The sequence below is a fragment of the Papilio machaon genome, chromosome 11 (genome assembly GCF_912999745.1).
Source record: "Papilio machaon chromosome 11, ilPapMach1.1, whole genome shotgun sequence".
Lineage (NCBI taxonomy): Eukaryota > Metazoa > Arthropoda > Insecta > Lepidoptera > Papilionidae > Papilio > Papilio machaon.
This window is the reverse complement of record NC_059996.1, coordinates 68,220-208,404: the sequence shown is the minus strand read 5'-3', so window position 1 is coordinate 208,404 and position 140,185 is coordinate 68,220. Positions and strand designations below refer to the sequence as shown.

General features: G+C 41.1%; 18 protein-coding genes across 19 annotated transcripts; 12 read left to right on the top strand and 6 right to left on the bottom strand.

Annotated features, from left to right (window-relative positions):
• Positions 1-14,645: 14,645 nt before the first annotated feature.
• LOC106709539 (homeobox protein SIX6) lies at positions 14,646-15,695 on the bottom strand. Its single transcript, XM_014501359.2, has one exon. The coding sequence runs from the start codon at positions 15,687-15,689 to the stop codon at positions 14,904-14,906; it is 786 nt and encodes a 261-aa protein (XP_014356845.2). The 5' UTR covers positions 15,690-15,695; the 3' UTR covers positions 14,646-14,903.
• A 16,296-nt stretch (positions 15,696-31,991) lies between these two features.
• On the top strand, positions 31,992-37,765 carry LOC106709540 (integrator complex subunit 7). Its single transcript, XM_045680071.1, has 16 exons — positions 31,992-32,148; positions 32,232-32,646; positions 32,759-32,871; positions 32,954-33,087; positions 33,179-33,367; positions 33,444-33,607; positions 33,675-33,795; positions 33,901-34,155; positions 34,222-34,385; positions 35,723-35,853; positions 35,918-36,296; positions 36,429-36,660; positions 36,734-36,945; positions 37,018-37,114; positions 37,300-37,497; positions 37,653-37,765. The coding sequence occupies exons 1-16, from the start codon at positions 32,061-32,063 to the stop codon at positions 37,707-37,709; spliced, it is 2,949 nt and encodes a 982-aa protein (XP_045536027.1). The 5' UTR covers positions 31,992-32,060; the 3' UTR covers positions 37,710-37,765.
• Positions 37,766-38,632: 867 nt separating this feature from the next.
• LOC106709563 (slit homolog 2 protein) lies at positions 38,633-41,182 on the top strand. Of its 2 annotated transcripts, none has more exons than XM_014501384.2 (2): positions 38,633-39,905; positions 40,336-40,997. In XM_014501384.2, the coding sequence occupies exons 1-2, from the start codon at positions 38,791-38,793 to the stop codon at positions 40,604-40,606; spliced, it is 1,386 nt and encodes a 461-aa protein (XP_014356870.1). In that variant the 5' UTR covers positions 38,633-38,790; the 3' UTR covers positions 40,607-40,997. The 2 variants fall into 2 exon arrangements, with proteins under 2 accessions (XP_014356870.1, XP_014356871.1); XM_014501385.2 differs by lacking the exon at positions 40,336-40,997 and adding an exon at positions 41,138-41,182 and having other exon boundaries at positions 38,643-39,905.
• A 2,871-nt stretch (positions 41,183-44,053) lies between these two features.
• Positions 44,054-46,947, bottom strand: LOC106709541 (vang-like protein 1). Its single transcript, XM_014501361.2, has 6 exons — positions 46,869-46,947; positions 46,540-46,691; positions 45,350-46,324; positions 45,084-45,268; positions 44,873-44,985; positions 44,054-44,793 (listed from the first exon to the last, which is right to left on the bottom strand). Exons 2-6 carry the CDS (start codon positions 46,623-46,625, stop codon positions 44,485-44,487), a joined length of 1,668 nt encoding a protein of 555 aa, XP_014356847.2. The 5' UTR covers positions 46,626-46,691; positions 46,869-46,947; the 3' UTR covers positions 44,054-44,484.
• Positions 46,948-49,642: 2,695 nt separating this feature from the next.
• LOC106709543 lies at positions 49,643-52,565 on the top strand. Its single transcript, XM_014501362.2, has 4 exons — positions 49,643-50,200; positions 50,575-51,485; positions 51,751-51,886; positions 52,015-52,565. The coding sequence occupies exons 1-4, from the start codon at positions 49,729-49,731 to the stop codon at positions 52,332-52,334; spliced, it is 1,839 nt and encodes a 612-aa protein (XP_014356848.2). The 5' UTR covers positions 49,643-49,728; the 3' UTR covers positions 52,335-52,565.
• A 1,191-nt stretch (positions 52,566-53,756) lies between these two features.
• On the bottom strand, positions 53,757-57,024 carry LOC106709562 (SCY1-like protein 2). The gene is made up of 6 exons (XM_014501383.2): positions 56,810-57,024; positions 55,887-56,722; positions 55,100-55,772; positions 54,804-55,023; positions 54,510-54,716; positions 53,757-54,405 (listed from the first exon to the last, which is right to left on the bottom strand). Exons 1-6 carry the CDS (start codon positions 56,934-56,936, stop codon positions 53,910-53,912), a joined length of 2,559 nt encoding a protein of 852 aa, XP_014356869.2. The 5' UTR covers positions 56,937-57,024; the 3' UTR covers positions 53,757-53,909.
• A 535-nt stretch (positions 57,025-57,559) lies between these two features.
• LOC106709592 (TM2 domain-containing protein CG11103) lies at positions 57,560-58,316 on the top strand. Its single transcript, XM_014501418.2, has one exon. It carries the CDS (start codon positions 57,671-57,673, stop codon positions 58,214-58,216), a length of 546 nt encoding a protein of 181 aa, XP_014356904.2. The 5' UTR covers positions 57,560-57,670; the 3' UTR covers positions 58,217-58,316.
• A 1,435-nt stretch (positions 58,317-59,751) lies between these two features.
• Positions 59,752-65,734, top strand: LOC106709567 (pre-mRNA-splicing factor Slu7). The gene is made up of 12 exons (XM_014501388.2): positions 59,752-60,034; positions 61,303-61,457; positions 61,560-61,652; positions 61,754-61,943; positions 62,056-62,138; positions 62,247-62,392; positions 62,479-62,662; positions 62,737-62,882; positions 63,099-63,204; positions 63,335-63,422; positions 63,508-63,689; positions 65,538-65,734. The coding sequence occupies exons 1-12, from the start codon at positions 59,866-59,868 to the stop codon at positions 65,709-65,711; spliced, it is 1,716 nt and encodes a 571-aa protein (XP_014356874.2). The 5' UTR covers positions 59,752-59,865; the 3' UTR covers positions 65,712-65,734.
• A 195-nt stretch (positions 65,735-65,929) lies between these two features.
• On the top strand, positions 65,930-72,797 carry LOC106709544 (sorting nexin-12). Its single transcript, XM_045679899.1, has 4 exons — positions 65,930-66,227; positions 66,398-66,493; positions 70,913-71,015; positions 71,768-72,797. Exons 1-4 carry the CDS (start codon positions 66,054-66,056, stop codon positions 71,893-71,895), a joined length of 501 nt encoding a protein of 166 aa, XP_045535855.1. The 5' UTR covers positions 65,930-66,053; the 3' UTR covers positions 71,896-72,797.
• A 778-nt stretch (positions 72,798-73,575) lies between these two features.
• On the top strand, positions 73,576-78,133 carry LOC106709619 (cAMP and cAMP-inhibited cGMP 3',5'-cyclic phosphodiesterase 10A). The gene is made up of 14 exons (XM_014501469.2): positions 73,576-74,069; positions 74,167-74,265; positions 74,445-74,647; positions 74,839-75,012; positions 75,159-75,307; positions 75,521-75,690; positions 75,799-75,932; positions 76,089-76,204; positions 76,372-76,609; positions 76,688-76,843; positions 77,108-77,287; positions 77,394-77,492; positions 77,595-77,764; positions 77,939-78,133. Exons 1-14 carry the CDS (start codon positions 73,742-73,744, stop codon positions 78,054-78,056), a joined length of 2,334 nt encoding a protein of 777 aa, XP_014356955.2. The 5' UTR covers positions 73,576-73,741; the 3' UTR covers positions 78,057-78,133.
• An 829-nt stretch (positions 78,134-78,962) lies between these two features.
• Positions 78,963-80,652, bottom strand: LOC106709588 (ashwin). Its single transcript, XM_014501413.2, has 3 exons — positions 80,440-80,652; positions 80,030-80,359; positions 78,963-79,781 (listed from the first exon to the last, which is right to left on the bottom strand). Exons 1-3 carry the CDS (start codon positions 80,515-80,517, stop codon positions 79,722-79,724), a joined length of 468 nt encoding a protein of 155 aa, XP_014356899.2. The 5' UTR covers positions 80,518-80,652; the 3' UTR covers positions 78,963-79,721.
• An 838-nt stretch (positions 80,653-81,490) lies between these two features.
• On the top strand, positions 81,491-100,716 carry LOC106709602 (blood vessel epicardial substance). Its single transcript, XM_014501445.2, has 6 exons — positions 81,491-82,351; positions 88,384-88,541; positions 97,103-97,205; positions 97,377-97,517; positions 97,836-97,971; positions 100,598-100,716. Exons 1-6 carry the CDS (start codon positions 81,869-81,871, stop codon positions 100,660-100,662), a joined length of 1,086 nt encoding a protein of 361 aa, XP_014356931.1. The 5' UTR covers positions 81,491-81,868; the 3' UTR covers positions 100,663-100,716.
• Positions 93,333-95,749, top strand: LOC106710483. Its single transcript, XM_045679893.1, has one exon. It carries the CDS (start codon positions 93,380-93,382, stop codon positions 95,600-95,602), a length of 2,223 nt encoding a protein of 740 aa, XP_045535849.1. The 5' UTR covers positions 93,333-93,379; the 3' UTR covers positions 95,603-95,749.
• A 1,675-nt stretch (positions 100,717-102,391) lies between the features above and the next one.
• LOC106709603 (dnaJ homolog subfamily C member 25 homolog) lies at positions 102,392-104,092 on the bottom strand. The gene has a single exon (XM_014501446.2). The coding sequence runs from the start codon at positions 103,923-103,925 to the stop codon at positions 102,906-102,908; it is 1,020 nt and encodes a 339-aa protein (XP_014356932.2). The 5' UTR covers positions 103,926-104,092; the 3' UTR covers positions 102,392-102,905.
• A 639-nt stretch (positions 104,093-104,731) lies between these two features.
• On the top strand, positions 104,732-108,004 carry LOC106709601 (DALR anticodon-binding domain-containing protein 3). Its single transcript, XM_014501444.2, has 5 exons — positions 104,732-105,438; positions 105,737-105,921; positions 106,160-106,293; positions 106,698-106,844; positions 107,515-108,004. Exons 1-5 carry the CDS (start codon positions 104,804-104,806, stop codon positions 107,686-107,688), a joined length of 1,275 nt encoding a protein of 424 aa, XP_014356930.2. The 5' UTR covers positions 104,732-104,803; the 3' UTR covers positions 107,689-108,004.
• An 87-nt stretch (positions 108,005-108,091) lies between these two features.
• LOC106709545 (max dimerization protein 1-like) lies at positions 108,092-120,846 on the top strand. The gene is made up of 8 exons (XM_045679987.1): positions 108,092-108,284; positions 108,389-108,491; positions 108,658-108,687; positions 118,166-118,280; positions 118,565-118,699; positions 118,766-118,871; positions 119,091-119,217; positions 119,559-120,846. Exons 1-8 carry the CDS (start codon positions 108,230-108,232, stop codon positions 119,602-119,604), a joined length of 717 nt encoding a protein of 238 aa, XP_045535943.1. The 5' UTR covers positions 108,092-108,229; the 3' UTR covers positions 119,605-120,846.
• A 4,358-nt stretch (positions 120,847-125,204) lies between these two features.
• Positions 125,205-128,024, bottom strand: LOC106709546. The gene is made up of 7 exons (XM_045680070.1): positions 127,862-128,024; positions 127,666-127,784; positions 127,491-127,571; positions 127,246-127,354; positions 126,589-126,659; positions 125,710-125,902; positions 125,205-125,635 (listed from the first exon to the last, which is right to left on the bottom strand). Exons 1-7 carry the CDS (start codon positions 127,887-127,889, stop codon positions 125,481-125,483), a joined length of 756 nt encoding a protein of 251 aa, XP_045536026.1. The 5' UTR covers positions 127,890-128,024; the 3' UTR covers positions 125,205-125,480.
• A 1,193-nt stretch (positions 128,025-129,217) lies between these two features.
• Positions 129,218-139,235, top strand: LOC106709610 (putative uncharacterized protein DDB_G0282133). The gene is made up of 12 exons (XM_014501458.2): positions 129,218-129,715; positions 129,836-129,897; positions 129,992-132,556; positions 134,766-134,848; positions 134,951-135,008; positions 135,619-135,808; positions 136,260-136,436; positions 136,896-137,013; positions 137,298-137,510; positions 138,303-138,398; positions 138,482-138,681; positions 138,806-139,235. The coding sequence occupies exons 1-12, from the start codon at positions 129,345-129,347 to the stop codon at positions 139,014-139,016; spliced, it is 4,344 nt and encodes a 1,447-aa protein (XP_014356944.2). The 5' UTR covers positions 129,218-129,344; the 3' UTR covers positions 139,017-139,235.
• Positions 139,236-140,185: the final 950 nt, after the last annotated feature.

Here is a 140,185-nt window from a genome sequence, read left to right as displayed (position 1 = left end):
GCTCTCTCTATTTGCCCTATAGAAAGACTACTCTAAAAAACAATTATAGTGTTAGTTGGGAATGTGCAAATCCTTTATTAAAAAACCTCATTGTTATAACAAACAATAAAAGTTTATATTTAAGTCACATGAGGACGTGTTAGTGCAGAATTATGCGCGAAAAGGTCGCGCGTGGTTGCCGGAGCAAGGCCGGAACTAAACGAAGGCAGTGTGCGAGGGGGCAGGAGGCGCATGGTTTCTCTTGTGCATTACAATTATGACTTAATAAGTCTGCGACAGCTAATTTTTTTCATCCCCTATATGTCAAATGTTGATAAACAACAATTCAGTTGCCTTAAAAGTTTAATTTATTGATTGAAAAAACATCATGGACTCGTTTGTGACAATTGTAATTGAGTGCATGTGGCTGGCCACAATATTAATTGAAACGTCGCTGTTGGTGTTGAAAACAAACTTAAATAGAAAACATATGATCATAAAAGGAAGTTTTGCTGAAGATAATCTTAATAACATTATATTAATATTATAAATGGTCGCATTTATAATCCATCTATTCAAACACGAATGTTTGGATGGATGGATGTTTGTTAGAAGGTATTTTCAGAATGGCGGGAATGTATCTCGATCAAATTTAGTACGGATGTATGTATGTATGTGTATGTATGTGTTGTACCATAGGCTACCTATGAAACCGGTAACGTAGTTCCCGTAAAATACAATTCACCTTTTTTTGTAAATCTACGCGGAAGAAATCGTGAATAAATACTTGTTACTTTATAAAAATTAAATCATCAACACATCAAATTTTATAACGCATAATAAGTAAAAATACACCTTTTCAAAAATTGTACAAATAGAAAAGTTTATCAAGAGAATTTACCACATGCCAGAATAAAACATCCAATATTGTTTTTACTTATCATATTAAAAGGAAAGCTGTTTGTACAATATACTCGTAGTATGTCAGTCGCTGTGTGTCTCATTACTTGTCACAAGAGATCCACTTGACGTGTGACAATTGACAAAATATTAACATCAACAATAAATATAGCAGGCAACCGACTTCGCTTCTATTTCGTCCATAAATCGCCCCAACGTATTCGAATCTCCATAACTTAACATAATAATACATTTTCAGAACATCTCTCACACGTTTTAACATCAAATATGGAATTATTGCGCCATTAACACCACTTTTAGTCATTTCAGTCGAGAAAATAGTTTATTATGTCGATAAATTAAACAAATAACTATTTTATACCGCGAATGATGAAGCATAGCTTCTTAATGCGCCTATTTAGAGATACGCTGCGGTGGAAAATGTTTTTGTCTTAGATCATTGATAGAGGTTTAATTTGTCCGCACATCGCAGTTCGCACCTTGTCTGTTTGTTCGTTAGCTTGTTGTTTACGTAATTAATAATGAATTACTCGTACAATTGGCGGTGGCAATGCTCCAGTGGTTGCAGTAATTGTTCCCGTTCCCGGTATCGAAGCTTGCGGGTTATTCGCAAATACTTATCATCTTCTGCTTAGTCGCCTTCCTCTTTTATTAATTGACTGAGAGCAGAATGTCAGACAACAGTTGGTGCGATAAATTCAATGTGAAAGTATTGATAGGTTTGCTGCTGCACTGTGTGTCGTATAACTGACAGTCTTCATCATCGTTTAAATTTAAAAACGTTAGCAGTAATAAAATTGTAAGGAGTATGTGCCGCTAAAGTATCTTAACTATATTGAATATGCTTAGTAAGACAGTCTAAATGAACTAGACCCGAATGTTTTCAGGGATGTATGGAATCGTAGTTTTATTTCAGCTTTGCGTTGACAGAATTAAGTTCATAAAGATAAGTGTATGGGACATGGGATATGCGATGAAATCATTTCGCGGCAAATAAAACAGCAATGAAAAAATGTACACCTACTGGGCCTAAGCGAAACACATTGGAAAGGTCAGGGTCACCTTACATCTGATCTCGGTAATACAGTGTATTTCTCGGGCCCCGATGACGAGAGCAGCAGAGGAGTGGCCTTCATTGTGCCGCGATCGCTGAAGAAATTCGTTGTCGGATATAACTCAGTTAGCGATCGTATAATAACACTTAAGATTAACACCATACCGTGCAAACTTAACATCGTGCAAGTATATGCCCCCACAGCACAGGCAACTGAAGAAGAAGTGGAGGCATTTTACGGTACGCTGACTGCGACACTCAAAAGCATCTCTAAACGGGAAGTTACCATTATCTTAGGGGACTTTAATGCCAAAGTCGGATATACCAAACACGATGACCACCATCGGCGTGCTGTAGGAAGACACGGAATTGGAGAGCGTAATGACAGGGGCGAACGCCTGATACAGTTCTGTTGTGAAGAAAACTTTACTATCACCAACACCTGTTTCAAACATCATATCCGTAGATTATATACTTGGATATCCCCTGGTGACAGATATAGAAATCAAATCGACTACATTCTAGTAGGGACGAGATGGAGAAGTTCAGTGACGAACGCTACAACTTTTCCGGGTGCTGACTGCGGTTCCGATCACCAACTTCTTGTGGCAACAATTAAACTGCGGCTGAAGAATATTAAGAGACCAAAAACAGTTCAGAATATGCAAAGCATAAATATCGACGGGTTCAAAGAAGGTTTTGTAAAGAGGATGGGAGACTTTCCAAATGACGTGACAGATAGCGACACTAAATGGGAATACGTCAAAAGGATGATAGAGGAAACAGCCAAAGATAATCAGCAAGTTAAACCCGCTATGAAAGATTTCATAACAAAAGAGACGGCACAAATCATCTTAATGAGGCGTAAACTTAAAGAGTCCGGTATACGTACGAATGAGGATCAACAACGGTACCGAGAACTAAGCCGCCAAGTCCAGCTATGCTGTCGAAAAGACTATGACGACCACATCAACAAAATCTGTCTCGAACTCGAACACCACTCTCTGAAAAACGAATGTAGGCATCTTTTTCAAAAAGTAAAAGAATTGTCAGGCACTCGCAAGCCAAAAACCTGTGTCATCAACGATAAAGACGGGCGTTTGCTCACGAATGTGAAGGAAGTGCTAGAGCGCTGGAAAAAGTACTGCTCGGAGTTATATGACACAGAAGACTCCATTAACGAAAAGATTACATGGACGAAAGAAGAACCTGACATTCTTACATCAGAAATTGAGCACGCCATCAAAGCTCTTAGGTGCATGAAATCACCAGGAAAGGATTCTGTAACCGCAGAAATCCTCAAAAACCTAGGTCAGCAAGGCACAAAAGCTATTACCGAAATTTGTAATACAATTTGGAGTACTGGTAAATGGCCTAAAGATTGGACAGAATCGATATTTATACCTCTTCACAAGAAAGGCTCTGCAAAAGAATGCGGAAATTACCGAACTATAGCATTAATATCACATGCGAGTAAAATCCTCCTTCATGTAATTAATAAACGTCTTAACTACTTCTTAATGCGACAAATACCCCAAGAGCAGGCAGGTTTCGTAAAGGGCAGAGGAACGCGGGAACAAATACTGAACGTCCGTCAAATTATTGAAAAGAGCAGAGAATTCAACTGCCCTGTAGTCCTATGCTTTGTTGACTACGCAAAGGCTTTTGACTGCGTACAATGGAACAAATTGTGGAATGTGCTAATAGAAATGGGAGTTCCGAAGCACCTCGTCGCTCTTATACAGAATTTGTATAATGAAAACCGTTCCTTCGTCAAGATAGGGTCTGAATTTTCCAATATGTTTCAAACCAAAAGAGGAGTAAGACAGGGTTGCATCTTATCGCCTGCACTCTTTAACTTATATGGAGAATATATCATGAGGAGGACAATCGATAACTGGGAAAAAGGATTCCCCATAGGCGGAAAAAGATTATCGAACCTCAGATATGCCGATGACACCATTCTCCTGGCAACATCAATGGAAGAAATGACGGAATTGTTTCAAAGACTTGAGTCAGAAAGCGGCAACGTCGGCCTCGTCGTAAACAGAGCAAAGACAAAGGTTATGATAGTGGATCGAGCCGGAAACTTAACAAATTTAACCTGCAACATTCCTGGCATAAATGTCGTTGATCGCTACATATACCTAGGATCCCAAATTGACAATGAAGGCAAGTGTGCTCCCGAGATAAAAAGGAGGATAGGTATGGCTAAAGATGCGATGACCCGGTTAACCAACATATGGAAGAAAAGAGGAATCGGCATAAAAACCAAAATCAGACTGATACGAGCTCTGGTATTCCCTATCTTTCTGTATGGAGTGGAGACGTGGACAATCCCAGCCCGTGAGAGACAAAGGATTGATGCATTTGAGATGTGGTGCTGGAGACGCCTGTTAAGGGTACCGTGGACTGCGAAACGCACCAATGCATCAATCCTGACCAAGCTCCGTATAAAAACACGCCTCTCCACTATATGCCAACAACGAATTCTATCATACTTCGGCCACACAATACGCAGAGGAGACGAAAGTCTAGAAAAACTTATTGTCGTTGGCAACACTCAAGGAAAAAGACCACGCGGCCGCTCACCAACAAGATGGACTGACCAAATGAAGGAGTTGTCGTCCACAAAATTTTATACCGTCGTGAGAGACGCGCTGGACAGGAGCCGGTGGAGGCATATCATCCGCTCCAGATGCGACCCTGCACATGCTGACCACGATCCTCAGAAATGAGGGACCGACACAGAGAGAGAGAGAGAGAGAGAAAACAGCAATCGGTTGCAGCAGGGCCCTCCCTCTCCTCCCCCGTGCAGACCCGCGCCGGGGGCTGTGTGCCACTGGGACAGATCTCTGCCCCCGCCCCAAGCTGTCTCTGCGATCCCCCTCACTGTCATTTTCAAAATACTGTTTGAATCAAATGGATTATTGTTTCACATTAATTTCAGTAGAAAAAAATTATATCAATAATCTCTTTACAAAACTAAAAATACTTTTTACCGATTTATTGAAACACTTTTAAAAGTTATGAGATTATGTTAGTAACTATAATAATACAGAATGTTTTAAAAAATGTCTATGGTATGTTTTGTAATTGTTTGATTCAACTTCAATGTGACTTTATTTCACACAATTTTGTGAAACAAAATGTAGTAGAAAAAAGGTAATAATTCTCCACCCAAATCCCTATGAATGAAATGTGATTCAGTGCAATACTGGCGAGTAAATACTCTCCTTCATTCGACATCGAGTTCGATAAGCGACAAGTAATTAGTACAAAGCCGATGTCCAAACAGGAAGAGGAAGCGAGGGCTCCCGCGTGATCGGCCGCCTCGGGGCGCGCGGCGGAGGCGGGAGTGATGTCTCACCCGGCAACCCGGCAACCCGCCAGCCCTGCGGCCTGGCAGCCCGGCAGCCCTTCAGTCCGGCAGCACGGCGGCCCGGCGACCCTGCAGCCCTCAGCCCCGCACTCGACGACCACTTTCACACAAATATCGCTTAATTGATGGCGGCTTTTTTGTGTGCCACAAGTTATAAATATCAGATGTTTCTCTGTAAATTAAATTTTTAAAAAAAAATCATTGAGTCGTGGTTATGTTCGATGACCACAAACAAAGCTGAACTTTATTACATTGATAAATTCCTTAGTGACATGAACATCTTTTATTTGTCCTGATTTAATCTTCTTTATAAAGGAATATTATAGGAAATTTGGAAAGTATAAAATTTATTCGTGGAAAGAACTCTTTACCCTTCACTCACCGTTGGAACAGATCTCTCTCTACTTAAGTATTAATACTTCATACCAAAATGTGTAGATATATTACTTATCAAGGCGGTTCTATGCTAGATAAATTGATCGCAAACACATCCTCAGTCCGGCCGTAACTTGCACCAGGCGGCAAAGGACAGGGGTGCACAACCCGAGGTGGCGAGTGTTGGTTCTGAAAACAACTTAGCGATACTCCCCCTCCCTCGACCCCCGTCCGGATTGTAGGCTACAGGGTAATATCAAGTCGCGCTGAAACACGCCGCGCCGCGCTGAGTTAGCCTGAGTAGGCCTCTTAACCCTACAAATGTTATCGCACCGAACAAAGTGAGGTTGAACTGTAAACAAGGGCGCTCCATTCCTATTTGACAAATAACTAAATATTACAATATTTCCTTTGACAAAATACATTTTAAAATGACGGGCTAAATATTGAATTGGCGGCACAACTTTGGATATGGAAAATATTGCTATTTTTGATTTCATCATAAACATTAGTGATGAGTGACTGACTCGTAGTCAGGCTGTGTATTTGTTGGAGACAGACTTAACGTTACGTATTAAAATTAATTTATTTTATTTAGTCTATTTATTTTTACTTAAAAGCATTTTTACGCAATCCAAGGACGAAAATAATTACAAATTTCTAAGAAACCTTTTTGTTGATAGCAATAAAAAAGCGTTGGTAAATACTTCCGTACTTTTTAACTCACTAAGTTATAATTAGGTGTGAACGTTATAAGGCTCAAATTTATTAAACTCATTAGGTACGTATTTCATAAAATCAACATGAGGAACAATCACATCGAGGCAAAGATCTTATATTTAGCATGTCCGATGAATAAGTACGAGTAAATTACTATTTTTTCATTTTAAAAGGTATGGGGTGTATTAGGTATATTATCATTTTTATTATTAATATTTCCGTGTGTCGGTGGCAGTTTGCAGGTCGCAGGTCGCAGGCCGCGGGGCGAGGTGCGTGCGCGTCGTCGTAGTGATGGATGGCTCGGCGCCGATTAATCAACTCTGTTGTGCAACACCAAAATAATTATATTAACCATGTCTCGTTTAAGGGCGAAGTTTTGCACATTATTATTTGTATTTTTACTTAACAGCAATTAAAATCAAAGGGTCGATAGTAATGAATATATAATGATAATTTGAAACTGTTACTAATTGTTTTTTAGTTTCATATATATTTTTTTCTTAGGAGATACTTAACAACTATTGAATGGTAGAGCAGTAATATGTTTGATGGAAGTTATCGGACGTTCTTGTCGCCCTTCGAGATCTCCGACACAGTATAAAGCTCATAGTAAATTTTTACTATTTTATTTATACATACGTCAGAAATTTGCATTAATTAATAATAATGATGAAGACATTGAGTGGCTACTTCTGCAGCAGTGCCCCTAGCACAATATATTTGTGACAGTCGTCTTCGCATCGTCCTTGTTAATTACATCAAAATTTCACACAAATTTACAAATTTTAATACAAAGACGATACGATAACGATTGTCACAAATTTCGTGCTAGGCCTACTATTTCTTGAATTTTATATAAAGTTATTATCAACTAAAAGCGTAAAAAATCGGCTGAGCAGAGTAAATTAGGCAACAAAACATAACAATGGAATGGATTAAAGACAAACTCACATACGTGCAAACTTACTAACGAATACCTACCTACCTGAAACACTATCTCCTATCAGACAGGCAACAAATAAGTAAATGTACAACATAATATTATTTACGGCTATTTCATATACAAAAGTACAACTCTATGGTAACCAATCATGCCTACTTGTCAATACAGACAATAACATCGTCATCTTCTCTCTGTAATAATATTATAAACAAATAAAAAAAACCGTTGCTACAGAAACAAGGCAGAGTGACAGGTCGGGCGGCGCGGCGCGGCGCGGCGCGGCGCGGCGCAGGGCGTAGGGAATAGGCCTACAAAAAATATATATATATCTTTTTGAGTAAAATGTTTATCCCATTCAATGTACTACAATTTTAATATCCGCCAAAAAGCTTATTGAAATACTGTCGTTAGTGATAAATTAAAAATAATATTTCTATCTTTTAAAGCAATTTCAATATTTTTATGTTTTTTTTACTAAAGAAGTATGAGTATATATTCTCTAAAGTATTGTAAAATATTGTTAATTTCCATGGAGTTTTTTCATGTTTGTTACTTACTTTGACTCATACTTAATTTTTTAAATATGTGTACAATTGAACAATAGCAGCTGCCAACACATTTTCAGCAACAAGACAAAGTAAAAAGGTTTCTCGTGTATTATATTTATCACACGACTCATCTACACTTGATACACACAAACTGAACTACACATGTCTGTCTGTCCGTTAGAGGCTCATTAGCTAACGATACACGCGTTAATTTATTTGACTTGCAATTAACATGTCGATCCACGGCTTTACTTTTTTGTTACCTTTGCCCACGTTATTAAAAAAAAAAAACTGAATCGATTGCGTTCGATTTTGACAGCTCGGCTCGCCGTTGACGTCTCCGATATTTTTATCTATTAAAAAAGCTTATAACGCTTAAAGCGATGAAAATAAAGTTTGTAATTGTTTGTTTTTATAGTTGTAAAGTTACAAATCATGATTCGATATTACGATATTCAATGTGTAATAAGTTGAAGAAGAATATACAAACAATTTATACGAGCAACGATTAATTAGGCATTAACGTATGTAAACAGAAACATTGCTTGCTTTTGTCAAAATCATTAAGCAAAGGATTTTAAATTTAGTGATTGGATAGGTGGGACTCACTGATGCGAGCTTGCTTGATGCATTTAACCATAGACTAGCTTATTCTGAAATCAGAGATGCTCTGCGTCACGAATTAATTGTTTTTTAAATTGTGGTTACTAACAATAGGTATTAAGTTTATACTAACACTAGAAATAAAAAGAATTTTGTGCTCTGAATCAAATAAAAACAATTTTTTTTTATTTAACTTTGAACTTCCATTTCTATAAATGTGACGTACGCGGCTGAGGGCACACGGTGTTGCCAACAACAGAAATTAAGTAATTATCGAAATTTTCCAGCGGCCGCTATAATTATAATAATCTTGTGCATGTGTCTTTACACGACACTAATTGGCCGGCGGTATGTTCTGTGGAAACAATACTTACTTTTGTACTTTGGTTCATTTAATTTATTTAAACATGGCGACCTTCAAAACGTTTTAATATTAGTAAATTGCTGAGTTTTTGAATTGCTGACGATATTTCATTCCTGTAGCTCCAAACACTATTAGATGCATTTATGTAATGGGTTGTATATAATTGTTTAAATGGCTTTATTATGCATCTTAAACTTCTCAAAACCTCTAATTCGCGTCATTAAATAAGTAACTTAATATTTGTAACGTTATTTCTGTGCGTAGTCGAGTAGTGTTGCTAGCTCGCTACATAATTAATTTAACTGTTTATCATAATTAAAAGTTACTTAATTCCAGTACACGAGGTCTAACTGGAGATGTACAAATTAATATAATTACCAGCCTGTTACAACTGGACACAACTATACTTTCACATTAATTCCCTCAGTTCTTCAACATAAGTGTATACTTATCAATGTTATGTTTACAGACTTACTTACTAATTACCATCTTATAAATATATCCATACAAATTTTTTTCCATTTACATTTGTTTTAACAACTACCATTTTCTGATACATTCTGAACATTATGAAGTAGATGATGTGATGCGCGTTCTTTTGCAGTGAAATTAATTTAGGTATCAGATGTTGTGAATCTTGCTAATAATATTTAACAAACCTCAAAAAAAAAAACTAATAATAATGACTATCTATGTAGTTAGTGTCGCGACGTGAAACTCATAGCAACAGTTTTTCTTCATAGTTTTAAACAGTGCCGTGGTCAATACATATCGGAATGTCTTAATTTCTAAAATAATTTGCAATGATAGGTATTACTTATGTACTTTATATTAAATGACTTGTATTATAGTCGATGTTGAAAACCTATCAACAAGCAGTAGTGACCGCTGACCGAGAGGACAACAGGAGTACAAGTCAATTGGTACAAAGAGCCGCTCCGCCGCACGCAGCGCTGTATACAATTACATTCAAATCAACGATCGGACATGTTAATTAATCTAATACCCTCCGCCCCTCACCCCCGCCCCCGCTCCAGATACATTGATTAAGCAGTAAAAACAATGACCCACTTGCACGAACTCTGTACTCAGCCATTTGCGTACAAACATACGTAGATACCTAAGCCGCGCCGCGCGGACTTCGCAAGCAAAAAACCGTAGCAAAAAATATGCTAAATCACAAATTAGACTAAATTATACCTTATACAAAAACTGCTACAAAACAAGACGTTTCGATGTCGCAATCAGCTTTGCAAATGTTCTTTTTGAAAGGTTTCTACTTGTATTGAATGTTAACTTACAACGCAAAATTGTTTTTCAATATGAAGTTTTATATTTGTAATGTTTGCTGGGAAAGCTTTACTCGACATGAAAACTGTTGATGTGACATTAACAAAAATGACTAGTAAATCAATAAATATGTTAGTAAAAAGTATTTTGTCTAATTAAAAAGTCTTTTGAATAATGAGACATGACAGCGAACTGACGTCAATTCAAAGTATTGGAGAAGTTACTCTCCTAATCTAGGTTTTCTTCTAATTCTAGTTATTATAGAACTTAGGACAATACGTACTATAACATGAATTTGTAAGCTTTTGTTAGAAAATATATTTATTTTCGTCAAATTTTGTAAACTCTTGTTCGGTCTTATTCCAATGAAAGCAACTAATTCAAAATACAAGGTCATAATAATCAATCTAGTAAGCAAACAAAAAAGTATACAATAATCCATCATTTGACATCTATGTTCTACTTTCTTCAGGGACCCGAACAGTCTAAGGATGAGGATATATCCTCTTTCAGTGCGTCCCCTCCTCTGTCAAAGGCAAAGCAACTGCAATTGCCTATGGGCAATGGTTACTATTTCGGCGAATTCAGGTGACCGTTTGCCACTTTTTAATATAAAACAATATAGCATTATACTCATAATGTTGTTAAAGCTCCTTAATCTATATATATAAAAAAGAAAGTCGTGTTAGTTACACTATTTATAACTCAAGAACGGCTGAATCGATTTGACTGAAAATTGGTGAGCAGGTAGCTTAGAACCAGGAAACGGACATAGGATAATTTCTACCCCGTTTTGTATTTTTTTATTCCGCGCGGACAGAGTCGCGGGTAAAAGCTAGAGTTATATAAAACTATAAGTACATCATCTAAGTAATTGTTTTAAATGTCAAAGTTTGCACTAACTAATGGCTCGCTGTGAGTTGCTCGTGTCTTGTGTGTGATGAGCACATACTTGTGTAAAAACTCTATTCAGTGGAGTTGGGAATTACCTAAACATAATTCATGGGTTACTTGAAGATACGACGCGAACAAATTAGCGCCACAAATTATGTATGAAACACCTTTATAGCAAAAAGATGGAGTTACTTCGTGTGACGTATTTTGATGATGAATCATTGAAATTTAATAATTATGTTTTTTGGAAATGGATGGATGGATGAATTTTATTAATACATTCTATAGTTTATTACGTTTATAAACAACTTTGAATTCAACCTTAGTAAACCTTTTTTATCTGTTAATCTTACTAATATGATACATGCCAATGTTAACATTTAGATGGATGGATATTTGTTAGGCGGTAACTTTAGAACGGCTCAACTTATCTCGATGAAATAGCATAGATATAGAATATAATTTAGTAGAAAACATAGGCTACTTATTAAGTTTTTTTTAATTTAAAACAATAGATTATAGACAACATTAACTCCCATCAAATAACATAGGTACTCACTGCGGTGAAGATTTTCAAAGTAATTCGAAAAAAACCTTGCGCGATAGAACTTGCATATTATGATTGATTTGATAACTCGATATAAAATGTTCTATAATGAAGAAAATGAGCTATAAATTCTCAATTTGTCTTCAAATTGCAAAAACAAAATGTCCGTGTCAGAGTGGGACGAGTGAGTGCCACTCATTACCTTAAGTGTATAATTATAAGGGAATCACTATGAAATCTCTGGCGAAATTGAGTTCCTTAGAGCGGAAGCCTAATAAGTCCGTGCACCCCTCACCTCACACTTCATACCCCGCATCCCTGAGTTACCATGGCAATCTAATGGACACACGCAAATACTTACTACGCTTTAATAATTAACACTCATAGATCACTTAACAAATGTAATTTAAATAAATTGAATATTTTTAAATGCTGTTAATTGCTAAAATAAAATTCACAAGGATAATAAGTTACTAAAGAAATCGTTTTTTATTGAAAACGTCGTACGTTAATGTGAAAATTAATTTATCTAATGGAAAAAATTATTAGTGAAGCTTGATTTATGCTGGAAAATAACTGTCAGTAAGATTATTTAGGTACACTTTAAAATACTAATCTAATGTTATTGTAAATGATTTCGAAGCTTCTTTTACTCTTTACTTTTCTTTCACCCTTTTTAAGTTTATTAATCAGTTGAACTCATTGAAAAAATGTCATTTGCCTTTAATTTTACGTTAACTTTTATTGTATTTTGCAATGCCAAACTAATTTTAGATTTCCTAACTTACAGCTCTTTATATATACCACACTATTAATTTTCATTTCTTTATTGCGATCAGGAATTCTTTTACATTTTTATGAAGATTTTTATATAAGATAAGGGAGCAAACAAGCAGTCAGAACAAAGAGGTGTTCATCGACAACCATAGACATTTGCAATACCAGAGGAACCGCAGATACATTGCCGGGGCCTTACTGACATTTTTGTGAGCAAAATACGTTACTTTTGCCACGTTATTAGATGGATAATTTTTCAAGAGTAGTAAAATTAATCTTAGAGATTTAGATTCTAAGAATGTTTTGTGCTGTATCTAGTTATCATAATTTAAATAAATAAGATGATATAGTTCAGGAATTAACTGTAAAGTTGAATAATACAAGCGACTTGTTTACGAATATAGTTTTATTAACAATTTCACTTTGACGAGTGTAAGTCGATATTATAAATATTTACAATTTGCTTTAATTTATACATTTTTACAATTCTCTTGCGAGTACTAGGTAGGTAAGTCTAGCTGCTAAATCTAAACCATTTCTACTTTATTTTCATTGTTTCAAAATACAGAACAAACTTTGAAATGGATGAAATCACTGCGCAATGTTTGCGGCCATGACCAAATGTGGCCACATACGGCTAAGTGTGGCCAGGTGCGGCCAGGTGCGGCATACTATATAGAAACATCGCCGGTACCACAATCACATCTCACATAAACATATTACTTTAAAAAACTGTCTTATATATTATACCAAGTCTAAGATGACAATATATAATGAACGCTGCAATATGATTAGTTAATTTTTTTATATAATTTCCTACTAAAAAAATATTTATTGACATAGGAATGATTTTAATCTAATTTGAAAATGTTGATATTATGTTTTCTCTCGTTTGTTATGACAATAATGTTTGACTTTAGTATTTATTACCTTTAATTTACACTGGTGAAATAGTCATACAAACGTAACATACAGAAGATATTAATATGTATTTGTATGTACTAGTACTGTGGCAGTGAAAGCGTGAGCCAGTCTAAAATAGGTATAGCTGTCAGTCAGACGGACCGACTGCTGACAATTTTTAATATGTACTTCTTATCAAATGAAAATTAAACTGTCTGAATGTTTTTGATACTTGTGTCATTTTTAATTTTAATTTAATTTAAGATATCCTTAAGTTGTGGTCGTTTTAAATAAAATTATAAAACGCTAAAACTGAGAGATGTTTCAATTGAATAAAATTACATTTGCTTTACCTAAAGTTATTGTTTTTATTCTATGCATATTTAAAATTAAATTTAAATATATATTTTAGATCACTAATACTGCCTTTTTACAGCAAATTTATGCAATTTATCTACAATTATTATTTCTACTTATTATATAGGTATTACTGCAATATAGATAAAGCTAGAAATTGTGCTTTTTTAATTGTAAATGAGAACACAATTTTTTTTTATATATTGCAAACAGATAATATTAATGCATAAATAAGCTTTGTTTAATTTATTAACACCATATGAAACCCTGTTTTTTAAAATAAAAATTATTTCCTTCCAAAATATTATATTTACTGCTACTTCTTGCAACTTCGTGCAACATTGTTACCATTGTTATTATTATTGCTTAAAAAATGTCATTTCAATTATTTGTTCTTAAAAAATTATTATGTAAAACTTGTTTTTAATAACTCACCATAATTTTTAAATAATTAATTTCTATAAAACTTTTAAGAAATAAATTTTTCAAACAAGAAAGTCTTAGTAAAGATCCAACAGTTCAAAAGTCTGATTTGATTTGTTTTGTTATTGTTTTAAATAGGCCTACAAATATACGGCAAGTTGTAAATTGTGGAACTAACTGACCACATTGCAGCGCGATGAAGCGTCGATAAAGTTATATAATATGTATTATTGTAATAAATAACTTAGAGAACAGTCAGCATCGCCCGTAACAAATAACTTAGGACAAGCGGCCGTCATGCTCTGCTCTGATCTGCTCAGGTACGCGCCGCCGCCGTACACTTTCCTATCTACACGGAACATACTTCCTACACAATTTACACAACTGAACGCTGATATGATAAATAAATTCTTCATTTACTGCTAAAATAGGATATATAGAGCGTTTCTCGACCACACGCAAAGTATTCTTAATCCTAAGTAGGCGTATTTAAATAGGTAGACAAATAAAAATTATACAGAAGGAAATAATCTAGCCTAGCCTAGCCTAGCCTAGCCTAGCCTAGCGTCGGCCATAACCGCCGCGGTCGCTTGCTTGTGCGAAGGGATGTTTGCCTAGCCGGCACTCGACAGCGGCGAGCGTCGTCGGTCACTACTTAGTGCACAGTACATACCTGATGCGGAGATACGGCGATATCAACTTCACTAGCACTCAAAAGATACCCTAATGCGAACTGATTCACCACGTCCGTCCGCACATCACTCGCGCCGCGACGGGCTCGTCCGTATTGCAACGTAACCACTTTGTCCCGCGCCACGCGCCGCTACTCCTCGTCCACATTGATTTCGGAGTCGGCCGAATCCTCGTCGTAGGTGGAAGAGGAGGCGAAGCCGCGGCCGAGCAGCGCGGAGCGGTTCTTGGCGGCGGCGGCGCGGTCCCGCTGCCGTCGGTTCTTGAACCAGTTGCCGACCTGCGTGGGCGTTAGGCCCGTCGCAGCCGCCAGCTCACGCTTCTTGGTGGGGTTCGGGTAGGGATCCTGCAGGTACCACTCGCGTAGCAGCGAGCGTGTGCGCTCCTTGAAGCAGTGCGTCTTTTGCTCGCCATCCCAAATGGTGCGCGGCAGCGGGAACTTCTTGCGCACGCGATACTTATCGACGGGCCCCAGCGGCCGACCGCGCAGCCGCTCCGCCTCCTGATAGTGCGCCTCCAGCCAGAGCGCCTGCAGCTTGGCGTGGCTCGACCGCTGGAACCGGTGCCTCTCCAGGATCGAATACAGCTCGCGGTGCCGACCCGCATGAAATGCTACCACGGCGCGCGCACGCAGCACCGCCTCACACCTCTCCAGCTCGGCCACGTTGGGGTGCGCCACCGGCAGCGACCACAGGAATCGCGCCAGCCGTTCGACGTCGCCGCTCTCCTCAAGAGTTTCGCACACGGTGGCCACCTGCGCCGCGCTGAACGACAGAGTAGGCAGCGGCAGCAGCGGCGTCGGCGCCGCCAGGTCCAGCGCGGGCTCGCAGGCGGGCGCCTCGGCCGCGCCGGGCCCGCGCTGCGCCTCCAGGATGCGCGCGTGCAGCGCCGCCGTCGTGCACTCGTCCCAGCCGCGCATCGGAGCGAGTGTGCCGGCGCGCCGCGCTCGCCGCCCGCGCCATTGGCCCGCGCGCTCCCCGCCAATCGCCGCGCGCGCCCCGCCCGCCGCCCCGCCCCTCGCCGCTCGCTCCGCCCTGCGCCGCCCCGCGCCCCGCCGCGGCCGCGTTTAACGCGCGGCGCCCCGCTCCGCCATGATCCGTCACGCACACCCAGCCTCGCCTCGCCTCGCCTCGCCTGCAAACCTGCAATTAATAGCCGCCATATATTCATCCGGGTGGATTACATGCTTTCATTTGCGCGTGTGCAACCCGGCACGCCTAATTAGCGCAGCACAGCGCGCCGCCCGCTGGCTCGCGCTCAACATTGCTCGCCTCCGCTTGCCGGCGGCTTCCTCAGCTGGCTGCTGAAACTGCGACAAACGAAGCTCTATCGACTATCATACAGCTACTGATCTGAGATACGAGCTGCTCTAAGCGACGTTTAGATAAAAAAATCTATGCAACGAATACTTTCAGCTCTCTCAGAAAATATTAATCGATTGAGGCTTTGATACTATAACGCATTTAACTAAACGTATTACTAAAGTTAACATTGTTCTATGTTACTTCGAAGTATTAGTAATGACTTCATCACAATAATTTAGAAAACATATTAAAAATTATAAATGAAAAAAAAAATGCCAAAGAAAAGTCTAGGATCAGAATCGTTCGGTCGCGCTACACCGGGGCGAGATTTCAGCATGAAAGCCTTTCCAGAGTATTAAGTTATTGAACGGCAAACCACACCCAGGCGGCTGTAATGCTAGCCGGCCCCCCCACACCCCCGCGCCCACCCCCGTATCCGCTCCCACCCCGCCGCCTTGTGGAGGCAGATTACGTGTATTCATAGTAATATTCTGCTGTCACACAAAACGGCCATTTTCGTGACGTGTCATTAACGCCGCGGACGTGCTGCACAGCGGCGGCGGCGGCGCAGCGGCACCCACAGCATACAGCCCACAGCCCACCGTCACACCGTCTGTCTGTCTGTCCCTCAATGACATTACATGACATGCACACAAATTATATTTGTATAGATATATTTTATAAATACCTATTATGTGGAACATTTCAATCTTGCTATTAAACATTTTAATAATTTTTATAAATGTTTTTGCGCTATTCTTTCTTTTTATAAATAGTCGAAAGTAGTTTAGAGCACACAATAGTTTTGTTACTCCTGCCTATTCTCAAAGCTTAACTTTACTTTAACAGTGCTTAACAGTTATTAAGAGTAGTTTAATAAGTACATAATTCAATTAGAGACAAACGTCAAATCTGTTTTATTAAAAAGAATAAATTACAAGTTTTTGTTGTGATATTAAAGTTTGTATATTTTAAAAGAAATTTCTTCTAAGATATAAGTTATTGATTCACAAGATTTCAGAGATTTCACATTATATAAAATCATATAGGTACTAACTATAACACGATTTATTTATGAAAACGTGTATGCGCAAGCGCCGGGCAGCGGCCGACATGACGGCGCGCCGCCGGCGGTCATCTCGCACATTAGTTTCTGTGTCCTGCTTTGATTGTATTCACAAATATTAGATACATACAAGTGACTTAATCTATTTGTATTTAAATTTTACTTGTAGACAAATTAATAGGTAAATATCTGCCACTAGCTATTTATAACGTTATCTGTAAAATTAACATCTGAGACAACTTTTGTCCAGTTTGTCGAACACTGATAACACACGGATTTTTTATAACACCTTCATTCGTAAAAGGTTTATAACTGATTTTTTTATAAATATGCATATTTTAATATGCATTTTTTATTTTAATAATAAAAATAGACATATTTTTCTATTAGAAAGTCAATTTCTTCAGTTCTAATTTCTGTCTGAAAAGATATTTAATTCAATAGTTTAATGTTTTTCGTAATTTAGTTTCTAACAACAACAATACTGATTTGGTTAATTAAAACAATGCGGATTGGTGTTTAAGTAATTCAAAGGTCATTTGCATGTTTTGTGCAACGAAAACATTTTGCTGCTAATTATTTCCTATTTGTACAAATTTAACTAATTACTAATTAGAAACTAACTACTGAATAACTAAAGTTCAGCTCCTGGTTACTCAATAATGGATTAGAAATATAATATTATAACCGAAATAGACGATGACCACAATTATCATCACTACAAAATCTTCATCGTCTCTTCACGTGTAATATTTTTTTTTCATTCGATCTAAAATCGTGTTAGTTATATTCGTAAACATTAATCTAAAAGATGTTTAATTAGACAAAGTATTTAATATGTATGTCCAGCATAAGAATAAAAAAAAAACATACAAAAAAAAAATAGCTTGGGTTACTGTTTTCTTTTTCAGTATTGAAGAGCGCTGGATGTATCTAAATACGTTGTTATTAATTTTTACCAAATATACATTGCATGCATTGAAATAGAACTAGGTAGAATTATTATAACTGATAGTTATCAGTTAAAAAATTCTTGTATCGTAATAAATAGCATTATCTTAATAAAGATAACAACATCGCAATAGAGAGTGTTAAGCTATACGTAATAGGTATGGGAAGCATTGTCGCTGCCGCCTTGTTTCCCGGCCGTGCTCTATTTGCATTTTTCCCGGGCGGAGGCTCCGCGGGGCGAAGGCTGCGCGGGTTGCGGGGTGCTGCGGGCGTCGCGTCATCCGGCTTTCGACTTGATTACTCCATCTGCGAGCTAAATCTACTTACGGACTTTCGCCGAATTAATTCCCGCTTTGTTTCCCTGTTTTAAAACAACTTCATTCCAGATTATTAATATTAAGATTTTGCTTTTAATTCTTTTGAAGAATATTCAAATTAAATAGTAAATTATTTTCACAATAGGCATTTAACGTTAATGCAGTCAGGCTGCAAAATTTCTTCTTATCGGCAAACTATATCGACACATTTGTTTGATATTTTTTTTAATGTCAACAATTGACAGCAATACAATCTAGAAAAAATGGCTTTGCTATTTAACTGTAGGTACCCACTTAACAATTATTAATGAATTAATATTTCTATATTAATGAAATATCAAGTATCTACAATATCTTTAAACAGATAATCTTTATTGCAAAGTTAGTTCCTCCCGCCGCCGCCGCCGCCGCCGCCGCCGCCGCCGCCGCCGCCGTCGCCGCCGCAGCCGCCGCCGGAGCGCCGAGGGTCCCAAGTCAGCGGAGAACCGCTCGCTGCCATGCCGGTGGAATCTTCCCGCGACCCGCGACTGTACTCACAAGTTCCTGCCATACAATAAACAGTCAACAATCGCTGGGGCACGATAATCTATTTTTAATGACGCCACACACGTGAAAAAATACAATTATGAAGTGGAAGATTATGTGAGACCATTTGTAAATTGTCGCCGTTTGGAAATTGAAAAAAACGGTTTAAAAAGTAATTGTTATTATACATATTCCTAATTCAAATATCGTCCTAATACTCGTATAAGTATCGTCTTGTGCTTGATGCAATGTCGTAGAAATAACTGAAGCATTCGATGTGAGGTGCATATGATATCAATGTAGGTTGAACTTTTATTTTACAGGTTTTATGTTAAGAAGATTTTTGAATATTTATAGTAACTGTATCCTGTATTTGTAGTTTTTTATACTTTACAAAATGAGTGCACAAAATCATTCAGTGTAGTTTGAAATGCTTTGAATATTGCTAAGTCCAAATGAAAGGCGATGTGTAGCTCGCGCAGGTAGTGGGGTTGTTGACGGCAGCCGTGCACCCACCCCGGGCATCCACCCGCTAAGTGGCCCACGTGGGTCGGCTCTGCTGCGGGTGTCATGCTCCTATCGCGCGATCACCCGCGAAGCCTTCTGTTCTCTATACCTCCCCGGGGGCGGGGGCGGGTGCGGGGGAGGCTGCCCCCGATCGATAGGGGGGCCGACGCGGGGAGGCAGTTCTATCTTTGTTTGGATCATATAAAATCTTCGGAGGGTGTGGTTACAGGTGGGGGCAGGCTGCGTGTTACACTAACTTATGTTTCGGTAAAAAGTTTTCGAGATTGTTATAGAGAGTATTGTTCTGGGGAAAATAGAGATTTAATCGGATGTTTGTTTGGCGACAGCGCCGCACAAATCTTATGTCATCTGTTTATGTGACCACCTCTCTCTCTAGACACACAATAGACACCTTTATTTGTTACCTTCCTCTGTGACTTGGAACTCCAAGTTCTCTTTAATAACAACTAAGAAAAATCTCAAAAATTTGAATTTCATAGGTGAGGTAATATAAAATACCTACCTCTGTGCCTAAGAAGCGTACGATTCCAACGTGTTTTAGTAACCGTTCGTACTCGTAAAACAGACCTCTTAAGTCCAAAGTATTCATTTGAAATAAATACATAGTTGTAAAGTTGCAATATTTAATAAAGTGGTACAATGATCCCTGGGAGCGGTTATGAGCTCGTGTCTCGACAATGGCCAGGAGATGACGTCGCCGTGCCTGCCGGAGGTCGTGCTAACGGCCCGCCTTATAGCCGCCACAAATCACGCGCGCTAAGCGATGTGTCCCGCCGCCGAGTGACGTATGGCGCATTGTGCTCCTCTCCGCTACGACACTTACTATGTTGCCTTGCGACTTGCGACACGGTAGCATCGAAAATTTTACTTTCAAATTCACAAACGCTAAACGGCACATTGTATTCGCCGCGGTCGGCGGTCGCTTTCGCGGATTTTATTATTTCGCTCTTCGAGTTAGGGACGATTGAACTGTTCATTCTTTGCGCGCGTTGCGAGACTTTACGACGCAATAGGCCTTTGTTTGGATTGTCTATGGCGCGATGCGACTGCAGGATAATTCGGTGCTCGACCTCTATGACGGATTGTTGTGAAACATTCGCGTTGTCTATGGATCGTAGTCGGCGATTGCTGCCACCTCTGAGAGCTCGGGCAGATTTACGATCTGATGAATTGATAGTAATATTTTTAACCTAAATGCTTTTAGCTTCAAGCTATCTCATCATCTGCATGTCCTACTGTATCGGACCTATTCTACGTGGGGTTTGAACAAATTTACATCTTTCAGATGGTTCCTCTCATTTGTTAATTCTTTCTTCGTTTCGCCTACCCCTGTCCATGTCCACACACATCCATATACATTTTTAAAATTCTTATTTTACACCTCAAAGCTTACTTCACAATGTTCCATTTCAGTTCAGCATTATATGAGTGTAAGATGTGATCACTTTCATTTGCTTAATATAAATCCCGTGTCTAGGAAATGACTTGTTACGAGTGTGTTATACAAGGCGGCCAGAATGCGACTACGGCGCGGACACACCGCCGCGTTATTATGTATCCATCAACAAAACAATGGTTGAAATTATAAAGGACTCATTAACATAACCCGCAATCATAGCGACGCTCGGACGGAGACGAATGCCAGCAATGAAAGCGTCCCGAATTCTCCCCGATGATGACAGACTCCTGTAACCCTTGCACCACGGTTAGTTACCCGCGACTAGCGACCCGCGCACTCGCCCCTCGCCCTTCGCCCCCGCCAATGGAGGTTAATCGCACATGAAATTACCCGGCATGCACTAAAATACATTACAAAGGGACATTATCGACATCAAAGATGCGCGCAGTTACGTGTACCTACCTACCTACCGGCCGGACTCGACTACATTAGTCATTTGTGTTTCCAGTTGCGAATCAAATCTATCGAATCTTACAGAGAACTCGAAACTTAAGTACGTGAGCTGTAACATCGTGCCACACACGTGATACAAAAGGAATAACTTGATAGATTGTGAGGCACTTGCCTGTGGCGCTGTTAGAGGCGGCAGGTCTGATTGTCCGCCAGTCCCTGAACGTCGACCAATAGAAGTTCATAAATATATTGATATTCAGATCAGGCGGCTGTCGTCTGCGACCCCCCACCGCCCCCTGCGCTCTGTACCGGAGTGCGGGTCTCCGCAGCAGAGGACCGCTCCTGCGACGGTCACCAACCCGCCGCAGTTACACGCTGTGCTCTCACCATTTTGTGGTACAAGGTAAAGAAAACTGCGACCAAAGTCAAAACTAATATAGCACTAATAAGCCATTTAAATATTTTTGTTACTTGACAGCTATAGAAAGATTTGAGTGCTTTTTTAATTTTATGACCCAACAGGTGTCAAGGCGCGGTTCGCCGCTACCGCCGGTTCCTTACCTCTCAACTCTTGCATTCGCATCACTAAATCTTATGAATACTTATTTTTGGCAAGTTAAAATTCAAAATTCATTTATTTGCCATTAAATAGGGTACAGTTATTAAGATGTTACAGAATCTTTGAGTGCGGCCTATTTGTTAATATAATATTAACATGCAAAAATTTATTACAATATTAGGTACAGAAAAAATAGTGAATACATAATTATAGGATTTGATAATCATTTAAATTAACCAATGTCACTTAATTTATTATTAGTAAAGGTCAATATTTATGTCAATGTTTACTAGTCAAATATATAAAAAACAAAAAAAGAAAACATTGATAGATATAAATTCCATTTGAAAATAACTACCTTTATCTACTGTTACTTAGTTGCATTATAGTTTTACAGTGGGTGAAGATAAGCGCTTATAAAACCCGTTTTTTATATTTACCCTGTTCCATTGCACTGAATTTACCTGTACTTAGGTACACATTTTATTTAATTTATAATGCTTTTGAAATTATTAACACATTCGTATCAGATGATCCTTGTCATGTAGTCGTCTCAGATGGGTCGATTTGTTAAAGTTATCTTGCATTGTTTGTTGTTTGCTTTTGCTATTGTATGTGTTTCTATACTATTGTGTAAAGGATATGTTCCTTGTCAATATAGGTCAATATAATCCAATAATACTGCACAAATACTTGGCTTCATCATTTTGAATGAGAAACATATAATATATTTAACATATGTATTTTAAATATATAAATATACAAGAAGCATAGTACAGGTATTCATTAAATGTAGGAATATTATCTGGTGTGAGAAGAGTTACGAGTGTCCGCTCGCTTGTCGCACAAAGGGCCATCTGGGGCTGCGGTCTCCCCCGCCTGTGCCCCCTGTCTCATACGTCACGACCTCATCACCGCACTGAAGGCTTTACTGCCGTCAGCCAGGCCGCTGACACCGGACACACTGCATACTGCACGGACTGGATTACGTGTTGCAATCGACACTCATATCATACCTCGATACTTTCTATTGCTATAAATATAGTAATTATTAAATACAGCTCAGATACCTTTAAAATTAGTGATCGTGAATACTACTAAAGGCCACTTAATTAAATACAAGACATGTTATTAACACCACAAGATTTCCATTAAATTATTTAGATAAATATAATATGAATATTAGAGGCACCGAAGCAAAGTATGCGTAATATGAGCCAGTTTCTATTGTAACTCAAACACGTAATAGTGCCGCTATTGTAGGCGTGCGCTCAGGACCAAGGTAGTCGCGGGCTCGCATGAATCAAGTCTAACTGTGCGGTGAGCCTTACGTGGAGCTCCGCGCAGCCCCTCGCGCGACCGCCGCTGTCAGCTTTACGACCTGCCCTCATCAATATATCATAAAATATGACAAACATAATTAAACGTGTCTGTTATATACCAATCTATACATTCTTATGCATATTGGATGTCAATCGAAATTATTACCATTTCAAAATGAAATCACACTACGGCTACTAAATGTAGTAAACAGTTTAAAAAGAAAGTAAAAGTAAGCCTGAATCTAGAAGCTTATTTTCTATTAGAGTTTATATACATTTGTTAAGAATTTTGGTGATTATTTACCATGTAGCTATACTTTAAGGAGTTCCCACTCAGTTTCGAGGTAACAATGTTTGTTATCGTCTGTTTTATCCACGTAAGGTATCGCAACTTGTGAGTTATGCTTTACATACAGCAGCCGCAAGCTATAGTGCGAAACATTCACCATGTGCAAGTGCATTGTAAAGCTTGGTGTGGTCGGGGTGCGGTGCGGGATGCGGCGGCTGCGGGGGAATATTATAGTGTTAATGTAGAGCTAAGCCGTGGCCGAGGCTGCAGTAGAGGGGTGTCGCTATCCCGAATCACTGACGCCGAGCCTGATTGACGTGTGACAGCCGCGCCTATGACGTGGGACTACGCAGGCACCGGGGCTCGGGGATTGACGATTACTTGTTAATTGAAAACATTAAATTCCCATGTCTTGTAAAAGATCTTTGGTGGTAAAGGTAAAGAATACGTAAGAAAACATTTATTTTGAAACAAATAAGTGATCATCGATTTTCATTTCTACACCTTATTAGTGCCAAGTAGGAGATTTGTGTGAATCCTTTGTCATTTACTCGTCGTAACTACGCAAAGACCAAGAGCAGCAAGCTTGTTAAACACACGTAATAATCTCGTATGTAAGCATCCGCGTTATTTGCAAATCATATTTATCTTTCACTCGGCAGAGAGAGGGCAGGTTTTTACAAATTAATCAAGGAACAATGAATGGGGTTCGTGTAAGCTAATGCATTACTAGCAGTTAGCTGTAGCGCTTTTACACTTAGCGTAAACACTTTGCATGCCAACTTGAACTTTATGTCCCAAGCACTTGAAGCTAAAGTTTTAACTTCGAATTGCAACAATAACATGCACCATAGTGTAATTGAAAGACAACCTTATAGCAATGTAATACGAGTTTTATTACAATACATTAAAATTGTTTAACAATAACATTACAAAGTTGCATATTGCCTTAAATACGGTACAGTAAACTCTTGTTGCCAAGTCATAGAGTCTGTTTCATCAAGAATATCGATATGAACATGGCCGAGCGTATGGTATCGTTTGAAATAGGGTAGACATAATCGGTTGTGGGAGCTTTCGCGCTAAGCTCATCGGTTTACTAAAATAATGTTTATATTTACTTAAAGCTTATATTCGGCATAGGGCAGACATTAAAACCATAAACCTCTGGGGACGTGTGGCGGACCCCGCGCGCGTTGCTCTCCCCGCTAATCGGAATTAATACATCACTGTTAGTTAGACAAGCAAACCAAAGATATTTTTTTATACAGCTTAAGGGAACACTGAGACATTGTGACATTATCTAGGTGTCTTCTAAATTAGCACTCGTCTCGTCTTATGTCTAAAGACCCGGCTGTTCCGGCTGTTTTGTTTTAACATTTTTCTTATGAATACACGACTTAATAAATATTTATCTGTGATTAGAACCCGCGAGCGCCGATGGAGTGTATCGACCACGAAGCCATGGGCGGCTCACAAACCGATCCTATTATGTTCAGGTACTCATATCAAAAACAAATCGAGACATGACAAGATTATAACGCGTTACCGAGAAAACTTTCAAAATAATCCGGGTATAGATGTCGCGGCGGGCGTCGACGCGGATGACGCCCGTTGCCCGGCAATGGACTCGTCCGGCCGGGCATAATGAGCCTGTCACTTGTCATTGTGAGACTGGCGGTAAGCCTCGCGAGCTATCACATGGCGCAGATCAGACAGTGGATTACCGCGAAGGCCCATTGACATACGGCTCTGTCGCGACCACTGGGTTTTACCTGGCACTGGCGCTGGCACGGCCACAAGCTACAGGAATAACTTTATATATAGTAAATGCAACGTAGTACATATTTGTAATGAATAGAATTTCTCTGATACACCACAATAAAATTTCACTTAAATTAAATTTATCGATTTAATCGAATTACATTTAATGAATTAATTAATTGAATAAAGGCAGTGAACACGGAGCGGCGGCGGCGCGGGCAGAGCGGCGGCCGGTGGGCTCGGGTTACCATGTGGGCGCGCGGGCGCGGTTATTCCGGACAATTAGCCGCCGCTGCCGCCGACATTACAAACGTAATTCCGGACGCGGCCGCACTAATCCGGATCCGGTTACCGGACGCCTTATCGAAACATCACATTTATAAATAATTTGAATAATACGAATTAAAAATTAATAAAAACCATTTTAATGAAAACAGCGGAGTAAATAGTTTACGCGATGAAATATACAGCTAGACAATATTTATCTATATATGAGATATATATATATATATATAAAAGAAAGTCGTGTTAGTTACACTATTTATAACTCAAGAACGGCTGAATCGATTTGACTGAAAATTGGTGGGCAGTTAGCTTAGAACCAGGAAAAGGACATAGGATAATTTTTACCCCGTTTTCTATTTTTTATTCCGCGCGGACGGAGTCGCGGGTAAAAGCTAGTTTAATAATAATTTTTACGATTCGATTTGGAATTTCCACAATTCAAATTTAATAAAAACAAATAAAAATAAAAATTATTTTATAGATTTCCGTTCCTCTCGTCTTCTCTTTTGAATTACTTCAGTCGTGTAAAATAATTTCATAAACTATTATAAATAGCATACTTCTAACAAACATCAACTCACACCAAATAAATTCAACTTTCAACATAAAATACATATTAATATAAAATCAGCAAATGACATAAGCGACAATCTCAATTACTGTAACGCGCTCAACAATAGCTTCCAAAATATCTTGTCGAATTCACACCCCGGCCATTGTGTCGTCCCCTGCCCCGCCTGCTCCCCGCCTGCTCCCCGCCCTCGCCTTCGCCGTCGACATGAATACATTACATGGCTACATAATTACGACTCGCACAATGGGAGCCGGCACAATGGCCCGCTGTCGCCGTCGTCGCAGAGACGTCGCTGTCACCGCGCCGCGCCGCACCGCGCCGAGCGTGACGTATCATGGGGCGCGTCATTTCCGGTACACCACCAAAATGGACGATTTTTTTTAACAGTGTTATTACATAGAAATTAAATTGAATAAATTATAGACGTAAAAAGGTTTGAACTTGTGGAGTTTTAAAAATGATAAAATTAAAACTAAATAAAACATTGTCATAAATAAACAGTAGCAAAGAGTGTTTTTGGTATACTTTCTTCTAAATTATTTGTTATCATACTCCTTTATTTTGAAAAAAAAAATCATTTTTCTTTGCTACATTTTAGGCTAAGCCCCTTTTAACACGGACACCCGATCCTCTATTGTAGGTAGCTATGGCGCTGGCCGGGGAGAAGTCACGTTACAATAACGACATCACACCGGGCAGCACCGCGGGGCTCTCTTCCCCTGGGGCCACAGGGGACATATGCAACTGCTAATAAATTGAATTATCAAAATGGTTGTTCGCAATCCTTATGTACAATGCACAGGGGCGCGGTAATGTGTTCAGCTTCATTTGTACTCGTGCAATGTTACTGTCGTACTGTGACATCTCGGACAAATTAATTGAGATTGACTTTTATAAAAGTTACACTATGATGACCTCGAGCTTAGCAAGCAGCGTAGTGTAGTAGGGTGTTCATCTCGGTAAATTAGCCTCACCCAGTTCCGTAAGTAACTAAGTAAGAGGCAGACAAAATCAGGTACAGCTAAGATATTTCCTTACTAAGATCACATTCAGGTAAAGAAATATACTGTATTTCTAATAAATATGAGCTGCTTTAAATAACTCACCCATTGTTATAAAATATCGAGAACTTTGACTTAATTAAAAGACTCCAATTGGCGAAAATCCAAAAGCTACCGTGATTATATTTCTGGCATTGATTAAAAGGGCATTGTGTGTTGATCAAGACGAGACCCAGTGTCGGATTTCGCGACCCCCTGCGCCCACTATGCTCTGTGCCCACTGCTCCCTTGCGTCCGACGCTGCAACGTGCCCAACATCAGCCAACAGCATAATGTCGCAAAGATGTGCGAAAGTACCAACATACTCTTAGAGCAAATACCATGTAATAAAAAAGAAGGGATGATAAAAATGAATCATGACGAATTCATTCATATGAATGGCTCCAAGTTTAAACGTAATCATATTTCTATATAGAAAGTATAATTAATTTACATTTTGGTTTCATGTACATACATAATAACAAATTACAAATATACTTCCTAAACTATAACTACGTGTGCTTATCAGAACGTAGTTCACTAATTATTTTTATTGGCAGAAGCTACAGTCTATAGTGATTATTATAGTGCCAGTAAGTAATACAACGAATCCAGTGCAGCGCGGCTAGAGATGGTGCGATAGTGCGTATACAACATCCGTCTGCAGAACACTAAACTAATAACATTTTGAAATCAACTTAACAACTACAAATGTCCATGGATTTAAAAAAATAAATAATAAAAAACGTTTCTCGTAGCAAAGTACCTCTAATATAAATGTTCATATAATGTTAAAATAAAAATGCATTGTAACATTTACTCCACATTTTAAACTGATTCTATCTAAAAGCTTCGAAGGGGTCTCGAGGCATTATTAAAACAATTATTTGAATACACATAAAACATTGTTCCCACATTTTCACCCGGAGCATTATAATGCGCTATCTGCAATCGGCGCGCACTCAACGTGTCCGCGATTACCATCTGTGGTGTCGCAGCAAATCCTCGCGACGCGTTGAGCTGTTAACTCTCGCTCCGACGGCTCCTGCTCTATCGCACTCTGCCAAACGATCATCAAAACCCACTGACGCGAGTGAGCATTCGTACGCCAAAGTGTCCAAAGGACGTTATAAAGCTTTACAGCCGCAGAGGAGCCTTCCTTATCCCAAAACATCACACCTTTAAGTTATTGTTCGCGGCCCACTGGTGCAATCAAAACATCGTGAACTAATCTCCTTTGTGTATTATAGCTGGCGCGGCGGCCTGACAAATGACGTGGCAGCCATTTTGTACTGGGTGCGCGGCGCATTGTTGATCGTCAACAGATCCATATCTCCTACCACCAATCCCTCATTTTACGACACTGTCTCCACTTTAAAAATTAATCTTGGATTATCAATGCAAATTTAATATTTTAATAACAGTATCATCAATAATATAAGTTTTCGTAAAGTTTTTAAAAACAATTTTGACGTTTTTATTCCATAAATTTAAATAGTACTATTTATAAAGAACTTTCCGACGTCAGAGTTAGATTTGTTGAATATATTATCAAGTTTTCAATGCAACAAAGCAACAAATATGAAAAAATGGCCTGGCCAAATAAATCATTCTGGATATCCTAAAAAATATTTGTTCTTGGTGACCCTACGCTAGAGAGATCGGTATTAATTCTGACAACGGTTAAGTTCAAAAAAATATAACATTATTTATTATCTGTGTATTATACATTGTAAATAAATAAAGAGCGGGAAGCTGCGGCCATTGTGTCGGCTTGGTGTCGGCGCATTGTCGTCGTCGAGGCATTACACGCGGCCGCGGCTGCGATAATACACACTCGTAGTGATGCGATCAGACAGATCTGTGACGCTCGAACATCCTATGTCAACCAACCACCAACTGACAGTCAATAATATTATTTATGATCTTCATAACATGCCATCATTTTTTTACTTCTATTTAACAATTTTAATCATCTTGCATGAGATTAGTCAACTTAACGAAATGCTGACCAAGCGCATAGTAAGGCAAAATTAACATTCTAGACTCGCCGTGCCGCCAGCACCGCTCGGCAATCATGATCACACGTTCAGCAATCAAGTCACTTTTTCTGAGAATCAACCGATATGATCGTAATCTAAATGTCAGTAACCAATCGATATCATTATAAGTACGTATAATGAGGCATTCAAGAATATAAAAAAATATACGAAAAAAACAAAGCAACTTATTTCCAATGTTATCTCGCAAAGATAACAATTGACGACAGGAGATAAGAAAGTAAATGTACTTCATGCAACTAAACCGGAGTATCCTAGCCGGTGACAAAGCGGGCGGACTGCTACCGGGCTACCGGGCTACCGGGCTGTCAGGCTACGTGGACTACTAGCTGATTCACAGCGCTCCTCTGCCTGCGTCTTATCCTCATTAGTCCACTAATCCTTTGCCCAAAAAAACCTTGAATACAGATAATAACCTTAAATCCGACCAACGATTCTCTTGTATTCATTGAAAGCGTTCGGGAGCTCGTTCGGTTGCAACAAAACATTTACCAGTTCGGAACGACCTCTTGTTCAAATTTACTCTTTACTGAACTAAAAATAAGGGTTAGTACATTACATTGTAAAAGTAAATATATTAGCGCCAACCAGTAGAACATTTCCACGAAAGGTGTATTGTAAAATATGGCTTAATGGCAGTATAAAATGAGGATTAACACTGGACACGTCCGGTATTGATTACTTGCGTATTTTGTCACGTTATCATCTTTTTGCAAAGTTAACCAAAACAAAGCTTTTGTTGCGATCCGGAAGGAATTACGATTGCACACATTTTTAAAACGTTTCATCGGACAATTCTTTCTAAAGGATTACGTATACTGGCACATATACCTAGTTTATAACAGGTCAGCGAGAAATAAACGATTTAATTTCTGTTTTTATTTTGTATAACATGTGGAATTCGTAAAAAACGTTAAAAACGATCTCTGTAAAGCTGTAAAAATTTACGCTTCTCTACATTTCCAAAGTACTAAGTTTGTGAGATTACTTTATAGTTAGGTGCCTTCAGGTAACTTTAGGCTAGTTTGTGCTCACTTCACAAAACAATCCTACCGGTAAAATCTTAATCAATGTCATCAAAGTGAGCTCGGCTCTATCATTAGTGTAGCGATCTATCAAAATGACAAGGCGCCATTCCGCGGCGACATTGTACACCGTAATGGCGGCATACACGGGTACAGTTTCACAGGTGGGATGAGAGTAATTAGGACGCTTTGAGAGGCGAGCCGGGAGCCGGGAGTCGCGACTAAACACAGCTCTGCTTCGCCGGAGTTTCTGTGTGCTATTAATTTGAGGGCGGCACGACACTACCTTGTTAATGTAATTTGATGATGCTGTCACTCGCATAGCATCGTTTGTTTGTTAGTTGCACTTTCTATTAATTCAAAATTCACTCGCTGTTTCTGCAACCTATTATAAAACCAAAGCCTAAATATAGTGCTTTAATTTGAATTGGATTTAGACAGCAGCCAGATGTGTGTGTATTTTGTTTTAAGAGTATCTGATTTACTCAATGGAAATTTACTTAATGTTGCATAAATTCTCATTTAATTATTTGTAACCTTTAAATCAAGATAGTTAAAATAAATGAAATTTAGTGACAATTACTAGAAACGTTTAATAAATAACTCCGTGAAGAGGATGATGGTATCTGAATCTATACATAGACAACACTTCAGCCATAAAGACTTTCTGCTAAAAAGCATAGATAAATTAGGTAAGTAATAAATATTGAGGTGCCTTTGTTAAATGCAAGATTTAGTCGAATGAAGGTAAAGTTTAGTTTCGAGTTAGTCTTGCATTTTACGTCCGGACTGATAATATTATTTGCCGCTGAAATCTTCACAGGCGCTAACAGTCTTCTATAGATTTTTGTTTTTTACATTTAAGAAGCGATTTCTTTACACCTTAAAAAGCATATTAAGACCTATCTACAATTTTTTTTTCTCTACATTACAATTAATTTGTTTATTAATTTATTATACAATTAAATTCTATTCCTATTGTTTGAGGACCTAGGAGAGTGGACTGTATAAAAGCTGGTTACTGCCGTCTTGATAAACGATCGTTCGCAAAGGTCGTCCGTTGCCGGTGGGGTCCAAGATGGCGAGTGTCGTCGACGTCGACCGCCGTCCGCTCGTACGCGCCGCCGGTCGTGACGTCGGTCGTGACGTCGCAGCACCAGCTTGCCATTTCTCAACACCTATCTTGTATTTTTTTCGTAATTATGAATACTGTCAAATGATTACACCCATCCAAAGAATTCTTGCTCACTTATTACATTCGAAGTCTCTCTGAAGCTGGCATTGTAACACTACTTTTATCTTCAACGGACAAACTTTTACGTTTTGTAGAAGCCATTTTTATACGCGTAATCATTCATTACCCCTATATTACTGTCGTAAACTAAACAGTCTCGTTCAAAGTACCGACATGTAGGATAAGGGTGCTTGATGTGCTCGTGAAATAATTACTTACTTACGACTTATTTGTAAGGAAATACTTATTTATAAACATGTCAACGCTCGTTGTCGCTGTAAGCGGAATCGTAAGAAAAGGTTGGTTATTATCAGTGAAGTATACTAACTAAACAGACTGTACTCTTCATTGATTTATACATATATCACGGTAGTAAAATAATGACTGAATTTTTTTTTCATGATCTAGATTAAACTATGTAAGACCATTTGCGTGGAATGAAATTTTATAAACTGTCACTGTCAGTTGGCAGTTGACAAGTTTGACATTGCCTTTGACAACTGACAATCACCATTGAATGGAAGAATTGATGTTTTCACGGCGTGAATTTATGTTTGTGTTGTGAGTAAATAAGTATATTAATTAAAATATAAATATGATTGGTGTAAGGTCAAACAGTTTCAATGATAATTCTGGAGAACCGGAACAAGATGCTAATTCTGCATTAACGGAATTGGATAAAGGTTTGATTAGTACTTAATAAAACCGTACAGTACACAAACAATATTATGTTGGATATATGCATTAAAATTCAATGATTTTACAGGTCTGAGATCTGGAAAGGTTGGAGAACAATGTGAAGCCATTGTCAGATTTCCCCGTTTATTTGAGAAATACCCATTCCCCATACTGATCAACTCCTCGTTCTTGAAGTTAGCCGATGTGTTTCGTATGGGCAACAATTTCTTAAGGCTATGGGTACTGCGTGTATGTCAACAAAGTGAGAAACATTTAGACAAGATTCTGAATGTAGATGAATTTTTGCGACGGGTGTTCAGTGTACTTCATTCAAATGACCCCGTGGCGCGAGCGTTGGCATTGCGCACGCTGGGCGCAGTGGCGGGCATCATACCGGAGAGACAGAATGTGCACCATGCCATCAGGCGGGGACTCGAGAGTCATGACAATGTGGAGGTTGACGCTGCCATCTATGCAACAACTAGATTTGCTGCACATTCTAAGTAAGTAAAGCTAAACCATTGGTTTCTTTGTAAGAACAACTATTGGTAATATTTAATAAAGCAAAAACTTTCAGATTGATCAAGTATCTGTTTAAAAAAATATTTTCTTTAGTGCATTTGCAGTAGCGATGTGCAACAAGCTATCTGACATGGTGGAGTGTGAGAGCACGGCCGCAGACCGGAGAGCCAAACTGGTTCGCGCCTTAAGGACTGTCCACGGTGGAGGTATAAGAATACTGACATCAATTTATTATGTATTATTACCAGTGGAGCATTTGTGAAAATGTTGTGTGTTAATGCACTGCAGCGGTGCGGGCGCAAGGCGTGCTCAAGCTGCTGCACTCGCTGCTGGAGCGCTTCCCGTCCACGAGCTCGGTGCGCGCCGCCATCTCCGCGCTCACAGCCATCGCCGCCGACACCGTCGTGCACGTGCCCGATCAGGTCACCTCCTGGTCATTTTTATTTATTATAAATTTACAAACAAATTTTTACTGAAATAATTTCCAAGTGTGCAAATTCCAATAAATTCCAGGTTGAACTTCTGCTACGTATAGCTGCGAAGGAGGCGCGCAGTGCGGTGCGGCGCGCGGCGCTGGTGGGGCTGCAGCGGCTGGCGGAGCACGCGGCGCTGTGGCCGGCGCACTGCCTGCAGCGGCTGGCCGGAGCCGCCGCCGACTGCCGCGACCCTCGCGACGCCATGCTCTGCCTCCGGGTCATGCAGGTGCCGCTCTCGCAACAAAACCTGAGGGGAGATGTAGCGGCTGAACATTCGCACATTACATCCCGTACTCGCGCAGACCCTGGTGCGGTGCCCGGCGGTGTGCGCGGCGGCGGGCTGGGGCTGCGGCGCGGGCGCGGGCGGCGGCGCGCTGCGGCACTACTGCTTCGAGGCCACGCTCAGCGCCGACCTGCGCCGCGCCGCCACCGCCGCTGACGTCCTCACGCGCCTCGTCGTGCACTGGTAATGTCGGCGGGACTCCGCCCTCGCCTCACAGGAGGACGGCTCGCCACAACCGTTCGTGTTATAGCTACGAGGAGAGTCTGCCGGTGGAGGGATCGGACCTGATGCTGGCGCTGGAGTCGCTGGTCATCGCCACCGGACAGCGGACCGGTCACATCAAACCCTTGAGGGTCGCCTTGCGTTGCCTTGTAAGTCTTTTTTAGTCGTTTGTACCAGTTCCTAGTTAATAATTTAACTGAGCCATTATTATATTTCCTATCCAAGCTCTTAAATATTGAGAACGCCATGTTCAGGTGCAGCTGAGCATCGCGGAGCCGAGTCTGTACGCGGAGCGCACGGCCGCCACGCTGGCCGGCCAGCTGGACGCGGCGGACGGTGGCGGGGCGGCGGGCGAGGGGCGCGGGCGCGCGCTGGCGCTGGTGGAGGCGCTGGCGGCGCTGGGCGGGGCGGCGCGCTGCACGCAGCACCTGGCGCCCGCGCTGCCCGCACTGCTGCGCGCCTTCAACAGGGAGGGGTACGGACACGTAAACGTCATCTCTAATTACGACGCTACTTTATTTTAAACCGGTATATTTGTTGTCAGGAGTGCGAGCTGCGAGGAGGGCGAGCGCGAGGACGACGGCACGATGCTGGTGCTGGTGTGCACGGTGATGTTCCAGGAGCGCGCCGCCGCCCGACTGCGCGCGCGACTCAGCCGCGGCTGGGAGCAACGTCTGCTGCGAGCCGCCACCGCCCGCGACGGCTGGACGCGCTACCGCCTCGCCCGCGCCGCACTCAGGTCACATGACACTCCGCACCACTCGCCCGCGCCGCACTCAGGTCACATGACACTCCGCACCACTCGCCCGCGCCGCACTCAGGTCACATGACACTCTGCACCACTCGCCCGCGCCGCACTCAGGTCACATGACACTCTGCACTACTCGCCCGCGCCGCACTCAGGTCACATGACACTCTGCACCACTCGCCCGCGCCGCACTCAGGTCACATGACACTCTGCACTACTCGCCCGCGCCGCACTCAGGTCACATGACACTCTGCACCACTCGCCCGCGCCGCACTCAGGTCACATGACACTCCGCACCACTCGCCCGCGCCGCACTCAGGTCACATGACACTCTGCACCACTCGCCCGCGCCGCACTCAGGTCACATGACACTCTGCACCACTCGCCCGCGCCGCACTCAGGTCACATGACACTCCGCACCACTCGCCCGCGCCGCACTCAGGTCACATGACACTCTGCACCACTCGCCCGCGCCGCACTCAGGTCACATGACACTCCGCACCACTCGCCCGCGCCGCACTCAGGTCACATGACACTCCGCACCACTCGCCCGCGCCGCACTCAGGTCACACGACACTCTGCACCACTCGCCCGCGCCGCACTCAGGTCACACGACACTCTGCACCACTCGCCCGCGCCGCACTCAGGTCACATGACACTCCGCACCACTCGCCCGCGCCGCACTCAGGTCACACGACACTCTGCACCACTCGCCCGCGCCGCACTCAGGTCACACGACACTCTGCACCACTCGCCCGCGCCGCACTCAGGTCACACGACACTCTGCACCACTCGCCCGCGCCGCACTCAGGTCACACGACACTCTGCACCACTCGCCCGCGCCGCACTCAGGTCACACGACACTCTGCACCACTCGCCCGCGCCGCACTCAGGTCACATGACACTCCGCACCACTCGCCCGCGCCGCACTCAGGTCACACGACACTCTGCACCACTCGCCCGCGCCGCACTCAGGTCACACGACACACTGCACCACTCGCCCGCGCCGCACTCAGGTCACACGACACTCTGCACCACTCGCCCGCGCCGCACTCAGGTCACACGACACTCTGCACCACTCGCCCGCGCCGCACTCAGGTCACATGACACTCCGCACCACTCGCTCGCGCCGCACTCAGGTGACACGACACTCTGCACCACTCGCCCGCGCCGCACTCAGGTCACACGACACTCTGCACCACTCGCCCGCGCCGCACTCAGGTCACATGACACTCCGCACCACTCGCCCGCGCCGCACTCAGGTCACATGACACTGCACCACACCACCCGACTGCGCGGTGTGTGTGTCAACGTGACCCCTGTCTCAGGTACGGGCACCAGGCGGTGGCCGCCGACCTGCTGCGGCGGCTGAGCGGCGAGGCGGCCAGCGAGGCGGCGCAGCGCTGGCTGAGCGCGCTGCACCGCGCCGCCGACGCCGACGCCCGTCTGCTCAACGAAGGTACGTCCGCAACACTCGCCCGTCGTCGCGCCGCACACACCTCCACTCACCTGCAAGTGTACAGGCATCTCCGGGCTGGAGACGTGCAGCGGGCTGTGGGAGGCGTGCGGGGACGCGGGCGGCGCGGGCGGGGGCGCGGGCGCGGCGTGCGCGGCGGGCTGCGCGGGCTGCAGCGCCTGCACGCCGCTCGCCGCCGCCTGGATGAGCGCGCGCGCCGCCGCCCTCGCCGCGCTGGCCGCCGCCGCCGCCGCCGCGCGCGCTCTCTGCACGCAGCCGCCGCCCGCGGTGGCGCAAGCGGCGCGCGAGGCGAGCGGCCGAGCGGGCGCGGCGGCGGGCGCGTTGCGGCGGGCGGCGCGCCAGGCGGCGGGCGTGGCGCAGCGGTACGCGCACATCGCCCGCACCGCCTTCCACGCAGACGACTCCACGCTCGATCACCTTCATATGTATCCTTTCTGCATATTATATTGTATAGAATCTTCAAACTGCAGTTGTGACTTGTAACTCATCTTAAATCGATTCAACAAATAAAAAATCGAAAAAATTTAATGCTCCTTGACTCCGTGAACCTCGCGCAGCTCGCAGCACACGTTTGCGCAGCTGGCGCAGTTCCTGGACCGCGCGGGGGGTGCGGGAGGCGGCGCGGGGGTGGAGTACGAGACGTGCGCCGCGCCCCCCGCGCCCCGCACGCTGGAGGAGGTGGTGGCGCTGGCGCCGGCCGCGCGCCTGGCCGCCATCAGCGCGGAGCTGTTCGAGGGCCCCGCCGCCGCCGCCGCCGCCGCCGCCGCCCCGGCCGGCATCACGCACAAGGTGACACGTCAGTGGCTAAGGTGCGAGGCAGAGATGTCGCGCGAGAGCTGACACTGAGAGTGCGAGGTTGCAGCACGCGGAGGCGGTGCTGGCGGGGGTGCGGGCGTGCTGCGCGGGCGCGCTGTGGCCGCGCGGGGTGTGCGAGGCGCGGGGCGCGGCCACGCTGTGCCGGCTGTCGCTGGCGCCGGGCTGGCGCGCGCCGCCGCCGGACCACGCGGCCGCGCTGCCGCTGGGACACCGCCTCGCCCTGCGCATGGAGGGCGTCGCGCTGCACCCGCCCGTCAGGTACTCGCATGTTGCCATTTCTTCCGTCACTGAAAGGTATTTGTATCAACGTGTATGTGATGTGTTGTGCAGCAAGCGTCAGGGGCGGCGCGCGGTGCGGGGCGTACAGATCACGGTCACCGCCTCCCCGCACGCCCCGCACACCCCCCACACCCGCAACAACGACAAGGTAACGTCTACATTTCACACACATTCGTAACTAAATCTATCATCTAAAGCTAAAACATGAACCATAAAAATGTGCAGCTCTAACGAGATGGCAAGTTTAGAGGCTTTCTTTATGGCTGCTTTGAGAAAATCTGAATAGCCGTAAAGATGAAGATATTGAGTGAGGAGACTGTTGTGTGGTGTCAGAGCGCGGAGGCGGGCGCAGTGGGCGGGGCGGTGCTGCGCGCGGTGCAGACGGTGACGCCGGTGCGAGATTTCTTCTCGGCGCAGCAGCTGGTGAGCGTGCCCGCCGCCGGACTCTACACTGTGGCGGTCGACGCCGCCTTCGTCGACGACAAGGGCCAGCTCTGGCTCACCGGCCCGCGCACCAGCATCGTCGTCAAGGTAACATCGCCACACCACACACCACACACCACACGACTATCACATTTACCGGTGATTATAAAGTACAACCTTTGATTCCAACACACAGATAAATACAAAACACAGTTTATAGAATATTTACTTGTTGCACTATGTGATGTGCGCGATGTCCGCAGGCGCACGACGACCCCGCCAGCAAGGGCGCGGCGCAACCCCCGCGCACCAGGTTCTAGAGCCGCGCCGCACACCCGCCGCCGCCACTACCATCTAACTTTGTAACAATTGTATCGTGTCCAATAAAATATATTTTATTATACCGCCTTTATTTTCTCACCTTTCCCAATGTTGAATCTTGCTACGCACGAGAAACGTGTGCCACACTCTGCCACACCGCCACACGGCGAGCTACAGCCCGACCTCCAGAGGTCTCCTGCTTTGGGCGAGGAGTTCACAAATTATAGTCAGTGACAGATGTTATGTCGCCGCACGCAGCAGTACCGGCGTGTGATCAAACAAGAGCACAGATGAAGACCCGCGCCGACCGTAGGCCAAATCTGTCTCAATATTCATACATCATATTCATTATCAGGTAAATAATGTCATCAAAAGATCACATTTACATTACTTGAACAAATTAAAAGTTTATTTTTTGCTACTTCACTATTTTGTATAATTTTAAATTTCTCAAATACGCTCGCTACCTACTATATAAATGTAAAACAACAGCACGGCAGACAAAAATGATTTTTTACGTTGTTAATATACTTATACTAAAACTATTTACATTAATTATTTCAATCAAACTTTAATATCTACTAAATCTCGTCGTTAACTTCCCGCGCGATTCTCTTTCTATTTTTCACATATCTTTTTCTAACACAAAAAGTCAAAGGTCTTGGTGGCCAGTATGCCACCTCTTTGACAGAATGTTTAATTCTGCATTCAACAACTACATATTTTACAATGTTTAGTTGTATCTTTAGGTATAACATAATTGTATGTACATACATCATATTAATCTTTGAATGAAATATTTAAACTTTGATCATGTCAACAATTAACGAGCTACCTTCGTTACAAAGTTATTAAATAAAATCGGGTATGAAATAAGTTTAATGTGTGTAGCGACAGCGAAGCCGAGGCGCGCCTCCCCGCACCGCACACTATCTCACCTACTTACGGCCTCGTCTATACGTACGTAAACAAAGAGAAATGACCAACAATCAAATATCTAAGATAACGCCGCCACTGATAACGTCGTAGTTGCGCCGCGAGTCACACTATCAGTTTTGTGCGCGTCTTATTGCGGACAGAATGCGACGCGCGTTCGCCGTCCTTGCGCTGGCGGCCGTCTGCTGCGCGGCGCGCGGCTGGACCTTCTGCGACGCCCCTGACGAGTGTGTATGCAGGTACCACGAGCGAGCCGAGGAGGACCTCATGCGGCAGCACATTGACTGCTCCTACAGGAGGAGCGCCCTCGGCGGTAATCGCACGCTGCCGCCCCGGGCCCACTCTCTCGACCTCTCCTCGAGCGGTTTGAAGATAATACCATCGGGGCCTTTCCTCCGATCCAAATCGTTGCAGGAGTTGGTGCTGAAAAACAACGACATTACAGAGATTGAGCCGGGCGCCCTTGCGCTCCCCGATCTGCGCCGCCTCGACCTCAGTTACAACCGACTGGAGCGACTCGACGGCGCCGTCTTCCGGTCCATTACAAAGCTGGAGTTCTTAAATTTGGCGAATAACAATTTTGTGTCGTTCGCAAAACTCACGTTCCATCCGCTGCGGGAGCTGCACGAGGTCATCCTGAACAACAACAACATCGGGCCCGCCCTCCAGGACACCGACCTGTTCGATAGGGACGGATTTGGCCTAACGAACAAGATCCAAAAGGTGTCCATCAGTGGCATCGGCTTGGGCCGCGTGCACTACAATTTCTTTGTAGACGCCTACGACATACGGGAGCTGGTCATCGCCAACAACGACTTGACCGAGTTGTTCGAGATCCCGTTCACCCTGGAGTACTTGGACGTGTCCGATAACCCGATCCGGGAGATATCAGGCGAGGACTTCTCCGACTTGACGGCACTGAAGGTGCTCAAGATGAACAACCTCAGCATTGGGTCGGTGCCGGCGAACGCGCTGGAGCCGCTCCGGGCGCTCGTGAGGCTGGACCTCGAGAGAAACCTCAACTTGACGGAGTTCAGTGCGCTGGCGTTCGGCCGGGAAGTGCTGGAAGACGCAGACGACTTCGCGCTGGAGGAGTTGTCGCTCAAGTCGTCCAGGTTGCAGACCCTGGACCGGCGGCTGCAGGTGCCCCTGGGGCAACTCTCCCGCCTCGATCTGCAAGGCAACCGCTGGCACTGCGACTGCCGGCTGGCCTGGATCAAGCAGTTTCAAATCAAACCAAACGATTACGAACACTTGAGGTGAGTACACGAAGTCGGTTCTGTTGAGTATCTGTCTGTATGAAAAAGGAATAGACAAATACGAGTATGGAGAAGAGATAAGACCTAATGTATTTAAGGTAATTAATCAGCGATTATCAGTGTCCGCTTTAATCCGCAACAAGTTCTTATCGCGTTCATGTGACGTTCATGTACCTACTCTTTGTTCATCAATGTATTAGTCAGAATACGGCCAGCTCACTGTTCGAACTGAATCTGTTACAAGGTTTTTCAGAATCAACGGAAAATACGTTGAGCATCTAAGTATTTCTCGTATGACTCATACATATGCAAAGTTTTCCTCAAATATAATGTGTCAATGTGTCTTCTCATATCGGACATCAAAGATCCCATTCAATCTATTGCAGAACACCCAACACCATAGTAACGGCCAAGGAATAACCTGTTTCAGATGTTACACCCCGAAGTCGCTGTTCAACAGCAAAATATTCGAGTTGAAGGAGAAGTACTTCCGATGCCCGCGCGAGCGTGGAGGCGGCGGGGGCTCGGGCGCGGTGGTCGGCCTCATCGCGTTCTGCATGTTCTCGTCGGCGGCGGCGCTGTGGCTGTTCTGGTACTTGCCGGGCTGCCCGCCGCGGGGCCGCGCGCTGCCCACATCCGCCTACGCCGCGCTGCCTCTGCACGCGCACGCCGTCGCCCATACAGCACCCACCGCCTTATAGCTGTAGCACACTCCCTTTTAACATATTTTCTGTGATACTAATAATAGTTTTGGCAGTGTCGTTGTAAATAATTCGTTTGTTGTTTAGTTGAATTAAATTCAATTGACTTTTTTTTTCGGGATCGTTCGCATCTTCTGAGCCGATATCTTTCTTCCCTAGCGCCCTCTATCGACCTTACTCTGCTTAATACCTTCTCTTTTCTGTTCCATTCACCTGTCCATGGTCGAAAGAAAACATTTTCGGTTGTATAATGCGTGTTGCTTGAGACCATTATAAACTCATTAAAAATGATGACTTTATTACTTTTAAATTGGAGTAAAAATATTAATACTTGTGTACCTGATTTTAATGTCTTTAGTGTATCAGCGCCGGCGCGATACCACAAGTTATATATAACACACATAAAAAAAAATACAGTCAATTGATAACCTCCTTCTTTTTGAAGTCGGCTAAAAAATAAGTCAAATATGATCATTATTGAATTTTAGGAAATAATGTTTTAATTTGATGAGGTTTTCTTTCATTTCATAGGTTAGACGACAATGTGACTTGAGGATGCCGCGGACAATATGACCGAAATAATAAAATAACATTTCATAACCCATTTGTTGGCTTTTTTGAAAACAAGTTTGTAGTTGTTTATATTTACTAAATAATAAATATAGTAAGATGGGTAAGGTTATGTAAATAATAGATTCAAAGTTCACTTTATATATTTGTAAAATACAAAAGTTATATAAAAATGTGTTCGTATTCGCCTACAAGCGTGCGCGCCGCTCTCCGCTGCTCTCCGCCGCTCGCCGACAAACTTTGTGCGCTTTATTAATTTGAGAAATTGTTTGTAGACAATAAAATAAAACCTCATAAGACGGAAACTAATACAATTTTTAGCTTAAACATGTAAAGATATTAATAAATAAACTTCTATAAATATAATATTGTTTCTTTATTATCTTGTAGAAGTTGTAAATGCTTATCTAAAAGTGTTTAAGATATGATGAACTGGAATCATGGCATGTTCAGACCAAAAAGTGGTTATTGAGAAAGTTGACTCATACCAACTTGTACACTTACATATACTTATTATAATTCCTCAGCAGCCACAAGCGTTGCTAAGCTCCAAACTTTGGATCAATATTTTATTGAATATAAATTTTATATTTACTTAGGACTAGCGAATTTGAAATCTTAAATATGTTTGAAACAGGTACCAACCTAATATAAACTAAAATCTTTCCAAAGACAATATTCAAGTTTACTTTATTAAGAAATAACAATAACATAATCAGTGACGTCAACAATTACAATCACCACATGCTTAGAAAAATTCATCGAGAAATTAAAAACTTTCTTATGAATTGTCTTTTTTTTCAAAACTTTAGAAACCTATCGTTAAATTGCAAACAGTCCCCATATACAAATCGTAACCTTTAAAAACTTGAGATACGTTTTTCGGAAAAAAAATCATAAAAAAAATTCTGTCAGTCTTGAACAATCTCAAACCGGATATGTCACTGTACCTCAGTCTGTGGCCATCACACACGCGGCCAAACACACACACACACACAAGCTTCTGTGACCAATACATACACATATTACATTAAATTTAAACATTGTAATGAGATTCATTCATTAAAGCGTTCACAATTTAAATATTTCTACTACAATATACATATAAGGCAGTATATTAGGTCCTTACATATGAAATTGGCGTTTTTCGTACTGGCCACTTTAATCACGAATTTCTCCTCTTTGGTAAGGAATTCCAAATTCAAATTTGTACAGCTATAGACTCATGTATTTGTGGTTCGATGACCGTCATTCATTTGTTTTTTTTCTTCTGTTTTTTTCTGTTTGCGTCACTCATTTTACAAAATGGAAAACTTAAAATATCGCATTATTTACGAGTACGAGTTCCGCCGTGGCACTAGTGCTGCGGAAACGACTCGAAGGGTGAATGATGTGTATGGCGGTCGTGTTGCAAAAGAAAACACAGTTTGTTTTTGGTTCCAACGTTTTCGTTCTGGAAATTTCGATCTGCAGAACAAGCCCCGTGGACGGCCTGAGACTCAAGTTGATAATGAAGAGTTGAAGGCTATTGTGGAAGCGGATCCATCGCAAACCACGTCCGAGTTAGCTGCAGGCTGCGATGTTAGTGATAAAACTGTTTTAATTCACTTGAAGCAAATTGGGAAGATTAAAAAGCTTGAAAGGTGGGTACCTCACGAATTGACTGAAGCAAACCGGCAAACGCGCGTCGACTGTTGCGTTACATTACTAAACCGGCACAATAATGAAGGTATTTTGAACCGAATCATTACCTGTGATGAAAAATGGGTTCTTTACGATAATCGGAAGCGCTCAGCGCAATGGTTGGATCCTGGCCAGCCAGCCAAATCCTGCCCCAAGCGAAAATTACCCCCAAAAAAGTTACTTGTAAGCGTTTGGTGGACTAGTGCCGGTATTGTTCATTACAGTTTTCTCAAATCTGGCCAGACTATTACGGCTGATGTCTATTGTCAGCAATTGCAAACCATGATGGAAAAGCTAGCGGCTAAACAACCTAGGCTGGTCAATCGCTCCACGCCACTGCTGCTTCACGACAACGCTAGACCACACACTGCGCAACAGACGGCTACTAAATTAGAAGAGCTTCAATTGGAAAGTCTAAGACATCCTCCGTACTCCCCGGACCTTGCTCCAACAGATTACCATTTTTTTCGAAATTTGGAGAACTTCTTGCAAGGGAAAAAATCCAACTCCGATGGGGCAGTCCAAATCGCCTTCAAAGATTTTATTGATTCCCGTCCGACTGGTTTTTTTAGTAAAGGGATCAATGAACTACCTATGAGATGGCAAAAGTGCATAGAAAATAATGGTTCATACTTTGATTAATTAAATATATTATATTAAAAAATATTCGACTTTTTGTTCCTCCCATACAAAACGCCAATTTCATATGTAAGGACCTAATATTTATAAGTTTTACTTTGTATTTAATTATTAAAATGTTGTATATGTTGTTGTAATGGAGACAACGTTGATCAATTTTACAAAATTACTGTATTCTTCCTCATATATAAAGCAAATAGTGACTTATTAACACTGACTACTTTAAGGCCCACGAATTTAGTAATCACTTCATTATTCTATTAATAAATATTTAACCTACGATATGATATGAGTACTGAAATGTGCTTATAATTGTTTAGCTGCACTTTGACGAGACGAGACGCGCCCGCGCTTTACTACAATATACATATGTTGTACGAATTTAACTCAAACAATAATCTATAACATTTGAAGTGATAAAAAACAATATTGGCGTTCCTCCGAAACTATACATATAACTTGTCAAAAATTATATTTTTCTGTTATAAAATATATACCATCAAATCACATCAGTGTTAAGTAAATTTTATATCTTAAAGTAAAATTTGTGCATCATACAAAATTAATGTCACTCTTTACTTACTAACAAACTATGACACATTACTGTTACATATCAAAGTTAAATGCAACAAGTGTTTTCACAATATGTACTGAGATTCACAATATTATTTGATACATGTCACATTTCCTGACAATACATTTTCTTCTTAACCTGATATTCATTTTCATTCTTCTGTAAATTGTTCAAACTGTTCACTATTTGTGGCACATTCCGTTTGTGTCGCAGCTCACTCAATACACTACTCAAAAATGAATATGTTTGCCAACAATCAGTTTAAAATCAATGCAAGTGTTGAGTGAAGTCACAGCACACCAAATGATGTGACGAGGGAGCCCCCGAGCCGGGCCGGGGCCGGAGCCGGGGCCGGGGGGCGAAGGCCGGGTCACACGAGGCGCAGGTCGCTGCGCGCCGAGCACTCCTCCTGTCAGACGGACGTCTCCGAGTTGAGCCGCAGCACGAAGCGGTTGCTCTTGGGGTCGACCACCTCCTCCGTCAGGCTGAACTTGGGCAGGCGCCGCACGCAGCACAGCAGCGACACGTCGCCCTGCCGCAGCTGGAAGTCCACCCCCTCCGCCAGCGGCCGCGCCAGCAGCTCGTCCGACACCAGCGCCCAGCGCTGCAGCGGCCGCGCCTCCTGCTCCGCCGACAGCACCGGCCCCTCCACCAGGAACGGCTCCAGGAAGGCGTGCGGCGACGCGTCCTGCGACAAGCAGCGCGCGAGGTGCGCCAGTACCTGCAACACACCACGACACACCCGATCATTGAAGAAGCTCTGCCAGCGTGTGCCGTAGGGGACAGAGGAGCCAACTTACAGAGTCCGCCGAGTGTCGCGGCTGTTGGCGCGTGGCGCGCAGGTACTTCTGCAGTGCGCGCGCCAGCGACGGGAACACCGCCTGCGCCGCCTCTCGCGGTCCCAGCGAGCCCCCTGCGCACACACACACACACACACACACACACATCATAATATGTCACAGCCAAAAATCTAAGATGTGATAAAAGTAAATTTAGAGAAGTGGCACTGACCAAGCCCGGCGGAGACGCGCACGCGGCGCACGTGTGCGAAGGCGTCCTCGGCGGCGGTGAGGAGGCGAGCCCGGCGCTTGCGCACGCGCCGCGCGCGCTCCGCCTCCTCGTAGTAGCGTTCGTTGTGTGCTGAGGACGAGTCGCGGCGCCGCCCGCCGCTGCCAGTGCACGAACCGGTCGTAGATCTGCAGTGTTAACAACAATGTTATATCCAATAATAAATTGATACATTGTGATAAATGAACACTTAAATGTATAATGCTCACCGCGCCTGCCCCGATGGAGTGTTTGCAGTGGAGCCGTCAACTTCATAGAACTTGATACTGGACTGGGCTTTTCTTTGGGACTTTGATATTGGAATCTTCTCCAAGTATGGATTATATATTGGGAACTCGGTATAATACTTTTGCAGAACCCACACTGCGGCTCTCTGAATGCTCAGCTGTCCTATTGAATACGACCGGCTCTCCCCGTCGGGGCTGCGAACGATCTTAATATAATAGACGGGCTCCAGATGCCGTATCTCTATTAAAATTACTGCTATGTAATGTATGAATAGCAATGTATCGGCAAAACTTGATACATAAGAAACTAATGCATTGTAATCTACGGCTTCCTCCCCGAGGGCTAACGCCTTTGTGGCTTCAGTGATCTGCACAATGTAGAACAGCCAGTAGGAGAATGTGCAAACGGCCAGGATGACGAGAGTCATGGCTCTGAACACAAATATCCTCGGTAAGACGGCATTGCGTGGCCTGAGAAACACGGCCCACACTCCTATTGCTAATAAAACTAATTTAAATGCTAATGAAAGCAGAATTCCTTTACATTCAGCTGTACAAGATAACAATTGTATCCTTTGGCTAGGTTGGATGGCTATGTTGTCAGTCAATCCCGGGAAAAACCCAATTTTTGGAAGAACAACCATCGCCAAAGGACTAACAAATGATACAAAAGATAATCCTAAAGCTATTGTTGTCCCAAAATATCTAGAACAAACAAATCCTATCCCACTGTCAGACTCCATGGGCCAGTTGCTCACATCCTCCATGGACTGTGACCCTTCTGATGTGTTCCCAGTGACTGCTGTGGTGTTCTCTCCCCAGTTCTCATCCTGAGGCAAGATTTGAACTTCAATAACTTCTTGTCCCTCTCGGCATATTTCTGGGTTAATGTTGACACTAGTTTGAAATGGAGCCATTGTATTGTCTCCACAATCTTTTCTGTGAGATTTGGTACTTCTGTAAGGAAAAAAACCAATCAAATTTTGTCAATAACTCTATTATTTTGAAATACTGATGTACTGAAACCAGTGTCTTTATAGCTTTAGACTTTGCATGTGGCTTACTTTATTAGTTACGCCTAACGCTTTCTAAACATATGAAGATATTAAGTTTAACAGAATTAAAATTAGGCCTTTATAAATTATTAATTTGCAAGGTATAAAAGATATAACCGTGTGCTCCTGTGCGTGTGCTGACGGTGCCGGGAGCTGCGCCGCGACCGACTGCTCAGCTCCGATCTCACGGACTCCGTCTCCATATCTAACCTCTTGTACAGTTAGTGTCGGCTCCCGGTCCTTACCCATGGGCAATTACACGCCTCGGCCTAAAATAATCCACCATGAAATCAAACCACCGAACCAGAGCAATTAAAATGCTTGGGTTGGACGGAAGTATGCACATAGCAAATCATAATTTCTTGAGAGAAAATTAATAAATAGGTCATCACACTGTATTGATTATTTTATGAATCCGTTGTCTTAGTAACGAAAATGGATTTTACCATTGCATAATTAATATTATATAGATATTTTCTAATAGGAGCGTCTTTTACAGATATCGGCCAAACGAAATTAGACAGAACAGACCAGGGTCCGCCAACTTCGAACGAAAAACAAGAAACTTCACACAGAGACAATTTTGTTGTTGTGTTAACTGGGTTCCATAATATGAACGAGATAGAGCATATATCTATGCCGTTTTCGCTCGCGATAGTCCAAGCTATACTTGCCATAAAAAAAAAATATTTCATCCTTTTATTATTATAATAAAGTATTTATAATTAAAAATAAGAAAACATGATTTAAAAAAAATCCTATTATTAATTGTCTTATTTCTTACATTTGTATTTATAAATCAAGATATACGATCACTTGTTATCTTATATCTACATCGCAAAAAAATGTAGTAATGGCAATTTTAAATCATAACCGTTAAAAAAATAAGTTTTCAAATTTGTTTCAAAACGTGTTCTCGTATGGTTCCGAAATCTTTGATATTGCATTGTATTTTTGAACTAATAACGCGAGTGTTTAAGTTTTGAGATATTGACTCTGATAAGTGAAATATTGACCTCATTATTATTTTAAGTTTTAACATGTCTGATCAGTACAGAAAATGTGTCAAGTGTGGAGTGACCTTAGCAAAAGATCATACTTTAACTTTTCACCGATTTCCTAAGATTGGGAATGGAAACCCTGAAACAGTTTTAAGGTAAATATTTTTAAAAAATCCATCCACATTTTGCTTCGAAGTAATAATCTGATATAACAAGATTTCTTTTATTCGGTCTCTGATAATCTGTTATTATTACAGATCCCACATTTGGGCCGAATTCTGTTTCCCTGAAGAAAACTGTACTGATGTAGATTTTTAAAAAAAATTACATACCAGCCACAAAATGCTATGCAGTAAACATTTTACAGAAGAATCTTTTATTAACATATCTAAAACACGTTTAAACAAGTTTTCCATACCTATTGGTTCTGAGCCCATATTGGAAAAACTGAGAAACATACCAGGTTCTTCTAGTCAGGTATGTTATGATTGTGAATAATATTTATGTATTTTTAATTATTGTATTTAAATGCTCACCTTAAATGTTTTGAAGGATTGAGTATGTTTAAAAATTTTTCTAGCTGACTGCCAAAGAAGGGTTGTGTTTCTCAAGTTTATGTCTTACTTTTCGGCACATTTCTTCAGTTGTGGGAGTGACATAAGATATAATATGTAATTAGGTTTTATTTGTTTCATAGAATAAATAATTGATAATAAAAAAAATAGCCAGATCTTCCACTTATTCAATGTACTGTGATTAGGAGAAGAGGTCAGAATCATAAAAAAATACATTATGTCATATAAATCAAGCCATCTTATAAAACTTTACTATACTATATATTTTAACACGTTAACAAAATTTCAGGTTTCACCTACACCAGGACCTTCACATGAGCATATACAGAAGAAACAACAAGTGGAAATGGACCAAAATGCCTTTGTATGTATTTCACTTCTTTTAATAGTATTATTGTTGTTATTATTTTACTATATTTAATTACTTGCAAGAACAGTTTTTCAATAACTGACTAAACATCTTAAAATTCAGATTGCCATAATGTTTTAATATTTAATATAATAATTGTAATAATTTAATTTTGTTCATTTTTTAAAGTTGAGCGACTGACAAATGCTTATAACTTCAATATAATTTTTTTAAAGATTTGTATGTCTTAACTAAAATCTAGGAATCCCTGTATTCCTAAACTTTAAGTTTACTGAATTACTAGTGTGGCATAAAATAATGTTTTTAAATAAACTAATATAATGTATACAAATTGAAATATACCTTTACTGGGTTAATTAAATACTTTTGTAAATGGAGTTATAATAAATATGTTTTCCAGGTTACTTCACCATCAAATTTGCCTCACAATAATGAGCTGCATTATAATGAAAATTGTGATTTCATAATAAAATCAATATTTTTATATCTTTAAAGCGATTCTTAATTAAAAAAAATCGGGAACTAAATTTAATTAAATAAATGATGTTAAATTACTCTGTTTCATTTCATTATTCCTTTAACTAATTTAAGCTAATAACTTTTACTAACACAATATATTGGAAATAATGATTATTTCATTTTAAAATTATTCTTTCTTTAAAAATATCTTACATTTGCCAAATTATCAAAATAATCATAATTTCCAATATAAATTTTTAACTATAAATAAATTAAAATACTAAACGTATATTCAAAATTCCCGCGTTTTATTTTTTCATATGGGCGACCATTATGGCGCTAGTAGTATAAGCGTATAGACCAAAGTTATAATACTATAGTATGTAACATGTCATTCTTCTCTCTATAGAGAGTATTATATTCTTTGGAACAGACAGAATAAACTTGAGACTACACAACATAGGAAGATATTACTTTAGTTTTGTCGAGTATGGTCGGTCTATCTCTTTCTTTTCACGGATACCGAAATAAAACTATCTCTTTCTTTGTTGCGGCCGCCTTGACATTTTCACATGGTCGTACAATATTCATGATCGTTCAGAAGTTCAAACGTTGAATATGTTTGTTACGTTGAAAAACAAGATTTTTTTTATTTATTTAATAAAACATACAAAATACGAGTATAATTCACTTATTCATCTTGAATTATTTTTTAATAATAATCTGCATTTAACAAAAGTAACATTCAATAATCACTAATTGGCGCTAATTTTAAAAAATCTAGAGCGTTAGATTACGCGACAAGATAGTGATAAGATAAAACATTCTCTGCTATAGATAACTCATTGAACACCTCATTTTCGACATGAATTTACAGTCATTTCTGTTTATTGTGTAAAAAATGGACGCACAAGCCAACACAAGCGTTAACAGAACGGAGAGGGGCGATCGGGTTGAAGATCTGCATTTAGACAGAATTGTCGCGTCTCAACCTGAGATTGGGCCGACACCCCCCGACGGTGGATATGGCTGGCTCATTGTTTTTTCCGCGGCAGTGTATCATGTAACTGTACCTTCTCTTTTAAGTTTATATGGATTCGTCATTTTGAAAGCGATAAGGGAAGAAGACCACGAAGAGGGGGAATTAATGAAAATCTGGGATGTGGACATAGCCTTGGTGCCTGTGATTATGGTCATAATAAGACTCCTTTTAGAATCTTGGTGCAGGGCTATGGTAACGATTTTTAATATGCCGAGGGTGATCGCTCTTTCTGGACTTTGTTTGACCGTGGCCGGCGTGTTACTGTCTAGTTACTCAACAAACGCGGACAGTAATGACCATATTGTAAATATTTTTTCAGGAATTTTCGCAGGTAAGTTATATTCAAGTATGTATGTGTGTCATAGTGTAGCACTAGTAGCTTAACCAGCAGGGATGACAACACTCTCTTTAGTTCACGGTATTCCAGTTACAGAAAAATTGCCTTGCACTTGCAACTCGCAAACAACTTAAACCGACCTTGTTTACGAATAAACGATTACAATACTATTGTATACTATGTTTTGGGAATAGTTTCTGATAGTAACATCGTCACAATACATTGAAATATACAGTGCTCTTAAAGTATAGTGTAAAAAGTATTATTTTTTTAACATTTAAATGAAGCATGTACTAAAACTATATGTCTATTTTATAAACATTTATGACCTTTTTTTTCAAGTGAATGATGTAACATATTGTTTTCAGGTATGGGTTGCGCTCTGACCGGCCAGCAGACGGATGTAATTATAACGCACTACTTCAGGGAGAAGCTGACGATGGCGCAGCGCATCGTGAGAGTGGCGCCCTCCCTCGGTAGCTGCCTGGTGCCGCTACTGGTGGGCCATCTCTGCTCCCTGTACACCGCCGACGTCGTCGTTATGATCTACGGCGCGGTCATCATGCAGAACTGTCTCTTCCTGGCCGCCTACTCCCGCCCCATATACATCGAAAAGGTGATTAGGACCACCTACAACATGCTGCGCGACGCCGCCGACGACGAGGACGAGGTTATCTTCTCCAACCAGCGACGGAACGAAACCCGGGCGGCGGGCGCTGTCGGTGTCGCCCCCGCCGCTCTCGAGGGCAACACCAACCTCGCGCAGGACGACGACAATACCGACGTCGTAGTTTTTAATTCGAGGAAAAACGCAAGAGAAATTCTCGATCCGTCCGTCGATCTCCGAGAGAACGGACCTTCGAGGGAGCAAAGGTTTTCCTCGGATTTCGGCGCGATGTTCGGCGAAGGGGCGGCCTCTTCCAACCGATTCTCCTCAGATTTCGGATCGCTGGACGTGGCCAGCTACGGCCGCATCAGCGGGTACCGGGAGCTGAGGAGCATGGAGCGCGAGGCGCAGCAGCCGCAGCCGCTGTACCGCGAGACGACGGTGGACGCGCCGCAGGGCGGGCTCGTGTTCTCGGCGGATGTAACGCCCGGCACGGCCAGAAGGACGGCCTCTCTCAAGAAGAATTTCATAGCCATAAAGAAGATGCTGGTGGACGTGAACTTCTACCTGCACGCGCTGCTACACCTCTGCACCACGTTCTCCGTGTTGGTGATGGGCGTGCTCCTGCCGCCGCTCATGTGGGAGCGGAATCCTTCGATGAACATCTGGTCGGTCAGTAAAAAGTTATACATATATTTCTTATATATTCGTATATTTCTTGAAATTTCCGATTAACGATCTAAGTAAAATTGAATTTCTAAAAACACACGATTTGAAAAATTATCATCAAATGATGACATAAGTATGTAGTAATTTTTTAGACCGCATCGCTCAATTGATTGGGTGATAAATTTGCGGCGTTAGATGAGATTTTCTCAGGCAAGTTTTCAAAATCACGAGGATCAGGATTAAGTACAAGTTATGGCGTCGGTTACAGGTGTCTCGTCTGGTGGGCCTGGGGCAGGGTGCGGCGCTGTGCCTGGCCGCGCCCTGCCTGCTGCTGCCCGAGGCGCTGCGGCACGGGGCGCGTCTGTGCGCCGCCCTCTGCGCGTGCGGCGCCATCGGCTTCTACGGTGTGCCACTAATTTATAGCTTTAAATATTTATAGTTGCAATTCTCGCAGATTTAGTTTTAGAATAGATAATAAATGATAAAGAATAAACTCGAGACGTCGATGTAAGAGTGCCGCATGTACCCGCAGGTATATCGGTGAGCGGCGGCGGCGGGTGGATGGCGGCGTGGTGCGCGCTGGGGGCGCTGGCGCCGGCGGCGAGCGGCGCGGTGTGGGCGCGGGGCGCGCGGGTGGGCGCGAGTGTGGGCGCACGCGTGGGCTCGACGGGGGCGCAGTTCGACGGCGCGGCGACGGCGACGGCGGCCGAGGTGGTGTCGGGCGTGGCGCTGGGCGCGTGGGCGCTGCTGCACAACTACGAGTACCGCACGTGCTTCCTGTCCGCCGCAGTGCTGCAGGCCGCCAGCGCCGCCGCCTTCCTCCTCGCCTCCTTCACCGCACGGACTCAGTAGACTGCACTCGGGCGAGTTTAGTTCTCGTCACGTGTACATGATACAAAATCGTCCTTGTTGTACAGATTGTGCAGTCTTCTGAGACACGCACGAGCTCCGCCTTGTCCGTTGTCGTTTATACGAACGTATAATATGCACGTTTGCTAGATTTTTATAGTGGGTTCCGATTGCCATCTTTAAAATAATGTGAGGAACGGCAATGGTTTCTAGGATGAGGGTTTCTGCTGTGGTAGTCACGAATAAAATTCCACCAATGTTTTAATAGAACTTTTGTCATCGACCTCAATATTTGTTTACAAAAGTTGTGTATAAATAAAACAAATGCAAGTTTCATCACATTTTCTATAATAAGAGATCATTACATTTATAATTACAATACAATTAATATAGATATATATAACTATGTAGTGTAGAGTTGTGTCGCCGCGGCGCCGCAAACATACAGACATACAAACATTCATCAAATAACAATATCAATATTGGTCTTCAGACATGGCTGTCACTAACACGACACATCTTTTGTTCTAACACATTACAAGAGAACAGTGACACTTCTAATTAATCAACTGTTGTACTCAAAGTCATCAAGTGGTCAGTAAAGAAGTCCCTCAATGTGCATTTAATAAGCGAGTGTGAGTGCAATACGGAGATGTCAGTCTATTTACTAATTACAATCATATAGTTATTTTAAGATTTGCATTTTTACAAACGCTACATGTTTAGTGAACGCAAACAGTTAGTTATAAATGTATATATTTTTTACATTAAACACATTCAGATAAGCACAAAATAACATGTTTCGATGAAAATAAATTCTTATATACAAAGTTGAAAGCTCATTTTATATAATAAGTGTAAAATGTAAACATAGTAATAATTTATTGTATTTTATAATTAATAATTATATTATATTAAGATATACAGTATTTTATATGTTTTAAATAAATTAAATTTGTTGGACAAAAATAACACTTTAAATAATTTCCTCATGTAATTGTTGCATTTATAATAACATAAAAACGAAACAATGTTTTTCATTTTGAAACCGTCAAATTCAGAATTAATACATTTTAGAAGTAAACAATTCTATATATATATACTGTAAGATATTTGATGCAAAAGTATTTTTAAAAGAATTAAACTAACAGCGAAATAATGAATTTAACTCTACTTCATAATAATCCTCGCTGTAGTATAAACTCAAACCGAACGTTAATAAATAAAAATGTCAGACGTTCCGCAATGACGGATGGAAAGAGACTACCTCGAGCAGCAGCGCACGCTTCCTTATAAAACCTTTTTTGAGACTACCCTCAACAGTCCTAACAATACAATATAGGGAAAGTTTCCTCTCTTCTTCAGTGAATTTATTAGTCGTGTGAAAACTACAATCAAATTATTGCAAAATGTTGGATGTACTAATGTAATATCATACATATACAGAATACAAAGTTTTGTATTATCCGAGGAGTTGCAGACACAATGCAGGAAGCAGACTGCTGCTGCTGCTGCTGCTAAGTTACAAAAGAAAACGTAGTACAAACATTACCCTGACTGAATGTTGATGGCGGCCGTCTAGCTCAGCAAGTCCATCATCTCCCCGCTGCCATCCGCCTTGACGCCGTTCTTGTTGCTGTCGTGTTGCTGCTGCTGCTGCTGCTGGGCGGGCAGCAGGGACTCGAAGGCGGACCAGTCCTGCTTCACGCCGCCCTGCCGGCCCTGGCTGCCGGCCCACTTGTTGCTGTAGTTGGCGTTGCTGGGCGTCGCCCACGTCGTCGCGCCCACGGCCGCGCCCCCAGCCGCGCCCTGGGCCTCCAGCCCTAGGGCGTTGTGGCCGTACGAGGTGTTGAGCGGCATGCGAGTGGACATGAAGCTCGAAGCGCTATAGCTGGGCGCGAGCTGGCTCGTCGTCGGCTTGGGGTAGGGCTTCTGAGACAGCTGTGTGAGGTTGGCCTGCAGCAGCGAGCTGGTGAGGTCGACGGGGCGCGGGGGCTGCGCCGGGGGGGCGGGCGCTACGGCCGGGGGTTGCTGGCGGGTGAACCTCCTCGCCGTGTCCTGCTGCTGAGCCAGCCTGACGGTCATATAGTACATCAGTGAAGTAAGACGACCTGTACTTATATAATCGAACCGAATAAAAATCCCTCACTGTCTGTAATATTTTCCTATACTACTGACCTCTGTTTTTCTTCCATAGTAAGGGACGAGGCAGTTGTAATGGAGGAGGCGAGAGGGGCGAGAGGGGCGGGGGCGGGGGCAGAGGGCTTCTCCGCTGTGAAAGGCTCCAGGCCCAGGCCGGAGAACATGTCGTCGAGGTCTGTGTGCGCGGGCAGCGGCACCAGCGTCTCGCCCGCACTCACGGAGCTCAGCGCGCGCTCCATTACCCTAAATACAATTGTCATGAGCGGGTACAAAGTCGGGGGTCACACACAAAGTCGGTTATAATGATGTCGAGATGAATCGTAAACTAACTTGGAGTCGTTCTGTATGGAGTTGAGCTGCTCGAGCTTGGCGCGGTGCTCGGCCTCGACTGTGGCCACCATCTGGCGCACGAGCGCCGCCAGCGCGTTGAACTGGCTCAGCGTCAGCCCGTTCTCCACACACAGCGGGATCAGGAACGGCAGCACCTTCGTCGCCATCACCTCCTTCGTTATGCCCAGCTTCTTGTGGCTCAGCGCCACCTTGTATATGCCTGACCGCACACATTGGGATTCAAAAAAATGATCGTATACAATATACTATATCTAGATAGATCGTAAGAAACGTACCTAAAATGCCCATCAAAACTGCCGGCTCCCGAGACGGTATCTGCGGCAGGAACGGAATGATCTCATCCAACACCAACCATTTGTCCAAATGTTCCAACAGTTTCCCCAAACAGAGCAAGCAATTGACGCGCACCGAGATGTAGCTGGTGCCGATGCAGAGCTTCTTGATGCGGGGCAGCAGCGCGTTCTTCATGGCGGGGTAGTCGATGAGCGCGGCGAAGGTCGGCAGCACGCACAGGCACAGCTCCTGGATCTGCTGCGCGTCCGACTCCAGCGCCCGGTACAGCATCGGCAGGATGTCACTCTTCACTTCCTCCCCTGGGGTCAGTTTGAGCAGAAGTTCCATTTTTTGCATAAATATGAGCAGAATTTGTATTGGATCTTGAATCATCATGACCGGCTTCAGTACTGGAAGTATATACTTCACGTACTCCTCTTTGGTTGAGTTTTCTGCAATCAAAAGAACATTTGGCAGCACGAACGGCACCATGGGCGGGTTGACAAACTCCTTGGTGAGACACGGAAGGATCCGGTATATGCAGATACGGTGAGGCATCTTCTGTATAACTTGAGGAAGTCCTTTGTAAAATTGTGACTTTTGCAAATTGTCCCACTGAAATAGTGAGTCCAAATAATTTAATGTTTTCACTCCAACATCTTCAAAGTACGGAATCTGAGAATGAAGTAAATAAGTACAATTATTTAAATTGTATGGTAAAAAGTTGTAAAAAAATTAACTATATTTTTTATGTAAACTTTTGATTAGACTCATTTTCAGAACACTTACTTTTAAAAACTGATGTGGGTCCGGCCGCAGCTCCGGTGTTGTGTTCAACATCAGCTTCACATATTCCCTGAGGCCCTCCGTCACACAGAGCAAACGGGACTGGGGAAGGTTCCTCAGCTCATTTGCAAACTTTTTGAACTTTATGTAATCATTTCCTATATTCCCCAATGACTGATGCCCCGTACTGTGCAAAGCATAGATCAACATACCCAATGAGTAAATATCACTTGCGGGGGAATGACTTGCAGACAAAATATATTCAGGTGCCAGGTAGTCTAAAGCGGGTTGGGTCAGCGGGTGCAGCGCCTGACAATACTCGGTGAATGGCCAAAATGGTGGCGCACCGGGAGAACTCTGATTTGCTATACAGAAATCAAAACCAAATATTTTCCAAGCACCTTGCTGATTGACTATTATTGATTCAGGACTTATGTTGTGGTGAAGAAGCTTTACATCATTGTGGAGGAAAGCCAGGCCCTCGGCGATTTGCATCAAACCATATTTTATTTCTACTTCATACAATTTGTAATTAACCATATTATTGGGAATAGGTTGGGGCATATTTTCTGTATTGCCTAAAATATTTGCCAGACTTGCAAACACAGGTTCCGTTGCAAATGCGAGACTCTCTCGGCTCTCCTCCAAGCTGTGCTGTACTGTGAGGACCTGCGGGTGGCGCAACTTTGTGAGCTGCACAACGCCGCGCCGCAATATCTCGATCATAACATCTCTGTCGGCTTTCGTCCAACGATCAAGAAGTTTTTTTTCAAAAACAAATATAGAAGCTTCTTGTTTTGTTGATTTTTTGTAACCTTTATAAACTTTCCAGAGCAGACCTAGAAATTGAATGAAAGATGAATTAAAAAGTTGATCTACGTTAGTGTTGTGACCTACGCTATATTGCAATACTTAAACTCCTTTACCTGGTCCAGCACTCGCAATAAATTGTGTCGCTTCGAATTCTCTTGTGACGGGATTTCCTGGTAAAACACCAGATAATTGGGATACAGTATTACTAACCGACGAATAAAATTTATTAAAAACGTCCATTTTTACAGATAATACTACTATAATAAAACTTTAAATACTTTGTTTTAACCAAACAAATTCATTCATCACGAATCCTATAGGCTTTTGACATTTGACAAAACAATGACATCTGACATTGATATTCTTTTCTTGGAACATAACAAGCAATGGTCAGCAACATCACTCTGCCAAACAGCATTATTGAAGCATACCTAAACACGTTTACTTAAAAAGATTTTTGAAAGTTTACAAGTCATGTAAAATTTAACAACTTACTTAGTAACTTACTATTGTGATATTAATACAAAATTTTAAATATGACATAGAGAAAGTTAATTTATTCGGCAATGTAGTGTACCAAAAACCTAGGGTAGCCAAACCAAGTGATCTAGAGTCAGTCTTTTTTGTGAAAATTGTTTATTTTTGTAAAAATATGTAATAAATGAATACCTATGTTGTGATTTTTATAGTTCTTAGGATGACAAATACTTTTGTTTGGCTGATTATCGCCGGACACAGCTAACGTTCTAATTTTAAAAAGTAAAAAAGCAAGTGACGTTTTGCTGACATCTGACACTTTGACATGTTTTGTTTTTATTTTCTAAAATATCAAAATATCTCCTTAATCATAAGTATCATAGCGTTTACATTGTAAATATTAAAAATCAAACATATTTGCATACGATCCAAAAATATATGCATTAAAACAAAATTGTCGATTGATGAGGACATAATGGAACATTTTTAAAGATAAAATGTTGATCCAACTAAACATCAATGTCTTTTTAATATTTCTCATTATTCCTATTGTAACAACAGAAAGTGATCCGTACTCTAAAGAGCCTTATCGACCTTTGGGTCCCCTGGTAAAATGTAATTTTTTGCCTCTGAAGTTTCTGGACTGTGATGACCCTGTGGACCACAAAGGCAACGTGTCAGCCAAGGCGGCCGTCAGTCACGGCTGTTTGAAGTTCGGTGGAGTAAGATATGAGAAAGTGGAAAGAACAAAAGTTCAGTGCAAAGTGTTAGATGGTATTGAATGTTTTGGTTCCCGCAGCTTTCTGCGTGATGGTTTTCCGTGCGTGAGATACTCTGGACATTACTTCACGACTACGTTGATATACAGTATACTACTTGGATTCCTAGGCATGGATAGATTTTGCCTCGGGCAAACGGGCACAGCGGTTGGCAAACTCTTAACATTGGGTGGGCTCGGTATTTGGTGGATTGTTGATGTAATTCTCCTCATAACTAATAGTCTTCATCCAGAAGATGGTAGCAACTGGAATCCTTATGTTTGAAAAACTGGTGCTAGTGTAAAATGTGTTCAATCTTTGTGAAACTTGACACTATCAATTGTTAAAGAACACAGAACCTGTTCTGTTTGCTCTAATTATTAGTTTGGGTAAATAAATAAATTTATTACTGTCAAATTTGTTTCAATTATGTAAATTTATTTCTTCTTGCAAATTGTAGTGGACCCTTTTATCTTTTGTTACAATAGTATTACTGTATTTAAATACAGTTTTTTGAGTTCCCATGAAATTTAAATTTATTTTACGTTTTAAGAAATAGTTAAGGCCTGAAATTAATATTATCTAGGAGCCCTCCAGAAATAATATTATCTATGATTTATATTAGTGATGCAACGGATGTCTGTTTCCGTTTCCGCAAGTGCGGAAGTTCCGCGTGCTTTTCAACATCCGTTTCTGCTTCTGTTTCCGCAACTTTTATAACGGATATAAAACGGAACTTTACAACGGCTGAGAGATCCAAATGCGCGGCGCGAGACGGGCAGTCCGTGCGTGGCCTTTCGGCACTTGTCGCATTTGTTTGTTTACGTACTTTTTCGTTAATTTAAGCACGTAATATTTTCTGCTGCTTTTTGAAACAATCAGTTTCTCTTCCTGGAGTTAACCAATGGAGATATCCAATGCCTTAATAAATTAAAAACGAATACAAACTGTTTTTACCAAAAAAAAAATTTGTAAATATGTTTTTTTTTTCATATTATTTACACTTCTATTTCCGCATCCGCTTCTGTTTCCGTTTCTGCTAAAATTTATTTTTGACATCTGTTTCCGTTTCTGGTTCCGCTAAGACACTTCCGTTGCATCACTAATTTCTATACTATCTTGTGCATATGTAATATGATGAAGATTAACTTTGCTCATTCAGTGCATTGCACAATAACCCTGTTTAAGCCAAATAGAGATTGGAAAATAATGATGTGTATCCTAATACAAATTTAATTCTGCATTAACTTATTCAACAATCATCATCAACATTACCTGTTGTTACTATCTATCAGACTGTATGAATATGAAATAAACAAATTCTGGTAGAATTTAAATAAAATTAATGCTTGAGAAAAATTCAAAAATTTAATTTAATATTAGTTCAAATAGCTTGTCATTAGAAAATAAAAGAGAGACAGACGTCGATAGTAAGACCTATCGTAAGTATTGTATGGATCTGAGCGTTGAGCCACCAAAGTTTCGTATGCATGGAACTTAAATATGACTAAGATGCGGATGTTCTAATGGACTAACTGTCGCGTCCGATACTATCCGCGCGGAATGAAAAAATACTAATTGATCGCCTATATGTTGTATGTATACCTTTGCCAAATGTAACTCCAACCAAAATATTGTGATCATAGACACATAATTAACCTTCGCCTTTTTCATGGGGTTGAGATTTGGCTTAAAGGACTCGTTACCGGGCCATAAATTTTTTAAAAAAGAGATGACATAGTCGTATCGTACGATATGTCAATTTGACACAAGCAAAAACATTTAGAATAATAGAATTAAAATTAAGAATCAACTCTAATATATTAGTAAATATAATATGAATTTGTAATTTTTGTGTAAACTGTAACATTAAAATCTATTAATCAAAGTTTGTAAGTTTAGTTAATAAGGGTTAAGGAAAGGTTGTTTTAAAGATGACAACAAATGTGCGCGCTTCTGTGTCGCAGATATTGCGAAACAAAGATGAAGGTGGTGATGATGAGGAAGAACCAAAGAAAAAATCTAGAGAGGACTGGAGAAAAGCTAAGGAGTTGGAAGAAGCGCGTAAGGCTGGAACTGCGCCAGCGGCGGTCGACGAAACAGGTACGACGAACTATGACAAACAAGCTTCAAGTGACTGAAAAACCTATCATCCTACCCAAACAAAGGCTAAAATATACATTATTGACGGTCGAGTTGGCGATTGTAGCTTTTATGGCGAACACAATTATATCTAAGGACTTACTATCCAAAGTTTAAAGTTGCGGAGAGAGGAGTTTTTATTAAATAAAATCGTACTTAGGTTAGTTATTTTCACTACTTTTGATGTAACTTTGACAGTTTTATTTTATAAGTGGTCAAAGGTTTTTATTTTATACAGCCGTAAGTCATGTATGCTACCAAAATAAATTAAAAAAAATACTCTATTTAATTCGATTAAAGTTTTTTAAACCAAACGTATTATTTATTTTAATTTTTATTGCGAAATGTATCTTAAATTGATTAAAAATAATAAAAATCTGACATTTATATTGTTTAATTATTTCATAATTTTGAAGACACGGAACGCAAAACTACGAAGTAGCAAAGAGTATGTAACCATTTCATAGTATACTAGCGAAATGTTTACATACTCTTTGGCATTATCTATTAACGGTTTTTCAGTTGCGTGGCGTCATTGTGGTATTAAATTCGTTGTAAATTTGTATTGTAAGGTTGGATATGAGTCACAGAACCGAATCAGTCAACCCCGACACCACGTGGTACTTTCTGCCCTACCCCTAGAGTGTTTATGAAAAGCCGGAGGCGCGGAGGGGGAGCAGCCCCCGCCCGCTGTAGCAAGGCGCGGGGGCCTGTGCGAGCCGTAGCGGCTGAGGCTGGTCGCCGAAGGCGACCAAAAAGCCTCAGCTGCGCAGGCGAGTATAGGCACCCGCGCCTTGTTACGCTAGGGCGGAGGGGCTGCTCATCCCATAGCGCCGGAGACGTTGCAAATTTCTTTTGTTAGGGAATCAAATTCTGCCTATTTCATATGTTTTTTTTTGTTATTTTTTTTTTAATTTATTTTAGTAGCATACATGACTTATGGCTGTATAAAATACAAACCTTTGACCACTTATAAAATAAAACTGTCAAAGTTACGTCAAAAGTAGTGAAAATAACTAACCTAAGTACGATTTTATTTATTAAAAACTACCAGTCTCCGCAACTTTTAACTTTGGATAGTAAGTCCTTAGATATAATTGTGTTCGCCATAAAAGCTAAAATCGCCAACTCGACCGTCAATAATGTATATTTCAACCCAAACAAATGTTGCAAGGTAGAACATAAATTTCTACTCTATTGTACCTTAATATTTAATTCAATTGTTATAGGCAAGGATATAAATCCGCACATTCCTCAGTACATTTCGTCTGCGCCATGGTATTATGGCACAGCGGGCCCCACACTCAAGCACCAGCGGCCACAAGCCGACCGGGAGGGACAATTCACTAAACTTGACACATACTACAATAAAGGAGTTGATGCTGTGAGTATTGTGTCTTTTTGATGTGTATTTTAATAACGCATCCCATTTTATGCTTAACCTCCAATTTATAAATTTTTGTGTGATAAATTTATCTGTTGACAGACAAAAGTAGCAACAAAATTTAGGAAAGGAGCTTGTGAAAATTGCGGAGCATTGACACATAAGAAGAAAGATTGTCTTGATCGTCCCCGTAAGGTAATGAGATAGATAGGTAGTTTTTAAAGCTTGAATAGATCACTATTTGTAGTCCATTTAGTAAATAAGTGGTAGTTTTTAATAACTTTTGTAATTTATAGATTGGTGCAAAATTCACTAATGCAGCGATAGCACCAGATGAGTTTAATCAACCTAACCTGAACTTGAGCTATGACGGCAAGCGGGACAGGTGGAATGGCTATGATCCTGAACAACATAAAGCTATCATTGAGGAGTACCAGAAAGTTGAGGAAGCTAAGAGGGAATTGAGGGCTAAGAAACTTGAACAGGGTAGGTTGTATTCAGAACAATGGAAAATAAAACTTTATTTTATTTCTAATAACATTACATTGTGATACTTTAGGTGATCATAAATTGTTTAGTTAACATCTTTTGTTTGCAGATCCAACAGCAACCGAGGGTGATGACAAGGAGGAAGAGGATGAAGACAAGTACGTGGATGAGGTGGACATGCCCGGTACAAAGGTACACATTGTTCATTAAAATATTTACAATGGTGTCCATTGTTACATTAACAAGAACATAATTTGCTTGTGGGAATACATTTTAAAATGTGGTATATTATATTTCCAGGTGGACTCCAAACAACGTATTACAGTCAGGAACTTACGTATCAGAGAAGACACGGCCAAATACCTGAGAAATTTGGATCCGAATTCAGCATACTACGATCCTAAGACTCGTTCAATGAGGGACAATCCAAATCCAAGTGCTACCGAGTGAGTAATTTGAAAATCATCAATTAATATAATTTTCTTGGAAAATGTGTCATATGTATGAGAATGTGTGTGTATGTGTGAGGTAGGTGCGAGTACGCGGGGGAGAACTTTGTGCGGTTCACGGGAGACACGCGGGCGCACGGCGCGGCGCAGCTGTTCGCGTGGGAGGCGCACGCCCGCGGCCTGGACGTGCACCTGCTGGCCGAGCCCACCAAGCTGCAGCTGCTGCAGCGGCAGTACGACGAGCGCAAGCAGCTGCTCAAGACGCAGGTTACAATCGCTACATAATGTCGGCATCTGCGTCGCTTTCTGTTCAGTTCGATGTATGTGTTGTAATGTTTCAGGTGAAAGAGTCCGTGCTGGAGAGGTACGGCGGGGCGGAGCACCTGCAGGCGCCGCCGCGCGAGCTGCTGCTGGCGCAGAGCGAGGTCTTCACGCGCTACAACCGCGACGGCACCCTCGTGCAGGGGCCAGAGAAGCAGCTCGCCAAGTATGACATACACTACCAGTACACTTTTTCACTTTAGATAGTCGTAATAATAAGTACCATACAAAGATTTCATATTACACTTGACTATAATCTGACCATTTTTCTAATTTTTTTTTACCCTTATTAAACTTTTCTCCTTAGTTTTTTTTCCTATGTTTAGTAGACTATGAGTACTAAGATTAGTTACATATAGTAAAGTATTGTGTCTGTGCGCAGGAGCCAGTACGAGGAGGATGTGCTGGTCAACAACCACACGACGGTGTGGGGCTCGTACTGGCGCGACGGTCGCTGGGGCTACAAGTGTTGCCATTCCTTCATCAAGGTATCATATACAACATATATATTTACTTACAACATATTATAAAAATATGGGAAACATATTACGAGTAAAATTGGTCACTTAGATCTTCATCAGCTTGCATTTTGAATGTGAGAGTGTATGTGTGTTGCAGATGTCGTACTGTGTGGGCGAGGCGGGCAAGTCTGTGGTACTCGACGTGCCCTCACACAACAACGAGCTCGTAGATAACAAAGATAAAGGTAGATAGAGGTGATATTCATATTTTTGAACCTGTTTTAATCTAAATTCAATTATTGACGATTGTAAAAAATAAATTCCTTTTAGAAAAATCCGAAAAATCATCATCGGAATCCAGCGCAAGTAGCAGTAGTTCATCTGAATCTGAAAACGACACCAGATCTAAGACGGAGAAGACGAGTAAGAAGAAGAAAAACAAAAAGAAGGCCAAGAAGAAAAAGAAGAAGGACCAGAAGAAGGAAAAGAAATCAGTCGATAAACTGAAGAAGGTAAGATTTACATTTTTCGTATGGTAATAATAATAATAATAATAAACTTCTTTATTGTCATCATAAGGAATACATACAATATTTATGGTATTAATAACAACACAAGAATATGACAACAATGGGCTGCAGGCTCAGCGTAGACCGCAAGATATAGCCTTGTGGAGCTGGTTTTCAGCCTGTGCCGGTGGGCCATGCGCCCGTTCAGAGGTGCCCATCTGCTGGTTTACAACATAAGGAATTTAGTAATACAAACAAAAAAATACATCCTAATATAGAGAATTAAAAAAAAAAATTGGTTACTTTAAAATAAAAAAGAGCACATTAGCTTTATATTCAAAAAATAGATTAATTATAAGTTTATTTGTCTACACAATAATTTTTGCTTAATTTTTTTTTTAAAAATCTGTACAGATACAGGACCGCGCAAGGGTGGGGGCAAGTCGTTCCATATTTTTGTGGAAGCAAACTCGAAACTTCCTCTGTAGCTTGTACTCCTATGTTTGGGAATTTTAAGAAAATTCTCCATTCTTCTACGTGTTTTTCTGTCAGTTCTGTCTTGGAACCAGTCGAATTTTGTATATAAATATGATGGCTTTTTAGATTTTATAACTTTATGTATACAACAAGCTAAGTGTAATTCCCTTCTCGCTGCCATGTTTAAGATTTCGCGCGCGTTTATGTACGGAGTAATATGCGAACGTTTTGGTATATTATAACAAAATCTGATACATGCATTTTGCACGCGCTGAATGCTCCTTTTTGTCTTTTCTGTAATTCTAGGTCCATAAATAATGTCACAGTAATTGAAAAGGGAAAGTACTAGTGCTTCGGTAATTGTTTTTCTGATATCCTCGGTTAAATATTTACGGAGTTGGTATAGGTGTTTCAGTCTATAAAGAGCATTTCTTATCTTGCTGTTTACGTGTCCTTCAAAGCGTAAATCCCCGTCCATCAATAGCCCCAAATTTTTCGCGTATTCTACTCTATCAATTTCTTGACCCGATATCATGATTCTAGGAGACTGCCTGACAATAGCTTCACGTTGGTGTCTATTTCCGAAAACTATATATTTAGATTTGCAGGGATTTATCTTAAGAGAATTTCTCAAACTCCAATTAGATAAATTGTCTAGGTCCTGATTAATCTTTGCCTCCGCTTGTTTTAAATCCTCGGGGCGGCATGACAAGTATAACTGCGTGTCGTCTGCATATAAATGATACTTACAGTGTGCGATCGATGTTGTGATATCAGCTGTATAAAGACTAAAGATAATTGGGCTTATTATGGAGCCTTGGGGGGTGCCGCTAATGATGTCTTTAACTTGTGATCTGACATTTACACCTTCAACATTCTCGATTTCAACAAATTGCTTACGACCGGAGAGAAAAGACCTGAACCATTGGCAAGCTTTGTTAGATATACCGTAATAGCTTAATTTCTTAATTAGAAACTCTATATTTATAGTATCAAAAGCTTTGGAGAAGTCTAGTAGTACTAGAAGAGTTCCTTCCCCCACATCACGTGCTGCGAGGATATCGTCGCTTACTTTAGCCAGTGCCGTAGCTGTCCCGTAACCACTCCGGAAACCTGATTGTAGTGAGGGTAATAGGTCTTCAGATTCCAAATAGCACGTTAACTGTTTGCATACGATCTTTTCTGTAACCTTAGAGAGTGTCGGCAGAATACTTATTGGCCTTAAGTCTTTCAATTCTTCTACGTGAGGTTGTTTAGGAATTGGCTTGATTTTTGAAAGTTTCCATTGCTCAGGGTAAGTGCCGGTAAGTGGTCTTGTCTTAACAAAAAAATCTGAAAGAGGCTGAACGTAAAGTACATTTAAATGTGACACAGGCCCTGGAGGAGGAGGAGAGAAATCAGAAGCGCGCGGAGCACCTGCTGTCGGTGGACGAGCGCAAGCGGCCCTACAACAGCATGTACGAAGTGCAGGCGCCCACCGACGACCAGATGGAGGCCTACCTCATGAAGCGCAAGCGAGAAGAGGACCCTATGTCGCAGTTTTTGTAAAACAATAACAATAAAAGAGATTGACAAAGTTTACTTCTTTTATATTTTCTTCTTGCCAAAGAAGGCTTTTCCATTCTCTAGATTATAAAAACCTCTTTCAAACAAAAGAATACTGCAGTATTGCTAGAATTAAAGAATATATGCGTTATTTTATAATTTTTCACATCGAAGTCATCTTTTAATCTGTAATGTTAGTCTTGATAATCTATGAACAAGTATATGGCAACACTGCTAATTTTCTAAACGTCAAATATTGTTTCATTGATATCATGTCAATTTTATTTCCCTTTTGATAGTGGGCAGTCTGTTTAAGTTTGTGATTGTTTATTTAAATAAAACGTTATGATGGCTGAGGACACGACAGCCGACGCAACGAGAAGACTAAATGTTAAAAAACAGACACTAGATGATGCATATGCAGCGCCGGCAAATTTCTTAGAAATTGACGTGGTAAATCCAATAACAACGATGGGTGTCGGAAAAAAACGCTACACCGATTATGAGGTTCGCATGAGGGTAAGTCCACGGATATTGCGGCGAAGAGTAAACACTAATTGGATTAGGCGCCCGCTCGTTAGCGATATAGCCGCGCGAAGTCGGTGGGCGTCTCTGCGACCACGGCCGGGCCGCACTCAGCGCTATCCGATTTAATAGTTATTCTAGCAGGATGTATTTCCTGATTGCAGACAAACCTGCCCGTGTTCAAAGTGAAGGAGTCGAGCGTAAGGCGGCGGTACAGTGACTTTGAGTGGCTGAGGAATGAGTTGGAAAGAGATAGCAAGGTGAGTGCCCTCGCGCTTCGATAGTGTCGCGATTTCGTGCGTTATCAATAAATGGAAACAAAAGTAAATTTATTCTGACTAATTGTTTATTACAAAGTGATTCACTAAATTCATGTATAACACTTAGATGAGAGATGTGATCCAGGGTCTATATAATATAAAATATAGATAATATTGTTATTGATGTACATTCCACATGCACAAGTCATAACATTGCTCAATCTATTATATTTAATTCTTGCCAAGGAAACAATTTTCATGTTTAATTTAATCAATTCCATAATTAATGAATGTGTGTGTTTGTGTGTGTGATGTGCAACACATAATTGTATAATAATAATAATAATAAGCCTTTATTTCATGATAGTTTCATACATTATTTGTTTAAATTAAAATTAACAAGTTAAATTAAAGAAACAGTCATGACCCCTGTTGGGTATAGGCCTCCTCCATTTTTCTCCATTTTTCCCTATCTATTGCCGTTTTCCACCAGGATTTTCCTGCTACTTTTATTATGTCGTCTGACCATCGGGCTTTGGGTCGTCCTCTCGTTCTCACGCCTTTTACCGGGCCAGACCATAGGGTTGCTTGCTTTGTCCATCTATTGTCTTTTGCACGCATCACGTGTCCCGCCCATTTCCACTTAAGGCGCTGCGCTTGGTGTACTGCGTCAATTATTTTTGTTTTTTGTCTGATAGATTGACTGTTTTGTTTATCTATAAGTTTAATGCCTAAGATGCTTCTCTCCATCGCTCTTTGGCAAGATCGTATTTTGGAAATCGTATATCGATTAAATAGCCAAGTTTGGGAGCCATATAATAGGCATGGAAGTATATTCGAGTCCATTACTTTTTTCTTTAGTCCTAGTGGTAGTTTGGATTTTAAAATTTCTTTATGCGCCCAAAATTTTCTCCAAGTCAAATTAATTCGCCGATCGATTTCATCTTTGTGCCTAGTATTCTTTAGTGAAATTTGTTTCCCGAGGTAAACGTAATCTTCTACGTATTCAATAGGTGTTTGGTTTATTATTATGGGGTTCTTTATGCTGTTAGTAGATATTTTTGTTTTAGAGGTGTTTAGATGTAAGCCGATGTTTTCACTAGCGAAACTCAATTCTTTCAGCATTTCTTCTATTGTTTGTGATGTTCTTGCAAAAATTATTATATCGTCCGCGAATCTCAGGTTGCTTAAGTAGTTTCCATCTATGTTTATTCCTTTTGTATCCCATTTCAAATCTTTCATTATATTTTGTAAGACTGCTATAAAAAGTCTTGGTGATAGCGGGTCTCCTTGTTTCACACCTTTGCTTATCTTGAATTCTGAACCTAAGCGATCGAGCTTTACTCTACTTGTACTTTTTCTATAGATATCTTTTATAATATTAATGTATATGTTCGGTACGTTTTGTTGTTCTAGAGATTCCCAAATACTTTCGTGTGAAATTGAGTCGAAGGCTTTTGTGTAGTCTACGTATGCAACATATAGTGGCTCATTAAATTCGCAATATTTTTCTATAATTTGTTCTAATGTATGGATATGGTCGATGGTTGAGTATCCTTGTCGGAAGCCTGCTTGTTCTGCAGGTTGGCACTTCTCTATTATTGGTTGCAGCCTTTTTTCCAAACACATTGCAAATAATTTGTATATTGTTGGGAGCAAGCTGATAGGTCGGTAGTTGTTTATATCCGATGGATCACCTTTTTTGTACAATACAATTATTTGTGATCTTGCCCAATTCTTAGGGATTTCTTGCGTTTCCAATACTTTGTTAAATAAATTTGTAAGAGGAACAACGAGTAAGTGTCGCCCTAGCTTTATGGCCTCGTTAGGTATATTGTCTGGACCTGGGCTTTTTTCGTTTTTCAGTTTTTTTATTTTTTCGTTTATTTCTTCGATACTAAAGGGTGTTTCTATAGTTTGTTCCCTACTTTCTTTGGTTTCTTTATATTTTCTTTGTTCGTAGGTGTTTTGTTTTTTTTCGTATAGTGTCTTGTAGAAATCTGTAGCAATGTTTAGTAAGTCTTTCCTTGTCTGGTTTGCCGAACTTTTTTGTCCTTTTAATGTTGGTATCCAGGCTTTTTCAGTCTGCAGTTGTTTGTACGCTTTTCTTTGGTTTCCAGAATTTACTAAATGCTTTTCAATAATTTCCATTCTATGGTTTTCATAATCTTTTTTGAGTTGTTTGTCTATAGTTTTATAGAGAGATGAGAGTTCTTTTTTCTCTGTCTTGGTCTTATAAGGTTTGTGTTGTAGAGTTATGCGTTTATTTATAAGATTCATAGTCTTTTCTGATATTATTTTTTTCTTTTCTCTTTTGGTATTTATTGAATTAAGACTTTCAGTTATTGCTGTTTCAATTTTTTTATAATAGTTTTCTACGTTATCTATATTTTTCCAGTCTGTAGTATTTAATTTTGCTTTCAACGCGGACAGGTAGGTTTTTTGGTTTGGTTCGAACGAGAGGTTTATTGGTATTGTACTGTAGGTTTTTCTGCTTTTCTTTTGTTTCTCTAGAGTAATTGTTCCTCTCAAAAGTCTATGATCGCTTGGAAATACGGTGTTATTTAAGATTTCTATATTGGTAAAGAGTTTAGGTCTATTGCTTAATATATAGTCGATTTGATTTTTATGTTGTTTACTTGGAGAGATCCATGTCCATAGGTTTTTTATTTTTTTATGGAATATTGTATTTATTATAGTTAGGTTATGGAAAGACGCGTATTCGATTAGTTTGTCGCCCCTTTGGTTTCTTTTTCCATAACAGGTTGGGCCCATGATTATTTCTTCTCCTTTTTTTCGCTTACCTATCTTTGCATTCAGATCTCCTAATAATATAATTTTTTCGCTCGAAAGGTTTCGAGCTTTTTCTAGTTGTTCATAGAATTCATTCATTTCTTCTTCTGACGCATCTGTTGTTGGTGCGTAGGCCTGAATAATGGAAAATTTTGTTGCATCGAATTTCATATTTAACAGAATCCATTATATTTAATTCTTGCCAAGGAAACAATTTTCATGTTTAATTTAATCAATTCCATAATTAATGAATGTGTGTGTTTGTGTGTGTGTGATGTGCAACACATAATTGTATTAGTGTTGTGTTAATGCAACAATGTGACTTACACAATCTCAACATTCTACTAAACTAAGTGCAATGAAACCAGATAAAGTATTTTTTTTAGTTTCACTTCACTTAGTGACAGATATTATTACTTTTATTTATAAACAGATTTAAAATTGTCTTATGTTTAGAAGTTCTCATAATAGTTTATATTGTGATTTTGAAACCTGAATACTTAATATTGAAGCAAATATTTTCTATTATTATTATTATGTATTAAACAATTAATTCAACTTAACTTGATGTTAATTAAAACTTTCTTAAAATTGAACCCCAAGAGACCTATCATTATAGAAAGTAGTTGGCAAATTATAGAGAAATCTACATCCAGAGTAGATAGCACACAGCTTCAATAGTATAATGATGATACAACACAAACATGACTCAACTGAACCAATGACTAATACTGTTTTATATATCATTAACACATATATAATATTGTTGAACGAAACTTGTGACTGACAGATGACATAATACGACAACTGACAGATGACATTAGCACATTTTTAAAGTAACGCAATTGCAACTTTTTTTCCCTTCTTATTGCAACCATTGTAAAACGTGATTGAAAATTATACATCTTACACATTATAGAAGCATTTTATTCAAAAAGTTCAAGAACCACATTGCAACCCCAACAAATATCTTTACATATGTCAAGTGATTATTGACTTTTAATACCATGTGCGGTGTAAAAAAACTTAATTAGTAGCCTATTGTGTTCTTCTGGACTATGTACTTACTACATCTGTGCCAAATTTCATTATGATTCATTCAGCTATTTTTGGGGTTATTTAGTAATAAACATCCATCCATTCAAACTTTCACATTTTTATATAATGAGAACTAAGAGTATCAACTGTTGTTAGTCTTCAAAAGTGATTAATTTTATTTAAGTTCTATTTAATTTTTAATAATGTATATAAATAACAGTTAACTTGCACATTACATGATAGTTATATAAACATATTATTTATAAACCATATTTTGGTCAGTCCTGTTACATTTGTACGATAAGGAAATAAGTAATCAATGGCAACACAGAATATTTATTTATTTAATACCCACCTGTTTCATTGCATCATAAAAGTAACACTGACCTCCATTATGAGGGGGGGGGAACATACAGAAAAGGCAAATACAATTTGAAATAAAGCCATGCTCACAATCTGCCTAGAAAATTGTAAAACAATATAAACAATAGCTGAACAAAGCAGTGCAGGTGTCATAAGCCATCGGATGATTTAATATAATACAATTTTCTTGTACAAGTCGAGTTAGCTCATTAAGTCTAATTGCAGATTGTAGTCCCTCCTTTGCCCGGCAAAGCTCTCAAGAGACAGCTGCCCTTCCGCGGAGACGACGGCATATTTGAAGAGGAGTTCATTGAAGATCGCAGAAAAGGTATTAGATTTTTTTTAATAATAGTGTTTGATTCAGATTACAAAAATCCATATTTTTATACTGGGGTTAGTAAACGCTGAAAGAACTAATGTTAGTAACAACAGTAAAAATACTAAGACTTGTTTTGTATTGAGAAACAATTTAGCCATCTCCCTTTCGTTAGGTATATTGGTAAGGAACATGTATCTATTTAAATTTATCTGAGGAGGTTTTTCTTGACCTAATATATTGGTATATAATATTTCCCATACATACATGACACAAATATTCATTAGCAAACTTTCAAAAGCTAATATTTTATATAATTAATGTAAACACAGAGCAAAGTTGTGCCAGCAATTATTGCTATTAACATATTTACCAATGGATAAATCCTATTTTAATCCTTAAGAAGGCAAAAACGAGGTAATAATGATTAGAGATCGAGAGTGCGCTTGCGCAGTGCACACGCAGCGCTTGTGACGTGTGCCGCGTCCGCGACCCTCGCCGACATGTATCGATATTAATGTATAAAGATGTAATCCTATAAGAATGTATCTAAGTCTATTAATGTGCAGCGCTCACACGTTTACGTAATAAAAACAATGCATCCTTTTTTTAATTATTAAAAGAATTTGTTAGTAAGCTTACTTTGGCTCTTGTTTAGGTTAAATACTATTTCGATGCATTTAGGTTTAGAGCTAAGGAGTTGTAAGTCGCTGTCGTTGTAATTGATAGTTTTAGTTAGATGTTTGTTGCGCGTCGTGTTGCAGGACTGGAGGTGTTCATCAACAAGATCGCCGGACATCCGCTGGCGCAGAACGAGCGCTGCCTGCACATGTTCCTGCAGGAACCCACCATCGACCGCAACTACGTGCCCGGCAAGATCCGCAACACGTAACCGCTCCCCCCCCCTCTCCCCGCCACCTCCACTTCCACCTCCACCCCCCCACAAACAGCACCAGGTCGCCACGAGGGCGGGCCGCAGCACCAGCCGGCGCCGCAAGCCGCGCTTTGGCAAACTGTCTTCAGCCAACACTTTCCTTGTCACGAATCTGTTCGCTTTACATAATATAGAGATACTTTTTGGGAAAATCACTTACCTTGGTCTCGATTATAGTTTTGAAGTGATCCGTGTCTAAAATAAATTGTAATTTATTGTATAAAAAGTATAGTTTGTGTCAACAGAGGGCGATCATTTAGGAAAAAATATTGTGATTTATTAAGTTAATTCATTTAAATGTAAGCGGTTTTCGGATGCATAATAAATATGTTCGAGTTGAAAGTGACGCTGTGACTCGTTATACAAAGTAATGAGAGCGGAGAAGTGAACATCACGTGAACTGCGATGTATGCGAGATACGCACTCACAGATACAGGATTGTCATAAAGTTCCCGTCCTCTTCATAAATTACAGATAACTATGATATCTTGTCAACACAAATTAAAACCCAACGGAAAAAAACATCATGTAGGTGGAAATTGTGGCGGAACGTCGCCATCGCGTTTCAGAACAACATTGTACTAATGTTTAGAAGTTATTGATTAAAATTAAGCAATATTATTGAAGTCGTTAAATATTAATTTAAATATATATATCACGAGCCAGTGGAAATGTAAGTTTTTTGTCTTTAATCGTGTTGCCCTCCTCAAGAGGGTCAACGTAACGCTTTTATATATTCTGCGCATATAAATCTCATTCATGTATAGTTTCGCTTATTTAAGAAATTATATTTATTACGAAGTGTCACTCGAGAGATGTAGTGGCACTGGCTCGTGCTCGTGTCCGCGCTCGTGCTCGTGCTCGTGTCCGCGCTCGTGCTCGTGCTCGTGTCCGCGCTCGTGCTCGTGCCGCAAGCTCGTGCCCGCGCTCGTGCTCGTGCCGCGAGCGACCGGCGCGACGAGAGTGTTCTCAACACTTAGCTGTAGTTAGCTTTAGTTGAACATCATTTGAAGATCAGAGTAAATGCAATAAGTTTTTGACGATATTAAGGTCAAGGGAAAGTTAATTAAGGTAAAACCTTTAAGATAACCGGCAGAGACGTTCGCTGCGAATTATGTAGAGGTCGCGGCGCGGCTCAGCTCGGCGGACCGGACTCCCCGAGCCGGCGACGCGAACCGTACCATAGTACTGAGAGGAATATTATATGAATATTATGTTTGGTACAGACTATTTATACGTTATACTGTATTATGTCGATCATAATAGGATAATAAACAAATTTGCTATCATATCTCTCATGTTGTTTCTTTTCAAATAACCAATCCACCTATAAATTTAGAAAATAGAACCGTTTGAGCGGCTCACGCACTGCTCATTAACAAACTATGCATAAATGCGTGTGTTCCTTTACAAAAAATCAAAGCAATCGGAAGCGTCAAAATGGATATTTGTATTACGAGATTCCGCTGTATACGTTACAGACACACGAACATGTTTGGAAAAAGGCGCTGCCTTGAAAAAAAATATGAGAAAAATAGGGGTGAAGAAAATGGTCCCTGCGAGCTTGCGACATCGCACTCATCCGACATTTTACAACGTAATGATGAATGGCTCCACAGAGGTAAAATACATGCAACAAATCTATTTACTGTTTTACTGTGGTAAGTAAAAAACTAAATATAATATAAACCAGTGTCATTGTTTGACATAAATCAATCAAGCAGTTCTATATAAACAAATATATTAATAATATTTTACATAAAAAGATACCTATTGTACATAGATTGTAGATTTAAATTGCAAAATGACCGACCCGACGCCGAGGAACGTGCGGTCGGTGAAGAGCAGGCTGGACACGATCAACCAGACGGAGGAGTACGCACTGAAGAGGATGTCGACGATGAACAAAGTGCAGTCGCACTTCCTGGTACCCTCGGAGAAGCTGGACAAGGTGACTCGGCGGGTGATCGCACCCTACGCGCAGATAGAACGCAAGGGCGTCAAGGAGGAAGAGGCGCGCGACTCCTACCTCGACATCTCTCGCTTCCACGTCTTCCTCGAGGACTCCGTCGACCTGCAGGCGCTGCTTTGCGACACCGCCGCCGTTCTGAAGACCATCACCGACAGCTCCGGTCATCATCTCATCACCTATAACAACTTTATACACACCACTCGCACTAAGTGAAAGAATAATTTTTTTTTTCTCTTACAATTTGTCAAACTTTGCAGGCGTATTTGTGTACATCGTGGACAAGCTCAAGAATGAGATCGTTCTAATGACGAGGAACATAAAGAATAAGGAGCGGCACGAGGTCAACATACCCATCGGTATCTTCATTAACACAGAAACTTAAAAATAGGCATTCGTACTAAAAGTAGTTTTAAGCAGAACGCCCCCTTTCTTGAAGTAAATATCTTTAGATATTCTATGCGAGTTACATAAATGTGATTTAAAATAATAGCGGCAGAGTTTAGCAGAGTGAGTGAATGTTTTGTATGTGGCGCAGAGGAGGGCAAGGTCGCGGCGGCGCACGTGGCTGCTACCAAGCGCCACCTGGTATTGGCCGATGTGCAGCGCGACCGTCGCTTCGCGCAAGGTCTGCGCTGGGTGGACGCCAAGACGGCGCTGTGCGTGCCCGTGCTCAAGCCCGACGGCGACTGCTACGCCGTGCTAGAGCTATACAGGACCGTCGCAGAACCCTACGATGACGTTCGTCCCAATCCACTTTCCTCGAAGGCTCCCTAAGTAGCAGACCTGTTCTTTTTAAATGGACTATATACGCTATCTGGTGATCTATCTGTGTGTCTTTTAAAAGAAATCTTGCGAATGCCTGTCATCGTTCCCCTTCCCAATTGGCACACCATTCCTCGCCCGTGCTGAGTGCGGCGCACTTATTGCAGCGCGCGGTGTACAGCTGCGCCAGCGTGGCATGGTGGGCAGGCGCGGCGGCGCACCAGGCGGGTGCACGCGCCACGCTGCAGCGCGCCGCACACCTCGACCTCGAGCTGCGCGCGCTGCTACACGACTACTTCTGCGAGCGCGCCGCCCTCGACACCATGCTCACCGACATGCTCGTACAAAACTCCGTCTATCTACATTATCGTATCGGTTGGCACTGCCACCACTTACATCGCAAAACTTACGTTAAGAGGATACGGCTTTTGTATCTTCTTGCTAGCAATGTAAATGGGTGTCGTTGCGAAGTGAGGACGTGTGGCAGGCGATCGTGAAGTCGTTCATCGGCGCGATGCGCAGCAGCTTCTTCATCGTGGACCGGCAGCACATGGAGCAGCAGCTGGTGGCCGACGTGTGGGAGGACGGCTGGCAGTCGGAGCGCACCGCGCTGCCCAAGAAGAAGGCCAAGGTCAAGTACGTGCGGACACTGCGCCTGGGCCTAGGCCTGGACCTTGTAACATCACAACTGTATCTCAATTTTTTCAGTCATTATTTTTTTTACGATGATCTGAGACTATGCAAAAAACGATAGACCATCTAGCACATATCTCGTATTACAAAAAAATAAGCACAACTTACATGGGGCTTAAACGTCGTTTAAAAAATGTCCATGTATTCGTTCTCAAGTTTAAGCATGGAGCAAAGCCCGGCGGGGTTGGTGGCGCGCACCGGGACGCCGCTCAACCTGCCTGACGCCTTCCGCGACCCGCGCTTCTTGCGCGACGTCGACCCTACCACGGGCATGGTGGTGCGCTCCTCGCTCACCTACCCCATCAAGGACAAGAAGGGTGTTATAGGTACACAAATTCATTGTTAGAGCATTAAAGCAATGCTATTTTATAAATTAATTCAGTCTATAATTAGATAGAAGTTTTCAATGGCATAAGCGTAAGATGTCGCCGTAGGCGTGGTCCAGCTTGCCAACAAGAGCTCAGGGCGAGCGTTCGACGCGGAGGACGAGCAGATCTTCCAGGTGTTCGTGGACCACTGCGCGCTCATCGTGCACTTCTACCACATGCAGCAGCGCAAGCTCTACCACGTACGTCACCTTACCTACTTACAACAACAAACACATTTGCAGAACATAACTCTACAAACAATGTTTGCCGAATACCGAACTGTATACAGCAACTAAAACTTAATGATTGAAGTTTGAATGCGCAAGCCTAAGTTTGAGATAATGTGGTCGGCGCAGGAGAATCTAAACCGCGTGTACTCGGAGCTGCTTGGGCTGCACCTGCGGCCCTGCGGACACGACCTCGAGGAGTTGGAGACCAACAGCGCCATCGTGCCGCCATTTAACTTTAAATCGTAATATATTACCTATATATAACTTGTTTTTGTTGATAATTAATGTGAAGTAATTTAACATCTGAGGTTCCCATTTTGTTGCGGACGTTCATTGGCGTCGGTGACTTTTTTTTATAAAACCGTTTCGTTCACTCCGTGGTGACTAACGTTGCGCGCCCGTGTGCCAGCTTCAACTACCACATCAGCGAGGGCAGCCGCGAGGAGATGCCGTCGCTGGTCTGCCTCATGTACTCCGAGACGTTCGCCGCACACAAGCTAGAACGCCGGCGACTGGCGGACTTCGTGCTCACCGTGCTGACCTGCTACCGCCCCAACCCCTACCACAACGCCGAGCACGCCTTCTGCTTCACCCACACCATGTATCTCATCCTGCGCGAGAACCCCGGCTACTTCAGCTTCGTCGAGGTGACGGCCGCATCGCCTAGCGCGCTGTGCGCACTGCCTCGTGCGTGCGCAAGGAAGTGAGCGGAGCGTTGTTCGCAGACGGCGGCGCTGATGCTGGCGGGGTTGTGCCACGACTTAGACCACCCCGGCTACAACAACAATTTCCTCAAGCTGTGCAAGCACCCGCTCGCCCACATGTACACCAGTTCCCAGCTCGAGCACCATCACTACTTCCTCGCCAGCAAGATTATTGAGGTACCCCTTGTCGGCCTTTAGTGCGAAGACGAAACTCGTTATGTGACCAAACACGAGCTAAAGCCTAACTTACAACATAACGATACGATACAAACAAGTTAATCTATAAATGTGTGTATTTGCCGATAGCTTGCTAACAACATTTATGGTCTGTCTAGAGATTTACAGTATTTTGATACAAATAATATTGTGTATAATAGGTAGTTGTGTAGTGTTTGGAAGCAGAGGCAATGACCGCTGCTCGTGCGCCTGTTTTTCGACAAGGACAAGAAGCTGCTGAGCAAGCTGGAGGCGAGCGAGCGCGAGGCCGTGCTGGAGGAGATGCGCTACGACATTCTGTGCACCGACCTCGCCGTGTACTTCGCCCTGCGCGCGCAGCTCGCGCCGCTCGTGGCCGACCGCGCCTTCAACTGGGCCGACACTGCGCACCGCCGTCTGCTCAAGGTGCGCCCTCCACTCGGCTCCTCACAGCCGCCAACAACCGTGTTGTGAATCAACGCTACTTTACGTGCGACAAACTGGTTCACCTGTTCATATCTGTATGCCGCAGGGTATTCTGATGACGACGAGCGACCTGTCAGGCTGCTGCAAGCCGTTCGGCGTGGCCAAGGCGATCACCGAGTCCATTTACGAGGAGTTCTACAATCAGGTAATGGCGCTGTGGGCCGCGAGTGCATTGTGTATGTGTGTATAGCTCGTGCAGTAGAGTACAGCTGCGCGGTGTGGCGCGGTGTGTTGCGGTGTGACGCAGGGCGACCGCGAGCGCGCCATGGGGTACACGCCGCTGAGCATGATGGACCGCAAGCGGCGCGTCAACCAGCCCGCGGAGCAGATCCAGTTCCTGTCGGTGGTGGTGCTGCCCTGCCTCATGCTGCTCACCAACATCTTCCCCAACACCAGCCCGCTCATGGACAACTGCAGGTTCGCCACGTCACACGATATCCAGTGAATCTATACAAGAATAACTAATAAGTCAATCTTTTTGGCGGCTCTAAGTCATTTGCGCACTGCTACAATGTTCCTTATACCTATATCCATTTTTACGGTTTACAAAATGAGTGAACTAGTGCGATGCGATGGTTGTCTGTGTTGCAGGGAGACGCAGGAGGGCTGGCACGAGGAGATAGAGATGCGCGGCATGAGGCTGTGGCGGCAGGACGACTCCACGCCGCCCAGCAGGAGTCGCGTCTTACTCAAGGAGGAAAACAACTAGCCCATCTCAAATATTATGGAACCATTAAATGTTGACAACACACTATTCATATTTCATTTTAGCTGCATGTGTACATACGACTCGTTCTCGTGATTCAGCAAAGTGCACACAAACGTTGCTTGTTACTGACCATTCCAAATAATGGTCTGTTATCTAGAAGTAAAATTATTGATGAATAGTTCGTTTCTTCTATAAAGAACCGAATTGCTGTTATCAATATAATTACCAGGAATAATGTCTTCAAAACCAATTAATTAAAAATCATTTAATATTTGTAATAATTAATATATTTACATGATACACACTCACATTATTTACATTTTTTTTTGTGACGAATTTATTTTAATTAATAACTGTACATTGAAATATTTAAAACATTGAGCATTTATAACTTATGGAACTAATTGAACAAATCTCTATAAAAGAGTACACAAACTAACTGATATGTACCTATATATCAACAAACAGCCTAAACTACGGGGTCTAGAGATTTGCAATTTTGCACATAGAATTCTATCACTACATACTCGAGCTCTAAGATATTTATCCGCTACAGGTCTAAAGCGGCGGGGGGGGGTGAAAGTATTGAGGGATGCTATTATTTAAAAAATACTGATATAGAAATGAAAAAATTAGATGAACAGGCGTTGGAAGAAAGCTAATTGAATCACCTGTTCTCAGCCACATGAATTCAATTTAGTATTACGAAATTTCTGACAAAAAATATTCAATAATATAGTATAAGTCATGTATGGAGTTTAATATTTGGTAACAAGATTTAGGCATTCAATTGGAATGGGATATACACTATTGCAAACACCAAGTATCTAAACAAATATTTTATTAACTATATACTACTAAAATATTGACTTGTGCATTATTTTAATATATAAACAATATTAAATTGTTGCCATATTGAATGGTTAAAAATAAGTGTTGTATATGTACAACAGATTGTTTTATTAAATGTTCAATGTCATTGACTCGTCCAGTTGGTTTATGTACATACAAAGAAAATGTAGCGTAAAACATGGTAAAAGAACATTGTCATATATACTCTTGATTCCTTTCTTTGAAAAACTAATGCTTACAAATGATGCACATCACTTGACATTACACTTGGTTAGTGCAACAAACTTATCTACTCCAGTGAGAGGCATTGTTATTGCCTTCAATTGGTCACAGAAAATAATACACTGTCTGTCCTATCAGTTCAGTTCAATTTCTTGATAATGACTGTCCCTCAGCGCTTTGGGGTCCGTCATGTCTTGGACAACAAGTTTTATTGTGACACTTTTTTGACATTGACAGGGGGAGGGCTATTGAGCTTCTTTATAGTCAAACAAGGATATCTAGTCCAATGGGAGAGCTGCTGCTATCTCGGTAAGTCATGTCAGAAAATTTGTAAAACCACCTTGGGCATAAAAAACATAACAGTATGGAAAGAACCTCCTTATTAGTTTATAATTTAGTATTATATACCCACCAGTGGAATGTCAAGGTACAATTCAGTTCTTGACACCACAATCAGAAAAGGGAGAGCCAAAGCAAAAAATTAGGTTTATTGTGCTTTTTTCCTGAGACTCTGCTCTGCTCATGTCATGTCAATTTTTTATAAATTTTAACCATTCCTTTTATTTACAAGCACAAAAATATGCTGTTGCATTAAGGCCAAGTTATAAGTTTTTTCTCTTTTTTATGTGGTGGGGCTTCACAAACCGGACTCTGTAAAACAATTTATATACTCATAAAGTATTGAACAGTAGAATCATAATAATCCAGCACTATTAAAAACCGGAGGATGCCGGATTATTAGACCTGTGGCCTAATGAAGTGCTGGGTTAGACATTAAGAAGTGAGATTCTATTGTAATTTTACGTTTAAACAACAATTATTGTAATTTATTAAATTTTGTTTCCTCTATGTCTAATCAAATTTTAAAATGAAATAAATATTGTAAAAGTAACACTTACAGAATCAACTGACATTTTCCTTTTCAATGTATCAAAGTCGTTGTTTATTTTTTTAGTATCGAGTTTAATCCGTTTCATGTGCCCTGATAATAAATCAGGCGGCGGCTTTAATCTCTTATTAAGCATATGTGAAAAGTTCTTATTTTGATTATCGCTAGCCAGGCCCATTTTAACTGGCGGCTCGGGACTTGTATGCCGGCACCTACTTAAGGCCTTCCCTCTTCCGGAATCGCGGGGTTTCCTTTGTCCGTAAGGAACACAATAATGATGAAATAATTCTAATAAGTCATCCCTAGTCATGGTATCTATATTAGATACTCGCAAATGTCTCTATAAAATACAAATATTAGTGTAATTATAAATCATTACAACATAATATAAGCAAGGCAATAAATGTAAAATTTTATTACCTGTTGTATTATTGTAACGAGTTGCTCATTCGTTAATAGTTCAGGATGTAGCAACATCTCAAATGGGACATTAGCCATTTTTAAGATAATATAACACAGTTCTTAGGAACATTATGGTGCATTTATTGCATTATATTATTTTTTTGCTGATTTATTGGTTGACTAGACAGCATAACACAAGTGGTAAGAACCGCCATAATAACTGTCAAATTGTCATCTGTCTGTATAACACTGTCATACTCGGCCAAACTGTCATTTCATTATTGTCATGGGGTATGTTCCGATATACACTGCGAGCACTGCACAGTGCTATCACTGTAGAAATATTCGTTCCGTTATGGACTGCCAGTGTACTGCCGCAGTACCCTAGGGAAATATATGACGTCATAAATCGCCGCCATATTCTACTGTGAGCACTGGCGTTTTCGAGGTAAGGTACTCGCAGTACTTTGATCACGTGATCAGTCAAAACCACCCGAGTGCCTGACATCTTATAAACAAAGCTACAGTTTAATCAGAAAATGTTAAAGTTCTGTAATTAGTTTGGATTAATAAATAAAACAATGAAAGAATTGCAAAAATTAACCTTATTAGACTGTGTTGATAATGAAAAACATATTCTTTTTTATGAAAAAGTACTTATTTTTATTACATTATAAATTCAATTTATAATTAAAATTAATTAAAATATTTTTAATTTGACAGTACTCCAAAACAGTTTTTTTATGTACTAGAAAACTTGAATACACTCATTTGAATGTTGCGTCAAAAAATGCGGCAGACAGTATACGAGATTGCGTTCCGTTTTAAATCGTAACCAGTATAACTGGCTATAAAGGAACGGCTTCACAGTATACTGAATTGACGTCACACTCTACAGTGGTCGCAGTGCATATCGGAACACACCCATGGTTGGACAGAAAACCAGAGACGCTAGAAATCAGTGATTCTTAATCACAGAGTTCTTCATTCAATTCAATTCAATTTCCAAGCAGTGGCTTTTCAGTTCTTCATTCATTCCTCATTCCATTCAATTGTCAGTTTGTCAGCTGTCATTCGCTGTTGCTGTCAAATTGTAGGCTTCTGTTGTTTGCTTCACAGATTTTTCTTTTTATTTTAGACAATTGAAGCTATTTTATTGAAATATATTTAATATTTATGGGTATTTCAGGGCTAAACGAATAAATGTTTGGTTCATCCTTTTACCTCTGACCGTTGTTAATTTTGTTAGGCATAGCGCAGCTATTTTTTTCTTCTTAAATTAACGAGAACAAAATAAACCTCGCAAAACGTATAAATACCTTCATGTTACAGAGAAATATTTTTGGAACAAGTGTTTAAGTGTTGAAAAATTACGCGCAAATGCCAAGCGTCGTCAGGGTCACACCGATGCGAGAACTCGATCGGTATAGTGTTACTCGGGGGTACTATGCTGTTTATCAGTGCCTTGGCGATCGGCATGATTACCGGCCTGCAAAATGTCACGACGGAGATGTCGACGACGGACAGTGACGTCACCGTTACGACAGAGGACATGGGTCTCGTGGAGCCGACGAGGCTCGCGCCACCCGTCGGCGACTCGGTCAACGTTACGCTACAGGAGCGGCCATCGATGTGGGACATGTACTTGCACCACTGTCCCAAGTGGCGGCCGGTCAACCACATCTTCTTCCAAGTGGCGAATGCGTGTTTCTTGGCGTCATTCCTGGCGCCGCACACGCCGGCGGGGCTAGTGTGGCTGCGCGTGGCGCTCGTGCTCGGCTGCGCGTTCTCCGGTTTGTGGGCGTGGAGCGTCCAGTGCTACCTGGATGCCGTGTTGTGGAACAGTGCTTTTGTAGTGATCAACTTTGTATATTTTGCTGTGCAGTTCTATTTGATGCGACCTATCAAGTTCCACAAGGAAATTGAAGAGGTAAGATTTTTCTTTCATAAACTTTTATAATCTAAAAAGTTTTTGATACGGGTTTCCCTAGATAGACTTGTACTGACCTGACTGGTGTAAAGAATTACCATTAGGTGCCCCTGTAACTATGATTAATAGATATAAATATGTTAACAGCCCTCTGAGTCATTATCATGGGTGTTTTAGTCAATATTATTGATATAACTTATGCCAGCATGAAGTGTGTCATGGTCAGCTCAGTGTCAGTTCCATACTTTCCATCTTTAACTAGTTCACAGTCACATTGTTTGACTTGAGTTACAAATATGTGTAAAAATTATAACAAGTGGAAACTAAATAAGTTTTTTAATAATTTTTTCATACAAAAATATTATACATACAAACATATTCTGAATAAAAAAGATAGTTACCCAATATATGAGTATGTAATTGTGCACTCAGCAGACCTGCCTTCCTACATAACAATAAACACTCTCTTACATCATATAAAGGTACTTTATTTCTTTGATTATGAATTTTTTTATATTGTTCTTTGTTTCAACATTTTTTTGTGCTAGCAAATAAGAAAAATTGAATTAAGTAATTAAGTTATACACATTATTATATCTCTGAACTTATTACATAAGTTTTGTAACAATACATAATGCCTACAGCATTACATATACATAACACTACATAATTCTTTGCACTTTGAGATATCAATCGTAGTAATATGTGAGCCAGCTATGGGAAATTGTGTTTATTGAAATTAAATTAAACTGTAAAAGACAAAAGTTGTATTGTATTAGTGCAACATTGATGTGCAATTACACAAAGTGCAAAAAATAAAACTGCAGTCGAAAAATATCGCATTCCTCCCCAATGAAAACGTCAGCTGATGCAATCAGCAATGGGTCACGAAGTCGTCGAGGGGGTGGGGGGCGGTCAGCGGCCGCGGAGAGGGCTGTGCGCTCTCTATGCATTGATTTTATTTACGAAAGCTCGTACGCGAAACTGGTAGAGACGAGTGGTATATAGATGGAAAGCGCGGCGATTTTGTCACTTTTATTAACTACTTCAACAGAAAAGACCGATGGTTTCAAAAACTATGTTATCGCTGTCTAACTAAAACAATTAGTGTACGTTAACTGCCAATTGCCGAGAGGAGACAGTGACTAGCACTAATTGCTTTTCAATTGCTGTCCGCCCCCGCTCGTGTCTTGCGCATTGTACATATTACTATGATGCAACCAATGAGAAAGATATAAATCGAAGGCCTATATCATTACAGTACACAATTCAATTACAAGTAAAAAGGCAAACGAAATTATATATTTATTTTAATTACTTTTTGAACGTGAAACATTCGTAACTTACATTCCATTACTCAAGCAGATTAAAATGCAATGTGTTATCATGAGTTATGCCGTTATCAGAATGTGTAATTAGCACTGCTATGGTTATGTCAGATTAGAGCCAGTTTGTAAGGAATTCTGGCGCGACGACGCGCGATCTTTTCGCGTCCTCTGTAACCCCGCACGCCCATTCCGCTCTACACATTATTTATTATGTACTTTATAGGTATATGCTGAATAACCCATTTAAATACTATCAACGTTATCTAAAATTCACCGAATCGTAGCGGTTGATGATTTTTTATTCCGTCGGCTTAAAATTATTGATTGCTTTTAATTTATACTAACGGTCGACCGCGACTTCGCCTACGCAGAATTAATAGTAGCCTATAATATTCCCACTTGAATCGGCTACCATCCCGTAGAAGTCCCGTCAAAATCGCACCAGCACAGCAGCAATATGTTACCTGTAGCAAACGCATCCTTGCGGATAATCACACAGACAAACATTATAAAATTGGTTTTTCGTTATCAGTGACTCAAATACGACTTGATTAATATGACTTTTTTTCGATATTAATATGTTTAGATTTTTAATCTTTTTCTCGAAGAAACGAAAAAGGAAAATTATCTTCTTGCTCAACAGTCAAGGCGAACAAGACGTCCCGCTACTTACAGAGCCAACCTTTCATTTGTAGCATCTAGAAATTACCATGTGAATGATTTCGTTTCATCTGCGCTTTTACAGTAATTATTACGATATAATATAATATTGTGTGATCTTTATTATTTAATAGCTGTAGCTGGAAAACGTCCGCGCGTAATTGAAAAAAAAATAATTAGTAGCCTATGTATTCTTCCGCACCTTCAGATACACGTCCATCCATCCCTACATATAAATATTCACATTCATAATATTATTAGTAAGATTATTTGTATCGACTAATGCTAAGCAATATAGGTACTAGACTGGACAATAATTAGAAACTTTCATTTTGATCAAGAACGTATACGTTCTACGTGTATGTATGTAGCGCACTGGTAGAGTTACATTGGCGGCGCGTGTCCCAGATTCGATTCCATGCGCGGTGAACACTACCGGGGCGAGGGTGTCTTCCGCTTCCGCGCCACCTTGCGCCCCTCCTCGATGGCTAGTGTCGAAGCTTATTCGTGAGTTGGGGCGGACTGACGCCACCGACGCCGCACCGACGCTAATGAACTTTGATGTATGGCTGCAATGCGGTTTGTAGACATACATCAAAGCATGACTTACATACAATTTGAAAGAAAAACATTGACCTCCTTTCTTACATAACAGAAAAGTACTTACTTTAGCTAGGTAACATAAAGGTACATATAGTAACAACACATCTCCGATCGGCATCAATTCGTCGCAAGTAACTTATTACATTCAAAACTGAGTTATGAACCCGTGTGCTCATATCTCCCTGGATCGGCAGCTTGAAAAAGTTTTTTTATACACTTGTAGAGAGTTGCTAGGTCGCAAGTTGATATATAAAAATATCCAATATTCATGGTATAAAATTTAAATAGGTAAAAAAGCAGCATTTGCAAAACGTCTGAGGAAATTGTCTTGTGATGGGGTTGGAATATATGAAATTATTTCCCTCGGCGAGTGTTAATTGTTGGCGAGACGGCAAGGGCAATGGGACCGCGGCTGGTCGCGGTGATTCAGAATGGATATAGCATTAAATGGCACGTGAATCCACAAGCCGCATACAACGGAGCGTGGCGCTACCTCGGCACTCGGGGCTCGAGAGGTAAGTGGGTCGCCGTCCGTTGCCTGTGACGTCACGCCTTACCTGCCGAACGGGTCGTGACCGACGCCGATGTTCATTGCAAACTTCCTTCCCTCTCCTTACTATCTTATTCTTTTTTTTCCTTTGGCTTATGCTTAGAATGCTAGACATTATGGAAATATTAAAATCAAATAATATCTTTAAAAGTATATTCAATATTTTGATTATTTCCATCGTTAAAATGACTATTATTTAAAATTATCAGTTGCTCGCGATTTGGCTCGCAAATAATTGTTGATGAGATGTGATACAAAGACCCTCTGCGCCGCCGGTAACAACTGGACACATTAGTATTGATATGTAATTTTGCCAGGAGGGCAGGATATCTATTACTTGCCCATGTTTGCTGTCTTCATTACAAATACGATGAGACACGAGATAAAATAACATATATTGTGTATTTATAGGAAAAGCTTATTTACAATGTTCCTGGAACTAGCGGAGTCTTTTGAGATTATGTTTTAACCCGTGATCGCGCGCACGCACACACGTGAGGTTTGTGCTGCTTTCAGATGTATTAATATTAACAAAGCATGAACTATCCGCCGCAAGCGCAGCTTTCTCTTTCATAAATAACAACCCGTTCAAACAACATACTATCTGTCGAGAAACAGATTTCCACTTTAGTAGATTTTTTTCTACAGAAATCATAATACATTGAAAAACATATTATGAAACGTGTAGGGAGCCAGCAGACAGTTGGATTTCATTTGGCAAGCTTTGTGGAATTCGCCGGGGAGTGCCGCGTGCCGCCGATCAAAAGGGTTCCTGCTTCCGGCAAACAAGTTAATTTCCTAAATGTATATAAGTTTTTTGCGTTAGTTCATGAAAAAAATACGTGTTTTAACAAGGGTTAAAACGTGACCGAAGGTGACCGCAGGTGATTGACATTATGGACGTGAACATGGCTATAAAGACCATGTTTTACTCAATATATACATGTTACCGTTTTTGAGACCAAAATCACCGTTTAAAACATATTGTTATATCTGTTTTGTCAAAGATAAGGATATGTTTCACACAGAGATTCTAGACTCTGAATATTGAAAGTTGCGGTGTGACATAAACACTATTTGAACGTTGTTTGTGGCAGTTTATCCCGCGAAAAATATATATTTTTTGAGTTCCGCGCGCCCTGTGTAGGCCACACCTCGCCCGCGCTAGCAATGAAGGTAGCAATGCAAAAAGAACAGTCGCAGCTCGTAGCCGGCTCCGCGACAGTTATTGTGTCTGTTATCTGAACTGTCTTTCTAAAGCACAAAGAAACCAATTATCCCACGTCCCGCTGCTGTACAAGGCCGTGAATTAAAATGGCGGCGACGGTGATGTAGCCGGAGTCGGGCAGTGAGCCAGTGCTCAGCGACAATAAGTAACAGATACTTATCTAATTAGTTTACCTATAGTCAGACAGTTTGCTCTTTGCCCGCTACGCATGATAATGATGATGCATATCGTCGACTTCTTATTGTAATATCGACATTCTTGCGTCTTAGTGCATTGTAAACAAAAACAGGGGTGGGGAGGAGTGGTGGGTAGAAAGTTCATGTTCCAAGTTTCTCTTATGAAAATATTCTTTACAGAACTAGTCAGTCTTTTCACATTATGATTTTATCTTTTTATTGACGTAAATGTATATGAAGATACGAGCAGATGAGATTAGCTGCGTTCATTAAATCCTATTAGCAAAGATTAAAGTTGTCATGTAATGCCTTGTCAGCCTCTCGTCATTTCCTCATTGAAGGTCGTCCCGATGAAGATTTATTGTCGGTATTTGTTTCGATTGTAATGTTGTTCATAATTTAAAGTACAAAATAAATAATAAACTAACTAGAAAAAGGTTACACACAAGTACAGTTAGTTCAATGTTTGTTCTGAATAGTATTTCAATGCATTTGTATTCCTGAGATGATATGTTAGCAATAAGTTTGAACATTCGGGCAAATACCTATCTTAGTAAGTAGCCAAGGTATTTGTACTGACAAAGTCGATGTTTGTCTGCATGTTTACGTCGGGGGTGCGCGGGCGAGCCAAGTCTGTTGTCACCACCACCACCCCGCACCCCGCACCCCGCAAGCAGCCCCAACGCACCGCAGCCAGCGGTGGCGGCGCCCGACCGGCCAGATTATTGTTTTCGGCCGGTATTGCGCCCCCTACCACCCTCCATTGTTTTGGCTTTTAAAGCGAAGTCACTTCTTTGTTTTGTTCGCAATACCTACTGATAACACTTTTTGTACAGAAACCGTCTTTGTTGTAAGCTATCCAGGACGGTACGGCTCGCTCAGTCTTATGGATTGAAATGAAAAGGATCGTACGTGCAATTTGTTTTACAGCGTCTGCAAATTGTTGGTGAAATAATTGCACAAAATTATACGAAAAAAATTCAAATTTTGGTTTTTATTTGGATGGTTGCTACACATGACAAATCCTACTTACACACACAATTGTGGCCTATATTATTGTTACTACATATGTTATGTTATATATTGATTGTTACCAACATTGCTTATGCTATACTTAATTGTAGTTTTTATGGCATACAAACTATAATTTAACTTGAATTGTTTATGACGAGACTGTCAGTGGACATAAGTTGTTTTCATTGAAGGCAAAACCTACCGCCGTATGCGCGGAGCGAGCAGATGCTTCCCGCGTTGAAACTCGACCGAAAGCTAGCTTTGTTGCTCGTTGAACTCTTTTTGTCCCAAAAAGTGATGACAAAATTTATACTTGTATTTTTAATTACTAATAAGTGTATTGTTACGATAATAGTAAAAATATCGGATAAATTAAAATTACAGTTAAAAAGAAAACAGTCTTGTGGACAATTAAATTACTTGCTATCTAGTAATATAGAATGACGAGAGCAGGCTTTGCTTGGTATCGGCAGGTGTACGTGGCTCTGTTCGCACCTCTGCGCGTCTCGCGGCGGCAGTTCCGGCGCGTGCTGCAGTGTATGCGCAGCGTGCGCCATCTCAAGTGCCACGAGCTGTACGCGCACGAGAAGGTCACCAAGGTGGACAGCCTCTCGCTCGTTCTCTCCGGCAAGTGAGTACCTCACCGCTATGTTACTAGTCACATTGCACCGTTTAGAGCAAACGTGCCGCTTAACAGAGTCACTTTATTGTTTGGTAAACACTTTTATTGTAATATTTTTGTCGTTGTCATCATCATCCGTAATTGAAATGTAAATTGTAATATCGAGCAGAGAAGCAGACGACAAGCATACGTACACCATATAGATGTTCATTTAATGACACATTTATCTGCGTGTCCAGTGAGTAATTTATGTGTTGCGCATGCGCTTCAACTTACTGGCTGAGTATTCCGAGAATTGCAGCCCTCAGCCGGCCGCAAATAGCCGGCGCCGCGCCGCCGACCGGCTGACGCTGCCGGCTGTCGGTCCCGGCGGGCTCGTCTTATCCCTTGTAACACGACACCGATTTGATTGCACACGAGGTGCACGTATAGTTTACCGATTATCCATTATATTTTTTAATCAACAAGGTCTTACAAACCTACTTACATTATTGATGTTCCTAGAATTTACTAGAATATTGATTCTTCCCTATTTATTAATATTGGATTCGTTAGTAAAATTTAGTGCTAAAATATTGAAGCAATACGAAATATGGGTTTAATGAGTAAATTTGTAGTATGTTACTTCCACTTAAATAAGCGTACAATCTTAGTAAATATGTAAGTAGGGCGCAGACCGGCTTCTAGTTACCTCAAGCTACGTTACTCTTGTTCGTCACCTAATTACATAATCAATTTTAATAACATTGACACATTTAATTATCTCAATGTTGGATCACTTGTTGTATATAAATGTATGTATGTGTTCGCGCTTAACCGCGCTTTAGACCGCCTCCCCCGCACCGCAGGCGCCACCCCCACCAAACGCGAGCGCAACGACGCGCACGCCCCGCAAAACCAGTCTGAAATTAGTCTGCGAGCAAGCAACAGGGGAAGAAACTTAACTGTGAAATTTGTAACTATTAAAACATTGTTAATAAAGGAAATTGATTTAACATAAAGTGGCGACCGTGACGAATAACACTATTTAAATAGTGTCAAATACGGGTGAAGAAGTTCGAGCTTCGAGTGAATATCCACGTGCGGCAACAACCACGTGGTGCTAAAGAACAAAGAAGAGGTCCGGCCGGCCGTCGCAATCCCTTCGCCGCTGGACTCCTATTTTCTCAGCTAAGTTCCTTATCTATCCGTTATATCCTTCCCATTTTTGTAGCCTACAACCTGTGCAATATTTCGCTACAAATTTGGTCGATCAGTAACAATTTCTAATCAATTTCCTCTGTCAGGTTACAAATTTCAATTCCCAATCTTTACTCCCAAGGTCGAGCTATATTTTCAATTCAATTTCCCTTGGTCGAACTTAAATTTTATATTTCCCCAAAACGTGTGTACATACTGTATAACAACTTCATTCCTTATGTACTACGCTATATAATATTTCACCTATCTCCCAAGGTCGATCTAACTCTATAATTGTTTACAATTTCCCTTGGTTGAACTGAAACGTGTTATTTTTTATATCTAAAATCATCACGCACTATTTATTTGTATGTGCTGCGCTATTGGCACTTGTATTTCTCCCGAGCATCTTATATATCCAGCTTTTGGGCCGACTATTTCAGTACACGTGGTTCGAGTACGCCCAACGCGCCCGCCCCGAGCCTTGCCACCGCGTGGCATTTCTACCGCGTGGCATTTCTACTAGTTCGCCGACGCCGATGGAGTGCCGGTAACTTGTCAGCCAGAATTACGAGGAGTATTGAGTAAATATTTTCCATTTTATAAATACGCATCTTAAAGTCCATATTGAATCTAGTTTAAGGCAGCAGCCACATTTTCATACTTCTATCAAGTAAACTATGTCCAAAATGGCGGATATCGATAGCTTAATAAACAAACGGGCCAGTATCAGAGGAAGACTCACTAAATTTAGTAATTATCTTGCACAAGTCGGAACTATTGTCGAAGAATCTCAATTTAACGAGTTACAACTAAAGACACAGAAAATCAACGAATTATCTCAAAGTTACGATTTGCTACAAGATAAGATCGATGAGCTTTGCCCAGAGACGATTGACGAAGAAATCGATCAGAGAGACGCCACAGAGTCGCAATTTACTCAATTATTAGCCAAAGCAAAAACATTACTCAAACAATATGCAGATAACAATGTCCAAGCATCATCAACTCAAAGTGACTCTCGTCGATCTCATGAAGCTAGTTTTAAATTGCCGACTATTGTTATATCCAAATTCGACGGCAACTATTCGGATTGGCTCGAATTCAGGGACACTTATAAGTCGCTCATACACAATAATCCGCAGCTTTTACCAATTCATAAATTTCATTATTTAAATTCATATCTTACGGGAGAGGCTGCCAGATTGCTCACAAATTTAGAAGTATCATCACAGACATATAACGAAGCTTGGGATCTCCTGTGCGAACGATTTAATAACAAGAGGCATTTAATCCACAATCATTTGAACGCACTGTTTAATCTAGAGCCCATTAGCCGGGAAAATGACAAGTCAATACGCTCCTTAGTTGACAATGTCAATAAGGACCTCAGAGCATTATCAAGCCTTGGTGAACCTACAGACAAGTGGGACACTATTATTATACATATGGTCTCCATGAAGCTAGACCATAACACAAAAAGAGCTTGGGAAGAACTCAGAAACACTTTCGAAGATATGCCTAAACTAAGTCAATTGACTAAATTTCTACAAGAGAGAGCAAGCATCCTAGAAACGTGCAACAAAAGGACAAATACAACTAACATGCAGCAAGTTTCAAGTAAAAACGTGCACGCCTATAAGTCCTTAACATGCACAACAAACTCCAGTATAACTCCAGCTCATATTAAAACACAATATAAACCACAGTCCACGTGTACCTATTGTTCAAAAGATCATATTGTATACAATTGCCCTGCGTTCCTAGCAAAGACTCCAGAGCAAAGGCAGGCCGAAGTTATAAAATTACATCTATGCATTAACTGTCTGAAGAGAGGACACAACGTCAAGGAATGCCGCAGTTCATCTTGCCGACAATGCCGCAAGCGACATCACACATTGCTGCACTTTCCGTCACAGCCCGCCGCAAATGTCTCGGTGCAGACCGCAGTAGCTACGGCTGAAGATAATCCAATCATTGCAAACATCGCGTCATCTCAGCCTGAAATCCAAGTCCTGCTATCAACGGCAGTTATCGAGGTGGTAAATCCAGAAACGAATAAAAAGCAGAAGGCACGCTGTCTTTTAGACTCAGGTAGTCAAGCTACATTTATTACTAAGTCCTTGAAGGAGAGATTGGGACTAAACGTTATACCCACAAAGGCGGTACCAATCATGGGCATGTCGAACACACCGTGCGGTTTCATCTCAGAGCGAAGTGTAGTACGTTTACAATCAACCACGGGAAGGTTCAATGTTACTCAAGCCTGCGCCGTTATACCCGAACTCACTGGGAATATTCCACACAGACTTATAAATATCAAACACTTCAATATACCAGCGAATATTCTATTAGCCGATCCTTCGTTTAATACCTCTAGCCCAGTAGAGATTATAATCGGTGCAGATTTGTTTTGGCAGATCATTGGAAGCGAAGAGAGAAGCCTTGGACCGAAACTACCTATGTTAAGAAATTCACAATTAGGTTGGTTGATTACAGGGCCGCTATATATCGACAACAAGTTACAACGAGTAGACTGTCATCTAGTAACAAACAATACAAATGACAACTCTGGAGATACCTTAAACTACAAGCTATCGAGATTCTGGGAGCTAGAAGAGCTACCTAAAAGACCACTTCTCAGCGACAGTGAAAAAATGTGCGAGGCACATTTTCAAGAGCACACCATACGCGAAGGAAACGGGCGCTTCTGTGTAAGGCTACCTTTCAAACAACCGCCGAACGTGTTAGGCGATTCATATCAACTTGCAAGGCGACGATTTCTATCTTTAGAAAGGAAGTTCCGCAAGAATCCAACACTAAAGAAAGCCTACTGTGAATTCATAGAAGAATACAAGAACCTAGGTCACTGTTCCGAGACGCTCGATCCTCCTGTTGGAGGTCATTATCTTTGCCATCATGCCGTGCTTAGCGACCGCAGCGAGTCTACAAAGCTAAGAGTGGTATTCGACGGCTCCGCTCCTACGACTTCAGGCGTATCTATCAACGATATACAATTCACCGGTCCTAAGGTGCAAGACGCTCTATTATCAATATTATTACGCTTCAGAACACACAAATACGCACTAGCCGGTGACATTGATAAATTCTTCCGTCAAGTCTTAATGCATGAAGACGATCGTAATCTTCAATTAATTTTGTGGCGTGAGGCACCGGATCAACCTCTTGTAACACTTAAACTAAACACTGTCACGTATGGATTCACAAGTGCCAGCTATTTAAGCACAAAATGTCTGTGGATGTTGGGACAAGACTGTAGTGACCCAAAGATCAAAGAAATTATACAAAACGACTTTTACTGTGACGATCTACTAACAGGAGCAAATACAAAGGAGGAGTTACTTTTCATACTTAACGCTGTTATTTCAAAACTAAAATCAGGCTGTTTCAATTTACGAAAATTTAGATCGAACGCTCCTGAGATTTTCCCTAAGTCGACTCTCGATCTGCAAGCCAATCTAAGCCTGAGCGATGCTACAAGTGCACTCGGCCTAGGTTGGAGTCCACCAGAAGACGTTCTACAATTTACGATTGAAGCTCCCACTGCCGACACTGTAAGCAAATCAACCAAGAGATCTATTCTGTCATCATCATTCAGCATCTTTGATCCACTAGGTCTATTAGCGCCATGCACGGTCCAGCCAAAAATGCTTCTCCAGCAACTGTGGAAAAGAGGGTTAGACTGGGATGAGCCAGTCCCAGAAGATCTACAAAGGGCATGGCATAAAATTAGAGAAGGCTTTCCACTATTATCGGACTTAACTATCCCACGAAGAGTGTTATGCGATGAAACAAACAACATACAACTACATTCCTTCAGTGACGCATCTATGCACGCCTATGGCGCCTGCATCTATCTAAGGTCTATCAACAAAGACGGCGATATTACAGTCCAACTACTATGTGCCAAATCGAGAGTAGCTCCAACCAAGCCGCCATTAACAATACCAAAATTAGAATTGCTAGGAGCTCTACTCGCTGCTAATCTATCAAAGTTGGTGCTGGAGTCCCTACGATGTCCTGTTTCAAAAAGCGTACACTGGTGTGATTCTAGAGTCGTACTCGCATGGCTAAACAACAGTCCCAGTAAACTGAAGAGTTTCGTGGCCAACAAGGTTGTCGAAATCTGCGAAAACACAAATCTGTCTTCTTGGCGCTACGTACCTACTGCTTCCAATCCGGCTGACTACATCTCACGCGGCGTATCACCAGAGAAACTACGCAAACTACAAGATTGGTGGACTGGGCCCTCTTTCCTTGCAATGGAAGACACCCAATGGCCAGTTATAGAACAGACGAACAACAACAATACTTCACATGAAGCAGACTTACCTGAGATGAAAGTCCTAGTAACAATCCAATCCGACAATGACCCGATAATAAAGATAGATAATTATTCACAACTCAACCGACTAACGCGGACATTAGCTTATATTTTGAGATTTATTCATAATTCTAAAAACAAAAATGCCAAAATAACAGGATCTCTCTCGGCTAGCGAACTAAATAAATCATTAGCATATCTAGCAAAACAATCACAAAAGGAATCTTTCGAAAAGGAATACGACGCGCTACGGAAGGGCCAACAATTATCAACTAATTGTAAAATTACATCCCTAAACCCATTTCTAGATGATGATGGTATTATGAGAGTGGGTGGTAGATTAAATAAGTCAAACTATAGCCACAACAAGAAACATCCTATAATTTTAGATGGAAAACACAGACTCACCAAACTAATCTTCGAAAGGGAGCATTTACGTCAGCTGCATGGAGGCCCTCAGCTTATACTGTACTCGGTCCGACAGACAATATGGCCAATCGGTGGCCGACAATTAGCTAGGAGTACAGTCCGCGCATGTGTGGTATGTCGTCGACATAAAGGCCAAACGCTCACACCTATGATGGGGAATTTACCGTCTGAACGCATCACTCCTGCATTCCCGTTCCAAACTATAGGAATGGATTTTGCTGGCCCATTCAATATCATAAACAAAAAGGGTCGCGGAGCTAGGGTTTCAAAATGCTATCTGTGTCTATTTATTTGTTTTAGATATAAATGCGTTCATTTAGAGGCAGTTAGCGATCTCTCAAAAGAAGCCTTTATACTAGCTTTGCGTCGGCTAATTTCTCGAAGAGGGATACCGCGGGAAATTTATTGTGATAATGGCCGTAACTTTGTTGCAGCAGCAAAACAACTGGGTCAATTTATTAAGAAAAATGCGAACAATCTCTTAGAATTTGCTACGACTAAGTCAATTACCTTTAAATTTCAACCTCCATATGCTCCTCATTTTTCGGGTCTGTCAGAAGCCGGCATTAAATCGGCTAAGCACTTAATCAAAAGAGCCATAGGCAATTCTCATTTTACCTTTGAAGAGTTATGTACTTTATTTGCACAGGTTGAGGCGATACTGAATAGCCGTCCTTTATCCCCGTTATCCTCCACTCCTGACGATTACCTTCCTCTTTCTCCAGGACATTTCCTAATTGGCCGGCCGCTGACATCTATACCATCTACAGACCCTTCAGAACCGGAACGGCCCTGCCAGACACGCTACGAGCTGCTGGAAAGAGTTCGTCGACAGTTTTGGAAACGCTGGCAGAAAGAATATATCTCCGAATTACAGGAACGCAAAAGGTGGAAGAAAAACACACCAAGCTTGGCAATGGGGGATCTTGTTATCATACAAGAGGACAACACTCGACCACTGGACTGGCGCCTTGGACGTGTCACCCAACTATTTCCGGGTGACGATGGCATTGCACGCGTCGCGGAGGTGAAAACAACAAGAGGAGTTATACGTCGTGCCCTCACTCGCTTGTGCCCCCTGCTGGACAAATCGGGCCCCGAGCATGTTCGCGCTTAACCGCGCTTTAGACCGCCTCCCCCGCACCGCAGGCGCCACCCCCACCAAACGCGAGCGCAACGACGCGCACGCCCCGCAAAACCAGTCTGAAATTAGTCTGCGAGCAAGCAACAGGGGAAGAAACTTAACTGTGAAATTTGTAACTATTAAAACATTGTTAATAAAGGAAATTGATTTAACAGTATGTATGTAGGTACAATACAAGTTGACTTGTTAGTCGTTATTCATCTGTTAACTAAATTTATGCTTTAAATATTGGTATATGATGGAGTAGGAGTTGTTTAAAAACGAAAGAGGTATGATATGTTACGAAATATCTGCTGACATCTACCTAACGTTGATTGTCTGGTATGTGTGTTAGGCAATACGCAAATGATTCAATATATGCCAGGGCAGTGGCAGTGCTAGTAGTAGATGGTAGAGACAGCGAGTGAGACCGACTTGCTCTCACGCCGCCGCCGCCGCGCTGTCCCGTTTTGTGAATGAATCTCATTGCGAGCGGTTATATTGTTTGTAGATGAGGTGGCGGTTGCGGTGTTCGCTGCCTACACAGTATTTAAATGTATTACATAATTGGATGCTCGTTTTCACTTCTTCAAAACTATTGAATCATAATGTATTTCGTTTGTACATATTTCATTTTAATAAATTTTCTAGTTAAGGTATTTGAACTTAAAGAACTGTATGCGATGCAGTTATTTCGTGTACTTTTAGCCTTTCTATGGAAAAAATTTAAATCATTTCAAATGAAACAAAATAAGTAGATATCCGCATTTTTGTATAAATGAAAATTCTATCGATTCTGCCATGACATAACACGACATACGTTCCAGTGACTCTCCTTCGGCAAATTCGACCTTTGTCGACGTCGAGTGACTCGACTCCGTCAACAGCAATTTGATTTCAAAGATGAAATATATCCACGTAACGTATAAAAAAGGTCAAGCTGCTCTTATACTGACATTTAGCTAAGGCCGAAAACATATCGGCAAATGAGTCTTTTGGTTGTCCTGATATACGTGACGATGTTCATACACGAAAATATTATTTGCGTAAATAAATTTAAAATCAATAAAGGAAAGGTGTGTCAAGGATCGATGACAACGTCGCAGCCGACCTAGGTAACGGTTATGCACACAGTTCTTATGAAATGAGTTGCGGTCGCGGCGGCGGCAGCGACGAGCAGACGTAGCGATGCAGAAGAAGAGTCGGTCAGCAATCAGTATTGCTTTCACGTCGCCGACCAATCCGACCTTGTGGCCCATGCTTGAAAGAAAGTGTACACGCACAAGATTGAATGTTATGAAAACCATCGTTAATGTCATAATATAAAGCTATGATTTCTTAGCTCATGGAACACGTGTCGTTGAACCATTGTTTATTGAAGACGAATGTCACAAAAAACTCATTTAGATTTAATAAAGTTTAATGCACATACATAGCACATGTGAAAACGTAGTGCATGATTTGTGTGTGAAGTGAGTATTGTGTTTTCCTCAGACTGGTGGTGTCGCAGAGCCAGCGCGCGCTGCACATCGTCTTCCCGCACCACTTCCTTGACTCGCCCGAGTGGTTCGGCGTCTCCACTGATGAATATTTTCAGGTAATCTTTGTTAAAACTTTACTAAAATTCTTGCATTTATGTTTCGCATTTATTTATTTTTTCTACATTATAAAGTTATTGAGGAAAGTGTGGCGAGAGGTGTTCACAGCTAGTAAGACAGAAATACTGTGTGTATATTGTGACAAGGTTTTGGTTGTCGATCCTTTGCAGGTGTCGATAATGGCGATGGAAGAGTCGCGCGTGCTGGTGTGGCACCGCGACAAGTTGAAGCTCTCCATCATGTCTGACGGCTTCCTGCAGGCGGTCTTCGACCACATCCTCGGCCGCGACGTCGTGCACAAACTCATGCAGGTTATACACACACACGTACATACAGTGGCGCCTCACGAACAACCTGCCGGCCGCTTACCATCCCGTTTTTATAATGAACGGATGGGAAGTTTTTTGTCAGTATGGAGATGAATAAGATAAGGAAAGACTTTCTTTTGGAAACCTAGGATTTGTGATTCCTAAAATATAGTGGTCAATATGCTCGTTTGTCATCTCACTCTTTAATTAATGCTGTGATTTATCTGTCCACCTGCTGACAAAATGGTGGAGCAGCTGTAATATGGCGTCATGTCGGTGTTGTGAGTGCGAGTGACGAGGTGCTGTGGTGGGACGTTGCAGGTGAGCGAGACGATGGCGGCGAGCAACGGCCACTTGCCCAACTGTTACGAGGAGGGCGAGGACAAGCCCATGCTGGTGGTGAAGAAGGCGGGCGACGGGCCCGGCATCACCGCCCTGCTCAACCGGCAGCTGCAGGGTGAGTGATCTGTCTAAATGTTACTTTCCTCCAGTTGTGACACAGATGTAATTGTCTTTGTCATTCAATGTGGAGAGATGTCAGGTAGAGGTAGAGATGTACGGCGACGTTGGTTCACGCCCGCGTCTTGGTGCGTTATTATCAAACATTATCTCATCTTAGGGCTGTCCAATTATCACATAGATTAAGACTTTCCTTCAAGTCGTAGGTTTCATTTTGCGTGCTTCTGTAGTATTCTTGACTTCTTGTAGATCGTTGCATGTGAATGCTTAGATGTATTGAGGGTTGACGGCGAAAACCACATGACCTATCTATATATTTTTAACTCTGCCTACAGAGAGATGAAATTATGGAATAGATCGTAGATTACTTTTTTTTCCGGGAAAATGCCCAATTCCTTTGTATACTTACTTTCTATCTGTCTACTGGCAAATGAACAACAACGAACACAAAAAACATGTTGTAAATCGCAGGGAGCAGCTTGTTGTGTCAATGCTATGTAGTTACTTTGTGCGGGATGCTTGTGAAGCGATGTATCGGTGTCGAATGCCTCTTGCATGTATCATACATCAGCCATCAACTGACAGCTTTGCGTTAATTTGAGTTTTGTACTGAATAGATTTTGGTGGTAGTTTGAACATTCCTAAATTAGAACACGCATTCTCTATGTTGATGTTATGTTTAATCTCTATTTATATATCAGTGTAGGAATAATGTGAATTATTAGAGAATTCAAAAACCTCGCTTTCGGTGTAAAGGGCATCGAAACAGCAAACAGCAAACAGCATGGCGGCTGCATAAGCTTACATCTATTAGTATCTTCTGTCGAAGCCATAATAGTATGATAAAATAGAGTAAAGTAAACTGTAAAGTACAATAAGATGTGAGGAGATGGTGTAGTGATGTGCCGACATTAACTGTGGTGTGCTTGTGTCGTGTCGCGGCCGCGCGCAGGCGAGCACGCGCCGCTGCTGCGCGCCGCGCCCGCCCCGCCCGCCCCGCACCACCCGCCCCCGTGCTGACGCCGCGCCGCCCCATCCCTCCTCATCCCTCCCCCATCCCTCCCCACCCCTCCCCTAACGCTTCCACTTGTTGTAGTGTCGTGTTGCACCCAGTTATGAAAAAGCGTAAAATTCTCTGTAATATTCTTAGGTTAAAGTGTCTCGATGTAAAATATGTCCGGGTGCATCATGCCACTAGCTTATAGCACATGTCAACTTTGTTGTCGCTCTCGAGACATATTTAATCTAACCTCACATGAATCTCATTATTTACCTTATAATAAATATGTAGAAATTTGTATGTACATATATAGTTTCTCCCAGTTTCTATGATGGCTCCGGTCTTAAATAGATCGCACTATTTAGAATAACCTATGATATTTATGATCACTACTGTATTAGACTAGACTACTTCGATATTTTTGCACTATAATATTATTAAGCACTATATTTTTGTGACCATAATGTCAAAGTAATATTAGACTTAGATATAGAAACAGAAAACTACGACTTTGATATATGTATGATGTTGTTACTTGTATGTATGTATGTATTGTGCCCCGCTGACTGCTGCTCTCTTTGTCTCTCTCACTCGCACACACGCAAACATTCAGTTTTACATAATTATATATTTTTTTATTTATAATATTTTCGACTTTGATGTTAATCAAAAATATATATTTTTTTTTATTGTACAAAAACAATTTAAAATCAATACAATTTATAATAGGCAGCAGTACAAAAAACCACAGGGTTTAAGTGTACTCACTGGTCTGGTACATATAAAAGTAGTATTCTGTAACAAGTATTAATATTAGTATATTCAACGAATGTTTGTGCTTGCTTATTGTACCTATAAATACGAGTATCCCGTCCTAGTGTAGCAGCCGGTGTGACTCCTCAGCATCTCACATCTTGTAGCGCCGCTCGCACTCAGCTAATTACATTTTTTACATAAAACATATCCTGATACATGTTGAAAATATTCATTACAAAGCAGCTTTCCATCATAAATTTATATATAATTTAAAGGTTTCTTTGGGTTTTGAGAAACGTTATTTTAAAAAAAGACTACAGTGGGGAGCGCTAGTTTGCTCGCTGCACTAACCTCGCTCCTGCCCCAGCACTCCACTCCACTCCCCGCACTCCCCATACGCTCCTCACTCGTTCCCTCTCCCGAGGTATGTTTGGAGGAACTACAATTCTCAGGTAATTTTGTGTTTTTTTTATCGCACATTATTATTTGGCTGTGCATCTGTGTTTGTAATTCATTACTCTTCATGGTCAATACGATCTACTCCGAGGACAGAGATCGCTCACAGCAATGCTCGCCTCACCCCACCAGGCCCCCTTCCCCTCCGCCATCACAATTGTTTGTTGTGCATTTGTAAATAGACATTTGAACGTAATGTAAACATGTATTAATATTTAATCACGTAAAAGTAATACAATAGCACTAATACAGTTCGCACATTTCTTTCGGGCATCACGAGAAGAAGTTCACTCGCTCCGACTGATAATTAAACAACCCTAATATCGTGACTAAATAATAATTTAACTAATACGCTCTAACAGAAAGAGTTCTCGTATTTGATGCAAATATAAAGATGTGTTTGTTTGTGCAGCGACGGACCCCAACGCTTGGCGTCTGGGTCGCATCGAGGAGAACGACCACGAGACGCCCGTCTGAGGGCGCGCCGCGACCAAGCGGGGGCGTGCGTCTCGGCCCCGCCCCCGGCCCCGGCCCCGCGCGACCTGCCCCCGCCCCCGCCCCCGACCTCGGCCCCGGCCCCGGCCCCGCCCCGCGCCGCAACCAGCGACCAACTCTCGAGCGGAACATTAAAGTGTATGGATTGTTTTTTCGACTTTAATATTGCAACGTCACTGAAGTGTGACATTGTCTGTCGCTGCGGAGCTTCTGTCACTTCACACGACACGACACGACACGACGACACGCCGGATATGTAAACACGGGTTTGACTGAACGTGCGCCATAGATAAGTAAACAATTTCATACTGGAGCTGGAGCAACATTTCGAGCTGGAGGGGCGGGGGGGGAGCTGACCAGACAAGAGACGTTTCAGCTCCCACCGACACCGGCGGGAGTACTCGAGGAACAACTTGTATATTTAAATATACGTTTTGTGTAAATACAAATAGAAAGTAATGTCGGTGTATATGAAAGAATTAATTTATGTATATGTATGTACAAAATGACTAGAATATTGTAATGTTCAGTAATGTGTGCTATGTGTGCTGTGTGTGCTGTGTGTGCGCCGACCACTGGTACACGACTGGCCGCGATACCACCCCTCGAATACATTTTATGATACCTACATAATAATAATTAAGTACTACATCGTTTTATATTCAAGGGGTAAAAATGAAATAACAAAAAGTACACAATATTTTTATAAAGTTAAGCAAAAAATATTTGCGAGACTCCGCTGAGCTGCGTGTTGGCGCTCCTCGTGACACAACTCTGCTCACTGCGGAGGAGATCTGCGTCTACTCCGCGCTGTCTGTGTGTCAGCTTTGGATGCGTTATTTTTGACATTTTTTCTGTTATAACCCGTGGATTAGTTTCTTCCCCGAAAAATAATCAAAACGTTGGCTCATGTTTACGAGTACACAGATATGTTCGAGACAGCGCGTATTAACACATCGTACTAGTTTCGCGCCTGTTTGTGGCAGCAGAAGTTGTGCTTGTAGTAGTTTGAAATTCGAAAAAAATGTTGAAAGATCTTAGTCTTGACGAGCCTCGTAAGAGAGATTTGGGAGCAATTTGTACGAGACTCGCCTGAACAATGTCCACTCGAGACGAAACTTTCCTTGTGTAAATGAGGGATTACACATCCTTCCAGCCAATACCGTTTATAAAAAACAGTAGCATAGTGTTCCCGGGATCTAGACACGTTAATCTTACTGAATTTATATATTTTAGACAATTTTATTTTCAATAATGTTCCTCTTGGTACATTCAAACAGATAAGAAAGCGATTCGATCCAATTTCACGCCTCTGTGAGCAGATGTTTTGTAATATAGTGTCAAATGTTGATTTCTTGAACGAAATCAGAGGCCAGCACCGCGCTGCATTGTCACATCTAACGTTAAGCAACGCAAAATAAATCCTAAGTTGCGTAAAATCATAAATTCTGTTTAATTTGGCAATCTTGCTACAGTATATTTGTGAAAGAAATGTTGACAAACATTTCTTTACTTCATTTACACTGTAAGAGTTTTGATACGTGCGAGCTAAAGCTCAGTTGTTCAGACATAAAACATTACATCAACAGAGCCACTGCAATCAGATTTCTTCTATTATATTTATATTTGTATTTCTGTTTGACAAATTTTTACTTAGATTTGATGCACTGCCATTTCATATTATATATACATATATATGATGTTTGTAAGATTGTATGTATTGTATTTGATCGTATTATATAATTGGTAATATATTTGAATATTGCAGGAACACAACATTATGTCTCGGTGATCTCAAATTATTTAACTGTATGCATACTGCTGAATAACTTAAATTTGTCCATTTCCCTAATTTAATAATTATAATAAAACTAAAATCAAAGGTGCTACTTTTTAAATGAATGAAGTTCAACTATGGTTACCATGTCCCACCAAACATCCCAGAGGGAGAATGTGACAAATTTAACTGTTCATGCAGAGGACAAGCTGCGGGCACTGCTCCCCGCCACTTGCCCTCCACTGGTGGCCATTTGTGATCAATGTACCTTGTAACAGAATCATTGTAGTACATGTTGAGGTGAATAGAAATTATAAATTAAATAAAAGTAACAATTTGTGTACTCTCTTGGTTTTATTTGGTGCATAAATAAATAAATGCAATATATAAAAGGTAGTGAATCCCTCATGAACTTTAGCTTATCACATATGGTCCATGAAGACTCAGATCAGGAGTCGTCAAAGGTCATCCGGCCCACCCCATGCTGCTTTACGTACCGTCTGTATTGTTTGTATTTATTATTTTCAGCGAGAGCTTTTTTCTCTTCTTCATCTTTGAGCTCTTTCCAAACCAAAAAGTTATCTTTGATCCAGAGCTCCTCGTCCAGGAACTGCCGCCGCTCCTTATCCTCGAGAGCATTGAACTGGTGTTGACCTAGCTTCATGTACTTACGTATTATATACAGTTTCTCTTCCTCTCCATAAGGCTGCTTCATTATTGTGAATTTCCAGAACCATCTCAGATACCAATATGCATAGTAAGTGATTGTGTAAGGCAGGAGTATGAGCTGAATCCATAAAATATCTATAATTTGGGGTTTTGCATAAGCACCTCTAATGTCCAGGTTCTCCTCTATAACTCTTCTTATGACCCTGTCCTGCTCCATCTTCTGTTCCGCTTTGCTCTTCCTGTTAGCCTTTCCTTTGCCTTGTGCTTCCTTGGATTCCGCCTTAGCTATTTCTAGAGCTCTGTTCCTGTATTTTGGCACGGTCATGAAATATTTAATGGCAGTGTCGTATTTGGACCAGGCGCTGTAGTACTGAATGACCGAGATGACGGAGATGGTGACGGCGATGACGATCCTCACGTCGACTTTGGGGGCCATGCGGCGCCGGTAGTACCGGTAGTAATGCGCGTAGTACTCCTGCGGGTTGTCCAACATGTAATCGTAGTCGGACCTTTCTTCGTCATCTCGTAAAATTTCGTACGCCGTAGCTATTTCTTTGAATTTCTCTTCCGCTTCCTTCTTTGCCTCGGGCAAGCGATGCATGTCCGGGTGGAATTTCTTGGCCAACTGTCTGTAACTCCTGCCGATTTCATTTTTCGTTGCTTCCCTGCTGACTCCTAGAACTTCATAACAATTTCTTTTTCCGCAATAAATACCTTCAAGTAAATGGTCTGCAGAATACACTGTGATAACTTGACATATTAATGAAAGAACTATAAGCTTACTATGATATAACAACATTTTAAATTTAAAACATAATCTCTGTGATTGAATTATATATTAACGCGCGTCAATTCGAAGTAGACATAAATCTTCTTATGAATAAAACTGCATATATATATCCCATTCCGCACTCCACAGGCTGGTTGTGTCAATCTGTCAATGTCAAGTCAACGCGACGTCGCAATCAATTGCATCGACGTCAGCCAATACCTTTGATTACAGAGAAACAGACTAGGCAAAGACCTGCCGTTGTGTATAAAACGTCAAATATCGAAATGGCTGTCTTATATGGAGTTTGTCTGTTTACATAATAGAGGCATTTAATCGAAACGCACGATACTCTTATGCTGTGGTTCAATGCGGTTGCCACACGGAGCACACTTTGTGAAACGTAACTCTAGACTAGACTATCCATAATTTAGATCATTCATTCTCTATGTTGTATATTTCGAATTGTAAGACTAGAAGAAAAGTTACAATACGAGGTATTTAAATTACAGTACAGTAAAGTTGAAGACACTCCACAATTTTTCAGTTTATTTGGTGAATTATTTAAATGCGAGGTATGATGCGGGAAACGAGAAACCAAACAAACATTGCCTTATATTCTAGGGTTTTACTTTATAGCGCCATGCGCTTTATATATTCTTTCGATTCTTTCGCACCATGTGTCATGTCAATGTCAACATGTCATGTGTCAGTTCAGTTGTCAGTTGGTATGTCAAGGCTCAGAACTAACTGTTTGTTACGAATAATAAAAAACAATGATATTTACATAAAAACAAAGGTTTAAATATATTCATAATAAACTTAATTAGAACTTTTTAGATTGTTCAATATCTTTAAAAAATTAAAGTTTAATTAGTTAGTGTTTAAAAAACTAATTAGTGTTTAACATGAATGATCTTTTGAAGGAGTTCACAAGAAATCTTAATTATTTTCTAATTGGGCGCGACGGAGATGAAAAAGTAACGTTAATTAAAAAACATTCTAGTAACCTGCAGGCAATCGGCGAATTTAGTTTTCCTAACACTATAACAGCTTGGCACGAATATGTGAATGAAAAAGCGGACTTAAATAACAGCAATTTTCTCACATATGTTAAGAAAGATGCCGTCGATATCATCAACGCATCAAAGAAATGGAAATTATCTGTCAAAAACGTAAAGTTTATCAATGATCGTGTCCATTTGTTTGTCGACCGACGTATTGCTATAAGAGTATGCTTAGAATGTTGTTTAGAAAACAATAATTGGATTATTCAGAAATTAAATGATAAACAAAATGTTGCGTGCATCGATCCGTCGTGTGATGGAGCCGGTATAACTTCACTGCGTGTCAAAAGTTTAGTGCAAGCAATAAATAATCTTGTTGCCATAAACTCAAGCAATTTGTCTGAAACTACAAGAGTAGTTGTCACCTCAAAGTCATCAAACAGCTGCGGTTCAGGGGAATACTTGCTGTGTGGAGCTGTACTCAATGCTAAAACTAATGTCAAGGAAAATGCTTTAAGTGGAGATGATTTTATCAAGTGAGTTTTATTTGCTTTTGCATCTGTGCCTATCTGTCCTACCCTACTCTACCCTGACACTATTTGTGTAATGTTTAAATTAAGAAGGGAACTGAAATGACAAATGAAAGATGAATACCTGTTGTGCTAACATCATGGTGTGGTCTACACAAAGAGTCATGACGGCAGGGCAATGGCTTCACTCAAATACTAGAATACTAGTATATCTATATTTCTGGATCTTATCAACTCAATGTTTTTATGAGCACAGAAATGGTTTCTGAAGATCTGTGGATAAATGTTTTACATCTTCATTTAGATTACGTCAGAATGAGTTGATGCTGATCGCGCAGCACAAATATGGTATGAGAGCAGGCACTGAAGACAAGTGGCGGGAGTTCATAGCGCACCTCGGACAGTCTGCCGTCACATTTGAATTACTACAGACTCAGCCCAGCTCCGCTGTCAAAATAAACTTTGATGTGTCCACTGGATGTAGCAAAGGTGACCTTCACCAGTATCAAAATGTCAATTTAATCTTGTAGACATAACTGGATCTCACATCAATTAGTTGAGTAATGACACTGTCATTTGCAATGATAACTAAATAACTATTTGTTAATTGATATATAAAGTTGCCGAGTCAGTCATTAATTAGACTTTCACTTTAAATGCCTAATGAAATGTTACAATACACATTTGTATGAAATATGAATAAGAAAAATAATGTTATGTTATGCAGGTGCCGCATTTATCCTATACAATTGTGCCAGATTGGAAACTATCATACGGACATTCAATGAGAAGGTTGTTGATGGCACGTATCCGCCACTACCTCAAATCACAAACACTGATTTCTCTTTGTTAACTCAAGAGGTAATTGAATTTTTTTTTAATGCAAATTAACAAGACAACATGACATCCCAGTCTACTCTATTTTGCTGCCAACTACCTAACGACATGTTGATGTGTGAGGTCTGTGGAGACATACATCGCTTCCTTACAATGCATGTATTTTGTTCTCATTGAAGTGACACATCCTCACTTATTGAAATGTAATGTTATGAATATTCTACACAAATTTGGTTGCTAATGTAATTAGAATTAACATAAAATATAATGTTATTTATTGGTGCCACTGAATCAACTTTTTAAAAACAAATTTCTACTTATAGATATGAATATTTTTCTTGTATATCTAATAAAAATATAAAATAGCAGGTTTTCGTTGAGGATTGAGGTGTATGTTTGTGTGTATGTATGTGTGTGTGTGTGTGCAGGAGGAGTGGGCGCTAGTGCTGACATATGCGGCGGGCGCCGCGGGCGCGCTGGCTGGCTGCGGGACAGGGCCGCACCGCCTGTGCGCCTTCCTGAGCGCCATGGCCCGCCTGCTCAGTCAGTACTACAGGAAAACTAGGATATTGACGGTGAGTTGTTACTGCCTCACCAATACTCCCTATGGAGGAAACTCTGTCACCGAAAATCGAAAAGTAAAAAAAAATGACAGCACACAGATGTAGGGCTTCATTAGAGAGACCTTACAGACCTTACATCTTAATTGTTTAAACTTTCATGAGACATTATTATACACTATTAAAGAAAGGCTAATTTACGTATGATCTTCCGGTGACGGCACCGACTAGTTCAGTAAGTAGTCGCGTTCGCGTAACGCCTAAGCGTTTTGTTGTTTACGTTAACTCAACCACTCGCCCAGAAGAAGAACTCCGACGGGTCTGAAACTAGTCGGGTTCGTTACCGGAAGATCATACGTTAGTTAAGCTGTTCTTAATTAATTTAGACCTTAGTTCTTCGGAACATAATATTGCATCTTGGGCCACTTCTAAAGATATAACATTAAAAATAAATATAATGATTGCTTAGTAATTTTTTTAGCAAAACTGCGCGACTTTCACATTGAAAACAATACTGCAACTTAATGATAGCATTATTATCAATACAGTAAATTGTATTTACATTGTATCATTCTAAACATTAATAGATTATGAATACAAAAGCAGCGAAACAATCATGTATGTGTAAAAGAGAGCAGCAGCTCGCGGTCACAGTCCTCGCTAATCTGTGTTTGTTTGTCTCCAGGAGCCGCGCTCACATCTGCTGCCCGTCATGTTTGCTCGAATCCATATGCTGAAAGTTCTTAACGAAACTTTAAAGACTTGTTTACGAATATTAAACATTAAAAGCGTTTCGCAAATGTACCACTCATTTTTATTGTTATCCTTTTACATCATAGTCACATTAACACTTAAATGACGAATACATTCCGACCCAGTTGCGTTATCAGTGCAGCGGAGTTGCAGGGAAACGTCGAACGCAATGTTGACATTGAATCGCCGTCGACTTAAACTTTCCCCTCCGCCCGCCGTCGCCGCGCGCATCACATCTTTGTGTCTATACACTATATCGTGTTGTGTAATGCCGTCGCAAAAGGCACGTATGCAAGAAAATAAAACTTATGCGATGTCTCGCACGTCGCAGGAGCGCTACCGAGCTCATGGAAAAAATGTTTTGTTTGGAAACACAAAGTTCACGTGATTGACCCAGGTATTTTGTTGTGGGCATATTGGCGCGCGCCGATTGGAGAGCGCGCGGGGCCGAGCTCGCCCGAGCGCCGCCGAGCGCCGAGGCCGCACTCCGCGCGCCCCACAACGCTCGGCTACGGCTAGTGTGTTTTTGACATCGGTGAACGTAGTCGTGAACTTCGGAGCGGATTAAATACTTTATTTATAGTTTTCAATATAATAAAGCGGCGTGACGTCGGTGGACACCTGCACCGCATCCGGATAAAACAAATATGAGCATCGCCGCCCTGATCCGAGCCGCAGAATACATCGAGCGGCGGGACAGAGGTGAATTGAGTTTTCTTTGTTCGAGTCGCCTCGCTCGCACACGTCGACATGGCTCCCGTCTATTTTCGCCGAGCGCTAATCAGCTGATTTTGACGGAATCGCAGTTTTGTTTGTTGCAGAGGCGGAGCACGGCTACGCGTCGAGTCTGCCGGCGGGCGACGAGGCGCGCGGCCGTCGGCACAAGACGAAGAAGTCGCAAGGCAGCAGGTGAGTGCGGAGCGCCCTGGACCGCGCCCGCTGCCCGCCGCCCGCCGGCTGGCGACCGCTGAGAGTGAGTGGCAGTGAGTGGCAGTGTCGTGACCGAGTGGTGTGCGTGATCAGTGCAAAGTTGATGTCTCAGTGCCGTGTTACAATGTCTGCTTTTCTGTTCCAGGACGACTCATAACGAGTTGGAAAAGAACAGGTTAGTGGTAGTCATGTACATTTGAGATGTAAGTGGTCGACTGTGCGGCGGCAGTGCGCGGCCGCCCGCCTGCGACCTTGTCGCCGCTCTCGGCCGATGCGAGTGCAGCGCGCCCGCGGGGGAGCGGCGGAGCGAGGCGGGCAAATGACGCTCCTCACCTATTTGGCAGGCACCTTCGAGGCGGCATGTCAGGTTACGTCACGGAGAGCTTCCCCCGTTCCCATCGCGTTACCTCAACGAGTGATTACAAATTATTTACCTTATTTTGCTAGCAATACGTTACAAAGTAAATTGCATCAGTCACCTTGACGGCTTATCAAAGTAGCTCTATTTTCAGCTGACAACCTTTTCGTTCGTCCGACAATATTTATGAATTCTTGGCTACTAATTGAATAGAACTGGACAGAAAATATATACAGAGTCGTTTTGTAGTCCACATTCATGTGTCTGTGGACGTGGGCGGGCTCGGCTCACCGCCGGTACCCTTATCCCTGAAATCCTCATCCAAGTCAGGTGTTGCAGTGTGCAGAGACTGCAGTCAGCCGGCGTGTCGATATGAAGGCGCGCGGCCGTGTTCGGCGGGCGTTGCGTTTCACGCTCGCGTACTCGTATCGCGTTAACTTTCGCTTGTGTACTCGCCGTGCAATAACAAGTGGAGTGGATCGTGTAGGAGGGCCTTGGCAACGCCAGATTTGTGTTATGCAAGAATATTGTGTCGTAAACAAGTCGGTCTTCTTTAGTTTTGTGATAAAGTATTTAATATATAATATGATAACAGTCGACATGAACGCGCCGTCATGTAGTACATATCGCCGCGCTCAAACACTCTCTTGTACAGTAACGGTTTTAGTTCTACTTTTACCCGAATGACAAGAAAGTAATGTTTTTCGTGCGTACCGTGTAAGTTTTTTTTATGTAAGTTTGTATGTATGTAAAATGCATTCTGATGACCTAGAACAGGGATGGCGACCCATTGGCACGTGACACAATATTTTTGAAATATTACAAAGCAGAAAATGGAATATTCCCAATTACAAAGTCTAATTTATTTTATGGCACTTCTATGACCTCAGAAATATTTTTTCCTTCTATATAAATGTGAAACAAGGCACGTTAATACGTAAAGGTTCGCCATCCCACGACCAGAGTGTGAACGACTGAACGACTATTTGCACGAGTGAGGTGTCATTGGATTGTTCTTTTTCATGTGTGATATAGAGTATAATACATGTGCAGAAAAACATACAATAGATGTAAGAAATAAAAATCTTATTTAGGGAAAATCGAGTTGAAATATCACTCGTCATATTTTTTTATCATTTGCTAAATCATGCTTTCGAGTACCTAGATATTTTCTAAAATAAGAAATTGTTATATACAACATAACAGTTTCTTAAATTTAAATTAAAAGACTGAGTATGTGTGTACGTGTAAGTTGTATGAATATGTATGAGTCAATAGAGGTGTGCCAGAACAGCGCCAAATAGAACTCCATAATCGGATAAATATCCGCTATTTTTGGTTCTACATAACAAAATTTTGTTTTGTTTTTTGGTAAACATGATATTGAAATGTCTATTTTACAAAACTTGTAACTATCATGAAATCAACCTATCCAATAAAAAAATTATATCTCTTATGAGATCTTATGATAGGCATAAGTCTCTGATGATTGAAAGAGAAGCCATATCATAAAGTGGCCGGTTCTGACATCTGCCCTCAATATATTGATTTGATGTTTCACTTAATTATTTGAAATAAGAGTCGTACTATAGGACCCGAGACACACCGGTTTCAGTGTTTGGAACATGATCATCAGGTCAACGATAGGTTTGATCGACACAGTTTTAACTTCCCGCGGAAATTTGTCGCCCTTTGTGTTCGTCCGATAACCACTGATCTCTCCGCGCGCGACTTGCAATGCTCACAGGGTGTGTGCGCGCAAAATTCCAATTTTGCGCGCACACACGTCCAAACTATAACACGTTTAAAAACATTTCAAAATACATTATTTATTTTAAATTCTTTCACTGCATAATACATTCCGTGTTCCGTTTCAACAAACTGTACACGCCCTTACGTGAGTCTCCACTATGGCGAGTGTTGGGTTTGTATACTATAAGATGGGAGACGAGCAAACAGCCATATGAACTTGCTAATGTAACGAAGTGACCGCTGCCCATAGACATGTGCAAGTTGAAATGTCTGCTTTATAACGAAGACAGAAGCGCGGGACAGTTCGCCCAACAAGAGGAGATGTCCCTTTCCACAAAGTTTGGAATCCTCCAATGAAAGAGGACTTTAATTGGACACAGTCATTAGAGGAAACACCGAAATATTGTACATACTTCTACTTCAAGGTTGTCCTCTCTGTGTTCGTAATATTGCACAGAGCGAGCGGGTCCTTCGTGCAGCAGCTACTGCTGATGCGGACTCTATCACTGCCAAATGTTTATTTACTAAAGAAAATGAAAACATCTTTTAATCGACATCGCAAATCAGCATTGGAACAACCTTTGAATCTTTAACAACTGTTTCCATGTGGCGTTCATCTTGATATCTAGCTATCTCAATAGATGCTAATTTATTCATGTGTTAACGAATATGGACAACTTCACTGTCATTTATAAACAAAAATGGAATCGCAAAAGTAGTGAAACCTTGACCTAGTTGCTCTTTAGCAATGTGCTTGCATTGCATTGCAAATAATAATCTGCGATGTTGGCTAAATAATATCATATTATAACGTGGGCATAAGTCGTACGTGATGAAGTTGCGGTTGCCGCAGTCGCCGCGATCAGCAGACAGGGCGGCGCCGGCGCCGGCGCGGCGGACGCAGTCAAAATAAACGTGCGCGCAGCCACCGATTCGATGCACTGCGTCCTGCGCCCTGCGCCCTGCGCCCTGCGCCCTGCACCCTGCGCCCTGCGCCCTGCGCCCTGCGCCCTGCTCACAACAACCTGCTCCCTACGCCCGGCTCACGACAGACAGCAGTACGCGCGTTATGGCGAATAAGATTCAAACTTGTTTTCCACGAATTTTGCATGTTCTTCTATAATTTATGTGTTTTGTAGCGATGTCTTACGTCTGATGAACAGAATGACATCCCACTAGTCAAAATCGGAACTTATTAAGGCCTTAGGCCATCATAAAGAAACTTAGTTATACATATTGACCCACATACATAAAAAAGTTACATACGTGTGAAAAACATTACTCTCTTGTCAGTGGAGTAAAAATGGCACCGAGTGCGTTCCCGCGGCATGCCTGCCTGCACACGTCCTCTATACAAAAATAACCATTATGATGCAAATTGCATCGGATATTTGTTTTTTGTTGTTTTCAACTTCCAAACGCCTCGATGTTGTTGCCGAGTCGTAATGCCACATAATGCGTCGCTGTTCAATTTCAAAAGCGATGGTAGGACTTGAGACGCTCCTTTCTGTCCAGCCCAGTCGCGCACAAACCTAACGCCAGTACTGTTCATGTATAGAGGTCAGTGGTAACAAATTGTTTCGTTGGTAGAATGTGGATGGGGGTAATTCCACGCTCAATTTATACATGTAAAGTTACATAGAATAATTCGCACAAAGCTTAAAATTGTTATGAATGTTCAGAACACCATTTTATGTGAAAATATAAAAGTACTTGTAAGTTTTTAAAAAAAACTACCTTTGACAGGGACAAAGTCGCGTTCGGGTGCTAGTGAAAAGTACTACTTTTTGAACCGTTTGAACAATAATGTATCTCGGAAACGGGACCTCTTAAAAAAAGTATGTAGAGGTTTTATAGTTAATTTATGTACATGATTAACAACTTACTATAGCAACTACATCTTACTACTAAAACGAGTATTTTTTTTATAAAACTTATAGAAAAACTTCAAGAACCCAGTTCTTGGGCCCTTTAACCTTAAACTTAAATAGTCGTGGATACCCTATGTATATGTATGTTATGAGACAACTTTTAGGATGTCAATGACAACTCATATATATAACGAGTTTATAGTACATATCTCAAATTGCGAGGTGAACTTACTAAGATGACTGGATTATACGAACAGAAATCTCCGTATAAAATATAAGTCTCTAGATCCAGAACTTTGGAACCTGCGGACCGTCTATATTATAGGTATTATCAGACTGAATAACCGTTATTTTTTGCTTGGTGCCGTACATCGAATGTCTATTTACTTTTTCCGTAATATATACGAAAATAATAATCGCATCCGCAAACTAGAAGGCGGCCATTTAGGAGCTGCCGTTAGAGACCGTTCGCAAGAATCCGGCGCTGGATTCAAACATTTTTATACTTCTGATGTTAATCTTAACTTAAACCGTACTTTTTTCTAATTCAGACCTTTCAAGATTTAATGGTTTAAGTGAAGCCCCTACAACATTTCTACTTTCTTGTGATCTCTCCATAATATCCGGCCATCGTATCTGAGGTCCCTGGCCCTAGATCTCCTGGACCACTTTGGCAATGATTGATGTTAACCGTTCGATGCTAATAGCGGCAAAGTGGTGGAGAAGGCGCGCGTGCACAGCGTCGCGTAACCTTGCGCGGTTCGCGGTGCGTGGTAAACACGTCACGTCACGAGCTATTCTTAGCCCGCTAGTGGGCGCGCGCGGGGTCGATGACCGCCGCCTATCGCGCCAGCGCAGCAATGCTATCGCCAACATTTCTTTTTCGTTACGCGAATTTGAAGCTGTTTAACCAGCGACAAAGATACAATGCGTTTAAAATGAGAAAGTGTATGAACCTGCGCCATACTAACCACACGTCATAGCCCCACAGCTCTTGCTAGGTTGGGCCAGAAAATAGATGTTTAAAAATTATTTTTGATTTTAATTCAAATCTAATTATATTTTTAAAAATTGCGAGATAATAAAAAAATATTAGGGTAGCCAATCATTAGCTGTTATCCTATCTTTATTATTAAATAAATATGTAAATACAAATGTTTAGATGTATGGATGTTTGTTTGAAGGTATCTCTGAAACGGCTCACCGGATCTTGATAAAATTATGTACATATGAAGACCATATAATAGTGTCGAAGAACACATATGCTACTTATTATTTTTTTTAATTCCGCTCGGACGCAGTCGCGAGCGACAGAAATTATATATAAATACGTGAGCCGAAGACTTTGTACTCCTTCATAAGAAAATTGCGAAATTAATGCAAAAAATACTTTGATTATAAATTATGGTAGAATTTTGACCAATGGAAGACAACTAGTGATATATAGTTATTTGAGAAAAAGTAAAAAAAAACAGCAATATAATATATACAATAATAATAGTTTGCGGCGCGGCTTTGGAAGTGAGGAAGTGGCGCACTAGCTGCTGCTTCGGAAGCTTGGAAGTCGCAACCACAAGCGTCGTAAACCGCCGCGTGCGGGCCCGTTAGCTCGGTTAGGGGTAAACAACTTAATAACGCAATCTTGACGCGGCGGCGGCGGCGGGCTTCGGAAGACACGACGAGTTCTTTACGGAACGGTATATTGTGTGATCGCTGCGTTAATCGACCGGAGTTTACATTGAATTTACCCGTAAAGCAAATACTCGAAACTCCATCAAAACAAAAGGAGTACGGTTTAAAAATAGTAATATCTTTTAAACTTTTATACTCGGGGATTTAAAATAAACCATTTTACAGGAAACTAGCGATCCGCCCCGGCTTCGCTCGGGTGGCAAAGGATACAATATTGTACAATGACCTTTTTTCTGTTATATCAATACCTACCCTTCTCATTAATGTTCCGTCTTTAGTAAACTAAACTAGTAAAGATGTATGAGAGAATTATAAATCTCAACAAGTGCTACACAAATTTCTGATTTTCTCAAAATATCCACTTCTTAAGCATTTAAAAAACGCACATTTTTGCGGCGCAATTTTATCGGTTTTAACATTAATCTATATTCAAATAAATGTGTTCGTTAACTGGCGAATTTAACGTAGAATTATACTTGTCTTTAACAATATACAATTCTGACAAAGATTTCAAGATCAAAAACAATAAGCGGAACCGAAACCTCAACTCGCGGGCGCTCTCGTGTTTACTACGCTTTACAACTACTATAGACGGGACATTACCGAGCAGGGTAATAACATGACAGAAAATAGATCACACATATATTTTTTGGTATGAATTTGGCGCAGAAGGCGACACATAGGAAAGGAAAATATCCTCTTTCTGTGCGTCCGTTCCCTCGTTGATGAAAGGTACGCAACGCATCTGCAATTGCAGATCTCATGAGCAACGGTATGATGCGGCCGGAAGTTTTGTTTTTCGACATCATTTAAAGCGGGTCGGTGTTGTTGCTGGCACGTTGCGTGACGTCGTGTTGCCTGACGCCGGGCGGGAACAAAGGCGGCAGCCACGTGGCCCTATCGATCCGCGGCGCAGCAGAGCGCGCTCCGCTCCCCGCCCGCCTCCATTCACAAACGTTGTGTTGACACTCTGCTGACAGGACAGGGTGGACACGGACTCAACAACCCTTTGTGAGAGGTGGAGTGTGGCCGGCATAGTGTAGCGCAAGCCGTAGCTTGAAGGAACTCATCTGTTTACCTACCTGCTACTAACATAGTGCATTAAGAACCCATCGGTTCTTAAAATGTCTGTATGTGTACTGTTCAATTTTACTGTACGATGGTAAAGATGAGTTCTTTGTCTGAAAGAAATATTCAGTATTTTGTTAAAATGTGCACTCTTTACATTTCGAAACATTCCTTCAACCAATATATTTTCCTTTAACAATTAATAAATCTCACGAGTTAGTTATAATTAATAAAATTTAGCACACATTTTAACAGCCTTTTTATGTAAGTTGTTATTGCTAAAACTGTACGAGGGAGCTAACTGCCTTATACAGCCCTGGTCCGGCCGCTGTGCGCCTCGCGTCTCCTCGACAACCTTTTTTTTTTTTTAAAAAAATATTGAGATACTCAAGTTGTAGATTAATAACGCATATCATTTGTCAAAAAATAAATCTGTCCCATAGAAATAATAGAACGGCTATTTTTGTATCAAATTTCATCGAAATCCGTTTAGCTGTATCGGATTTACCTGATAACAAACATTTATACACCCATCTATACAAAATTTCTCATTTATATTTAGAAAACTAGCTGTTCCCTGCGACTTCGTTCGAATGCAGTTAATAAATAAAACTGCATCTTTATTTAATTGCTGACGAAAACAAAAACAAACTATCCACACATAATAAAAAGTAACCTGAGTCCTTTTCCAAGCTGAAATAATAAACTGCTAAGGTATCAAAATATTCATCCATACTTAATTTAGAGTGTCTATGTAATAAATGAATAAAAAGACAATTTTATTTTGTATGGGACTTTGGCCCACCGGGGATAAATAAACTTAATGTTCGTTATTATCTCTACATTATAGAGATAATATAAGTAAAAAGTTTTAAAGGTAATATGCTGAGAATTCAACGTTAAGTGGTTAGATGCGGTGAGCAGAAGACCGCATAGTGTGGAAGGCCAGGCGTTGGGAAATTATCATTAATTTTGAAGTTATCAGCTATATATAAATGTATTCGATCACAATCGTAATATAAATCCTCTATTATGTAAAATGTCTGCAATATGTTACATAATTTGTTTTTCAGTATTTATTTTATCCACAATTATAAAGCACAATTGTGTCTGACCCCAAAAGAAACTGACTCCTTTTCTTTTTTTACACTGTTGTCTATCTGTCCGCAAGTCCGCGTTTGTTCCGGGCAATCTAATTTTCATTTGTATGATATTTTGACGATACAATTTAAGCTCTATTCCAAATACATAAGGCTTATATTTCGCTGTAAATAAGTTTTTCTCGTGCGCTCGGCGTTGCGTTCCGTGAATCTTGGTGTTTACTATTGAGAAATGAGACAACACGACTGGCGCGTGAAATAAAAGATGTTTTCTACAATATATAAGTTTTATACAAAATTGTATATTGTTTGAAATTCCTGTCCACTTCATACAACTTTCGACATCAGTCAGGAAATAAATACGCGTGATCTTATTGTGTCTTCCTTGTGATGTTTCGTGATTTTTGGAGGTCCCCTTTGGGACCTCGCGTGATTAATGGTATGTTGAATGTCTTTACTTAAACATAATTGAATCTTAACACTAAGGAACTTGTCATATTAAAAGTATCGGCGGCGGCGCTCGTTGCCCTCTGACTTGACATTGTGGAGGACGTTGACCTTCATTAATCAATTTTATCAGCTTTTCTTTTACATTTTTTATCACAATAAGTGTATTATCATTGTTTTATTGATAAGTAAAACGTTGAGTTTTCCATATGTCGTAGCCAAATGTTGGAATTGACCAATTCATGAAATGACCATCTAAAGGTGATTATATAATGTGAACATATACGGCTAAATACAATAGGTATATAAGGATATTGTAAGACTAACATGACACCAAATTGTATACTTAGGTCAAAAAAAAACTTGAGAGGTGTCAAGGGACACCCGGATGGAACGAAGTTCCTTTCAATTAATTAGTGAAGGAACCAATGTTTATTCTATGAATAAAAAACTTAAGTCTTCACAAGAAGTACATTTTATTTCTATGAATTTTCGTTATATGTATATTGTCACGTCGTTGCCATGGTGAAGTAGCGCTTATTCGTCTATAGCAAAAAGTGTCGTGACAACTTTTCGTAAGAATTTTTTCCGTCTAGCCCCCTTTCACAACGCGCGATAAGGAACTTCGTTCCAAAAACTTTTTTAACTTGTCAGTTAATTGAAACATTTATTTTAAACTTTCTTTTGACACCCATGTTGAAATAATTGTACAAAATACGTCATCCGACATTTTGTAACGACAGCGAACCATTGTTGGCTGCAGTTACCTACTATTGTACACGCCAGCAAGAACAACATCTGTTGCACGAATGCGCCCTCACGCCCGGTACAATACCACGACCACACAGAAGGCACTCTTCAAGTGGAAATCATTCCGTGTTAATTATGATGAATGTGCCTTCCGAAGACTTAATATTCTCTTACCCTTTCTACTCTTTTCTTATAAGAAAGGAAGGGATTTGACGGAGGAGGTGACGAATAGGAAAGGGAAGTATATTGTAAGTGTATCTTTCTGTGCGTAACCTTCTCCGTCGATTAAAGGTAGGCAACGCATCTGCATCTGTGGATGTGTCTAGACTAGCGGTAGCTTCACTATTTCCTTGAATTCTGGCGGCCGCTTGCGCGTATGTCACCTTTTAATGTATATAAAAAATTTAGTTTGACGCCAGCACGACCCGCGGCGTGAGTAGGGATTAAGGGGTTATTACAAGCGCGGTTCGAGCGGTCCACAAGTGCGCGATGTAGACTTGTCCGATAATGAAACGATTCAGAGAGTAAAGAAAAACGTCAAGACACGGATAACATGTACCTTAAGGAATGCAAGTTTTTTGGTCGTGTAATATAAATGAAATCATTTTGTTACAGACGAGCGCACCTGAGGAGCTGCCTGGAGCGGCTGAAAGGCATGGTACCGCTGGAGCCCGAGGCGGCGCGACACACTACGCTCGGCCTGCTTACCAAAGCAAAAAGATTTATAAAGGTAACCGACGTCATGCCCCGCGCCCCTCTCCCTTCGCCCAGCTCTCTGCACTCAGCTCCAGTAGATTTAAAAGGAAATACTCTCATTATACATTAAATCCGTTAGAGATGTAATAAGGAGACCGAGTGTTCAATCCATTTCCCGTCCCTTTCTCATCTCCGCCTGCGCTCTCCCCGTCTTACGTAAAGCTGGCAGGCGACTCTTTGTTCCTGATCGTCATGGAAGTGTGCGAGTGGCGTCCGCCGATACGCTGAGAAGGTAAAGATATGTGCGGCGGGTTGCAGAGCCTGGAGGAGCGGGAGAAACGGCACTCGAGCCACAAGGAGCAGCTGGCGCGCGAGCAGCGCTTCCTGCGGCGGCGGCTGGCGCAGCTGCGCGCGGTGGCTCGGCGCGCGCGCTGCTCGCCCTGCTCGCCCTGCGCCCCCGCCTCGCCGCACGCCGCGCACCACACCGCGCACCACGCCGCGCACGACCCCGCGCACCAGCACTCCGCGCACCAGCACTCCGCGAGGGCCGACTCCTTCTCCTCGGTGGAGTCCTCCTCGGGCGTGTCCACCGCCGACCGCTCGCCCTCATCCGTCTCCGAAAGCGGTGAGTGTGTGCTGCTGCCTCCGCTCGCGACTGTTCGAAGCTGTTATTTTACTTATATACTTCTTTGATTTGTTGTCGTTCATTATATACCTGTATAATGCTACAAACTCCAATAGCCTAAAGAAGAAAAAATACACATATACGACGAGGCGTGCGGTCCGACTGACGTGAAACATTAGATTGCATTAAGTGGCTAAGACGTGTCGGTTCGCTTTGCAGACGAGGTGGACGTGTTGGGCTACACGTCGAGCCCCAGCGACTGCGAGTCGTTGGCGTCGGGTGACAGCGGCCTGCCGCGCCCCGCCCGCCCCCGCCGAGCGCCGCCCCTCTCCCCCGATGTCGCCAGGTGAGCTCCCCGCCCCCGCCGAGCGCCGCCCCTCTCCCCCGATGTCGCCAGGTGAGCTCCCCGCCCCCGCCGAGCGCCGCCCCTCTCCCCCGATGTCGCCAGGTGAGCTCCCCGCCCCCGCCGAGCGCCGCCCCTCTCTCCCGATGTATAAGAAAAGTATATTTATAAAGAAACTAACAACTTTTTAGTGATTGGAGATCACTTAACACCTAGTTTCGTCACAAAAAAGTAATGAACGACGCGAGTGACCGAGCGACGCAAAATCCCGTTTCCTCGTCGCAAGCGTCTCGGACTTCGCGTCGGCCTTCCGCCGCTAGTAGTACAGCGAGGTTGTGTTGCAGATGGGGACAGCCTCGGAGCGGCGCGAGGTCTGCCACGCGACCCTAACCTGCCCCTCCCGCACCGCTGCCGGGGACACGGACACACAAACACACACACACACACATCGTATTGAGTACAAAATCGCCAAAAAAAACTTCATTACTTAATTATTTCTTTTTTCGGGTCTCAAGCGACACCTGCGGGATTTGCCTTTTAATTTCTGTTATGTGCAAACGATATCCGACACGATTCTGACGGGATTTAAAATTTATTTCGGATAGATGCGAAATAAAGCTTAATATTAAATAATGAGCATAGAACTAGAGCGGACGACATTTTATCGAGCGCGACCAACGATGAATTTGAACGAGCTGTAATTTATAATGGCAACAGTAGCGTGTCTCTCACCGGACCAGATACATTTGTGGCAATTGTAACTATCTAGATCTAGATAATATATGTCTACGTTACTATGAAGACTACCTCTACCGGTTTCATTTCAAAGTTCTCCTACTCACAGGCGATTCGTTCCTTGTCATAACAAGCTCGAACCATGCTAACCTTTTGCTTCTTAACTTCTCTACCGCTGGTCCTTAATATACTCGTTTCGCATCAAACCACTCTCACACTCACATTTCCGCCGATCGCGCCAATTTACTATCCGTGGATAGAACACATAGAATCTATTGTATTTAGGGCTGATCTGCCGCAACAACAAGCCCAACAGAAGACATATATTTTATCTAATATGAAAACAACAGAACTTAAAAGGCAACCTAGTTCCGAATTCTTGACTTTTTGTTTCAAATTATTTTAATGTTATTTTATAAATTGTTTTATTTATTTTTTATGTTTATTTTTTCAAAATCTATATTTCTTATGTTCTTCGACAATATGTAAGCGTAGGATAAGTACTTATTGTCACGTCGGCGACTCGTCGGCAACACGTCGGCGACTCGACGGCAACTCGTCGGCGACTCGTCGACGAAACGTCATTATAGTTTTTATGTCTCATTTACACAAGGAGAGTTTCGCCTCGAGTAGAGTCTCGTACAAATTGCTCCCAACTCTATCTTACGAGGCTCCTCATCACATTTATCTTTCAACAATCGCAATCTCGATATTTTATGAGACGATAATATCACTTTTACAAAACTCTCACCATCTGTAGACTATCGTATGATAGTAGACATAAAGGCGAGCAGGCGAGCGATGAGACAAACTCTCTTTGTGAAAATTGCATATTTGTATATAAATATTTGTTTCTTGTAGAATAAACGAAGAAAATAAATGGTATACACGTGTGCGGGGGGTCAGCTGGACCGCCGCACCCCCCGCACCCCCCGCACACGGCGACATCTTATTTTTAGTATAATTTGGATATTATAATGATCTCATTTCGATGTCACGTCCATCCGAGTAATGTGTCATTTTTTGTTTTAAACTTTAAAAAAAAACGTTCAAACGAAGTCCCGAACGAGCGACCGCTTGTTGTTCGTGTTCGTGTCGTTGTTTATGTTCGGATTCGATGGAAATGAGAAGTTATATTTACCTATACATATGACATCGGCTGACTTTGGAAAGATTCAGTGTTTTAATTCTTTTTTATATGTGTGTGTGTGATTGCAGCCTTGTATAGCAACTTGTTGTTGTATACGTCTGATATAATTTGTAATTTCCATTGAATTTGCGAAAACGCACACGTAAAGAGAGCGGAGATGAGATGACAAGTCAGAGATGACGAGATCTCCGCGCACACGACCAGCAATGAGTGTGTAGCGCGCAGCGGGACTTCATACAAACGTCACACAGAGTACATCATATATTTTTGTTATAACTATTGTATTTAATAATAAATTGTTAATTTATTTTATGGTGACGAGAGAAGTTTTTTTATTATATAACACAAGGTGGGCGGCGGGCGACAAGTGCGCATTGTTTCCGTCCGGCTTATCCTAGCCGTAGTCGTAGTCCTAGGTACCGATCTGATCATAAAAAATATTTTTTTATAATAACGCAATAACTACCATACGTTATTAGTACATTTTCCTTGTTATTTTTGTCATATGACATACATATTATATTAAATGATATATAATATCATCAAAGTATGTTTGTCACAGTCCCGGCGCGGCGTGCTAATTGCATAAAAAACAAATTTATCAAAATAAATAAGTTTAACACTATGTGTAGTGGACTGTATTAAATGAAAGTTCTTCTTGATAGGAGATACTAACGCCTTTATTGTTCCCATTCCATACGATTGGACAATTTTAACAATCAACAAACGATATTTATACTTGTTCGCCGCGGCTCTTTAGCGGGCAGAAGTTAAAAGGACGCCGCGTCTTTCGGCGTAGGACAAGCGTCAAGGGATTTACAAAGAATCCCGCCCTTTAGCGGCCCGCTGTGGCGGCACAGAATAAACATTGCCGACCCGAGGCGAAGTCCTTGAACTGTTAAACGTGTCGCGAGGCGAGTTCAAGGACGGCACGTGTAACGCGTGTTGGTAACTACGTCGCCAACACTATGTAAAAGATTTTTAATTAATTATAATAAAGATTATAGTTATATGAGCGCCGGATTGGTTTAAGCCGAAGTGCCGCAACACTGTCTTGGTTGTCGCGAGGGGAACCGAAGTAATTTTTTAGAGTTCGTAGTCGTAGCAATTTGTCGGTAAATTTCAAGCGAACGGCTTTCACGATCCCTCGGTGAACATGACTGCTCTGAGCCGCGCGGATCATTACTGTAGCAACTGAAATAGCATATAGCGATTAAACTTTAACAGATCTATCCACAAAATCGACTTACGCTAGAAGACACCGACCCACTGACGTATCAACGCACAGCACAAAATATTGGTCTTTTTGTACATAGAGAGCCCAGCATGAATGTTTGCGACACGCGCCTTCGTAACGTCGTCGACAAAAGAAATCAAAATTTGTATGAGATTTGTTGTTGTACGTCACGACCGGTAGGGCGCTACATATTTTTAATATCAATTTTGTCGATGACGGTACGAAAACATTATGATAAATATTCGTGCTGGGCTCTCAGTTTCTTGTTACGTACGTAGGCAAGTGTCACGAAACATTTTATTTTTTTAACCCCTAAAATGTTCAATACCAATTAGTGAGTAATCTCTTTCGGGATTTCATGAATATTCCTCCGTGCGGAGGAAGTCGCGGGCGCCAGCTAGTATAGTACAAATAAGTAAAAGGTGACAATGCGGCGACAAGACGACCCACTGCTTTATGGAACAACTTAGAGTATTTAAATTTCAAGGTAAGTGTACATTTGTCTAGAAACGTGGATGTTATTGCGTTATTCTTACATTAAAATCGTAGTTATAATTTATATGAGCCGTCTCGTGATCAGTGCAGGCAGAGACCTCGCTTGCCGTCATGTCTTCTCACTCATTTCCTGTGCTCAGCACATTGTCTGAGAAGTAACCGCAATAACAGCGGCCAGCGGCCCTCGCACCGGGTCAGATCGGATACGACTGAGCCGCGCATTCTTCTTGTATGTAACAGCAACAAATACCACACTCCCGCGACCCTCGCGCCCTCTCCTAATTGTTAATATAAAAAGAATAACAAGTGGAATCTAAATTATATGATGAAAATTAAAAAGTGCGCAGAGGGCGCGGCGAGCGCGGGCCACGCCACAGCCGCCGCCGCCCGCAGACATTCAGTGGCACATGTAAGTTACTATGTAAAAAGTTATAGAATAAATTTAATAAAATTATAATGAAAACGTTCTATTGTGTCATTACACTCGTACCAAAAAAAAAATCCTTTTCGCTTCGCGGTCGCCAGCGTCAGTTAGCAGTGGGTTTTTGCCACTGTTTGCACCAGACGCATCAGGACCTGTCACTGCACTCGCAACCTGGAACTTTCACAAGTTTATATTGGAGAAATTTAATGAAGCGATGAGATGCAGGTGTACCGATGACAAAGCAAAAATTAAAAAAAATATTGGGGAATACTGAAAAATATAGATAAACTTTCTACAATAATTAAAACAAAAAGTATATTAAGTTGCATGTCCGTTTATAAATATAATTAGTTATTACGGATATCTGTTAGCACGATCCTAGTACACACTTCGCTTTTTCTACTTCTATTTTTTTTTTTAAGTATAGATGACAAAAGAGCACGCTGTTTCATGACAATTTTCATGTCTGTGGCTAGTAATTGTTTTCGGTGGAGGAGAAGATTATATATTATAGTAACGAGGTGGCGGGACTTCAAATGTCTTTTATCTACAAAATAATCGTAGGTATAAGTAGAGGTATCAGCGTCAACCTCACAGACAGGTGAGGTGTTGGTGACGACGAATCATACGAACAGACAGCTTTCTCCTCCGCGACGTGAGGCAACGCCCCGGTCCGTGGGCTTCTCCTCCATCTGGAGGTTGCGCCATAGAAAAAACAAAAAGAACAAGTGACTGGAGTATACGTGAAAGAAATAAAACTAGTAGTAAATCTTGTCTTAATTTATTTTATTACATTCGTCGTCCGCGTCGACCTGCGACTGCGAGCTGCCGATATGTCTAAATACAAAACGATTATGTAAAAGATAACGAACGCAACGAATATTTTTTACATTTCTATATATTATTACAACGTTTCTAATCTCTAAATACAAATAACAACAAAATAATAAATATTAGATTTCATTTATTAGATTAGGTACACAAAGTAATCCTCAAATATTTTAAATATTTTACCGCGCAAACAGGTAAATGTGGCGCCCACTTAAATCTATTTTGTGTAAACGAAGAATTGCCGAATGTTTTCCGTAAATATTATACTAACTAAACAACATTTTTAGGTGATATCTGTGCGATGTTGATGGAGTAGGTACATCCATCACCGAATTCTATCGTTCAAATGTCGTTCGAAACTCACTACAATGAGGTACAAAACTTTTCATTGCCATTTCACATATCGATGGCTCCTACGTAAAATGCCCCAATTGATAAAATCTAACTTTACAGGAGAGTATTTTTAAGGTGCTGGAACTGCTTTTATGTCACATCTCGTACACTATTTTCATGAAAATTTGCAATAACCACTAAAACTGAAATTGTTATTTCAGGTACATGTTTTTTAATTAACAGTCGCCGAGTACTGAGCAAGCCGACGAACTGTTAACTCCGCACCTTCACCGCTCCCAGGACGTTGTTACTCTTCTCCGTACTTGAATCGATCGTTCAAATTGGCTTTATTGTACCTACGTTAACAATTTGTGCTCATACGCCTATTTGCCTAAAAAATTTATTCGATCTAGCAAAAAAATCAAATCAATTTTATTTTATTGATAATAATAAGTAAAGCATTTTAAGTAATATATCTAATAACATATGGAATATAAACAGTACATACATATTTTCAGTAACGAAAGTTCCGCAGTGACCTTGGATTTTTCCATACAAGTACAATTACAAATTTATTTAATAAAAATGAGCATCATGAGCAATACTACATCTACCTACGTCTAAAAAGATTCTAGGAAGCATTATGTAGCACTAGTATTTAATATTCTTTTCTCACTTTATACAAGAGTCAATATAGAGAGGCGGCGCCGAGCCAAATAACAACAACACATTGTACGTAATCAACACGTGAACGGGTTTCATATCTACATATTTTACTTAAGTGCTGGTTCATATTGAAATCGTGTTGTCACATTGACCGCCAGCCGATTGCGAGATCGACAGGTTTACATTACTTGTCATCGCGACAAATTCTCGACCTGTGCCTCACATTTTCAAAAGCGACGCTGCTCAGTGGTCGCGGCGCCGCTCAGTGGTCGCGGCGCCGCTCAGTGGTCGCGGCGCCGCTCAGTGGTCGCGGCGCCGCTCAGTGGTCGCGGCGCCGCTCAGTGGTCGCGGCGCCGCTCAGTGGTCGCGGCGCCGCTCAGTGGTCGCGGCGCCGCTCAGTGGTCGCGGCGCGGCACTAGCCTCTCACTGTCCTCGCCGCGGCGGGCGACGTGTGCGCGCCGAAGTGGGAGCGTCGGCTGTAACACCGAAAACCGTTCTCCCTGTTGCACTCCGGACTTCTTGCCTGATGATATTTTAAGATGGCTTTCCCCTAGACAAAAACAAATTTTAATGTGAGCATGATGTACGTGTATGAAGATGTGTAGAGGCGGGCCTCGCACTCACCCGGCAGCGAGAGCGGGCGCGCACACAGCGGCGTGTCCGTGTCGCGCGGCGAGGCCGAGCGCGAGGAGCGCGGCCGCGAGGCGCGTCGGGGGGACCTCGCCCCGCCGCACCACCACACGCCCTCGCCCTCGCCCACGCCCACGCCCACGCCCTCGCCCACGTCCTGCAACAGCGCGCGCGCTCTGTACACAGACTGCAACGTGTACATGACTGCAAAAGTTATCCCAGACATATCTTGGACTTTGAAAAGACTGTGAGTGGAGAATGGGAAGGCATAGGGTTCAGGCGCACGGCTCTATATCGGCTTTACTAGTAAGTCTGTGAATGGAGGTAGAGTCACGACTCCTACATCGTAAATCTTCATCGCAGCGTAAAAGCAAAAACTGCCGCTGCCACACGCCAAGCCATTTTATACAACCACCCAAACAGTAAAACCTTAGATGGACCGGAAGATTTCTTCTTCTTTATGCTTTTTACTAGTGGAGGTCGCGCTCATCATGAAAAGCCTCACCGAGGTGTAGCGGAGCCCTGCCCGGCCTCAACACAACTCGCCTTGTTGCATGAATGTCCGGTCCCAGTATTGTTTGGTCAGACCGGCGGCGGGTGATTCAGGTCAGATGGACCGGTGCATTTAATTAACAACGAATAACTTATTTACTACCAAAAATATTAAATATGACATTGGCTTACGTTCAAAAATTATCATCATCATTTAAAAAAAAAAATACTGAGGAAAAAAACCAAAAAGGATAAAATAATTTAAACAAAAACGTCACACCGACCACATAATGAAGCACTAACAAAAGAAAAGCAAAGCAAGTCATGCAACAGAGAGAAACAAGCAGGAGAAGCGGTGGCGCTAGTGGAGCGCGCACTGACCGCGGCGCCTCCGCCCCCGCCCCCGCCCGCCGTGAACTCGAAGGCGCTGGCCGCGCGCCGCGACTCCGCCCCTGTCGCGCCGGCAAACAAACGGTTAGTACATTAGTATTAGGATTAGTGGGAAACTTGCAGCGCCTTCTTCACATTCATTTTCAAATTACTTTATGAGTATAGCTCGTACTAATTGCGAGCGCATGTGTGCGCAAGTGGGTGCCGGGAGCCAGGCGCACCGCCGGCGCAGGAAAGCACTCGCAAGTCACACGACGACCCTAGATATCCCTTCCATACCTAAGATTGTATTTTTACAGCAACTCACACAAAATTGCGAGCCTCCATAAAGTTTTCATGACCCTGTAGCTGCTTACAAATTTATTATGATCCACATGGGTATGATAATATTGTGATAAAATAATAACTTCCATCATACTACGAATTGAACAATTAGCACAATGTTTTTGTTAAGTGTTAGTATTAGCGAGATAGTCGGAGGCATCGTTCACTACTGCGGCTCAATACGCCCACTGGCCCAATGGGTCGGTCAGTTTTCAAACCTGTATTTTTAAGAATTTGTATGGGTCAAAAGTGTCAAGATCATTGGAACACCATTCTGAACAGCACCTGCTCTTTATTTACATTATGAGGCAATGTAAGAGTTACCATGCGGCCAGCAGCTTGTAGGAGGCGGAGATCTGATCATATGCTCGTGAACCTCTTTTAATGTCAGTGGGTCTTCCTCCACAAAATCTAAGGCTGTGCTGCCAAATTCCTGAAATTTAAAGGAAGCCCAACTCAACACATGCATGTATTTACAATTTTTTTGGATGAATTACATAAATCTTTCGTCATATATTAAAAACACATTATCTACAACAATAATAAAATTTAGCAACAATAAAATTTACCTGTGACATTAAAATTGTATCATCAGATCCGCAATCCTCTGCGTGACTATCAATTAGACTTTCTCTGCTCGCCATCACTTGCTGCAATCACATACTCTATTAATATTTACCTGTACTTGTATAGCAGCAGCAGCACTATGCAATGCTTATGTAGCTGTAAGGTACATCCAGATACCTGTAAGTAGGGGTTGTCTTGTCTCGAAAGCCTAAGTGCTTCCATGTCTTGTGCGATGTTCCTCGTCCGGCCAGGAGTAAGCAGAACCCCGGAGGAGCTGCCCAGTGCTGAACTCATAACTGAAAAATTCACAACTGTCTTTCCTCAACATGTACACTGATCACTGAAATTGCTCTTCCGGAATAAGGATACGTACCTGAAAGAGATTCATTGCTACTTTCCATTTTAACAAAACTTATTCACAGTATGAAATAAATAGAACATTTATAAAAAAAAAACTAATACTTATAGACCAGACATAATACATTTAGACATTAGAAATTTAGTGTTTGCAATATTTATAGATACATTTAAATAATACTTTACGATTTGATATGCATTGTGATTTAACGCTAATATCTTATATCAATAAAAGCACAGTGCATATAAAAATATAAACTGTATTGAATAAATGTAGTGGATTTGTCTGTCTGTCAATGTCACCTGCTGTCACCGGTGACAGAACCAAAGAGTGTAGTATTTTTATTCTAGTATAGACAGATTTTCTTTTTTTAATTTATTAAGGCATTGGATATCGGTGTATTTTAGCCTATATAGACAGAACAGCAAGCACTGTTGCCACCTCCGGTACTTCAAATGTACTAAAAGAGCTGTTAAAATCTGCCAAAATACACTAGTTTAAAAAAAAATGTGAGCCGTCATGGGACGCCTTGCAAATGTGAAACATCGTGTGTGTACAAGTAATATGCATAAAAGATAAAGATACTAAGGTATAGCGTGGCGACCCGTCGCCACAGCAAGCGTCGCCACGCCAACAATTCGGTTTACAAGTGATCCTATAGATGTTTCACATCAAAAGTGCTAAAATAAAATTATAAATAGGTAAATGTCAATTTTTAATCAAAATGATTACAAAATGAACAGATACAGACTGGATTTACGTAGGACTAGCGGGGTTAGTCCATCCGAATAGTCCAAATATAACCCCCAGGGGTACTAGATATACAAATATTCCCTCTGTGAAAATTCAAACAATCTTTGTAGTTCTGTACAAATGAGTCAAATATCTGTCAATTTTCTTGGTGCATAAAGAAATAGCAGAGTCACAAAGTTCCAGAGGAAAAAACGCCACATTGACGTTATCGAGCGGGATCAGCGTTAAATGCAGCCTTTACTGAATGTAATTCACTCTCTGAGCAAATATTTCATAACCTCTTCTACCGTCCATGTTGCTACTCCAAGCAGTTTTAGTTCTTGCGGCAGCACCGGCTCCGGGGTTGAGTTGCCAGTGCGCACCGCGCAACCTTTCTTTCTGGGACCAAAGAAATAAGAGGACTGGAAATATCTACCGAAAAAACGTGTATACCTAACTCATAGATTCGTTGCATAAAATGGCTGCCATTACCTAGAGCTGCCACTACCACACTATTCAATATTGTTTTTAAATTATTTACCCAGAACAAATTTGTTTTAAGATAATAGACTTTGTTACTCTGAGATGTTACCAGATCATAAAATTAAAAAAAAAAACATAACAAAACTCCTGTCAACTGTCACGCTGTCACTATTTATATTTATCGTTAAATTTTGATTTTGATTGGGGAATCGTTTTCATAACATTTATTGAATACATAATTAACCATTATATAGTTTTAATGATAATAAACTAGTGGCCAAGAATGAGACGGACTTACGGATCTAAAAAAGATGACGGTAACTTAGACCACAAAAATAAAATTGATGCCCGAAGTTCGGCTTTCGATGCATTTTACATTCACAACATAAAGTTAAACAAAAAAGAAACTTCTTCTTCTGCATGTTCTAATCAGATTAATGTGGCTTCTAAGAAGATTCGCAAAAGGAAATACGTGAAGCGAATTGTTAAAGATGCGTCACAACGGGAGTTACCGCATCCTGGCGATCCCGGGGCCCAGTCGGTGCTCCTCACTCCGGACAAGTCCATACACGTCAATAAACCTCCGGATCCTTTCGATCTGCTTTTGAGATCCTCCCCTACATTGGCAAATAGTCCTATTTTAGTAAAAAAATCGTAAGTTGAAACATAATGGAGTTTAGTGTATTATAAAATAAAGAATGTAGTAGCCGTTAATTGTGACAAAGGCCTAATGGAAATCAGTGTTGGCTTTAATTATGTATGAATTGGTTCCAGGAGAGAAAAACTAAACATTAAAAAGAATATAAAATACAACTGTTCTTTTGTTGATTGTACAGGTGAGGTATTAGGATGATCATTTTCATATCATTTAATTTTTATTCATCCCAAAATTAATTAATGATTTCTAAAAAAATATAATTATTGTTTCAGGTTGTGAGAATGTAAATGCAACCAAAGCAAATTCCTTGTGTTGTAACACTTCTGATGTTAAATCTCACCAATTGATAGTTGAAGTAGAAGATACCAGCGACCCAAAATACCATGATGAATCCATCAGTAGAATAGTAAAATGCATGCCAGTTCTTAATGACATCAATATAGATCCTCATTTCAAAGGTATTAAGGATAACCATAGACTCACTGCCACTTATAGAAACTCTCCAGCGGCAGGAAATTCTCCACTTTGTAGTACCCCATTTCAAGTTAAATATAGATGTAAATCAATCTTTAATATTTCACCAATCTCAAAAAATATAAACAATAGCCCTAAAGTGGTGATCAATACTCTGAATGGAAGTAGTTCAGGGGATGAAGATGATAACAGATCCCAATGTGAAACATCTGCTAAACTACAATTCTCATTAGTTACCCATGATACAAATGGCAAAAGAAATGAGGCAGCAAGCAAAGCTCATACCACTGTCAAGCAAGCAAACTTAAGCTTAGAGACTGAAGAGCTTCATACATTTTCAACATCTGAACTGGAACCATGCTATGGATTTGCCAAGACATCAGTAACTGACGACAACAACACACATATTGTTCACATTCCTAAATGTCTTAAAAATCATTCAAATGATATTGTTTCGAAAAAATCAATAGGTCAATCTTTAACAGAATGTAAAAACCAAAAATTTGAACAATTTGAAGATGAAGTTTCAACATGTGTCCAAGATTGCCTTCTATCTGATTCTTCTTTACTTGAAGATAAATTAAATACAATTGGAAAATGTACATCAAAAAATAGTAGTTGTGACAGTGGTAATATAGAGTGTGCTGACAGACCAGAGACTGCACGCCAATGCAATAGGATTAACTTTAATCAGTATAAAAGTAATTCATGTTTACACAATGAAAATAATTATTTACATAAGCCTAATCTGGTAGTTGCTTTAGAAAAGATGGATGATGCCATATTTTGCAAATATTACAAAAAGTACAAAGGTACAGAAACCATGAGACACCAATTTAAGGTTTTTAAAGACCTTACTAACTTTGAACAAAAAGAGAATTTTACTGAATTATCAAATGCTTCGTACAACACGGATTGTGGCGATAACTTGGAGGAAAAAGAGAACCTTATTGAGTTATCAAACAATTCATACAACAAAGATTGTGGCAATAACATGGAGGAAATCGAGAATCAAATTGAGTTATCCAACAATGGCAATAACTTGGAGGAAAAAGAGAACCTTATTGATTTATCTAACGATTCGTACAACATAGATTGTGGCGAAAACATGGAGGAAATCGAGAATCAAATTGAGTTATCCAACAATGGCAATAACTTGGAGGAAAAAGAGAACCTTATTGATTTATCTAACGATTCGTACAACATAGATTGTGGCGAAAACATGGCGGAAATCGAGAATCAAATTGAGTTATCCAACAATGGCAATAACTTGGAGGAAAAAGAGAACCTTATTGATTTATCTAACGATTCGTACAACATAGATTGTGGCGAAAACATGGCGGAAATCGAGAATCAAATTGAGTTATCCAACAATGGCAATAACTTGGAGGAAAAAGAGAACCTTATTGATTTATCTAACGATTCGTACAACATAGATTATGGCGAGAACATGGAGGAAATCGAGAATCAAATTGAGTTATCCAACAATGGCAATAACTTGGAGGAAAAAGAGAACCTTATTGAGTTATCTAACGATTCGTACAACATAGATTGTGGCAAAAACATGGAGGAAATCGAGAATCAAATTGAGTTATCCAACAATGGCAATAACTTGGAGGAAAAAGAGAACCTTATTGAGTTATCTAACAATTCGTACAACACAGATTGTGGCAAAAACATGGAGGAAAACGAGAATCAAATTGAGTTATCAAACACAACTTGTGACAATAACTTTTATTCTATGGATAGTTTTTCATCAGAGAATACAAGTCAAAGATTTGAACAAACCTTTGAAACAAACATCAGCCCAAAAGAAGATGCAGGAATAAGTTATGTAACTACCCGGAGGCGACATGAAGTTGTCAACAACTCAATAATAATTTTACCTGATAACTCTTTTAGTAGTTGTGATGTTAAAAGAGATGTGAGTGCAATATGTGATAATACATTTGAATTGCCTGAAAATGAGAAAAGTTATGCTGCATCCTTAGAAGAATATGTTGAAAGAGGAATTGTGTCAATGAGCAATGAGTCTGCTGCGGACAGCATTGCATCAAAGCATGAAGATATTTTGTTGAGAGATGAAGTTCCCAACAGGAAGGGGAACATGTCCGACGTCGAAAGCAATGGCACACGTGAACGAGATGACACGAAGTTGACGGATCGTGATATTGTTAGTGGGCCAAAAGTACCAATAGTATTGCAGCCCGGAAAGAAATGGGAACGGTCATTAAGTATTTATAAAAGAATGACATCAATAGTGGACATCAACCATTCTCTTCTAGACTATAAACAAACAGAAAGTAAAGGCAGAAAGTACAGACAAAGTGTAATTGACACCATGCAAATGCAGAAATCAATTTGTAAGTTTGTTAACCTCTTATTTACTTATATAACTGGGATTTTACTGACGTAAAATGTTGCTATTTTTGATACAAGATTTCTGTCGATGTTTTGTAGTTTGTATTGTCGGTATAGTTTTAAAGGTAAATAATTTTTCGATAGAGGGTGCCACAATCTCACAGAAAAACAATATGAATTGGAGATGTGAAACTAAAACAAATAATTGTTCATTAAAATAAAATATCGTAACTAAATCATTAGCAAATTTTGATAAAAGCACTGTTTGTGTTACGTCGCAGACCCTGAGTTAAGTGAATAGGAATATCGAATATATTCTATTGTGGTCACACCATCAACCTAGTGTTGTCAACCATGTTACACGTTTTTGTTTCATCGTTTGACAAACATTTTAGATTTCATACTTTTCTTTTATTTAATTCAACATATTTCTTAGAGAATTCATTCATTTATTAACTTGTTATCTATATAATACATTTTATAAAAAAATTACGAAATATATTACATAAAAATACCACCGGCTGCGGAATCCCATGACACAAGCAACCAGTGGTGAGGGCTACAGAGTCAGGAACCTCCTCACTATGCGCGCGGTTTCTAAAATAACTGCCTTTTGTATCAGGGGCTTAAACCAACTGTTTAGCGAGAGTTTCTTAAATTGTTGGTCGAAGCTCTTCGCTATCAGTCCATTCACCGATACGATTATCGAAATAATGGTAGTCGATTTCATACGCCACATGGCGGTAACCTCGTGAGCCAAGTCTAAGTCTTTTAGTAATTTTTCATTTTTTAGTAAGCTTTCACGAGATTCTCATCATGTGAAATAGTGACATCCGCTAACATTACACAACCCTCAGACCGGTCTATTATTACTATATCGGGTCTATTGGCAATAATAGTCCTATCCGTAATAATAGATCGATCCCAGTAGAGCGTGATATAGCTATTTTCCATAACAGGTTAAGGTTGGTATTATAATATGATACCTCAGTATCCACAACAGCATATTTAAGGACAAGTTGCTGATGGATAATCTTAGCCTCTTGGTTGTATCTATGCAAGTATGGACCGTCCGCAAGTCGAGAATATGTTTTCGGTATTTGTTCGTTACGATAGCCAAGCTACGGATGATAACTGGACCACATCGGGCCCTGTTAAGGCGCAATGGAACCTAAAGTATAGCTTCTTAATCTTCCATATACTAATGCAGTCCGAGACACTTAGTACCGGTAACTTTCGCCAATTCGTGGTAGCCAAGGAAAGCGGTGGGACTCCTTTGGTTATTGCTACAACATCCTGATACATTTCAAAGAGATATTTTATAGTTTTTGATGATTAAAATTTACCTCATTTGGGTAATACAAAAGTAACTGCCTCCAATATATAATTGAAAATTATTCACCTGTCTCTGCATCATGCGGGTTGCAAAGCGTTAGACACAGATAACTCAACTAAACTTTTAGAACTGCAGATCAGCTCACGATACACATTTGTGAAGTAGATCAGTGAACGGGCTCGCAGCTCAGCTCATCAATTTGTACATGCATAGAGTTTTGCGTTTCGAGCTACGAACTGCTACTCACCAGGCAGCTCGCAGCTCGTCGACTCACACACATAGGTATTCATCGCGGAAAGCCGTTAGTTACAAATTTATTTGTTGAACCGCAGCACGACGGTTCAAGTTTATGTGAACCGAACTTTTGACCAACCGGGTCAAAAGTTCGGTTAATTACACACATAGCTTAATTACACATGGCTACAAAGCGTTTGATACTTTTCCTGCTTTGATTCCTGTTCCTGAAAGTAAAAAGTAAACCCCCTTGTAAAATCGGGTTGCGAGTTTTCAGAGTTCGGCGAGTCACAGTATTGTCATAAGGTAAATTTTAAGAGGTACTGAAATATTATGCCTATTAATCGTCTAATTCAAATGAAGGAAGTATTTGAATGTAAAAAAAAAATTACACATTTCTGTTTACAATTTGAAATAAGACTCCTTGGTAGAAACTCTGAAAACTTTGTTAATCAATTGGTGTTCCACTGTTTATGAAATATCGGCATTTGACATAATATTTCAAAGTTGCAGTGTAATGTCAGGTACGAATTTGTATTTGTTTAATAATAGAACTAGTTAATATTTAAGTACATGTTAATTTTAGTGTTGAGATAACATTATGTTTTTGTTTTTCAACAATTATGTTGCTTCGATTACAGGTTCCCTCCATAATGAATCAATTAATGGTCGGAGAAGTACTTTTATTTGCAAACCAAGCAGGTCCACAATAAAACTTGTAAAAGTAAGTAAACAACACAATTAGTTCAATTGCGGTCAAATTAACTAATGTTACTAACTTGTTATCGCTGAATTTATTATATCTTGTTTTATTTTTTATTTTTAGGAAAATTGTAATTCGCGGGCAAGTTTATGTCCGACTACAGCTTATGAAGACTTAAAAGGTATCTGTTTTAAATGAATACGTATTTAAATTTTGCAACTTGTACGTACGGCTTTTAAATTTAAAACTTGGGCCCTTGTAACACTTTTCTCAACAGAATATATAATAGTTGGACCTTTTTATTAATTGTTGGCAACACCAACATTATTTCTACGTGTATGCATAATCTGTGACACTTTCGGACGGAAGAAAGGAGGCGCCGTTGTGTCGTTATAGCCATCTTTCACAAGTTTTATTTTTTTCGTTAATAAAACTATTTCACATTAGTATCTCGGTACATTGACTTAATCTTTTTTATTTCTACTTATATTAGTAGGAAGTACTTAAATTTTTGTGTAAATATCTGTCCTTGTGTTGACTGTGACTGCCATTATCCCTAACGGGATAATAGCTTCTTCATACCCCTTTGTTCGACTAAAAGTGTCTAAAGCCAAGTGCATGCATCTTTCCCTGCAATACACAGGTCAGTTACTCGTTATTTACATTGAATACTTACCACCTCTTGCGTAGTTTGACAATTGTAAAAAATTACGTGTACTGCGCGGGGAAAGTTTGTCATTCACTTCCTATTGTGCGTCATGTGTGTTTTCTTAACTATTAGTTGCTTTTAGGATTTCTGTCCGACGACTGTGATGATACGATCGTCGATTTATCAAAATTGTCCATCGGTGATTCGGTGCATGAAGTGACTGTGGTTGAAAACTTCCATGAGGCGAGTCGCATAGCCACCGCTCGCGACTACGTGCTGCGCCGCTGCAACCAGGCCGAGCCCCTGCTCTTTGATGAATGCTATCCGGACACGTACGTACCGCCCACTTGACTAAGTTTAATGTGTATGTCTAAGACACAACAAGATTTGCCCGCTTTTATCTAGGTCAAGTAATGTACAAATAGAAATAACTCTTCAAAGTGCAGCTTATTTATTAATATTATGAATGAACATGTTGCAGTAATGGTAAGGGTTCTATGTACTAAATATGAACATTGTTGTTGTTTTTGTTTACTGATTACATGACATTAATTGCCAAATCTACAGTATTTTGTACAGTAAATAACAAGATTAAGAAAACATTAATATAAAATAGACATTGTTTAATTATTTGCATATGTTGAGGCTGCGTATAATGCGAATGGGGAGAACAATTGCAAATGAGCTTAAAACCTTATTAAAGGAATGTTGTCATATAGATATATTTGTTTAAAGTGGTTGTTGTTGTTTGATTGAATTAATAGTTTGAGATGATGTGTGCAGGGCCCTGAAGAACTGCCACAAGATTGGCGAGGGTGTGTACGGTGAAGTGTTCCTGTGGAGGGCGCGCGACGGGGAAGCACGTGTGCTCAAGGTCATCCCCATTGCGGGAGACATCAAGGTCAATGGAGAGCCGCAGAAGGGCTACCACGAAATTATCTCTGAAATTGTGATTGCTATGTGAGTTTATTGTAGTATTCTTTTGTATACAATGAGTTAAGTGATTCAACAAGTTCCTATTTCTTGATCTAAACAAATTATTGAAAGAAAAACTAGTCATAACATACCAGTGTCACACAATTACCTTTCCATTTATCTAAACATTTCGATGGGATGATTTTTTTTTTTGCCTGACAGCCATCTTTATTTTATGGGATGTTATGTTTAAAAAGTCTTTTTTTTCAAGAGTTCAAGCAGTTTATCCATTGCACAAATTGTTTATTAGGTTATGTTTGTAATAAAGGATATACTGACTTGTTTTTACAAGTTTCAGATTCAATAATTATGAGAGAAACAATTGTTACCTGCTATGTGCTATGTGACTAAGAGATAAATCTTTCTTAAAGTCTAGTGTAATGTAGAGAAACCATGATGGGATATAATTCACAATACATGTTGAGAAATAACATTATCTTACAGGGAATTGAGCGCCCTGCGCGCTCCCATACCCGACATTGAGAAACGCTTGGATGAAGGAAAAGAGCTTGATTCCTTGGATTTGCGTTCTGTAGAGAACGCCACAGACATTTTTAACGAGGTGAGGAGACATTTTAATGTTTACATGAGGTTGAAATTCCAGTCCAGTATATGTAAATCCACACCGGAAAGAACTGTGTGGACTTATGTTTTTCCAGGTAAAATTGTGTTGCCTATGAAGTCTGGATGTAAAATTATCTTTAAGTAAATAATGGAGGCTGTGGAAGAATATTATAATGCTATAAGATTGTGCTGAATTCCGTTGCTATACATGAAGTTAAATCATTAAGAGTTGTAAATATAATATCAGAGGAAGTGCGAGGTGTGAGTGAGATGCGTGTGCAGGTGCTGGCTGTGCGCTGCGTGCGCGGCTCGTACCCGGCGCGGCTGCTGGAGCTGTGGGAGCTGTACGACGAGTGCCACGGCTCAGATAACGACAACCCCGGCGCGCTGCCGCAACACCAGCACTACCTCGTGCTCGAGCTGCGCAACGCCGGCCGCGACCTCGAGAGCTACAGCTTCACCGGCGCCGACCAGGCGTACGCCGTGCTGCTGCAGGTGAGTGTCTGCCCCCCCCTAGCCCCCACCACCGCCCCCACCACACAGCGCAGCGCGCCCGTGTGCGGAAGGTGAGCGAATCTCTAGTGCAAGTTGCAAGTAGTCTTGACTAGATTTTCACTTATCCTCTGCGCCGGCGGATCTTCACACTCAATGTTTTTTGTTTCACCTGATGCATGATTTATTTGTGACTTCTTATTACATCATTTTCTTTTGTGTGTTTACTTTTATTTTGTCAACATAACATTATTCTATTCACTTTAGTTTATATCTGTGTCTCGGCCAAAGAAAAAAGCCTGAATTTTCATTGTATAAACACGGTACATTTTAAATTTCACTCAATTTGAATCATATAAGAATTATAACTAGTCATAATGTAATATATTTTGTCACTCACACTCACTAACTGAGCTATCATCTAAAATCTATTGCACTTCTAGCAGACATAGGAGCTTCAAATATAGAACATAATTAATGTTTATTTGTGTCAAATTTTCTAAATAGTATAAATAACTTAGTTATGTCATATAAGTTTATAGAATTACAAAATGTCTACATAAATGCAACAAATGAATTCTTTAAAAAGAATGGTGTGTAAGCAATATAGTACGTTTATATCAGTTAGCTTTATTCTTTTTTTTTTAATTGCTACTCATATGTGTGAGAATTATTTGTTATTTAATTGATGCTATAGAAGCTGAGCCTTTTTTTGTGTTGTTGGATGTCGGGGCCGAGGTCAGTGCTCGGTGACTGTGAGTGTGAGAGTGAGAGTGAGAGCGCGTCGTGTTGCAGCTGGCGTTCGGGCTGGCCGTGGCGGAGGAGGCGCTGCAGTTCGAGCACCGCGACCTGCACTGGGGCAACGTGCTCGTCTCCCCCACAGACCAGGAGGTGAGTTCTCCCCCCCCCCCCCCCCCCCCCCCTAGTACATGTAGTGACTTGTGGTGACGTGTGTGTGTGTGCGCGTGCTGCAGTACGCGACGTTCCTGCTGCGCGGCCGTGTGCACCGCGTGCCGCGACGTGGCGCCGCCTGCGTCGTGATCGACTACTCGCTGTCGCGCGTGTCTCTGCGCGGCGCCGCGCTCTACTCGGACCTCGCCGACGACGACTCGCTCTTCGAGGCCGTCGGCGACCGACAGTTCGAAGTGTACCGCCTCATGCGCGACCGCCTCGGGTACGTCTCTCACTCGCATATACAACCTTCTCTTTTATCTCTGAGCGATGACCAAATATTTAACAATGAAAAACGATTGCGAGCTGAGGTCGTGGTAATTTTACAAGAATATAAAATGTTGCAGCAACGAGTGGAAGAACTTCGAGCCGTACACGAACGTGCTGTGGCTGCACTACGTGGCCGATAAGATGGTGACGGCGCTGCGCTACGAGCGGCCCAACACCAAACTGCATCGACACTACCTCGGCCGGCTGCGAGCCGCGCGCCGCCACCTGCTCGCCCACGCCAGCGCCGCAGACTTCGTGCTCGCCCACGCCGCCCACGCCGACCTCTGATCGCGCCCACGCCCTCGCCCACCGCACACGCCCACGCCCACGCCCACGCCCATAAAATGGAAGCCGCGAGCCGCCTCGCCGCTTTCCTCGACGTTGTTCACTCGCAAACGATTATTTATAGTATTGTCATCAGATTAGAAAGACGTCGGCCGTCAGGTGCCTTCTTAGTTAAAATAGTGCCTTCGTTCGGGCTAAATAAATTTTCCTATTGTGTTCCAATTTTGTTTTATTACCTTGTGTCCTGCAAACAGATGGAAGCGGTCAAGAGATTACAAATAAACTAATTGAGGATGAGAATAAATTGAGCAGGTAGAGGGAGAAATACCAACAGAATATAGAATATAGAACCTCTGGGGGAAAAAAAAAGTGCTATTGAAATAAACAAGAGTAGCTCAGACAGATTTATGCACACCGTACCTCGGGGGCAGGCACAGTAGTTGTGTGAGGTTCTCTCCGTGAATGGAAACTTACTAAACATGCCACACACAAATAAAAAGAAGATGGATAAATTAATAGATACTTGATAGAACTCAAAACAATGATATTTAGAAATAAATAAATAGATAATGTCAAATAATGGTATGTACTAAATGTAATGTTTCACTGGTTTGTTGAAGAGTTGAACAGTTTTAAGTTGTCGATAATGTAGGTTATAAATTTAACAAAGAACTCTACGAGGGGCGATCAAACAGTAATGATAATGAGTATAATATAACAACGATTCTAGTTTAAATTTAATTTATTTTTCTGCGTAGTCTCCTAACAAGTAGATACATTTAGTCCAACGTTTCTCTAAACCTAATATACCCTTTTAAATAAAATCTTTAAAAGGGTATTTTAGGTGTCTAGGCTATCCCAAAATGCCTCTACAGCAGCCGTCACCTCGCTATCATGCTCAAATTTCTTGCCCCTGAGGTGTTCCATGAGCTGAGGAAACAAAAGTCGCTGGGGGCTAAATCTGCAGAAAAGGGCGGGTGTTCGACCACTTCGAAGCCTGCTTCTCTTCTTCGGGTTTGTGTGAAGAAGCGTTGTCCTGATGAAACAGGACTTTCGCCCGGAGTTTGCCCCGTTTTTTTTTTTTTTTTGATTTTCCACCCGAGAGTACACCCTCCCGGATGGGAGTGTGACACGTGTCAACGCTCCCGTTCGCGCGCTCTAGATTTTTTCTC

Bases quoted from the DNA above. Each gene is read 5' to 3' on its own strand.
- LOC106709539 (XM_014501359.2), bottom strand. From the start codon at position 15,689: ATGCGCGGCTGGGACGAGTGCACGACGGCGGCGCTGCACGCGCGCATC.
- LOC106709601 (XM_014501444.2), top strand. From the start codon at position 104,804: ATGAATGATCTTTTGAAGGAGTTCACAAGAAATCTTAATTATTTTCTA. The intron at 105,439-105,736 runs GTGAGTTTTATT...ATCTTCATTTAG, and splicing joins AGTGGAGATGATTTTATCAA to ATTACGTCAGAATGAGTTGA. The intron at 105,922-106,159 runs GTGACCTTCACC...TATGTTATGCAG, and splicing joins GTCCACTGGATGTAGCAAAG to GTGCCGCATTTATCCTATAC.
- LOC106709541 (XM_014501361.2), bottom strand. From the start codon at position 46,625: ATGGAGACGGAGTCCGTGAGATCGGAGCTGAGCAGTCGGTCGCGGCGC. The intron at 46,325-46,539 runs GTTATATCTTTT...TTTTCCTTACAG, and splicing joins CACACGCACAGGAGCACACG to AAGTACCAAATCTCACAGAA. The intron at 44,794-44,872 runs GTAAGTTGGCTC...GGTGTGTTGCAG, and splicing joins CGCGACACTCGGCGGACTCT to GTACTGGCGCACCTCGCGCG.
- LOC106709540 (XM_045680071.1), top strand. From the start codon at position 32,061: ATGATTGGTGTAAGGTCAAACAGTTTCAATGATAATTCTGGAGAACCG. The intron at 33,608-33,674 runs GTAATGTCGGCG...TTCGTGTTATAG, and splicing joins ACGCGCCTCGTCGTGCACTG to CTACGAGGAGAGTCTGCCGG. The intron at 34,156-34,221 runs GCTACTTTATTT...GGCGAGCGCGAG, and splicing joins ACGTCATCTCTAATTACGAC to GACGACGGCACGATGCTGGT.
- LOC106709567 (XM_014501388.2), top strand. From the start codon at position 59,866: ATGACAACAAATGTGCGCGCTTCTGTGTCGCAGATATTGCGAAACAAA. The intron at 60,035-61,302 runs GTACGACGAACT...CAATTGTTATAG, and splicing joins AGCGGCGGTCGACGAAACAG to GCAAGGATATAAATCCGCAC. The intron at 61,653-61,753 runs GTAATGAGATAG...TGTAATTTATAG, and splicing joins GTCTTGATCGTCCCCGTAAG to ATTGGTGCAAAATTCACTAA.
- LOC106709619 (XM_014501469.2), top strand. From the start codon at position 73,742: ATGACCGACCCGACGCCGAGGAACGTGCGGTCGGTGAAGAGCAGGCTG. The intron at 74,266-74,444 runs GTATCTTCATTA...TATGTGGCGCAG, and splicing joins CGAGGTCAACATACCCATCG to AGGAGGGCAAGGTCGCGGCG. The intron at 76,844-77,107 runs GTACCCCTTGTC...TTTTTCGACAAG, and splicing joins TCGCCAGCAAGATTATTGAG to GACAAGAAGCTGCTGAGCAA.
- LOC106709592 (XM_014501418.2), top strand. From the start codon at position 57,671: ATGTTGATCCAACTAAACATCAATGTCTTTTTAATATTTCTCATTATT.
- LOC106709546 (XM_045680070.1), bottom strand. From the start codon at position 127,889: ATGGAAAGTAGCAATGAATCTCTTTCAG. The intron at 126,660-127,245 runs GTAACTCTTACA...CCGGCGCGACAG, and splicing joins TACAAGCTGCTGGCCGCATG to GGGCGGAGTCGCGGCGCGCG. The intron at 125,903-126,588 runs GTCAGTGCGCGC...TACACGTTGCAG, and splicing joins GCGGGGGCGGAGGCGCCGCG to TCTGTGTACAGAGCGCGCGC.
- LOC106709544 (XM_045679899.1), top strand. From the start codon at position 66,054: ATGATGGCTGAGGACACGACAGCCGACGCAACGAGAAGACTAAATGTT. The intron at 66,228-66,397 runs GTAAGTCCACGG...TCCTGATTGCAG, and splicing joins ATTATGAGGTTCGCATGAGG to ACAAACCTGCCCGTGTTCAA. The intron at 66,494-70,912 runs GTGAGTGCCCTC...GTCTAATTGCAG, and splicing joins AGTTGGAAAGAGATAGCAAG to ATTGTAGTCCCTCCTTTGCC.
- LOC106710483 (XM_045679893.1), top strand. From the start codon at position 93,380: ATGCTTCTCCAGCAACTGTGGAAAAGAGGGTTAGACTGGGATGAGCCA.
- LOC106709603 (XM_014501446.2), bottom strand. From the start codon at position 103,925: ATGTTGTTATATCATAGTAAGCTTATAGTTCTTTCATTAATATGTCAA.
- LOC106709602 (XM_014501445.2), top strand. From the start codon at position 81,869: ATGCTGTTTATCAGTGCCTTGGCGATCGGCATGATTACCGGCCTGCAA. The intron at 88,542-97,102 runs GTGAGTACCTCA...TGTTTTCCTCAG, and splicing joins TCGCTCGTTCTCTCCGGCAA to ACTGGTGGTGTCGCAGAGCC. The intron at 97,972-100,597 runs GTGAGTGATCTG...TTGTTTGTGCAG, and splicing joins GCTCAACCGGCAGCTGCAGG to CGACGGACCCCAACGCTTGG.
- LOC106709562 (XM_014501383.2), bottom strand. From the start codon at position 56,936: ATGGACGTTTTTAATAAATTTTATTCGTCGGTTAGTAATACTGTATCC. The intron at 55,773-55,886 runs GTAAGTGTTCTG...CTTCATTCTCAG, and splicing joins ACCCACATCAGTTTTTAAAA to ATTCCGTACTTTGAAGATGT. The intron at 55,024-55,099 runs GTACGTTTCTTA...GTGTGCGGTCAG, and splicing joins AGTTTTGATGGGCATTTTAG to GCATATACAAGGTGGCGCTG.
- LOC106709543 (XM_014501362.2), top strand. From the start codon at position 49,729: ATGGACGCACAAGCCAACACAAGCGTTAACAGAACGGAGAGGGGCGAT. The intron at 50,201-50,574 runs GTAAGTTATATT...TATTGTTTTCAG, and splicing joins TTTTTCAGGAATTTTCGCAG to GTATGGGTTGCGCTCTGACC. The intron at 51,486-51,750 runs GTCAGTAAAAAG...CGTCGGTTACAG, and splicing joins CTTCGATGAACATCTGGTCG to GTGTCTCGTCTGGTGGGCCT.
- LOC106709563 (XM_014501384.2), top strand. From the start codon at position 38,791: ATGCGACGCGCGTTCGCCGTCCTTGCGCTGGCGGCCGTCTGCTGCGCG. The intron at 39,906-40,335 runs GTGAGTACACGA...AACCTGTTTCAG, and splicing joins AACGATTACGAACACTTGAG to ATGTTACACCCCGAAGTCGC.
- LOC106709588 (XM_014501413.2), bottom strand. From the start codon at position 80,517: ATGGCTAATGTCCCATTTGAGATGTTGCTACATCCTGAACTATTAACG. The intron at 80,360-80,439 runs GTAATAAAATTT...TGTATTTTATAG, and splicing joins TCGTTACAATAATACAACAG to AGACATTTGCGAGTATCTAA. The intron at 79,782-80,029 runs GTAAGTGTTACT...ATTGTTTTACAG, and splicing joins GGAAAATGTCAGTTGATTCT to AGTCCGGTTTGTGAAGCCCC.
- LOC106709545 (XM_045679987.1), top strand. From the start codon at position 108,230: ATGAGCATCGCCGCCCTGATCCGAGCCGCAGAATACATCGAGCGGCGG. The intron at 108,688-118,165 runs GTTAGTGGTAGT...ATTTTGTTACAG, and splicing joins AACGAGTTGGAAAAGAACAG to ACGAGCGCACCTGAGGAGCT. The intron at 118,700-118,765 runs GCCCCCGCCTCG...CCCGCGCACCAG, and splicing joins GCTCGCCCTGCTCGCCCTGC to CACTCCGCGCACCAGCACTC.
- LOC106709610 (XM_014501458.2), top strand. From the start codon at position 129,345: ATGAGACGGACTTACGGATCTAAAAAAGATGACGGTAACTTAGACCAC. The intron at 129,898-129,991 runs GTGAGGTATTAG...TTATTGTTTCAG, and splicing joins TTCTTTTGTTGATTGTACAG to GTTGTGAGAATGTAAATGCA. The intron at 135,009-135,618 runs GTATCTGTTTTA...AGTTGCTTTTAG, and splicing joins AGCTTATGAAGACTTAAAAG to GATTTCTGTCCGACGACTGT.